The 144,179-nt window shown below is 43.5% G+C and overlaps 4 protein-coding genes across 7 annotated transcripts in view; all 4 read left to right on the top strand.

Moving 5' to 3' along the window:
- Positions 1-28,774: 28,774 nt before the first annotated feature.
- LOC110527188 (uncharacterized) lies at positions 28,775-67,094 on the top strand. Its single transcript, XM_021608328.3, has 3 exons — positions 28,775-28,929; positions 61,883-62,261; positions 63,704-67,094. The coding sequence occupies exons 2-3, from the start codon at positions 61,886-61,888 to the stop codon at positions 65,650-65,652; spliced, it is 2,325 nt and encodes a 774-aa protein (XP_021464003.2). The 5' UTR covers positions 28,775-28,929; positions 61,883-61,885; the 3' UTR covers positions 65,653-67,094.
- Positions 67,095-69,305: 2,211 nt separating this feature from the next.
- LOC110527189 (protein jagunal homolog 1-B) lies at positions 69,306-74,600 on the top strand. 2 transcript variants are annotated; one of them, XM_021608331.3, is made up of 3 exons: positions 69,306-69,448; positions 71,680-71,789; positions 72,450-74,600. In XM_021608331.3, the coding sequence occupies exons 2-3, from the start codon at positions 71,701-71,703 to the stop codon at positions 72,913-72,915; spliced, it is 555 nt and encodes a 184-aa protein (XP_021464006.1). In that variant the 5' UTR covers positions 69,306-69,448; positions 71,680-71,700; the 3' UTR covers positions 72,916-74,600. The 2 variants fall into 2 exon arrangements, with proteins under 2 accessions (XP_021464006.1, XP_090096082.1); XM_090239956.1 differs by having other exon boundaries at positions 69,321-69,448; positions 71,692-71,789.
- A 13,012-nt stretch (positions 74,601-87,612) lies between these two features.
- On the top strand, positions 87,613-109,390 carry LOC110527190 (adhesion G protein-coupled receptor G7). Its single transcript, XM_036982518.2, has 16 exons — positions 87,613-87,779; positions 88,892-89,830; positions 90,568-90,672; positions 90,787-90,896; positions 94,936-95,079; positions 95,199-95,284; positions 97,027-97,160; positions 97,449-97,562; positions 97,777-97,946; positions 98,263-98,415; positions 106,510-106,622; positions 106,811-107,142; positions 107,392-107,473; positions 107,949-108,107; positions 108,405-108,564; positions 108,801-109,390. The coding sequence occupies exons 1-16, from the start codon at positions 87,743-87,745 to the stop codon at positions 108,987-108,989; spliced, it is 3,027 nt and encodes a 1,008-aa protein (XP_036838413.2). The 5' UTR covers positions 87,613-87,742; the 3' UTR covers positions 108,990-109,390.
- A 19,009-nt stretch (positions 109,391-128,399) lies between these two features.
- LOC110527192 (adhesion G protein-coupled receptor G7) overlaps positions 128,400-144,179 on the top strand; it is a 23,973-nt gene continuing 8,193 nt past the window's right edge. For 2 of the 3 annotated variants that reach the window (XR_002474092.3, XM_021608334.3), the window contains exons 1-11: positions 128,400-128,487; positions 130,265-130,378; positions 132,880-133,176; positions 136,554-136,658; positions 137,214-137,323; positions 137,795-137,938; positions 138,058-138,143; positions 138,263-138,396; positions 138,583-138,696; positions 141,229-141,398; positions 142,318-142,470. Coding sequence is in view for 2 of the 3 variants with exons in the window: in XM_021608334.3 (XP_021464009.2) it covers positions 130,342-130,378; positions 132,880-133,176; positions 136,554-136,658; positions 137,214-137,323; positions 137,795-137,938; positions 138,058-138,143; positions 138,263-138,396; positions 138,583-138,696; positions 141,229-141,398; positions 142,318-142,470 (1,350 nt within the window). In the remaining variant the exon portion in view is untranslated. Of the gene's footprint in view, positions 128,488-130,264; positions 130,379-132,879; positions 133,177-136,553; positions 136,659-137,213; positions 137,336-137,794; positions 137,939-138,057; positions 138,144-138,262; positions 138,397-138,582; positions 138,697-141,228; positions 141,399-142,317; positions 142,471-144,179 lie in introns of those variants that run through there. The other variant, XM_090239955.1, reaches the window with a different exon arrangement.

Below are 144,179 nucleotides of genomic sequence, written 5' to 3'. Positions count from 1 at the left end.
CTACAACAGTCCAGCAAAATTACAAACCCACGGACAACCGTGACCTACAGCCGTGTACACACGTACACTGAAATAATCCCGCACACCCAGCATGCGGGCCGGCTGGATAATAAAGCCCAACCAATTAACCTAACTAAACACAGGTGTAACTAATAAACAGACAAGGGGGGAAAATGGATCAGTGGCAGCTAGTAGGCCGGTGACGACGACCGCCGAGCGCCACCCGAACAGGAAGGGGAGCCACCTTCGGTAGGAGTCGAGACAGTACCCCCCCCCCCCCCCCCCCTGACGCACGGCTCTCGCAGCGTGCCGACACCGGCCTCGAGGGTGACCCGGAGGGCGAGGTGCAGGGTCGATCCGGATGGAGGCGATGGAAATCCCTCAACATTGACGGATCCAAAATGACCCCACCGGTACCCAGCACCTCTCCTCCGGACAGTACCCCTCCCAGTCCACGAGGTACTGCAGGCCCCTCACTCGGCGTCTCGAGTCCAGAATGGCCCGTATCGTGTACGCCGGGGACCCCTCGATGTCCAGGGGGGAGGAGGGACCTCCGGCACCTCACCGTCCTGCAGGGGACCAGCTACCACCGGCCTGAGGAGAGACACATGAAACGAGGGGTTAATACGATAATAGGAAGGGAGTTGTAATCGATAACACACCTCGTTTATCCTCCTCAGGACTTTGAAGGGCCCTACACACTGCGGCCCCAGTTTCCATCAGGGCAAGCGGAGGGGTAGGTTTCGGGTCGAGAGCCAGACCCTGTCCCCTGGTAAAAACACGGGGGCCTCACTGCGGTGGCGGTCAGCACTCCTCTTCTGCCGTCCACTGGCTTGTTTGAGGGATTCCTGGATGGCCCTCCACGTCTCCTTGGAGCGCTGCACCCACTCCTCCACCACAGAAGCCTCAGTCTGACTCGGATGCCAAGGTGATAGGACCGGATGGTAGCCCAGCGCACACTGGAACGGAGATAGGTTTGTCGAGGAGTGACGGAGTGAGTTTTGGGCCAGCTCCACCCATGGGACGTACCTAGACTACTCGCTGGGCCGGTCCTGGCAATACGACCGCAGAAACCTACCCACCTCCTGCCCATTACTCTCGGGGTGATAACCGGAAGTCAGGCTGACCGAGACCCCCAGACGCTCCATGAACACCCTCCATACCCGGGACGTGAACTGGGGGCCCCGATCAGAAACGATGTCCTCCGGCACCCCGTAGTGCCGGAAGACGTGGGTGAATAATGCCTCCGCAGTCTGTAGGGCTGTAGGGAGACCGGGCAACGGGAGGAGACGGCAGGACTTAGAGAACCGATCCACAATCACCAAAACCGTAGTGTTCCCCTGAGACGGGGGGAGATCGGTTAGGAAATCTACTGATAGGTGAGACCATGGTCGTTGTGGAACGGGGAGGGGTTGTAACTTCCCTCTAGGAAGGTCTAGGAGCCTTACTCTGGGCGCACACCGAACAGGAAGAGACATAAACCCTAACGTCCCTAGCAAAGGTGGGCCACCAATACTTCTCCCGGAGGCCCCGCACTGTCCTCGCCACCCCAGGGTGACCTGAGGAGGGTAGGGTGTGAGCCCACCGAATCAGTTGGTCCCGAACACCAAGCGGCACGTACTTTCGCCCAACCGGACACTGAGGAGGCGCAGGCTTTGCCCGTAACGCCCGCTCGATGTCCGAGTCCACCTCCCATACCACTGGTGCCATCAGCCTCGAGGCGGGAAGGATGGGAGTAGTCTCGGTGGACCGATCCTCTGTGTCATAAAGACGAGACAGTGCGTCAGCCTTTACGTTCAGGGAGCCTGGTCTATACAACAGAGTGAACCGGAATTGGGTGAAGAACATGGCCCACCTTGCCTGACGTGGATTTAGTCTCCTAGCTGACCGAATATACTCCAGATTCTGGTGGTTGGTCCAGATGAGAAAGGGGTGCTTAGCCCCCTAAAGCCAGTGTCTCCACACCCTCATGGCCTTGACCACCGCTAACAACTCCCGGTCCCCCACATCATAGTTACGCTCTGCTGGACTGAGCTTCCTCGAAAAGAAAGCGCGGGGGCGGGGTTTTGGTGGCGTACCCGAGCTCTGTGATAGCACGGCACCCACCCCAGCCTTGGACGTGTCCACCTCCACTATGAATGCTAGAGAGGGGTCAGGGTGCGCCAACACAGGTGCATCCGTGAACAGAGCCTTCAACCTGTTGAAAGCTCTGTCTGCCTCTGCTGACCACCGCAAACGCACCGGGCCCCCCTTCAGCAGTGAGGTAATGGGGGCCGCTACCTGGCCAAAACCCCAGATAAACCTCCGGTAGTAATTGGCAAACCCCAAAAAACGCTGCACCTCCTTCACCGTGGTAGGAATCGGCCAATTACGCACGGCCTTAATGCGGTCACACTCCATCACCACCCCCGAGGTGGAAATGCGATAACCCAGGAAGGAGACGGGGTTTGGAGAACACACACTTCTCGGTCTTGACGTATAGGTCATGCTCCAGCAGTCTACCAAGCACCTTGCTTACCAGAGACACATGCGCGGTGCGGGTGGCGGAATAGATCAGAATATCAGCGATATAAACAACCACAACCTGCCCGTGCAGGTCCCTGAGAATCTCATCTACAAAGGATTGAAAGACGGCTGGAGCATTCTTTAACCCATACGGCATGGCGAGGTACTCATAGTGTCCCGATGTGGTACTAAACGCGGTTTCCACTCGTCTCCATCCCGAATACGCACCAGACTATACGCACTCCTGCGATCCAGTTTTGTGTAAAACTGTGCTCTGTGAAATGATGGAGAGGTTTAGAGAGGGATGGAGGAGGATAAGAGGGCTGGAGAGGGATGGAGACGTATAGAGACACTGTACTGTATGGCCCAGTGGGGAGAGAGACTCTGGGTTGTAACTACACTGTACTGTATGGCCCAGTGGGGAGAGAGACTTTGGGTTGTAACTACACTGTACTGTATGGCCCAGTGGGAAGAGAGACACTGGGTTGTAACTACACTGTACTGTATGGCCCAGTGGGGAGAGAGACTCTGGGTTGTAACTACACTGTACTGTATGGCTCAGTGGGGAGAGAGACACTGGGTTGTAACTACACTGTACTGTATGGCTCAGTGGGGAGAGAGACTCTGGGTTGTAACTACACTGTACTGTATGATCCAGTGGGGAGAGACACTGGATTGTAACTACACTGTACTGTATGGCCCAGTGGGGAGAGACACTGGGTTGTAACTACACTGTACTGTATGGCCCAGTGGGGAGAGACACTGGATTGTAACTACACTGTACTGTATGGCCCAGTGGGGAGAGAGACTCTGGGTTGTAACTACACTGTACTGTATGGCCCAGTGGGGAGAGAGACATTGGGTTGTAACTACACTGTACTGTATGGCTCAGTGGGGAGAGACACTGGATTGTAACTACACTGTACTGTATGGCCCAGTGGGGAGAGAGACTCTGGGTTGTAACTACACTGTACTGTATGGCCCAGTGGGGAGAGAGACATTGGGTTGTAACTACACTGTACTGTATGGCTCAGTGGGGAGAGAGACACTGGGTTGTAACTACACTGTACTGTATGGCCCAGTGGGGAGAGAGACATTGGGTTGTAACTACACTGTACTGTATGGCCCAGTGGGGGGAGAGAGACACTGGGTTGTAACTACACTGTACTGTATGGCCCAGTGGGGAGAGAGACACTGGGTTGTAACTACACCGTACTATATGGCCCAGCGGGGAGAGAGACTCTGGGTTGTAACTACACTGTACTGTATGGCCCAGTAGTTTAAAGGTCAGACTAGACATGATGGATGAGATGAGGCAACTCCCAGTCATCATTTTTCTGTAGTAAACTGTAGGATATTTATATTCCAATATTCTGTTTTTGTTGTAGTACTTTGGATATACAGTATGAAGCTATATTCACTCCAATGTACAGTTTTCACATTGTGTTGTTTATTCTTGTAAAGTAGGACTGTTTACAGGACCTGTAAAGTAGGGACTGGTGGTAGAATGGTAAATATATTATTGATAGAATTAGGCCTCTCCATGTATTCACCTATCACCTCGAACAGCATATCCTAACCTGTTGGTCACCGTTAGACATTTCAAGGAGTTTCACAAAGCACACCAGATGATATTGTGGGCATCCCAAAACAAAACTCTCAATCCAAACCCACCCCGACACGTCTTCCAACCGGTTGCCATGGAAACCGGACAAATGTGAAGAAGGAAGGAAAGAAAAAGAGGAGCAGAAGGGGATCATGTCTTTTCACCTCGCTATGCTTTGAGCTCCCTGGTTTAAAGCAAATCTCAAACATTTGCCTCAAACTTTAACTAGGTGTGTCCAGACATTGGCCAGACAGACTGTTGAATCATTAGACGATGACTCAGTGCCTTTCATGTATGAACGTTACTCAGGTTTTTGGATCTACCAAAGTTGATTAATTTGCTCCCTCTGATCAACATGGTTTCCAGTCAAAATATATGGCTGCTGTTCCAAGGGAAGCGTTGGACCAAAACTTTCAGCAGAACAGAAACCGTTTGGATCGCGGTCACGGGCAAATAAATCAACCATTTGAAGAGGAGAAGTCTCAGCGTCTCTGTGAACGCCACAGCTCACTCATAGATTATCCAGTAATCAGACGGTGAAGGATTCCCTTGACGTTCACAGCCATGAATTGTGCTCTGAGATAAATAGCAGAATCCTTTGAAGACACAGGAAGAAGTGGAGAATCAGTGTCCACTGACTCTTGAATTCTCTTGTGGACTTAGTGAACATGCATTGACTCAATAATTCAAGATTATTAAGATTTTAAAAAAAATTATAATTTACTATGCCCATGTTCAATGTCTTATTGATGTAATGTGACTACAACTTCTATACATGATCAAGCCATGCTAAAATAAACTACATGATATACACAGTGCTTCAGAAATGTCAACACACGTGATAATGAAAAGGAGAAGGTCAGGGATCAATATGTCTTTGTAGAGTTGTAACCTTATACACTATACATTTCCTTTGGAAATGTGCACCATGTGTGGACAAAGATGACTTGCACAACATGTAATTGCAATGGCAGGTTCTGACCACAAAATGGCATACTTCTTGCCCAGTTACTGTGAAAAGGAATGTAAACAATATTGTGGACAATCTATTAATGTAAACATTAAAAAACAAAACATTTTGGGACTTTGTTGCTTTCTAAGTTGTTATTCCCTGATACAACATCGAAACATGATGTATCATTTTATTCTACTGTAAGTTTTCATGAAAGATATGTTTTGTGTGAGCTGCCAGAGTATTTGTCCTGCCAATGTTCCTTGGTTAAAAATGTTTTCACCTTTTCAGGAGTACTGAAAATATGCCACCCTCACAGGCACTGCAGCTGTTTTAAGAAATTACTCAACCTCAGCTGAGTGGAAGAAACCGGAAGCATCCGGTTTTCAGTGGAAAAGGAAAGAAGAGGTGGTTCCGGTTCTGCCGTCCCACTTTATTCCTGAGTCACCAAGTCAGCCTATATAGTGATCTACAGGGCATTCAGAAAGTATTCAGACCCCTTGACTTTTTACACATTTTGTTACGTTACAGCCTTATTCTAAAATTGATAAAATATTTTTTCCCTCATCAATCTACACACAATACCCCATAATGACAAAGCAAAAACGTATTTTTTTTTTTTTTGTTGCAGATTTTAAATAAAAAACTGAAATATCACATTTACATAAGTATTTAGACCCTTTACTCAGCACTTTCTTGAAGCACCTTTGACAGTGATTACAGCCTCGAGTCTTCTTGGGTATGATGCTACAAACTTGGCACACCTGTATTTGGGAGTTTCTCCTATTCTCTGCAGATCCTCTCAAGCTCTGTCAGGTTGGATGGGGAGCGCGCTGCTGAGCTATTTCCAAGTCTCTCCAGAGATGTTCGATCGGGTTTAAGTCCGGGCTCTGGCTGGGCCACTCAAGGACATTCAGAGCCTATTTCCGAAGCCACTCCTGCGTTGTCTTGGTTGTGTGCTTAAGGGTTGTAGTCCTGTCTGGAGCAGGTTTTCATCAAGAAACTCTGTACTTTGCGCCATTCATCTTTCCCACGATCCTGACGAGTCTCCCAGTGCCTGCCGCTGAAAAACCACCATGCGTCACCGTAGGGATGTTGCCAGGTTTCCTCCAGATGTGACACTTGGCATACAGGTGTCACATCTGAGTTCAATCTTGGTTTCATCAGACCAGAGAATCTTGTTTCTCATGGTCTAAGAGTCCATTAGGTGCCTTTTGGCATACTCCAAGTGGGCTGTCATGTGCCTTTTACTGAGGAATGGCTTATACTTGGCCACTCTACCATAAAGGCCTGATTGGTGGAGTGCTGCAGAGATGGTTGTCCTTCTGGAAAGTTCTCCCATCTCCACAGAGGAACTTTGGAGCTCTGTCAGAGTGACCATCGGGTTCTTGGTCACCACCCTGACCAATGCCCTTCTCCTTTGATTGCTCAGTTTGGCTGGGCAGCCAGCTCTAGGAAGAGTCTTGGTGGTTCCAAACTTCTTCCATTTGAGAATGATGGAGGCCACTGTGTTCATAGGGACCTTCAATGCTGCAGAAATGCTTTGGTATCCTACCCCAGATCTGTGCCTCAATACAATCCTGTCTCAGAGCTCTACAGACAATTCCTTCGACCTCATGGCTTGGTTTTTGCTCTGACATGCACTGTCAACTGTGGGACCTTATATCGACATGTGTGTGCCTTTCCAAGTCATGACCAATCAATTGAATTTACCGCAGGTGGACTCCAATCATGTTGTAGCAACATCAAGGATGATCAATGGAAACAGGATGCACCTGAGCTCAATTTAGAGTTTCATAGATAAGGGACTGAATACTTATACTCATGTAAATAAGTATTTCAGTTTTTTTTTAAATATATATAAATGAGAAAAAAATTCTAAAAACAGTTTTGCTTTGTCATTATGGTGTATTGCGTGTAGATTAATGAGGATGGTTTTTATTTGATCCATTTTAGAATAAGGCTGTAACGTAACAACATTTGGAAAAAGTTAAGGCATCTGAATACTTTCCGAATGCACTGTAATTCCCCTATATCTTTCTTATTTAAGCCTGAATTCCATGTTATGCACTGTTGCACATGGATATTAATCTATCATCATTTAGGAGAAATGTAGGAGTACTGTTTGGGTGTTCTGATGTCCAAGAAGTTAATTCAGGAACAACAACCGTGTCTGGTGTCTGCTCCATGCAGACGATGAGTCAACAGAGCCAAGTTCTTTGTGTCCCCAGACTCAATAATAATGGTATATAATACAATGTGACTAACAGGACAGAATGTGTCAACATCTTATATCTTAGTATATGTGGCCCCAGTGGGAATTGAACCCACCACCCTGGCTCAGCTCAGCAGGATTTAGCATCACAATCTCTTTATCTCAATCTCTTCATTCAAAGACTTGATCGTGGAAACTTACTGACAGTGGTGGCTGATTTGTGTGATATATTGTTGCCTCTACCTTCTTGACCTTTGTGCTATTGTCTGTGCCCAATAATGTTAGTACCATGTTTTGTGCTGCTACCATGTTGTATTGCTACCATGTTGTTGTTATGTTGTGTTACGACCATGCTGTGTTGTCATGTGTTGCTGCATTTCTATGTTGTTGTCTTAGGTCTCTCTTTATGTAGTGTTGTGTGTTTTGTCCTATATTTATATTGTGTTCATTCATTTTTTTTTTATCCCAGACACCCATCCCCCAGGAGGCCTTTTAGTAGGCCGTCATTGTAAATAAGACTTTGTTCTTAACTGTCTTGCCTAGTTAAATAAAGGTTAAATAAAAAATAAATAAAATAAAATTCACAGGAGAGGAGGTTTTGCTCACAGAGGTGGTTTGCTCACATTGCCCCTGCTGTAGGTGTCGTGACCAGTGACTTACCCTCTACAGGAAAAGTCCGTTTGGGATAATGACCTGTTTCCTCACATGGAGGCACGCCGGTGTATTTACGTTCCTCTGCTATTTACCCCTGACCTCACCCACCAGAGGGAAGTCAATGGTGAAGAATGGGACTGCAGGCGTTTGTGATGTTCATAAATTCTGTGTGTGTGTCATCAAGTGGATGAATGGTATACACTGGATGTGTACGTTAGCTTACTGACGTTTAGGGTCCTGGGTTACTAGGGTTACTGTACAGTGTTCAATGGTATGGACACTGTTGAAATTGCTAAATACTAGCTGAGTCTTGGCTAGTCAAACTACATGTTTCTGTAGCTACATCACATTTCAGATGACCCTGGTTATGTGTTTTAGTATTAATCCGAGTTCAGACACACTCTGCTGGGGTCCATGCTCATACGTTCCCATGTTCCTCTGATCAGTCTTGCCTCCTTCCCTCCATAGAGAGAGGTTAGTTGTTTGAGTGTGAACGGGTCATGTCTTTGGGATGACGTGGTGCTGGTTTGACGGCTGCCTTGGCTGGGACAGAGGCTGGAGCTGTACAGAGCTAGAGGGATGAAGGGAAGAGACGGGGTGCTGGTGTGACGGCTGGCTTGGCTGGGACAGAGGCTGGAGCTGTACAGAGCTAGAGGGATGGAGGGAAGAGACGGGGTGCTGGTTTGACGGCTGCCTTGGCTGGGACAGAGGCTGGAGCTGTACAGAGCTAGAGGGATGAAAGGAAGAGACAGGGTGCTGGTGTGACGGCTGGCTTGGCTGGGACAGAGGCTGGAGCTGTACAGAGCTAGAGGGATGAAGGGAAGAGACGGGGTGCTGGTGTGACGGCTGGCTTGGCTGGGACAGAGGCTGGAGCTGTACAGAGCTAGAGGGATGGAGGGAAGAGACGGGGTGCTGGTTTGACGGCTGCCTTGGCTGGGACAGAGGCTGGAGCTGTACAGAGCTAGAGGGATGAAGGGAAGAGACAGGGTGCTGGTGTGACGGCTGGCTTGGCTGGGACAGACGCTGGAGCTGTACAGATCTAGAGGGATGGAGGGAAGAGACGGGGTGCTGGTTTGACGGCTGCCTTGGCTGGGACAGAGGCAGGAGCTGTACAGAGCTAGAGGGATGAAAGGAAGAGACAGGGTGCTGGTGTGACGGCTGCCTTGGCTGGGACAGAGGCTGGAGCTGTACAGAGCTAGAGGGATGAAGGGAAGGGACAGGGTGCTGGTTTGACGGCTGCCTTGGCTGGGACAGAGGCTGGAGCTGTACAGAGCTAGAGGGATGGACGGAAGAGACAGGGTGCTGGTTTGACGGCTGCCTTGGCTGGGACAGAGGCTGGAGCTGTACAGAGCTAGAGGGATGAAGGGAAGAGACAGGGTGCTGGTTTGACGGCTGCCTTGGCTGGGACAGAGGCTGGAGCTGTACAGAGCTAGAGGGATGGAGGGAAGAGACGGGGTGCTGGTTTGACGGCTGCCTTGGCTGGGACAGAGGCTGGAGCTGTACAGAGCTAGAGGGATGGACGGAAGAGACAGGGTGCTGGTTTGACGGCTGCCTTGGCTGGGACAGAGGCTGGAGCTGTACAGAGCTAGAGGGATGAAGGGAAGAGACAGGGTGCTGGTTTGACGGCTGCCTTGGCTGGGACAGAGGCTGGAGCTGTACAGAGCTAGAGGGATGGAGGGAAGAGACGGGGTGCTGGTTTGACGGCTGCCTTGGCTGGGACAGAGGCTGGAGCTGTACAGAGCTAAAGGGATGAAGGGAAGAGACGGGGTGCTGGTTTGACGGCTGCCTTGGCTGGGACAGAGGCTGGAGCTGTACAGAGCTAGAGGGATGAAGGGAAGAGACAGGGTGCTGGTTTGACGGCTGCCTTGGCTGGGACAGAGGCTGGAGCTGTACAGAGCTAGAGGGATGGAGGGAAGAGACCGGGCTGTTGAAAAGGTGGAAGAGGGAAGAGACAGAGGCCTGTTGAAACGGAGGATGAGGGAAGAGACAAGGGCCTGTTGAAACAGAGGATGAGGGAAGAGACAGAGGCCTGTTGAAACGGAGGATGAGGGATAGCACCTCTATGGAAACCGCTCGCCAAGCTCTCTTTCTACTTCAGCTACTTGGCACATGCTCGGACTGATGCTCCAGCTGAGTGAGAATGTTACAGTGCCTTGCGAAAGTATTCGGCCCCCTTGAACTTTGCGACCTTTTGCCACATTTCAGGCTTCAAACATAAAGATATAAAACTGTATTTTTTTGTGAAGAATCAACAACAAGTGGGACACAATCATGAAGTGGAACGACATTTATTGGATATTTCAAACTTTTTTAACAATTAAAAAACTGGAAAATTGGGCGTGCAAAATTATTCAGCCCCTTTACTTTCAGTGCAGCAAACTCTCTCCAGAAGTTCAGTGAGGATCTCTGAATGATCCAATGTTGACCTAAATGACTAATGATGATAAATACAATCCAGCCTGTGTGTAATCAAGTCTCCGTATAAATGCACCTGCACTGTGATAGTCTCAGAGGTCCGTTAAAAGCGCAGAGAGCATCATGAAGAACAAAGAACACACCAGGCAGGTCCGAGATACTGTTGTGAAGAAGTTTAAAGCCGGATTTGGATACAAAAAGATTTCCCAAGCTTTAAACATCCCAAGGAGCACTGTGCAAGCGATAATATTGAAATGGAAGGAGTATCAGACCACTGCAAATCTACCAAGACCTGGCCGTCCCTCTAAACTTTCAGCTCATACAAGGAGAAGACTGATCAGAGATGCAGCCAAGAGGCCCATGATCACTCTGGATGAACTGCAGAGATCTACAGCTGAGGTGGGAGACTCTGTCCATAGGACAACAATCAGTCGTATATTGCACAAATCTGGCCTTTATGGAAGAGTGGCAAGAAGAAAGACATTTCTTAAAGATATCCATAAAAAGTGTTGTTTAAAGTTTGCCACAAGCCACCTGGGAGACACACCAAACATGTGGAAGAAGGTGCTCTGGTCAGATGAAACCAAAATTGAACTTTTTGGCAACAATGCAAAACGTTATGTTTGGCGTAAAAGCAACACAGCTGAACACACCATCCCCACTGTCAAACATGGTGGTGGCAGCATCATGGTTTGGGCCTGCTTTTCTTCAGCAGGGACAGGGAAGATGGTTAAAATTGATGGGAAGATGGATGGAGCCAAATACAGGACCATTCTGGAAGAAAACCTGATGGAGTCTGCAAAAGACCTGAGACTGGGACGGAGATTTGTCTTCCAACAAGACAATGATCCAAAACATAAAGCAAAATAATCTACAATGGAATGGTTCAAAAATAAACATATCCAGGTGTTAGAATGGCCAAGTCAAAGTCCAGACCTGAATCCAATCGAGAATCTGTGGAAAGAACTGAAAACTGCTGTTCACAAATGCTCTCCATCCAACCTCACTGAGCTCGAGCTGTTTTGCAAGGAGGAATGGAAAAAAATGTCAGTCTCTCGATGTGCAAAACTGATAGAGACATACCCCAAGCGACTTACAGCTGTAATCGCAGCAAAAGGTGGCGCTACAAAGTATTAACTTAAGGGGGCTGAATAATTTTGCACGCCCAATTTTTCAGTTTTTGATTTGTTAAAAAAGTTTGAAATATCCAATAAATGTCGTTCCATTTCATGATTATGTCCCACTTGTTGTTGATTCTTCACAAAAAAATACAGTTTTATATCTTTATGTTTGAAGCCTGAAATGTGGCAAAAGGTCGCAAAGTTCAAGGGGGCCGAATACTTTCGCAAGGCACTGTATGTCTTGTTTTTTGGGAGCTATGCGTAGTCCCTGGGCAGCAGAGCGCAGTGGCGAGGAACTGATCCTTACCTGCTGTGAGCGTGCACTACATGACCCAGGTCAAAAGCGTTTGCGTGTAGCGCGTGACAGGGTTGAACGGGGTTACCATGCAATAACAATAACAAGCTCATGCCTTACAGCTACTTTGATGACCAACGCCACCCTCATGGTAAATGGCTGTTGTTGTTGGGGAAATGCCACCCTCATGGTAAATGGCTGTTGTTGTTGGGGAAATGCCACCCTCATGGTAAATGGCTGTTGTTGTTGGGGAAATGCCACCCTCATGGTAAAAGGCTGTTGTTGTTGGGGTAATGCCACCCTCATGGTAAATGGCTGTTGTTGTTGGGGAAATGCCACCCTCATGGTAAATGGCTGTTGTTGTTGGGGAAATGCCACCCTCATGGTAAATGGCTGTTGTTGTTGGGGAAATGCCACCCTCATGGTAAATGGCTGTTGTTGTTGTTGGGGAAATGCCACCCGCATGGTAAATGGCTGATGTTGTTGGGGAAATGCCACCCTCATGGTAAATGGCTGTTGTTGTTGGGGAAATGCCACCATCATGGTAAATGGCTGTTGTTGTTGGGGAAATGCCACCATCATGGTAAATGGCTGTTGTTGTTGGGGAAATGCCACCCTCATGGTAAATGGCTGTTGTTGTTGGGGAAATGCCACCATCATGGTAAATGGCTGTTGTTGTTGGGGTAATGCCACCCTCATGGTAAAAGGCTGTTGTTGTTGGGGAAATGCCACCATCATGGTAAATGGCTGTTGTTGTTGGGGAAATGCCACCCTCATGGTAAATGGCTGTTGTTGCTGGGGAAATGCCACCATCATGGTAAATGGCTGTTGTTGTTGGGGGAATGCCACCCTCATGGTAAATGGCTGTTGTTGTTGGTGAAATGCCACCATCATCGTAAATGGCTGTTGTTGTTGGGGAAATGCCACCATCATGGTAAATGGCTGTTGTTGTTGGGGTAATGCCACCCTCATGGTAAATGGCTGTTGTTGTTGGGGAAATGCCACCCTCATGGTAAATGGCTGTTGTTGTTGGGGAAATGCCACCCTCATGATAAATGGCTGTTGTTGTTGGGGAAATGCCACCCTCATGGTAAATGGCTGTTGTTGTTGGGGAAATGCCACCCTCATGGTAAATGGCTGTTGTTGTTGGGGTAATGCCACCCTCATGGTAAATGGCTGTTGTTGTTGGGGAAATGCCACCATCATGGTAAATGGCTGTTGTTTTTGGGGAAATGCCACCATCATGGTAAATGGCTGTTGTTGTTGGGGAAATGCCACCCTCATGGTAAAAGGCTGTTGTTGTTGGGGAAATGCCACCCTCATGGTAAAAGGCTGTTGTTGTTGGGGAAATGCCACCCTAATGGTAAATGGCTGTTGTTGTTGGGGAAATGCCACCATCATGGTAAATGGCTGTTGTTGTTGGGGAAATGCCACCCTAATGGTAAATGGCTGTTGTTGTTGGGGAAATGCCACCCTAATGGTAAATGGCTGTTGTTGTTGGGGAAATGCCACCCTCATGGTAAAAGGCTGTTGTTGTTGGGGAAATGCCACCATCATGGTAAATGGCTGTTGTTGTTGGGGAAATGCCACCCGCATGGTAAATGGCTGTTGTTGTTGGGGTAATGCCACCCTCATGGTAAATGGCTGTTGTTGTTGGGGTAATGCCACCCTAATGGTAAATGGCTGTTGTTGTTGGGGTAATGCCACCCTCATGGTAAAAAGCTGTTGTTGTTGGGGTAATGCCACCCTCATGGTAAATGGCTGTTGTTGTTGGGGAAATGCCACCATCATGGTAAATGGCTGTTGTTGTTGGGGAAATGCCACCCTCATGGTAAATGGCTGTTGTTGTTGGGGAAATGCCACCCTCATGGTAAAAGGCTGTTGTTGTTGGGGAAATGCCACCCTCATGGTAAATGGCTGTTGTTGTTGGGGAAATGCCACCCTCATGGTAAAAGGCTGTTGTTGTTGGGGTAATGCCACCCTCATGGTAAATGGCTGTTGTTGTTGGGGTAATGCCACCATCATGGTAAAAGGCTGTTGTTGTTGGGGTAATGCCACCCTAATGGTAAATGGCTGTTGTTGTTGGGGAAATGCCACCATCATGGTAAATGGCTGTTGTTGTTGGGGAAATGCCACCCTCATGGTAAATGGCTGTTGTTGTTGGGGAAATGCCACCCTCATGGTAAAAGGCTGTTGTTGTTGGGGAAATGCCACCCTCATGGTAAATGGCTGTTGTTGTTGGGGAAATGCCACCCTCATGGTAAAAGGCTGTTGTTGTTGGGGTAATGCCACCCTCATGGTAAGTGGCTGTTGTTGTTGGGGTAATGCCACCATCATGGTAAAAGGCTGTTGTTGTTGGGGTAATGCCACCCTAATGGTAAATGGCTGTTGTTGTTGGGGTAATGCCACCCTCATGGTAAAAGGCTGTTGTTGTTGGGGTAATGCCACCGTCATGGTAAATGGCTGTTGTTGTTGGGGAAATAGTAACTTGTACGTAAGTGAAGACATGGTTGGGAGGAAGAACAGCTGCTGACTCAGTTATGAAGTGTTGTTTCTACAATCTATTTGGGAATACCTGTTCTTTGTACATGGTTGAAAATACTTTTTGTGTCCTGCAGACAACCTTCCTTTCTTTTATTCTGGGCTCAACTGACTGTCTAGTTCTGGTCACCACTGTGGAGTATCTTACATTTGATGAGGTACTCTTCAAAAATGAGGACATGTGTGTTAAGGTGCGTGAATGAGGACCCAAAAGCGAATTAACAAAACAGAGTTACTTTAATGACGAAACACACGTAGGCTCAGATGGACAGGCAGATTCCGACAGGACAGGACAAGGTTAGATGAACAGGCAGATTCCGACAGGACAGGACAAGGTTGCAGCAAACACGACGATAGTCTGGTTCAGGCATGAGTAACACAAACGGGAATCCGACAAAGACAGGAACAAAAACAGAGAGAGATATAGAGGACTAATCAGAGGGAAAAAGGGAACAGGTGGGAAAAGGGGTGACGAGGTAGTTAGGAGGAGACAAGGAACAGCTGGGGGAAAGAGGGGGAGAAAAGGTAACCTAATAACGACCAGCAGAGGGAGACAGGGTGAAGGGAAAGGACAGAAACAAGACACAACATGACAATACATGACAGTACCCCCCCACTCACCGAGCGCCTCCTGGCGCACTCGAGGAGGAAACCTGGCGGCAACGGAGGAAATCATCGATCAGCGCACGGTCCAGCACGTCCCGAGAGGGAACCCAACTCCTCTCCTCAGGACCGTACCCCTCCCAATCTACTAGGTACTGATGACCACGGCCCCGAGGACGCATGTCCAAAATCCTACGGACCCTGTAGATGGGTGCGCCCTCGACAAGGATGGGGGGGGGGGGGGGGAAGACGAGCGGGGGCGCGAAGAACGGGCTTGACACGGGAGACATGGAAGACCGGGTGGACGCGACGAAGATATCGCGGAAGAAGAAGTCGAACTGCGACAGGATTGATGATCTGGGAAATACGGAACGGACCAATGAACCGCGGGGTCAACTTGCGAGAAGCGGTCTTAAGGGGAAGGTTCTGAGTGGAGAGCCAAACTCTCTGACCGCGACAATATCTAGGACTCTTAGTTCTACGCTTATTAGCAGCCCTCACAGTCTGCGCCCTATAACGGCAAAGTGCAGACCTGACCCTCTTCCAGGTGCGCTCGCAACGTTGGACAAAAGCCTGAGCGGAGGGAACGCTGGACTCGGCGAACTGAGATGAGAACAGCGGAGGCTGGTACCCGAGGCTACTCTGAAAAGGAGATAGCCCGGTCGCAGACGAAGGAAGCGAGTTGTGGGCGTATTCTGCCCAGGGGAGCTGTTCTGACCAAGACGCAGGGTTGCGAAAAGAAAGACTGCGTAAGATGCGACCAATAGTCTGATTGGCCCGTTCTGCTTGACCGTTAGACTGGGGGTGAAAGCCGGAAGAGAGACTGACGGAAGCCCCAATCAAACGGCAAAACTCCCTCCAAAATTGAGACGTGAATTGCGGACCTCTGTCCGAAACGACGTCTGACGGAAGGCCATGAATTCTGAAAACATTCTCGATGATGATTTGTGCCGTCTCTTTAGCAGAAGGAAGCTTAGCAAGGGGAATAAAATGAGCCGCCTTAGAGAACCTGTCGACAACCGTAAGAATAACAGTCTTCCCCGCTGACGAAGGCAGTCCGGTGACAAAATCTAAGGCGATGTGAGACCACGGTCGAGAGGGAATGGGAAGCGGCCTGAGACGGCCGGCAGGAGGGGAGTTACCGGACTTAGTCTGCGCGCAGACCGAACAAGCAGCCACGAAGCGACGCGTGTCATGCTCCCGGGTGGGCCACCAAAAACGCTGACGAATGGAAGCAAGCGTACGCCGAACGCCAGGGTGGCCGGCTAACTTGGCAGAGTGAGCCCACTGAAGAACGGCCAGACGAGTAGGAACGGGAACGAAAAGAAGGTTCCTGGGACAAGCGCGCGGCGACGGAGTTTGAGTGAGTGCTTGCTTTACCTGCCTCTCAATTCCCCAGACAGTCAACCCGACAACACGCCCCTCAGGGAGAATCCCCTCGGGGTCAGTGGAGGCTACTGAAGAACTGAAGAGACGAGATAAAGCATCAGGCTTGGTGTTCTTAGAGCCCGGACGATAAGAAATCACGAACTCGAAACGAGCGAAAAACAGCGCCCAGCGCGCCTGACGCGCATTAAGTCGTTTGGCAGAACGGATGTACTCAAGGTTCCTATGGTCAGTCCAAACGACAAAAGGAACGGTCGCCCCCTCCAACCACTGTCGCCATTCGCCTAGGGCTAAGCGGATGGCGAGCAGTTCGCGGTTTCCCACATCATAGTTACGTTCCGACGGCGACAGGCGATGAGAAAAATACGCGCAAGGGTGGACCTTGTCGTCAGAGAGGGAGCGCTGAGAAAGAATGGCTCCCACGCCCACCTCTGACGCGTCAACCTCGACCACGAACTGTCTAGAGACGTCAGGTGTAACAAGGATAGGAGCGGATGTAAAACGATTCTTGAGGAGATCAAAAGCTCCCTGGGCGGAAACGGACCACTTAAAGCACGTCTTGACAGAAGTAAGGGCTGTGAGAGGAGCTGCCACCTGACCGAAATTACGGATGAAACGACGATAGAAGTTCGCGAAGCCGAGAAAGCGCTGCAGCTCGACGCGTGACTTAGGGACGGGCCAATCAATGACAGCCTGGACCTTAGCGGGATCCATCTTAATGCCTTCAGCGGAAATAACAGAACCGAGAAATGTGACGGAGGAGGCATGAAAAGTGCACTTCTCAGCCTTCACAAAAAGACAATTCTCTAAAAGGCGCTGGAGGACACGTCGAACGTGCTGAACATGAATCTGGAGTGACGGTGAAAAAATCAGGATATCGTCAAGGTAAACGAAAACAAAGATGTTCAGCATGTCTCTCAGGACATCATTGACTAATGCCTGAAAGACAGCTGGAGCGTTAGCGAGGCCGAAAGGAAGAACCCGGTATTCAAAGTGCCCTAACGGAGTGTTAAACGCCGTCTTCCACTCGTCCCCCTCCCTGATGCGCACGAGATGGTAAGCGTTACGAAGGTCCAACTTAGTGAAAAACCTGGCTCCCTGCAGGATCTCGAAGGCTGAAGACATAAGAGGAAGCGGATAACGATTCTTCACTGTTATGTCATTCAGCCCTCGATAATCTATGCAGGGGCGCAGGGACCCGTCCTTCTTCTTAACAAAAAAAAACCCCGCTCCGGCGGGAGAGGAGGAGGGGACTATGGTACCGGCGGCAAGAGCTACAGACAAATAATCTTCGAGAGCCTTACGATCGGGAGCCGACAGAGAGTATAGTCTACCCCGGGGGGGAGTGGTTCCCGGAAGGAGATCAATACTACAATCATACGACCGGTGTGGAGGAAGAGAGGTGGCCCTGGACCGACTGAACACCGTGCGCAGATCGTGATATTCCTCCGGCACCCCTGTCAAATCACCAGGCTCCTCCTGTGAAGAAGAGACAGAGGAAACAGGAGGGATAGCAGACATTAAACATTTCACATGACAAGAGACGTTCCAGGAGAGGATAGAATTACTAGACCAATTAATAGAAGGATTATGACAAACTAGCCAGGGATGGCCCAAAACAACAGGTGTAAAAGGTGAACGAAAAATTAAAAAAGAAATGGTTTCGCTATGATTACCAGAGACAGTGAGGGTTAAAGGTAGCGTCTCACGCTGAATCCTGGGGAGAGGACTACCATCCAAGGCGAACAAGGCCGTGGGCTCCCTTAACTGTCTGAGAGGAATGTCATGTTCCCGAGCCCAGGTCTCGTCCATAAAACAGCCCTCCGCCCCAGAGTCTATTAAGGCACTGCAGGAAGCTGACGAACCGGTCCAGCGTAGATGGACCGACAAGGTAGTGCAGGATCTTGAAGGAGAGACAGGAGTAGTAGCGCTCACCAGTAGCCCTCCGCTTACTGATGAGCTCTGGCTTTTACTGGACATGAAGTGACAAAATGACCAGCAGAACCGCAATAGAGACAGAGGCGGTTGGTGATTCTCCGTTCCCTCTCCTTAGTCGAGATGCGGATACCTCCCAGCTGCATAGGCTCAGCACCCGAGCCGGCAGAGGAAGATGGTAGTGATGCGGAGAGGGGGGCAACGGAGAACGCGAGCTCCTTTCCACGAGCTCGGTGACGAAGATCAACCCGTCGCTCAATGCGAATAGCGAGTTCAATCAAGGAATCCACGCTGGAAGGAACCTCCCGGGAGAGAATCTCATCCTTTACCTCTGCGCGGAGACCCTCCAGAAAACGAGCGAGCAAAGCCGGCTCGTTCCAGCCACTGGAGGCAGCAAGAGTGCGAAACTCAATAGAGTAGTCTGTTATGGATCGATTACCTTGACATAGGGAAGACAGGGCCCTGGAAGCCTCCTCCCCAAAAACAGATCGATCAAAAACCCGTATCATCTCCTCCTTAAAGTCCTGATACTGGTTAGTACACTCAGCCCTTGCCTCCCAGATTGCCGTGCCCCACTCACGAGCCCGTCCAGTAAGGAGAGATATGACGTAGGCGACACGAGCAGTGCTCCTGGAGTAAGTGTTGGGCTGGAGAGAAAACACAATATCACACTGGGTGAGGAACGAGCGGCATTCAGTGGGCTCCCCAGAGTAACACGGCGGGTTATTGATTCTGGGCTCCGGAGATTCGAAAGCCCTGGAAGTGGCCGGTGGATCGAGGCGGAGATGGTGAACCTGTTCTGTGAGGTTGGAGACTTGGGTGGCCAGGGTCTCAACGGCATGTCGAGCAGCAGACAATTCCTGCTCGTGTCTGCCTAGCATCGCTCCCTGGATCTCGACGGCAGAGTGGAGAGGATCCGAAGTCGCTGGGTCCATTCTTGGTCGGATTCTTCTGTTAAGGTGCGTGAATGAGGACCCAAAAGTGAATTAACAAAACAGAGTTACTTTAATGACGAAACACACGTAGGCTCAGATGGACAGGCAGATTCCGACAGGACAGGACAAGGTTAGATGAACAGGCAGATTCCGACAGGACAGGACAAGGTTGCAGCAAACACGACGATAGTCTGGTTCAGGCATGAGTAACACAAACGGGAATCCGACAAAGACAGGAACAAAAACAGAGAGAGATATAGAGGACTAATCAGAGGGAAAAAGGGAACAGGTGGGAAAAGGGGTGACGAGGTAGTTAGGAGGAGACAAGGAACAGCTGGGGGAAAGAGGGGGAGAAAAGGTAACCTAATAACGACCAGCAGAGGGAGACAGGGTGAAGGGAAAGGACAGAAACAAGACACAACATGACAATACATGACAATGTGTAACTAATAATGTCCCTCATAGCCTGCCTCTATCTCTGCTTGTCGTCTGAGGAGAGGAGCGACCAGCAGCAGAACTCTTCTCACACATGATGTATCTCCCAACATCTGGGTCGTCTGGGTCGTAGAGGACAGACGGGAACACACCGAGTCTCTCTGCCACAAAGCCCGGTGTGAGGAGCCCAGCCCAGGGACTAGTGTTTGGTTCTGTTTCGTACAACGTCCCACACCGGAGGTTCAACCCCGCCGCCAGCCTGCCGTACTGGAGAAAAACACAGAGCAGTAGACCAACTCAACACAAACCCACAAATGCCAGAGAGATTGATGGCAGGACAGCAAATTCAACCCGTACCCAACTGGCAAAGCTAGTGTTAGCAAACAAGTGGTCCGACTGGTATTTCACACAGTAGTCCAACCCTCGATGGTTACCTTAGTTACCAGAGAAAGGATGAACCCTTTCTTCACGATGTCAACATTACAACCCCTCTCCTTAAGGAGAGTGGAGATTGAGGGCTTGAATACATTATTTACCTATTACAGTGAAGGAACAGGTCCTGTAATAGCCGACTAGCTTTATGGCAGAAAGTTATGTTTTGTTCTGCATCATTTGCTTTAATGACATCATACCAATTAAAGTGTAAAGACCCATCCTGTGATGATTGAGAGATCTGTTTGAACTAAATTACCCTTAAATATGTTCCATTTTTCGTAATGCTATTACAGACATAATATTAAACAGACACTGTCATGGGGAGGGACTTTAACCACACATGACCCATTGGGAGATTTCAGTCTGCTGTCACATACACAACACACACACACATTTATTTATTTTATTGAACCTTTATTTAACTAGGCAAGTCAGTTAAGAAACACTTCTTTGTTTCAATGACGGCCTAGGAACAGTGGGTTAACTGGTCTAGGAACAGTGGGTTAACTGGTCTAGGAACAGTGGGTTAACTGGTCTAGGAACAGTGGGTTAACTGGTCTAGGAACATTGGGTTAACTGGTCTAGGAACAGTGGGTTAACTGGTCTAGGAACAGTGGGTTAACTGGTCTAGGAACAGTGGGTTAACTGGTCTAGGAACAGTGGGTTAACTGGTCTAGGAACAGTGGGTTAACTGGTCTAGGAACAGTGGGTTAACTGGTCTAGGAACAGTGGGTTAACTGGTCTAGGAACAGTGGGTTAACTGGTCTAGGAACATTGGGTTAACTGGTCTAGGAACAGTGGGTTAACTGGTCTAGGAACAGTGGGTTAACTGGTCTAGGAACAGTGGGTTAACTGGTCTAGGAACAGTGGGTTAACTGGTCTAGGAACAGTGGGTTAACTGGTCTAGGAACAGTGGGTTAACTGGTCTAGGAACAGTGGGTTAACTGGTCTAGGAACAGTGGGTTAACTGGTCTAGGAACAGTGGGTTAACTGGTCTAGGAACAGTGGGTTAACTGGTCTAGGAACAGTGGGTTAACTGGTCTAGGAACAGTGGGTTAACTGGTCTAGGAACAGTGGGTTAACTGCCTACACATAATCCATTGAGAGATTTCAGTCTGCTGTCACACACATACACACACAATTTTGGATTTTTTTTCTTCTCCAGAACTCAATATAGTGTTGTTCAAACCGCCCCATTAACAATTAGGATTGAGAACATTTTGACTAAACAGACGACACGTTATGCAGGCTGCAGGTGGTTCGGTGGGGGGACATTTATAAAGAGGGAATGATATTTTCCATGTTTGTGTGCCAAAACAAAACAGGGAACGAGGAAATGCCTCTGTAGCGAGTGCTTGATATATGAATGCGTGAATAATGAAGCTTAGTCCTGTGGTAGCAGGAAACCCACAGAGAGTTTATACATTTCTCAACTCCACCGCTCGTTGAGTAATTGACTTCTTTTACTAATTATAGTCGTGGGCTTCAGAAGGATAGTCGTCTCAGAGGTATGGTACAGGCTCAGTCCCGGTGGCTGAGTTTCCCACATCTAACTTGTGTGTGTCATTGTCACGTGAGGAATGTCTATCGACATCAGCCTGTTGTCCAGCTCAGGTCAGTAAGGTTAATATTCTCCAACATATGTATGTCTGGGATACAGTTGTAATGTATTCATCATGGGACAAACAGGGCATACTAACCCTGCTGGAGAGCTACTGGGCATGGAGGGTTGTGTTACTGCACTAACATATGTCATTCAGGTCCTGATGGTGTGTTAGGGCAGGGATGGAACAAAGGCCTGCACTCCCTTTTCCTGAAACCACCTCAGCAGGGTTGGCGCCCCCTCATGTTTTGCTCTGTATTGGTGACTTCACCTGTCCTTGCACCCGAGCCAAAATAGACAGAGACGTAATAACGAGGCAGAAAGACAGGTCATTGGTCTGTGTCGGAACAGTTTCAACTTTCCAGAGGTCATGACGTATCTGTGCTGGAAGACCAGTTGCATATCTGGGGACCGTCCATTCTGGTTATAGTGATAAATAGGGCCGTTCCAACACCATCTGAAGGCTGATGTTCACATGATAAATCTGTCTCAATCTTGCACCAACTTTTTATCCATTACATTTCGTCCTTCTCAGAAGTGGTTCTTGAATCCTTAATTAGGTATCAAATGGCAATGAATTCCGACACGTTTTGACGACCTTATCAAAAGCTGTTCTGAAGGCCCATAAAAAACAGAGAGGAATATTTTCCAACCTAGCCTTCATTTGGCAGGGCGATGGAGTGGATGCTGTATTGAGATCTCTGGAAAAGGGGACCGTCTGCATTTTTCAGAGGAGCATGTGACTGCAGCTTTATGAAATGTTCTCACAGGCAAACGTGTCCAATCCTCGGCCAAACTCGACAGCTGTAATTCTACTAAATGGGAGTGAGTTCAGCAGTCAACCCGAACACAACTCGGCGGCGATATAACACCGCAGTAACAGATACGATATTCAGAGTCGCACCCAGCTGCACTCTTGCGCCTCTCTCGTTCTCGCTTCTTAAACTTCAGCTGACTTCCTCTGACCATGGGAACCACAGAAGACAACCATCGATCATCTCTGTAGTCTGCGGCCATCGGCCAGAATCTGAGGTCACCTGACCAAGCAGAATTCGAATAATTGACCAATTGAATCTCATTCTTGTCTTCTCCTCTTTTTCTGTTTGACTTCGCTAACGCTGCTGCAGATCAGTGTCATGGTTTACAGCCAATGGGGACTTTTCAGTTAATGAAGTAAATGTTCTGTAACTAAGGTTGCAAAGCTAGTGGTAATTTACCAAAGTTACCAGAATCTTTTATAATTTTGGTAATCTATGGCAATTTATGGTAACTTTGGTCACTTATGTTTCATATCTTTTAAAAAATGTATTCACATATAGTATTCATTTCAAAAAATCTCTGTCCATATTGTCCATGAGTTTCTAGTGGATAGACCACATGGTTCAAGAGAAAATAGCCTAATTAACAATGGCATTATTTTCAGTTAGCTCTACAGCTCTTCCAACTATTGACTTTTTTCACAGCTGCCACCAGTTTGGCATCAAAAAATGTCCAACAAAGACATTGACATAGGAAATATAGGACATATAAAATATATTTCATGATGAAACCCTCAAATTAAACACCAATGGTATTCACTCGCTAAATTGATGGTTTATATTTCAGATCATGTTTTACAGCTTAGTCATTGTATTTTTTATTTAAAAATCATCTTATTTGATTATGTTATATATTTGACATGTGATAAGGCGGAGGGCCAGAAAACACCTGTGATCATTGGAATTAGTCAAAAGACCCACCAGACGTCTTGTGCTAAATTACATTCAAATCCTTGAAAGTTACCAAAATTCTATTCGTATTCTGATAAACTTCTAAAGTAATATACAGTACCCTCCCTTGTCAATTTAACATAACATTTCTATCTAGAACTCTCCCAATGACACACATGGTGTATACAGTGTTTGTGAGTGACGCAATGAACACATCTCTGCTCTGTCTGTGGTTGAGTGTTTAGTGCTGTGGCTGTGAATGTTTGTATGTAACCTGGATTGACCCTAGTGACTGCTGTTCTCAGCAGCTGCACGGTTCAACCAGGCTCCTGGCATTGGAATTATCTGCCCCGGACTAGGGCCCAGCCGCCGGTCACGTTTGAGCTGTCGATCCAACACATTCATACTGAAACATTGCCCGTGTCTCTAACAGACAGCCTGTCAGCACCAGAGAACATGAGCTGTGTGGGTAACACAAGGCCAACGCAGCAGCAGTCTCTGGCTCTCTGTCTGTCTTTCTCTGTTTCTCTCTCTCTCTCTCTCTCTGTCTGTCTGTCTGTCTGTCTGTCTGTCTGTCTGTCTGTCTGTCTGTCTGTCTGTCTGTCTGTCTCTCTCTCTCTCTCTGTCTCTCTGTCTTACTGCTACTCTCACTGGCACGTCCGTGAATCTGTAAGAACTAGTCACTGAGGATTTAAAGACAGTCAAACTAAACGATAGACCAACATACCGTGGTGTATCAGATATTGTCGTTATCATGTACAAATGTTCACATCATGTTTTGATAGTTGGACTACTCCTGTAGTGTGGGAGTGAACTCAGTTGACATATTAGTCATCCCCACTAACTGCCAATGGGACAGATTAAAGGAAGTTGATCAAACAACAGGAAGCAGAGATATAATGGCGTATGCATACCACATTTCTGGGGCCGCTGTTTGACATAATAACATTTTGGCCTTGAGATGTAAGCACATGCAGGTTAACTACATGGATAGGAAGTCTGGGCAGGTATGATGTCAAAGTTTCCATTCAACTGGTGGCTGTTCAATGTTTTTCCTTGATATGTAATGGAAGATAATACAGTGTATAATAGATCAATAGAAACAGGGTGAGTGGTTCCTGCCAGACACCATAATGTGAGACAGGTGGGGCAGTAGAACAAATGGACAAAAAATTTCCAGAAAAAGGTTGATATTTGTGTGAGAGAGAGAGAGAGAAGCAGCACTTGAGGACAGCCTATTTGTATTAGAAAATACTTTAATGAGGAGTGTGCCTATAGTGGATGCAAGACAGATGCAGCTGACAATAAAATGGGCGGTGGTTATGATAATGTTTTCTAGATAAACAGGAATGGGCGGTGGTTATGATAATGTTTTCTAGATAAACAGGAATGGGCGGTGGTTATGATAATGTTTTCTAGATAAACAGGAATGGGCGGTGGTTATGATAATGTTTTCTAGATAAACAGGAATGGGCGGTGGTTATGATAATGTTTTCTAGATAAACAGGAATGGGCGGTGGTTATGATAATGTTTTCTAGATAAACAAGAATGGGCGTTGTTATGATAATGTTTTCTAGATCAACAAGAATGGGCTGTGGTTATGGTAACGTTTTCTAGATAAACAGGAATGGGCTGTGGTTATGATAATGTTTTCTAGATAAACAGGAATGGGTGGTGGTTATGTTAATGTTTTTTGTATCAACAGGAATGGGTGGTGGTTATGATAATGTTTTCTAGATCAACAAGAATGGGCGGTGGTTATGATGTTTTCTAGATCAACAGGAATGGGTGGTGGTTATGATAATGTTTTCTAGATCAACAAGAATGGGCGGTGGTTATGATAATGTTTTCTAGATAAACAGGAATGGGCGGTGGTTATGATAATGTTTTCTAGATAAACAGGAATGGGCGGTGGTTATGATAATGTTTTCTAGATAAACAGGAATGGGCGGTGGTTATGATAATGTTTTCTAGATAAACAGGAATGGGCGGTGGTTATGATAATGTTTTCTAGATAAACAAGAATGGGCGTTGTTATGATAATGTTTTCTAGATCAACAAGAATGGGCTGTGGTTATGGTAACGTTTTCTAGATAAACAGGAATGGGCTGTGGTTATGATAATGTTTTCTAGATAAACAGGAATGGGTGGTGGTTATGTTAATGTTTTTTGTATCAACAGGAATGGGTGGTGGTTATGATAATGTTTTCTAGATCAACAAGAATGGGCGGTGGTTATGATGTTTTCTAGATCAACAGGAATGGGTGGTGGTTATGATAATGTTTTCTAGATCAACAAGAATGGGCGGTGGTTATGATAATGTTTTCTAGATGAACAAGAATGGGCGTTGTTATGATAATGTTTTCTAGATCAACAAGAATGGGCTGTGGTTATGGTAACGTTTTTTAGATAAACAGGAATGGGCGTAGTTATGATAATGTTTTTTAGATAAACAGGAATGGGCGGTGGTTATGTTAATATGTTCTAGATAAACAGGAATGGGCGGTGGTTATGATAATGTTTTCTAGATAAACAGAAATGGGTGATGGTTATGATAATGTTTTCTAGATCAACAGGAATGCGTGGTGGTTATGATAACGTTTTTCTAGATAAACAGGAATGGACGGTGGTTATGATAATGTTTTTTAGATAAACAGGAATGTTTTGTAGATAAACAAGAATGGGTGATGGTTATGATAATGTTTTCTAGATCAACAGGAATGGGCGGTGGTTATGATGATGTTTTCTATATCAACAGGAATGGGCGGTGGTTATGATGATGTTTTCTAGATCAACAGGAATGGGCGGTGGTTATGATGATGTTTTCTATATCAACAAGAATGGGCGGTGGTTATGATAATGTTTTCTAGATCAACAAGAATGGGCGGTGGTTATGATGATGTTTTCTATATCAACAGGAATGGGCGGTGTTTATGATAATGTTTTCTAGATCAACAGGAATGGGCGGTGGTTATGATGATGTTTTCTATATCAACAGGAATGGGCGGTGGTTATGATGTTTTCTAGATCAACAGGAATGGGCGGTGGTTATGATGATGTTTTCTATATCAACAAGAATGGGCGGTGGTTATGATAATGTTTTCTAGATCAACAAGAATGGGCGGTGGTTATGATGATGTTTTCTATATCAACAAGAATGGGCGGTGGTTATGATAATGTTTTCTAGAGCAACAGGAATGGGCGGTGGTTATGATGATGTTTTCTATATCAACAGGAATGGGCGGTGGTTATGATAATGTTTTCTAGATCAACAGGAATGGGCGGTGGTTATGATGATGTTTTCTATATCAACAAGAATGGGCGGTGGTTATGATGATGTTTTCTATATCAACAAGAATGGGCGGTGGTTATGATGATGTTTTCTATATCAACAAGAATGGGCGGTGGTTATGATAATGTTTTCTAGATCAACAGGAATGGGCGGTGGTTATGATGATGTTTTCTATATCAACAAGAATGGGCGGTGGTTATGATAATGTTTTCTAGATCAACAGGAATGGGCGGTGGTTATGATGATGTTTTCTATATCAACAGGAATGGGCGGTGGTTATGATAATGTTTTCTAGATCAACAGGAATGGGCGGTGGTTATGATGATGTTTTCTATATCAACAAGAATGGGCGGTGGTTATGATGATGTTTTCTATATCAACAAGAATGGGCGGTGGTTATGATGATGTTTTCTATATCAACAAGAATGGGCGGTGGTTATGATAAAGTTTTCTAGATCAACAGGAATGGGCGGTGGTTATGATAATGTTTTCTAGATCAACAGGAATGGGCGGTGGTTATGATGATGTTTTCTAGATCAACAGGAATGGGCGGTGGTTATGATGATGTTTTCTATATCAACAAGAATGGGCGGTGGTTATGATAATTTTTTCTAGATCAACAATAATGGGCGGTGGTTATGATAATGTTTTCTAGATCAACAGGAATGGCGCAGAAAGGACATGGCAAACTGCAACATTACAACACGGTTTCAATACAGCATCAAATCTGAACCAGCTGTTCACTCGCTGTGTTCTGTTGATGTGAAGCTCTGCAGCAGAAGCACCACTGAGTTGTACTGTGCTAGAGATCAGCAGCCGGCCCAGTGGACAGATACTGGGAGATATAGCTCTTCTACTTCACCTAAACACCTCCGGTCCACTGAACCAAACTTCTATCCGTAGGAAATCATCATGCCAAAGAATGGTTTTAACAGATGAAATCAAATGAGAATCAAGGAGAAGCTCCTTACAGGAGTAGTAGTGTTAGAGGTTGGATTAATTTCCTTTGAGTGACCTGCCATGTCTCTATGGCCTCCTCTCTTCTCTCTATTCATCTCTCTTCTCTCTATCCACTTCTCTATCCATCTCTCTTCTCTCTATCCACCTCTTCTCTCTATCCATCTCCCTTCTCTTTATCCACCTGTCTTCTCTCTATCCATCTATCTTCTCTCTATCCACCTCTCTATCCATCTCTCTTCTCTCTATCCACCTCTCTTCTCTCTATCCACCTCTCTTCTCTCTATCCATCTCTCTTCTCTCTATCCACCTCTCCATCCATCTCTCTTCTCTCTATCCACCTCTTCTCTCTATCCATCTCTCTTCTCTTTATCCAGCTGTCTTCTCTCTATCCATCTCTCTTCTCTCTATCCATCTGTCTTCTCTCTATCCACCTCTCTATCATCTCTTCTCTCTATCCACCTCTTCTCTCTATCCATCTCTCTTCTCTCTATCCATCTCTTTCTCTGTCCATCTCTCTTCTCTCTATCCATCTCTCTTCTCTCAATCTACTTCTCTTATCTCTATCCCCCTCTCTTCTTTCTATCCACCTCTCTTATATATAGCCACCTCTCCTCTCTCAATCCATCTCTCTTCTCTCTATCCACCTCTCTTCTCTCTATCCACCTCTCTTCACTCTTTCCACCTCTCTTCTCTCTCCCTATCTCTGACTCTGTCTCCCTACTTCTCAGGAGAATACCTCTCCCTTCTCTCCCCCTCTTCTCTATCTCCCCCTCTCTTCTATTCTCTTTCTCTCTCCCTCTTTCACACTCTCTCGGGGGCTACCTCACCTCTCCCTCTGCCCACCTTCTCTGAGGGGTACTCCTCCCCAGTAGCTCCACCCACCTGAACATAAAAGCCTAGTCTCCTCTCCAGTAGCTCCACCCACCTGCGCATAAAAGCCTAGTCTCCTCCCCAGTAGCTCCACCCCCCTGCACATAGAAGTCTTGTCTCCTCCCCAGTAGCTCCACCCACCTGCACATAAAAGCCTAGTCTCCTCCCCAGTTGCTCCACCCACCTGAACATAAAAACCTAGTGTCCTCCCTAGTAGCTCCACCCACCTGAACATAAAAGCCTAGTCTCCTCCCCAGGAGCTCCACCCACCTGCACATAAAGCCTAGTGTCCTCCCCAGTAGCTCCACCCACCTGCACATAAAAGCCAAGTCTCCCTGCCAGTAGCTCCACCCACCTGAACATAAAAGCCTAGTCCATGCTGTTTACTTCTGTTCAGGGGTCTGTATCACACTTCTGTAACTCCGGTGATAGTTCCCCTCAACAGACACACACTGAGCAAGGTAAGGACATCCTATAGGTTTCCTGGAGGAAGGTGTGGTCTGTCAGGATTAATTTGGCTGATATTATGATGATGATTTGGAGGGGTTTTGTGAACTGGGTGTTTATCAGGAGTGTATTCTCATTCTCTAGACCTGGTACCACCTGACTATTTGGTGCTTTCAATGTCTGCATTTTTCTCCTCCGGTGAGTTTGTGTATTCTGGCAAGGGTGACGAGGGAACAGGGCGAGATTCTTTGCACGTGTCTGGGTTGTTCTGAAGGCTATGTGGTTAAAATGAGGAGAACGTGCAGCTCAAATTGTTCAGTGTTCATTGGGACTTTTTTTAACCTTTCTTCACTGAGAGATTCCCTGAAAAAGATCATGCTGGAATAACCCTAAATCTCATGATGATGAGGCACTTCTTTTTCCAAAGAGAAAAGGACATGTGAAACAGTCTGTTCAGTGGAAATCCAGGGCTTGTCAGAAGTGTTAACTCTGAGAGAACTGACCCAGTAGCTTTACTTCCAGTCTAGTTAGTTAATACCACATCGTGTAATTAGGATGGTGATGTCAGAGGTGTTAACTCTGAGAGAACTGACCCAGTAACTTTACTTCCAGTCTAGTTAGTTAATACCACATCGTGTATTAGGATGGTGATGTCAGAGGTGTTAACTCTGAGAGAACTGACCCAGTAGCTTTACTTCCAGTCTAGTTAGTTAATACCACATCATGTATTAGGATAGTGATGTCAGAGGTGTTAACTCTGAGAGAACTGACCCAGTAGCTTTACTTCCAGTCTAGTTAGTTAATACCACATCATGTATTAGGATGGTGATGTCATCTCCAGTCTAGTTAGTTAATACCACATCATGTATTAGGATGGTGATGTCATCTCAAGTCTAGTTAGTTAATACCACATCATGTATTAGGAGGGTGATGTCATCTCCAGTCTAGTTAGTTAATACCACATCATGTATTAGGATGGTGATGTCATCTCCAGTCTAGTTAGTTAATACCACATCATGTATTAGGATGGTGATGTCATCTCCAGTCTAGTTAGTTAATACCACATCATGTATTAGGATGGTGATGTCATCTCCTGATATGATCATATGCTAAATCCTTCACTTAGCATTAAAATATTATTCATATTATTCACATTCATATCATTTGAGACAGAGAGAGAGAGAGAGGCTGTTGAACACAGATTAACCCATTGAAACATACCTACAGGAGTCAGGATATGTGCAGCCTGATGGCCTGTCCTTGTAAAGTCAGTAGGCCCTGAGTCCACTAGACATGACTATGTGGCTCTGGGCTTCTTAATGGGTTCCCTAAAGCCCCATGCAGCATCCTAGCTTTACCTTCACTTCCTTGCCCATAGATCTTAGCCTGGACCCTGAGGGCAACTCTATTCTGTCCCCCCTCACTTCCTCTCTCTCTTTCCCCCATTTTGCTCTCTCTCTCTTTCCCCTCTCTTTCTCCTTCTCTTCCTATACAAGGATTAGATACAGCAGCAGGTTGTTTCTGTCGTCTCTGAGGTTCATTGTGGGAGTGTTCCTGTGTGTCTGCTGTGCAGCCTGAGAGAGAGGGCCAGAAAAAGGCCTGGGCAGCGGGTTGTCGCTCTACCCTCCCTAGAGGGTCACTCTCCCCCTGAAGGTGTGGAACCACAGTACCCGGTGTGATCTGTCTTAGACCGCTGAGCCATTTCAGGGAGGGGTGGATGAAATCATTTGGAATTCAACTTCTAAGCCGCGACCTATTGTATGTGTTGTGTGAGCTAAGGCTGGTGCCCTTGCCTTGTTCAGGGTGAAGAGGTGATTCGGGTGTAGTCAGTTGGCAGAGATTTGACTCGACAACAAAAAGTGGAGATTGAGTCTCTGACATGGTTATAACTGTGTTCTTTGCTAGTTTAAAACAAATCACACCTGGTGATGTCATTTATTTATTTATTTTCTGAAGTTTATCTGGACAGGGACAACGTGCAACAAAAACATGCGTTGCTCCAGATTTAGCAAACAACTCATACTCATACTTAGTCCCTGGGCAGGTGAACATATACTGTAACCACGACAACATTATATACAAAAGGACAACATATGTACATCAGACATTTAAAAACAACAGGAAGGACATATAGACACGTTTCAGAACAGAGGCTAGGACATTACACATACAATTCATTGCACATATTGCTGTTGGACTTTATACATTTGAGTGATAAAACACAACACATAAACACATATAAAATCAGAATGTTGCACATCAACCCTCGCCTCAGACTGACAAGTGGCTGTGTATTATAAAGGGTCACTCTGATTATTAGGGGAGGAACATTTACATTTTCAACAAACAATGCACATAATGAAATTAGATTTAAATCTGTATAGCTTAGGCAATTAGTGTCAACCTATTGGACAAAAGCACATTGTGTGACTGCTCTAGCTCATAAATTAGTAGGTCTCTCCCCCCCCCCCCCCCCCCTCTCTCTCTCTCTCTCTCGCTCTCTCTCTAATTAAATTTGCTTTATTGGCATGACGTAACAATGTACATCTTGCCAAAGCTTATTTTGGATATTTACAATATTAAAATAATAGTAGTCAATATTGTCAACGGGACAACAGTAACAACAATAACCAAGGGTCAAAATAACTATTGAACAATAACAATGTAGAGGACATGTTGGTTGGTCTGTCAGACACTGTCCCTCATCTTATGGCAGGCAGCAATGTAGTGTGCTGCCAATCCACAGCTCTTGACGTCCCCCCCCAACAGGATGGGTAGCCTATTCTCATCAGAGAGGTCATTGAAACCTTGAATAAGGGTTTCAAATGTGGGGAAATTACACTCTCTAATTGTTTTATATTTCTGATATTTTGTGAGGAAATGCAGCTCTGTCTCGGGTTCTGCTGTGGTGCTGTGATTGCACAGGCTTTCCTCTACAGGGAGCCAGGTTTTCCTTCCTTCCTTCCTTCCTTCCTTCCTTCCTTCCTTCCTTCCTTCCTTCCTTCCTTCCTTCCTTCCTTCCTTCCTTCCTTCCTTCCGCCTTCCTGCCTTCCTTCCTTCCTTCCTTCCTTCCTTCTTCCTTATTTCCTCCCTTCCTTCCTTCTCTCTGCTAATGCTGTTGTATAAGAAGTGTTTATAAGGTTTAGGGGAATGTGCCCTGGGATCACACAGCTGCAGTGGCTGTGATTTGAGCACACTACCAAATACGGGACAGTAGCAGTCTATCCCTAGCAGATCAGCCCTACTGCCGGGAGCAGAGAAGCCCTGTTCCGTTCCACTGCAGCTGCTGTATCTGGTTCTTTAGTAGCTCATCAGGATATAACACCCACTGAATAGATGTATTCATAGTGCATTTAATTACAGTGCCTTTCTGAAAGTATTCACACCCCTTTTTCCACATTTTGTTGTGTTACAGCCTGAAGATTGAGAGTTTGTTTCACTGACCTACCTACACACAATACCCCATAATGTCAAATTGGAATTATGTTATTTTTTATATATATTTTTTTACAAATGAAAAGTTGAAGTGCCTTGAGTCAATAAGGATACAAACCCTTTGTTATGGCAAGCCTAAATAAGTTCAGGAGTAAAAATGGGCATAACAAGTCACATAATAAGTTGCATAGACTCACTCTGTGTGCAATAATATCTAAGGTCCCTCAGTCGAGCAGTGAATTTCATACACAGATTCAACCACAAAGACCAGGGAGGTTTCCCAATGCAAATAAAGGCACCTATTGGTAGATGGGTAAAAAAAAGGCAAACATTGAATATCCCTTTGAGCATGGTGAAGTTATTAATTACACTTTGAATGGTGCGTCAATACACCCAGTCACTACAAAGGTACAGCATGAGGCCAATGGTGAATTAAAACAGTTAGAGTTTAATGGCTGTGATAGGAATAAACTGAGGATGGATCAACAACATTATAGTTACTCCACAATATCAACCTAAATGACAGAGTGAAAAGAAGGAAGCCTAAATAAAACATATTTAAAAACATTCATAATGTTTGCAATAAGGCACTAAAGTAAAACTGCAAAAAAATGTGGCAAAGAAATTAACTTTATGTCCTGAATACAAAGCATTATGTTTGGGGCAAATCCAACACAAAACCTCATGGTGGTGGCTGCATCATGTTATGGGTATGCTTGTCATCGGCAAGGACTAGGGAGTTTTTTAGGATAAAAATAAACAGAATAGAGCTAAGCACAAAACCTGGTTCAGTGTGCTTTTTAACAGACACTGGGAGACAAATTCACCTTTCAGCAGGACAATAACCTAAAACACAAGGCCAAATATACACTGGAGTTGCTTTCCAAGATGACATTGAATGTTCCAGAGTGGCCTAGTGACAGTTTTTACTTAAATATGCGTGAAAATCTATGGCAAGACTTGAAAAGGGCTGTCTAGCAATGATCAACAAACAACTTGTTTGAGCTTGAAGAATAATGTGCAAATATTGTATAATCCAAGTGTGCAAAGCTCTTAGAGACTTACCCAGAAAGATTCACAGCTGTTATCACTGCCAAAGGTGAATCTAACATGTATGGACTCAGGGGAGCTAATACTAATGTAAATTAGAGATTTCTGTATTTCTGTAATTTCTAAAAACATAATTTCACTTATTTCATTATGGGGTATTGTGTGTAAATGGGTGAGACCAAATATATTTAATTTGTTTTGAATTCAGGCTTGTAACACAACAAAATGTGCAATAAGTCAAGGGGTATAAATACTTTCTGAAGGTACTGTTGATAAAATAACTTGACAGTTATGTGGATATCTAAAATAAAATAGCTTAAACGTTAGGTAGATTCTGATTTGAAGTATTCATAGTGAATTTAATAATATTATTGGCAAAATAACTTGAAAGTTATGTAGATTCTGAATTGAAGTATTCATAGTGAATTTAATAATATTATTGGCAAAATAACTTGAAAGTTATGTGGATATCTATAATAAAATAGCTTGAAAGTTATGCAGATATGTGGAGTCATATTCTTGATAAAATATCCTTGAAAGTTACGCGGATGATGTCTCAAGCGAATGGCATGGAATTCAGAATTCCTACGTCAGTTTTGTATGGCCTGTGATATAGAACATACTGTATTTGATTGCTGAACTGTATAATACGTTAAGTTGTCTCTGACATCCATCATGTTCCTTATCCTCATCACTATCCTGTCTGGCCCATGGCCGTACTGTACATCTCTCTTCTGAGAGATCCTAAATGATCCTGGGTTTGGTTTAATGGTCGTTCTGGAGTGAAGTCAAAAAACAACACAACATGCTGTTATATATATTTTATGGTGGATTATGGTACAGGGGGGAAGGAGAAATATGTGTTATGGTAACACCTTACATAACCAACGGTAATAACATTTTATTATTAACATGGCGTTACATGGTAACTGCTTTGTACCTGCAGGGTAAAGTGTTACCAGTGTTATTGTGAAGAGAGCATCGATGACAGAAGCCAAAGTCCCTTACACTGGTCTCTTGGATGGGATATTTCTCACACTGCAGTAGTTGGGAAAGTACTCAATAGTCATACTTGAGTAAAAGTAAAGATACCTTTATAAAACATAACTCAAGTCAAAGTGAATGTCACCCAGTAAAATATTACTTGAGTAAAAGTCTTAAAGTATCTGATTTTAAATGTACTTAAGTACAGTGGTGGAAAAAGTACTGAATTGTCATACAAAAAAATTATGTTGTGTCTTTGGCTATGCCGGATTAAGTGATATGACATGCTATTCTATAAAATAATTTCTCCTTAATTAATATTACCTGATTGAGCTAATCATGTAAATGTAATTAACTAGAGAGTCGGGCACCACAAAATAATATTTATAGAGCTGTTATCATCCGAATAAACTCTTAAAGACCTAGTAATATTTTACATCAATAGCAGTCAATATTAATCGTCATCTTAATTCAGTCTCATCTGAAAGTTGTAAATTCTTGGTTATCTGCACGAACCCTGACAAGTTAACAAGTTGAATCAGCAATACAAAATTGGGTTTAATTATTTATTTACTAAATACCTAACTAATCACACAGAATTACACATACACATATTTAAATCAAAATTTGATTACAAATTACGTCATAAAGGAAAACGTCCCTAGCGGGCGGAACAGATATGACAGCTGGTTACACAAAAGAAAAGGGGCTGGGTTTGAGTGAAAGAGCAGGAAGACTGAGGAACAAAGGGCGAAGCTGTGCTATCGTAAATACAGTATCTTATGCATTCTAAATTACCGCCCATTTGGAAAAGGAGAATGCAATAAATATTTACTCTGAGCTGCGCTTCGGTAGGTTGGTGGTAGATGGAAGGCCAACCGAGTCCTATGTCCTTTGAAGAATGTCTCTGGTTGTCAATTGGATACGTTGTAGTAGCGTTGTTGAGTGATAGACGAGATACTCTGTCTGTTCCTTCCTAACCCTCATTTGCAGCGGCTGTTGCTAACTCAACGGCTAGGAGGTATCACTTCTGTAGTGAATAAGAGTTCAAAGTTCATACCATTTGTAACCAAAGCTCACACTGATGTTGGCTTCGTTCTGTAGTTAATATCTGAACCATTCTGACATAGGACCGTCATCCTCACGTCCTGGGAACAGAAGGTTATATTGTCGACAAGGCTTTATATAGGAAGGGAGAGGAGGGCGTGTTTGAAAAGTTTTATAGCCCATGTCCCTTCACAGGGGCGGGACACTGATTGAGCAGCCCTAAACTTATGAAAACCCAAATCTCACATTTTAGAAGCTAAAATCACATTTCATCCTATCACGAATAAGTTCATATTCTAACATTTAAATTAAACAACAATTCCATGTGAATCCGATAACTCTGATGTGTAGACTTTCCACTGTAGAGTTTATGTCATCTTATCATTGATGAGAATGTCTCAGATGACAACCGAACTGACATCATATTCATTAAGTACCACCGCATATGTTCAATTGGTCAGATTACCAGAATATAGTTAATTTCCCCACCTTCTGATGTTCCCAGAATCTCTATGTTAACCAAGGGTTTTGCAAATGTAACATCAGTAGGGTAGAGAGAGGGAAAAGGGGGGAAGAGGTATTTATGACTGTCATAAACCTACCCCCAGGCCAATGTCATGACACATCAAATTCCTTATATTAAGCAAACCTGACTACACAGGTTGTTTTTTATATTTACGGACAGACGGGCACACTCCAACACTCAGACATAGTGAGTCTCCTGATCAGAGGCAGTAGGGATTACATTACATTATAATGATAGGTGTGTGAACTGTGAACTGCTGAGGTCATCGTGATCACCATTGGTTTCCCCCCTCTGGAGACTGAGAGCTACGACCAAATAACTCAGGGTGACTCCTGTAGCCTTGGTCTGTAAAAAGAGCGTCTATGTGTGAAGGAATGCTGGAAAAGGCCAGGCACACACACACATCGATCAGATCATAACATGGGCAGGACAACGGGAGTATTGGCAGAGGCGCTGACCTTTGCAGGGCAGGTATTTAGGCTGCTGGGAGTGGAGTAGTGTTTGTGATGGGATAAATCACATCGGACAAGGCCAGATGAACAGCACATACAGAGAGAGGAGAGGGGAGAGGAGGGAGAAGAGAGGAGAGGAGAGCAGAGTGGAGGGGAGAGGTGAAGGAGGGAGGAATGGAGAGGAGAGCAGAGGGGAGGGGAGAGTTGAAGGAGGGAGGAATGGAGAGGAGAACAGAGAGGAGGGGAGAGGTGAAGGAGAGAGGAATGGAGAGGAGAGGAGAGCAGAGGGGAGGGGAGAGGTGAAGGAGAGGAGAGCAGAGGGGAGGGGAGAAGTGAAGGAGAGAGGAATGGAGAGGAGAGCAGAGGGGAGGGGAGAGGTGAAGGAGAGAGGAATGGAGAGGAGAGGAGAGCAGAGGGGAGGGGAGAGGTGAAGGAGAGGAGAGCAGAGGGGAGGGGAGAGGTGAAGGAGAGAGGAATGGAGAGGAGAGCAGAGGGGAGGGGAGAGTTGAAGGAGGGAGGAATGGAGAGGAGAACAGAGAGGAGGGGAGAGCTTGGGAACAAAGTTAAAGTGAGTGAAAGACAAAGGATCAGGAGTGAGTTGCAGGGAGGATTGATTCCACTGCTGCGGTCAGAGTGGGACAAGAGACCTCACAGCCATCTCATCCTCATACAGTTGTCTGATGGGGCTCCCTCCCTCTTACTCTCTCTACTTCACTTTCTTGGGCTGTCTCTATCTTGCTGTCTCTGTGTCTCACTCTCCTTCTCTCTGTCTCTCTTTCTTTCTCGCTCTCTCTTCCACCTTTCCTCCCTCCCTCCCTCCTGCTCTGTCTCTCTGTCTCTGCTGCCCAAGGGTCTTCACCACTAGACCAGGTCAGCTGAGTGAAGTGTGGAGTGGTGTTCCTGAATACACAGAGGGAGCACCCACAGATGAGATGAAGACTAGAGGGAGAGAGAGGCTTAGGTCCCGATGGGTTTTACAGTCCCCAGATGTGTGTTTGGCTCCCGCTCGGCTCTGTCAGCTGATCGGACATTCCTGTGGAACCAGTGGTGTGTCTTTCCCTTTGAAACTCCAGAATGCTGCTGGGAAAAAGTCTAAGTGGGATACTTTTGGACGTCCCAACTCTGACATCACCCCATTGAACTTGAAATATAAAACAGTTAAGGTAAGGGTTAGTGTTAGGTAAGGGTTACGATAAAGATTAGAGTAAATGTTAAGGTTAGGAATTAGGGGTTAAGGTCGGGACGTCCCAAGGTTCCTGGCGATCACTAACCCATGCTGCTGCTAATACGGAGCGGATCTTCTTCTGTATAACACACTACTCATTATTGGAGGCTGCTGAGGGGAGAATGGCTCATAATAATGGCCGGAACGGAGCAAATGGAATTGCATCAAACACATGGAAACCATGGAAACCATGTGTTTGATGTATTTGATACCATTCCACTGATTCTGCTCCAGTCATTACCATCTGTGTGTGTGTGTGTGTGTGTGTGTGTGTGTGTGTGTGTGTGTGTGTGTGTGTGTGTGTGTGTGTGTGTGTGTGTGTGTGTGTGTGTGTGTGTGTATGTGGTAGAGTAAGGTTGGAGTGGTTGCCATGGTTATCTGTGGACATCGGTTGCCAAGGCGGCCAGGTCAAGTGTGCGAGTTAGGTAACGTGAAGAGCGTGACAGCCATTAGCATCCGTTTTATTGGGAAGCCCTTGAGGACAGAGAAAACGGCCCATTCTCATGGGGTCAATGGGCCAAACGGGTGACACCAAAGACAATGGGCTTCTTTGGGTCACCAGCCACAGCCTGTAGGAAGGGAACCTGAACTGAGGCTCTGATCTAAAATCAGCTTACTCTCATCATATCCTAACCTTACGTATTAGATGGGAAAATGCTAAACTGACCTTGGATCAGTGAGTACTGATGTAGGAACTTATTTTGAGCCAGTTTCCTACAGCAGGAAAATAATCCTGCAGCAACAGGAAATGTGAAATATTATGTGGATTATAATTATTGGGCATTTTTTTGTATGGGTTGATACATTTTTCGATAGGACAAATCAAGTCTGACATTTTAAAGTGTAAATTACAAACTTTAGAAGCCTTTTTTAAACCTCGAATACACTACAACTTTCAGCAACAAAACTACAAGTTTCATCAAGAAAAGAGTGATCAAATTAAGATCTGTAGGGTAAAACTCATTTTATTCAGGGAAGGAAGGAGAGCACACAGATAGGTCCATGGGAAGGTGTCAGGCATTTCCCTCTGGTATTCTGTGTAGAGTTTCCAAGGGCAGCTTTGTAAGAATTACAGTACTTTGTCTCCAGTCACGCGTCCTACCTTTGTGTTCAGAGGACATGATCCACATTCAACTTAAACTGTTCAGGCTTGATTTCTGGAACCGACGCAAGCAAAACGGCATCAAGTAAAGCCCAACGTGGTAAAAATGAAAATCCTTCCTTTCGTTCCCTCCTTTTCCCTCACTCCATCTCTGTTCCATAGAATATGTTTAACCCACTAACCTTTTGACTGTGAGTCTGTTCCAGCTTAGCTTGTCTCCATTGCCAATCTTCGAGTGATATGCGTCATATACAGCATGTTGAATATGTTTCAGGTTTCAAAGTTTATTCGCCACGTGCACAGGATACAACCGGTGTAAAACAGTACTGAGCTCTTTCCCAACAATGCATTGAGAGAATAATAGAACATTGGATAAAAAACACACAGAAGTATAATATGGCAGGATAAAGAAAACGGCCCCTGTCTTCATCCATTTTCAGCCTCATGTTTTCAGTTGATTGATGGAGAATTGTGAACATTAGAAATACATCTGATGGTATTCTGGGTAGAGAGAGAACTGGTCCTCTGAGCTGCATATTGTCTTACTGAGCGTCATAACAGAGAGTCTGATTTGACCACCTCAACAGTCCAGAGTTCAGATCAGTAGAAAAGATGATATTATCCCTTATTTATTTGCTTGCTGTGTCCGTGTTTGAAGTGAGGTTGCAGTTTGATCAGAATCAGAAACAAGCCGTGTTCGATTTGGATAGACGACGACTGGGCCAGTAACGTTCACGTATAAGTTCACTTGTCAACTTTCCTTGTTCACTGCATGTTTACATAGTGAAGGGGTATCAGGCCAAGAGGTGCCGTTGAAATAGCGATGCCAGACCTGACTACAGACTACTAAAGAAGCACATATCTCAACAGCATGGTTGGTATTCAACATGCTTTTCCTCATGATCCCCTTTTGATTATTGAGAATTAAAGTTACCATCTGGAAGCAGTCAGGGAAATACAGTGGTGAAATGGAAATGGGATTATTTTCAAACCCCCGAGTTGGGGGCGATAAAAGAGTTGTGGCGCGGGACCAAGCAGACACTGCTGTGGTTGGAAGTGGTGGCAAAGGTGGTAGGAAACAGACATCCTGTGGTAGAGTGGCAACAGCCTTTTTTTTATTTTTTTTTATTTATTAAACATGGCAAGTTAGTTAAGAACAAATTCTTATTTACAGTGACGGCCAAACCCGGACGACGCTGGGCCAATTGTGCGCCACCCTATGGAACTCCCAATCACAGCCGGATTTGAAACAGGAACTGTAGTGACACCTCTGGCACTGAGAATGGTGCCTTAGACCACTGCACCACTCGGGAGCCACTTTGTTGCATTATCATTATTGTTTTGCACCACACTAAAAATCACAGGTTAGTGTCTAGGTCAGGGCTCTCCAACCCCGTTCCTGGAAAGCTACCGTCCTATAGGTAGAAAACCTACAGGGGGGTTGCTCACCAGGAACAGGGTTTGAGAGTCCTGGTCTAAGTATTGACAGAGGTTTCGGAGAAATACATTTTGGCAGCCTGTTGAAGGAAAATGTTGACGTTTGACTGACTTTTGTTGTTCCAACAGCAAGCCCCAGAAAACAATGTGAGAATTTTATTGCAGTCATGTGAATCTGATAAGTAAATAAGGCAGGGAGTGGGGAGGAAACAGGTTGCTTTTGCAGCTGAGAGCTTGGACCCGGCTCAGTTGTTGGATTCTGAATTTGCTGTGTGCCGGACGTCGACTCCCTAGTGGAGGCCCGTCATTCTCTCTCCTCGGCCAAATTGAGGAGCCAAAGAAGACGGCTCCCACAGGCGTCTCGCAATTGGTCCGTCTAGAATCCCTTGGATTATCCAAGACTGTCACCCGATTGGTTGATGTGTGAGTGGGCTGCGTGGAGACTGGAAAATAGCAGCTGTGAACCCTCGTACCCCGGCTCTCTTTAACTCTGGGTGTCTGGCCCTCACTGTCCACAGTGGGAGTAGTTAACCTTAACCACGGTAGCGTCCCACCTCGTCAACAGCCAGTGAAACTGCAGGGCGCCAAATTCAAAACAACAGATATCCCATAATTAAAATTCCTCAAACATACATGTATTTTACACCATTTTAAAGATACACTTGTTGTATATTCAGCCACAGTGTCCGATTTCAAAAAGGCTTTACGACGAAAGCAAACCAAACAATTATTTTAGGTGAGTGCCTATTCACAGAATTACACAGCCATTTTTCCAGCCAAAGAGAGGATTCACAAAAAGCAGAAATATAGATCAAATTAATCACTTACCTTTGATGATCTTCATCAGATGACACTCATAGGACTTCATGTTACACAATAGATGTATGTTTTGTTCGGTAAAGTTCATATTTATATCCACAAATCTGAGTTTACATTGGCGCGTTGTGGTCAGAAATGCATTGTCTCAAACAAACATCCGGTGAAAGTGCAGAGAGCCACATAAAATGACAGAAATACTTATCATAAACGTTGATAAACTATACACGTGTTTTCATGGAAAAATAGATCAACTTCTCCTTAATGCGTTAGGGCAAAAGCACACTTTGGGATTATGTTAGATAACCACAGAAACGCATACAGCCATTTTCCAGCCAAGGAGTGTCACAAAAGTCAGAAATTGCATTAAAATGAATCACATACCTTTGATGATCTTCATCTGGTGGCACTCCCAGGTCTCCATGTTAGACAATACATTTTAATTTTGTTCAATAAGTTTTTAAAAAGTACAATAAAGGTTAGTAGAAGCATGCCAAACGATGTTTAAAATCAATCCTCTGGTTGTTTTTGTCATAAATAATCAATAATATTTAAACCGGACAAAAGCTTTGTCAATAGGAAAGTAGAAACAAGAAAGGCACGTTCACGATCAGGGCGCATGGCTGATGAATGGAAATTTCCACTGGCCACTGATTGAAAGTGCTGTATCTCCCTCATTTTTCAGAGTAAAAGCCTGAAACAGTGCCTAAAGACTGGTCACATGTAGAGGAAGGCACAGAGCTCGTGAACTGGGTCCTAAGTCTTTGTATGGTGGATAGGCTTTCAATGGAAAAACAGCCTTTCAAAATAATACTACTTCCTGGTTGGATTTTCCTCGGGTTTTCACCTGCCATATCAGTTCTGTTACTCACAGACTCACAGACATTATTTTAACAGTTTTGGAAACTTTAGAGTGTTTTCTATCCAAATCCACTAATTATATGCATATCCTATATAATGGGACTGAGTAGCAGTAATTTGGGCATGCTTTTCATCAAAAATTCCGAATGCTGCCCCCTACCCTAGTGAAGTTAAATTACAGTATTGTTAAATGAACTAGGGGTGTTGGTAGGACAGGTGTTGGTAATTGAATAGGATGTGTTTTGGTCTGCTTGCTCTCAGCAGGGAGGCAGATTGACACGTCCTTGGAGACGTGCCATGATGCATCTGTTTTAAAGAGCCTATTGCTCTTCTCTGTTTTCACTGCTGTTGTTGTTGTCATTGTTGTTGTCATTAACCCCTTATTTCCGGGTCATATACTTTTTATTATTACTGTTTACTCATTGCAAAGCGAGTAAATTAAAACATTTCTATTGCAGTGCCGTTCGGTGTTTATCCATTCGTGTTTGGCAGCGCTCAGTCCTCTGTCCATGGTGCTGGATACATACATTGCAAACACAATAGTTCTATTTTTTTCTTCCTGAAAATCTTATCGGATCAGAAATATACCTCTTGGTTTAAAGTAAATGCTGGTGCCTTGGTATCCCCTCTCAGCTCTTTCATGTTTGTGTATTATTTTAATCAAAGCTGTAAATCATTCTTAATCCGAGGTCTCAGAGTCATTTCCGACATGAAGCCTAAGGGATGTCTTCTGAGTCTGGGAATAATTGTCTCGCTGATCATTGTGGATGCCAAGAGTGTGCAAAGCTGTCATCAAGGCAAAAGGTGGATTCCTTGAAGAATCTCAAATATAAAATATATTTGGATTTGTTTAACACTTTTTTGGTTACTACGTGATTCCATATGTGTTATTTTATAGTTTTTATGTCTTCACTATTATTCTACAATGTAGAAAATAGTCAAAATAAAGAAAACCCCTGGAATGAGTAGGTGTGTCTAAACTTTGACTATTACTGTATATATAATAAGATGATAAAAAATAGAATGACAAAGCTGTAAAACATTATTCTAAATACAAACCATCAGCTCAGTGAATACCATTGGTGTTTAATATGAGGGTTTCAGCATGAAATATCATTAATCTGTAAGTAACAGTAACAGAACACTGATAGACAAGGACAGTCACAAAACATGACAAGTAACAGAACACTGAAAGACAAGGACAGTCACAACTTTTAAACAACAATTTACAAACACCACAACTAAAAAACAATGTGTGTGTTTGTGTGTGTCCCCCTCATAGTCCAGCTTTTTTAAAGGTACAGTAATTTTTCTGTTTGACTGAGTAATAGAAGATGGAAGGGAGCTCCATGCGATCATGGCTCTGTATAACACCGTGCGTTGCCGTGAATTCGTTTTGGACTTGGGGACTGTGAACAGATGCCTGGTGGCATGTCTTGTGGGGTATGTATGGGTGTCTGAGCTGAATGACTGCGTAATCAAATAACAATCTGGAATATTCATTGCAGTAATATTTCTCATGGAAAGAAGCAGTTCATCTCTCGTCAACCCTCAACCAGGAAGGACTGGCATGTTGTTGATGTTAGTTCTGTATGCGTAGTTAATGGCAAGGCTTGCTGCTCCGTTTTGAACCAGATGCAGCCTTGCTAGGTCTTTCTTTGCTGCACCTGACCATATAACCGGACAGTAATCAAGACCAGAGCCTTAACGACTAGTACAGTTGATTTCTGTGTCAAAAAACGCAGAACATCTTTATATACCAGAGTGATAGCACCTCCACTACTGTCCAGAGTGATAGTTCTCCACTACTGTCCTCAGTGATAACACCTCCACTACTGTCCAGAGTGATAGTTCTCCACTACTGTCCTAAGTGATAACACCTCCACTACTGTCCAGAGTGATAGTTCTCCACTACTGTCCTCAGTGATAACACCTCTACTACTGTTCATAGTGATAGCACCTGTCCTGCTGTTCATAGTGATAACACCTCTACTACTGGTCATAGTGATAATACCTCTACTACTGTTCATATTGCTAACACCTCCACTACTGTTCATAGTGATAACACCTCTACCACTGTAGAGTGATAACACCTTTACTACTGTTCATAGTGATAACACCTTTACTACTGTTCATAGTGATAACACCTCTACTACTGGTCATAGTGATAACACCTCTACTACTGTTCATAGTCATAACATCTCTACTACTGTTCATAGTGGAAGCACCTCTACTACTGTTCATAGTGATAACACCTCTACTACTGTTCATAGTGATAACAACTCTCCTACTATAGAGTGATAACACCTCAACTACTGTTCATATTGATAACACCTCTACTACTGTTCATATTGATAACACCTCTACTACTGTTCATAGTGATAACACCTCTACTACTGTTCATAGTGATAACACCTCTACTACTGTTCATAGTGATAACACCTCTACTGCTGTTCATAGTGATAACAACTCTCCTACTATAGAGTGATAACACCTCTACTACTGTTCATGGTGATACCACCTTTACTACTGTTCATAGTGATAACAACTCTGCTACTGTTCATAGTGATAACACCTCTACTACTGTTCATAGTGATAACACCTCTACTGCTGTTCATAGTGATAACAACTCTCCTACTATAGAGTGATAACACCTCTACTACTGTTCATAGTGATAACACCTCTACTACTGGTCATAGTGATAACACCTTTACTACTGTTCATAGTGATAACACTACTACTGTTCATATTGATAACACCTCTACTACTGGCCATAGTGATAACACCTTTACTACTGGTCATAGTGATAACACCTTTACTACTGGTCATAGTGATAACACCTCTACTACTGGTCATAGTGATAACACCTTTACTACTGGTCATAGTGATAACACCTTTACTACTGTTCATAGTGATAACACCTTTACTACTGTTCATAGTGATAACACCTCTACTACTGGTCATAGTGATAACACCTCTACTACTGTTCATAGTCATAACATCTCTACTACTGTTCATAGTGGAAGCACCTCTACTACTGTTCATAGTGATAACACCTCTACTACTGCTCATAGTGATAACAACTCTCCTACTATAGAGTGATAACACCTCAACTACTGGTCATAGTGATAACACCTCTACTACTGTTCATATTGATAACACCTTTACTACTGTTCATATTGATAACACCTTTACTACTGGTCATAGTGATAACACCTTTACTACTGGTCATATTGATAACACCTCTACTACTGTTCATATTGATAACACCTCTACTACTGTTCATATTGATAACACCTCTACTACTGTTCATAGTGATAACACCTCTACTACTGTTCATAGTGATAACAACTCTACTACTGTTCATAGTGATAACACCTCTACTACTGTTCATAGTGATAACACCTCTACTACTGTTCATAGTGATAACACCTCTGCTGCTGTTCATAGTGATAACACCTCTACTACTGTTCATAGTGATAACAACTCTCCTACTATAGAGTGATAACACCTCTACTACTGTTCATAGTGATAACACCTCTACTACTGGTCATAGTGATAACACCTCTACTACTGGTCATAGTGATAACACCTCTACTACTGGTCATAGTGATAACACCTCTACTACTGGTCATAGTGATACCACCTCTACTACTGTTCATAGTGATACCACCTCTACTACTGTTCATAGTGATAACAACTCTCCTACTATAGAGTGATAACACCTCTACTACTGTTCATAGTGATAACACCTCTACTACTGGTCATAGTGATAACACCTCTACTACTATAGAGTGATAACACCACTACTACTGTTCATAGTGATAACACCTATACTACTGTTCATAGTGATAACACCTCTATTACTGTTCATAGTGATAACACCTCTATTACTGTTCATAGTGATAACACCTCTACTACTGTTCATAGTGATAACACCTCTACTACTGTTCATAGTGATAACACCTCTACTGCTGTTCATAGTGATAACAACTCTCCTACTATAGAGTGATAACACCTCTACTATTGTTCATGGTGATACCACCTTTACTACTGTTCATAGTGATAACAACTCTGCTACTGTTCATAGTGATAACACCTCTACTACTGTTCATAGTGATAACACCTCTACTGCTGTTCATAGTGATAACAACTCTCCTACTATAGAGTGATAACACTTCTACTACTGTTCATAGTGATAACACCTCTACTACTGGTCATAGTGATAACACCTTTACTACTGTTCATAGTGATAACACTACTACTGTTCATATTGATAACACCTCTACTACTGGCCATAGTGATAACACCTTTACTACTGGTCATAGTGATAACACCTTTACTACTGGTCATAGTGATAACACCTCTACTACTGGTCATAGTGATAACACCTTTACTACTGGTCATAGTGATAACACCTTTACTACTGTTCATAGTGATAACACCTTTACTACTGTTCATAGTGATAACACCTCTACTACTGGTCATAGTGATAACACCTCTACTACTGTTCATAGTCATAACATCTCTACTACTGTTCATAGTGGAAGCACCTCTACTACTGTTCATAGTGATAACACCTCTACTACTGTTCATAGTGATAACAACTCTCCTACTATAGAGTGATAACACCTCAACTACTGGTCATAGTGATAACACCTCTACTACTGTTCATATTGATAACACCTTTACTACTGTTCATATTGATAACACCTTTACTACTGGTCATAGTGATAACACCTTTACTACTGGTCATAGTGATAACACCTTTACTACTGGTCATAGTGATAACACCTCTACTACTGTTCATATTGATAACACCTCTACTACTGTTCATATTGATAACACCTCTACTACTGTTCATAGTGATAACACCTCTACTACTGTTCATAGTGATAACAACTCTACTACTGTTCATAGTGATAACACCTCTACTACTGTTCATAGTGATAACACCTCTACTACTGTTCATAGTGATAACACCTCTGCTGCTGTTCATAGTGATAACACCTCTACTACTGTTCATAGTGATAACAACTCTCCTACTATAGAGTGATAACACCTCTACTACTGTTCATAGTGATAACACCTCTACTACTGGTCATAGTGATAACACCTCTACTACTGGTCATAGTGATAACACCTCTACTACTGGTCATAGTGATAACACCTCTACTACTGGTCATAGTGATACCACCTCTACTACTGTTCATAGTGATACCACCTCTACTACTGTTCATAGTGATAACAACTCTCCTACTATAGAGTGATAACACCTCTACTACTGTTCATAGTGATAACACCTCTACTACTGGTCATAGTGATAACACCTGTACTACTATAGAGTGATAACACCACTACTACTGTTCATAGTGATAACACCTATACTACTGTTCATAGTGATAACACCTCTACTACTGGTCATAGTGATAACACCTCTACTACTGGTCATAGTGATACCACCTCTACTACTGTTCATAGTGATACCACCTCTACTACTGTTCATAGTGATAACAACTCTCCTACTATAGAGTGATAACACCTCTACTACTGTTCATAGTGATAACACCTCTACTACTGGTCATAGTGATAACACCTCTACTACTATAGAGTGATAACACCACTACTACTGTTCATAGTGATAACACCTATACTACTGTTCATAGTGATAACACCTCTATTACTGTTCATAGTGATAACACCTCCATTACTGTTCATAGTGATAACACCTCTACTACTGTCCCGAGTGATTACACCTCTACTACTGTTCATAGTGATAACACCTCTACCACTGTCCATAGTGATAACACCTCTACTGCTGTTCATAGTGATAACACCTCTACTACTGGTCATAGTGATAACACCTCTACTACTATAGAGTGATAACACCTCTACTACTGTTCATAGTGATAACACCTCTACTACTGTTCATAGTGATAACACCTCTACTACTGTTCATAGTGATAACACCTCTACTACTGTTCATAGTGATAACACCTCTATTACTGTTCATAGTGATAACACCTCTACTACTGTCCAGAGTGATTACACCTCTACTACTGTTCATAGTGATAACACCTCTACCACTGTCCATAGTGATAACACATCTACTGCTGTTCATAGTGATAACACCTCTACTACTGGTCATAGTGATAACACCTTTACTACTCTTCATAGTCATAACACCTCTACTACTGTTCAAAGTGATAACACCTCTACTACTGTTCATAGTGATAACAACTCTACTACTGTTCATAGTGATAACACCTCTACTGCTGTTCATAGTGATAACACCTCTACTACTGTCCATAGTGATAACACCTCTACTACTGTTCATAGTGATAACACCTCTACTACTGTCCATAGTTATAACACCTCTACTACTGTTCATAGTGATAACACCTCAACTACTGTCCATAGTGATAACACCTCTACTACTGTTCATAGTGATAACACCTCTACTACTGTTCATAGTGATAACACCTCTACTACTGTCCATAGTTATAACACCTCTACTACTGTTCATAGTGATAACACCTCAACTACTGTCCATAGTGATAACACCTCTACTACTGTTCATAGTGATAACACCTCTACTACTGTTCATAGTGATAACACCTCTACTACTGTCCATAGTGATAACACCTCTACTACTGTCCATAGTGATAACACCTCTACTCCTGTCCATAGTGATAACACCTCTACTACTGTCCAGAGTGATAACACCTCTATTACTGTCCAGAGTGATAACACCTCTACTACTGTCCAGAGTGATAACACCTCTACTACTGTACATGGTGATAACACCTCTACTACTGTACATAGTGATAACACCTCTACTACTGTACATAGTGATAACACCTCTACTACTGTTCATAGTGATAACACCTCTACTACTGTCCAGTGCTGTATGACGGCCAAGTTGGGCAGGGCAGTGAGATGGAGATGGCAGCTCAGTGTTAAATCCCCAGCTGTCTGAGAAAAGTCATGGTACTCCAGGATCTCTCATTCATCATCGTTCTGTTGCAGGGCCCTAGACTGCACTGCACCGCAACTTATCGGACCTGTGGCCAGAGTCACAAGCAGTCTCATGCCTCGGGAAGCCCCCAACTCCAACACCAAAAACAGAGGGAAAGTACAGAGACCTGTGGCAGAGTCCCAAGCAGTCTCATGCCTTGGGAAGCCCCCAACTCCAACACCAAAAACAGAGGGAAAGTACAGAGACCTGTGGCCAGAGTCACAAGCAGTCTCATGCCTAGGGAATCCCCCAACTCCAACACCAAAAACAGAGGGAAAGTACAGAGATCAGTGGCAGAGTCACAAGCAGTCTCATACCTCAGGAAGCCCCCAACTCCAACACCAGAAACAGAGGGAAAGTACAGAGACCTGTGGGCCAAAGGACAGAGAGAGAGGTTAGGTCGTCGTCGCGACAGGCCCTTGGGTTTGAGGAGAGGAGACACTAAGGGTAAGAGGAGCAGGATTTTTCTGTTTGTCAGGTCACGAGGTTAGCAGGTCATGGAGGAAGGAAATGGACGTGCGTAATTGTTCAATAAAAAAAGAGACAGTCACAGACAGACAGACAGACAGACAGACAGACAGACAGACAGACAGACAGACACATTCGATGTCTGAAGGGTGTTATGTAGTGTACAGATTGTTCTCTGTACTAGTGCCTTTTCTCCTCACACCTGTAGCATGATGTTGATGGCAACAATATCTAAGCAAGTGTCACAGTGTTGCTTACATCCCTCTCCTTCCCCCAACCTGGGTTTAAATCATGGACCTTCTGCACACATCGACAACGAAGCAACGTTACCTATCGCTCCACAAAAGCTGCAGTCCTTGCAGAGCAAGGGGAACAACTACTTCAAGGTCTCAGAGTGAGTGACATCACTGATTGAAATGCCCCACAGCACGCCCGGCTAACTAGCCAGTCATTTCACACCGCTTACACAACTGTAATTAATCTTTCCACAATAGAACAACTTGGGAGGTTATTTCAGCAGGCAGAATAAACATCTTCTCTCCATAAGTCAATGCTTTGATCTCAGCGCTCAGCGCGGCTGAGAGAACAGTAAAGACGACCGTGAGGGAAGCTTACATACATTCACACCTTACGTTTATTATTGCACCGATCACTTGGCAGCGTTGTACAAATCTCCTGAGACATGGTCCATGTTTCAAGGAGTAGTGGTCCATGTTTAAAGGAGTAGTGCGGCCCAGCGGAGTGCGGTGTTGGGTCCACACACACACACAGAAACACACACACATGCAGAAACACACACACACACACAGAAACACACACACACACAGAAACACAGAAACACAAACACACACAGAAACACACACACACATGCAGAAACACACACAGAAACACATACACACGCAGAAACACACACACAGAAACACACACACACACGCAGAAACACACACACATACAGTCACGTCCTAGGTTCCTGTCTCTAATCATCTCCCATTTAGCAGCATGTGCTGTCTGTGTGGAACAACTCATTCTGAGGGGAAACGTGACTCTCTCTTCCTTACTCAGCGACGAGCCGGCGGAGAGAGGAAGTAGGAAAGGAGGGGATTGAGGGAAGGAGGGAAGGATGGGAAAGGAAAATAGAGCAAAGGAGGAATGTACACACATCCAGGGTGTGGAGGGCGTTTTGGTTTGACCATCTATGGAAGCGTGTGTGTATGTGTGTGTGTGTGTGTGTGTGTGTGTGTGTGTGTGTGTGTGTGTGTGTGTGTGTGTGTGTGTGTGTGTGTGTGTGTGTGTGTGTGTGGGCGTAGCGCCCTCTTCTGGTCAAAGAGATTACATCAAATCAAATTTGATTTGTGACATTCATCGTAAACAACAGGTGCACACAAGCAGTGAAATGCTTACTTACGGGTCCTTTTCAAACAATGCAGAGTTAAAGATAAAGACAACAATTTCAATAAAACATTGAAATAGTGACACAAGGAAAAAATACACACAACCTAACATATTAGACACACACACGCATGTACACACACACACACACACACACACACACACACACACACACACACACACACACACACACACACACACCGTCAGACACAAGAGGCATGTGGCAGGGTCTACAGTCAATCACGGACTACAGGAAGAAATCCAGCCCAGTCACGGACCAGGATGTCCTGCTCCCAGGCAGACTAAATAACTTTTTTGCCCGCTTTGAGGACAATACAGTGCCACTGACACGGCCTGCAACGAAAACTTGCGGTCTCTCCTTCACTGCAGCCGAGGTGAGTAAGACATTTAAACGTGTTAACCCTCGCAAGGCTGCAGGCCCAGACGGCATCCCCAGCCGCACCCTCAGAGCATGCGCAGACCAGCTGGCCGGTGTGTTTACGGACATATTCAATCAATCCCTATACCAGTCTGCTGTTCCCACATGCTTCAAGAGGGCCACCATTGTTCCTGTTCCCAAGAAAGCTAAGGTAACTGAGCTAAACGACTACCGCCCCGTAGCACTCACTTCCGTCATCATGAAGTGCTTTGAGAGACTAGTCAAGGACCATATCACCTCCACCCTACCTGACACCCTAGACCCACTCCAATTTGCTTACCGCCCAAATAGGTCCACAGACGATGCAATCTCAACCACACTGCACACTGCCCTAACCCATCTGGACAAGAGGAATACCTATGTGAGAATGCTGTTCATTGACTACAGCTCGGCATTCAACACCATATCAAATCAAATCAAATCAAATCAAATCAAATTTATTTATATAGCCCTTCGTACATCAGCTGATATCTCAAAGTGCTGTACAGAAACCCAGCCTAAAACCCCAAACAGCAAGCAATGCAGGTGTAGAAGCACGGTGGCTAGGAAAAACTACCATAGTACCCTCCAAGCTCGTCATCAAGCTCGAGACCCTGGGTCTCGACCCCGCCCTGTGCAACTGGGTACTGGACTTCCTGACGGGCCGCCCCCAGGTGGTGAGGGTAGGCAACAACATCTCCTCCCCGCTGATCCTCAACACTGGGGCCCCACAAGGGTGCGTTCTGAGCCCTCTCCTGTACTCCCTGTTCACCCACGACTGCGTGGCCACGCACACCTCCAACTCAATCATCAAGTTTGCGGACGACACAACAGTGGTATGCTTGATTACCAACAACGACGAGACGGCCTACAGGGAGGAGGTGAGGGCCCTCGGAGTGTGGTGTCAGGAAAATAACCTCACACTCAACGTCAACAAAACTAAGGAGATGATTGTGGACTTCAGGAAACAGCAGAGGGAACACCCCCCTATCCACATCGATGGAACAGTAGTGGAGAGGGTAGCAAGTTTTAAGTTCCTCGGCATACACATCACAGACAAACTGAATTGGTCCACTCACACAGACAGCATTGTGAAGAAGGCGCAGCAGCGCCTCTTCAACCTTAGGAGGCTGAAGAAATTTGGCTTGTCACCAAAAGCACTCACAAACTTCTACAGATGCATAATCGAGAGCATCCTGGCGGGCTGTATCACCGCCTGGTACGGCAACTGCTCCGCCCTCAACCGTAAGGCTCTCCAGAGGGTAGTGAGGTCTGCACGACGCATCACCGGGGGCAAACTACCTGCCCTCCAGGACACCTACACCACCCGATGTCACAGGAAGGCCATAAAGATCATCAAGGACATCAACCACCCGAGCCACTGCCTGTTCACCCCGCTATCATCCAGAAGGCGAGGTCAGTACAGGTGCATCAAAGCTGGGACCGAGAGACTGAAAAACAGCTTCTATCTCAAGGCCATCAGACTGTTAAACAGCCACCACTAACATTGAGTGGCTGTCGCCAACACACTGACACTGACTCAACTCCAGCCACTTTAATAATGGGAAATGATGTAAATATATCACTAGCCACTTTAAACAATGCTACCTTATATAATGTTACTTACCCTACATTATTCATCTCATATGCATACGTATATACTGTACTCTATATCATCGACTGTATCCATTTCTCCAAGATCGCATAGCAGTTCAGACGTCTTTTGTCCTCGTCTTGTCGTGTCCTGTATATATATATATTTACAACTTTTTTTCACATACATTTTATTTTTATTTTCCATCAACTCATCTTCTAAACACTCTCCTGCAACCAGCCTCACCAATTTATATTTATAAAAAAGTATTATTTACCTCAGATCTGCAATCCTTCAGGAAGCTAGCCAGAAACTCCAGGAGGCTGGCCAGAAACTAGCCAGAAGCTAGCCAGGAGCTAGCCCAGAAGCTAATCAGAAGCTAACCACGGTTTGTGGTCATCGGCTGTCCTTTAGTTCGAAAATCTATCGAAAATCTATCGCCAGTTTTGTACGGCGCAGCGCGGCTCGGGAAACGGAACATACCGGACCATTTTTTTTCTCTCCATGTCCCTGGATTTCAACTGCTCTCTGGACGTTCATACCCGGATCTCACAGCTAGCTAGCTGCTATCCGTGTGACAGTCGGCTTTCGTCGATTCCGGAGCAAACATCGATTGTTCCGGTGCTAGCCAGCTCCGTCAATCACGCCTGAGTTCCATCATTCACTCCTGGGCTGCAGTCACCTATCCGGACCCGTTTCACTGCCTACGCGGAGCCCCACCGGGCCTTCACAACCGGACTGCCGACGTTATCTACCTGAAGGAGATCCGGCTGGCTCCTCTGTCGCGACGTTACCGGAACGCCCATCTGCGGCCCGCTAACCGTTAGCTGTCTTTCCGGCTGCTATCTGAATAGACAATCGGACAATTTATTTATTTGAATTATTATGTTTTCTTCTCGGGCCTCTATAACTATATCTATTGTTCTTATTTTTGTTGTTGTGTGATTTGGATTAATCCCCTCTACCACACGGAACCCCACTAATCTACTGACCGAACGCAAGAGGTGGCTAACAACAGACTCCATCCTATGCTAGCTTGCTACCGGTTGGCTTGGCTAGCTGTCTAAATCGCCGTGACCCTAAACCAACCTCTCCACTCACTGGACCCTTTTGATCACTCGACTAAGCATGCCTCTCCTTAATGTCAATATGTCTTGTCCATTGCTGTTCTGGTTAGTGTTTATTGGCTTATTTCACTGTAGAGCCTCTAGTCCTGCTCACTATACCTTATCCAACCTATTAGTTCCACCACCCACATATGCAATGACATCTCCTGGTTTCAATGATGTTTCTAGAGACAATATCTCTCTCTTCATCACTCAATACCTAGGTTTACCTCCACTGTATTCACATCCTACCTTACCTTTGTCTGTACATTATACCTTGATGCTATTTTATCGCCCCCAGAAACCTCCATTTACTCTCTGTTCCAGACGTTCTAGACGACCAATTCTTATTGCTTTCAGTCGCACCCTTATTCTACTCCTCCTATGTTCCTCTGGCGATGTAGAGGTGAATCCAGGCCCTGCAGTGCCTAGCTCCACTCCTATTCCCCAGGCGCTCTCTTTTGACGACTTCTGTAACCGTAATAGCCTTGGTTTCATGCATGTTAACATTAGAAGCCTCCTCCCTAAGTTTGTTCTTTTCACTGCTTTAGCACACTCTGCCAACCCGGATGTTCTAGCTGTGTCTGAATCCTGGCTTAGGAAGACCACCAAAAATTCAGACATTTTAATTCCAAACTACAACATTTTCAGACAAGATAGAACTGCCAAAGGGGGCGGTGTTGCAATTTACTGCAAAGATAGCCTGCAGAGTTCTGTCCTACTATCCAGGTCTGTACCCAAACAATTTGAACTTCTACTTTTAAAAATCCACCTTTCTAAAAACAAGTCTCTCACCGTTGCCGCCTGCTATAGACCACCCTCTGCCCCCAGCTGTGCTCTGGACACCATATGTGAACTGATTGCCCCCCATCTATCTTCAGAGCTCGTGCTGCTAGGCGACCTAAACTGGAACATGCTTAACACCCCAGCCATCCTACAATCTAAACTTGATGCCCTCAATCTCACACAAATTATCAATGAACCTACCAGGTACCTCCCCAAAGCCTTAAACACAGGCACCCTCATAGATATCATCCTAACCAACTTCCCCTCTAAATACACCTCTGCTGTCTTCAACCAAGATCTCAGCGATCACTGCCTCATTGCCTGCATCCGTAATGGGTCAGCGGTCAAACGACCTCCTCTCATCACTGTAAAACGCTCCCTGAAACACTTCAGCGAGCAGGCCTTTCTAATCGACCTGGCCGGGGTATCCTGGAAGGATATTGACCTCATCCCGTCAGTAGAGGATGCCTGGATATTTTTTAAAAATGCCTTCCTAACCATCTTAAATAAACATGCCCCATTCAAGAAATTTAGAACCAGGAACAGATATAGCCCTTGGTTCTCCCCAGACCTGACTGCCCTTAATCAACACAAAAACGTCCTATGGCGTTCTGCATTAGCATCGAACAGCCCCCGTGATATGCAGCTGTTCAGGGAAGCTAGAAACCATTATACACAGGCAGTTAGAAAAGCCAAGGCTAGCTTTTTCAAGCAGAAATTTGCTTCTTGCAACACTAACTCAAAAAAGTTCTGGGACACTGTAAAGTCCATGGAGAATAAGAACACCTCCTCCCAGCTGCCCACTGCACTGAAGATAGGAAACACTGTCACCACTGATAAATCCACCATAATTGAAAATTTCAATAAGCATTTTTCTACTGCTGGCCATGCTTTCCACCTGGCTACTCCTACCCCTGTCAACAGCACTGCACCCCCAACAGCAACTCGCCCAAGCCTTCCCCATTTCTCCTTCTCCCAAATCCATTCAGCTGATGTTCTGAAAGAGCTGCAAAATCTGGACCCCTACAAATCAGCCGGGCTAGACAATCTGGACCCTTTCTTTCTAAAATTATCTGCCGAAATTGTTGCCACCCCTATTACTAGCCTGTTCAACCTCTCTTTCGTGTCGTCTGAGATTCCCAAAGATTGGAAAGCAGCTGCGGTCATCCCCCTCTTCAAAGGGGGGGACACTCTTGACCCAAACTGCTACAGACCTATATCTATCCTACCATGCCTTTCTAAGGTCTTCGAAAGCCAAGTCAACAAACAGATTACCGACCATTTTGAATCTCACCATACCTTCTCTGCTATGCAATCTGGTTTCAGAGCTGGTCATGGGTGCACCTCAGCCACGCTCAAGGTCCTAAACGATATCTTAACCGCCATCGATAAGAAACATTACTGTGCAGCCGTATTCATTGATCTGGCCAAGGCTTTCGACTCTGTCAATCACCACATCCTCATCGGCAGACTCAACAGCCTTGGTTTCTCAAATGATTGCCTCGCCTGGTTCACCAACTACTTCTCTGATAGAGTTCAGTGTGTCAAATCTGAGGGTCTGTTGTCCGGACCTCTGGCAGTCTCTATGGGGGTGCCACAGGGTTCAATTCTTGGACCGACTCTCTTCTCTGTATACATCAATGAGGTCGCTCTTGCTGCTGGTGAGTCTCTGATCCACCTCTACGCAGACGACACCATTCTGTATACTTCCGGCCCTTCTTTGGACACTGTGTTAACAACCCTCCAGGCAAGCTTCAATGCCATACAACTCTCCTTCCGTGGCCTCCAACTGCTCTTAAATACAAGTAAAACTAAATGCATGCTCTTCAACCGATCACTACCTGCACCTACCCGCCTGTCCAACATCACTACTCTGGACGGCTCTGACTTAGAATACGTGGACAACTACAAATACTTAGGTGTCTGGTTAGACTGTAAACTCTCCTTCCAGACCCATATCAAACATCTCCAATCCAAAGTTAAATCTAGAATTGGCTTCCTATTTCGCAACAAAGCATCCTTCACTCATGCTGCCAAACATACCCTTGTAAAACTGACCATCCTACCAATCCTCGACTTTGGCGATGTAATTTACAAAATAGCCTCCAATACCCTACTCAACAAACTGGATGCAGTCTATCACAGTGCAATCCGTTTTGTCACCAAAGCCCCATACACTACCCACCATTGCGACCTGTACGCTCTCGTTGGCTGGCCCTCGCTTCATACTCGTCGCCAAACCCACTGGCTCCATGTCATCTACAAGACCCTGCTAGGTAAAGTCCCCCCTTATCTCAGCTCGCTGGTCACCATAGCATCTCCCACCTGTAGCACACGCTCCAGCAGGTATATCTCTCTAGTCACCCCCAAAACCAATTCTTTCTTTGGCCGCCTCTCTTTCCAGTTCTCTGCTGCCAATGACTGGAACGAACTACAAAAATCTCTGAAACTGGAAACTCTTATCTCCCTCACTAGCTTTAAGCACCAACTGTCAGAGCAGCTCACAGATTACTGCACCTGTACATAGCCCACATATAATTTAGCCCTATCAACTACCTCTTTCCCAACTGTATTTAATTTATGTATTTATTTTGCTCCTTTGCACCCCATTATTTTTATTTCTACTTTGCACATTCTTCCATTGCAAAACTACCATTCCAGTGTTTTACTTGCTATATTGTATTTACCTTGCCACCAAGGCCTTTTTTTGCCTTTACCTCCCTTCTCACCTCATTTGCTCACATTGTATATAGACTTGTTTATACTTTATTATTGACTGTATGTTTGTTTTACTCCATGTGTAACTCTGTGTTGTTGTATCTGTCGAACTGCTTTGCTTTATCTTGGCCAGGTCGCAATTGTAAATGAGAACTTGTTCTCAACTTGCCTACCTGGTTAAATAAAGGTAAAATAAAATAAAATAAAAAAAATCCTTATGTAATACATGTATCACCAGCCACTTTAACTATGCCACTTTGTTTACATACTCATCTCATATGTATATACTGTACTCGATACCATCTACTGTATCTTGCCTATGCTGCTCTGTACCATCACTCATTCATATATCCTTATGTACATATTCTTTATCCCCTCACACTGTGTACAAGACAGTAGTTTTGGAATTGTTAGTTAGATTACTTGTTGGTTATTACTGCATTGTCGGAACTCGAAGCACAAGCATTTCGCTACACTCGCATTAACATCTGCTAACCATGTGTATGTGACAAATAAAATTTGATTTGATTTGATTTGATTTGACACACACACACGGGCACACACACACACACGGGCACACACACACACACACACACACGGGCACACACACACACACAGGCACACACACGGGCACACACACACACACACAGTTGAACTTTCCATCATTTTGTAGAAAGAGCAGAAAGAGAGGAGAAGGACATGTCAGACAACTTGTGTTTATGAGATCGTGCTGCAACCCAGAACCAGAGTGTTTTAGTTTAGGTTATTCGGACAGAAAAGACAAGTGAAAGACACAGTGCAGATCAAAACAAGTTAAGAGGTGTGCAGGTGAGTGACCACAGAGGTTACATATACAACACCTAACTGGACCCTGAATTTCACGTGATCACAAAAACACACCTTTGCATGTGATCTTATGTTGATTTGATGTGAAATCCTGTTTTTTTTCTGTGAGGGTAATCCACACCGTTTTGTATTTTTGCTGTGCAGATCAGTGTTTCTCTTTACACAGCACAGTGTAATTACAGTGGATAGGAGGTCGTTCATGGAATGAAGGGAATGGGCGTAGCTCCACTCATGTTGTTGCTCTGAGAATGAACAGAGTGAATATTACAGGCCATTCTTCCTCTCTGGTCTGCCCTACACTGACATGTGGCACAGCCTCTTGATGCTTCCTCCATGGACTTATTGTAATTGTATTATTTTAATATTGGTGGTTGGAATAATAGAGGCATTATTCCCATTACGTCTCGTGTGTTATTCCTCAACCTAATGACTGCTATTCTGGCGAGGAGAATCCATCCAGCGCTGCTTTCCAAAACCAATTCCAAACTCTAACAAAATGGCTGATGTTGCTATTAAAACACTAAAGCAAAATTAGCAGAGGGAAATAGAATAATTGAATAAGTAGTCACTGGCCTACAGCACACGTCCCCCCACAATGCAACAGGTTATGGAGGTGGTGAGTGACTGTACACTATAGGCCTACAAATGTTATCCATGAATACAATCTGGCAGCCTTCGCAGTGTATAGAGTGATAACATCAACCATATTCATGTCTACAGATCCACTACTTACACTACACACAAAGAATTTGTAGCTGAAATTGGAATGTCTGCTGGCTGAGCCAATGTTAGCTGACACAACACTGACATTGCATTAACAGTAAGCGGGTGGACTGTGTAACACTGTCGGCAGCCCTCTGATTTGTGTGGCTCCAGCAGCCTACCCACATGAAAAACAACTATAGTGTATACCATGGTAGGAATACTGTTTTATTCACTGTATTGTTTCTGTGGACTTTATTGTAGCATTCACTGTAGTGTTTTTGCTGTCATTTCAATATTATTTACTATAGTATTTTTTTGCAGATAACACTAGTATTTACTATTGTATACTACAAAATTTTATACTAAGTACTACACATGATCGAAGGATACTACCGTGTGTAGTATAGTACTCTATAGCATACTACAGTTTTATACAGAATTCTATAATAAGTAGTGTAGTATTCTATAGTAAACTGTAGTATTTTTTATGTGGGTAGCGCCCTTCAGTCTAATGACATGGTAATGTGCTCATTTCCAAGACATCATGGTAAAAACGCGAAGGTCTGGATGTATATTATGGTGCTTTCATAGCTTGGTAGTTGGCAGTGTTAAGGAACAGTGTGGAGTGATTTGGTGTTTATGTGTTTTTCTTATTTCGCACTGGCTCATGGGATACATCAATTCCATCAACAAGTTGTTCCTGGTATGCTCCTACAGTGGTTGTAAATGAGAAATGATGCTTAATTCTACCAGTAAACATTTTAAAGATGTTTGATCAACAGGACCGATGACATTAGTGAAATTTGGAAAACCCTGAAAGTCAAAGTGTTCCGTAGCTTTGACTAGGTCCAATGTGCCGACCTCCTGTTTCTAAGCAGTCTGTCACAACCAAGACTTGATAAAGTCAGCATTGAAGCTTTTTTAGGGCAATTCATTTTGGCTGAGCATTAAACCAAATGTTATCCTGTTCCCTTGCTTCCTGCTTGTTTTCTGAGAAATAATACATCTGGCATGTGGGATATAAATGGACTCACTGCTGTTCTCTCCTGTTCACAGCCTGGCCAGACTGATTCTTATGAAAGCATGGAGAATCACAACCTTGACTTGGACAGAGTGAGGTCATTTTATCCAGTGTTGAGCACGTACAAATGGTTACTGCGTAGACAAACTGTGCATTAAATGGTTAGTGAAAGCAGAGATGTTTTTGCCAAGTCAAACCATAAATGACTTGATTTAGGTGGTATGGTAGTCTGTGGTCCATGCTGATGTCTACAAGAACCACACATGCCAATTGTCCATTTAGTCATTGCTTTTCCTTTGGTCTGAGGAGGTCCCTTAAATGCCATGTCAGTGTTGTACTGCATGTACTTAGCATATACTGACAACCCACTGTGCACAGACGTCAGCTCAACAGTCTAGTTTTGATTTCCATTTGGTTGAGTTGTCAATTAACGTGAATTCAACGTGAAATCCAAATCCAATCAGTTGTCCACGTTGCTTCAACGTCACAGGATTTATTTTGTTGAAATTATGTGAAACAGCGTTGATTCAACCAGTTCTTGCCCAGTGGGAATAGATGTGCTGTGAAGACTGTCATGTTTAAACTCTGCCATGTTGCATCTAACTCCTCACCTTTCACAGTTGTTTTGTCTAGGTGTCTGGAATAAGACTAATCATAATGTATGAACAGCACAGGAGGTTGGTGGAGAACTGGCTCATGGTAATGCCTGGAGCCGAATCAGTGGAATGGTACTGTATCAAATACAAACACATGGTTTCCATCTTTTTGATGCCGTTCCATTGGTTCCGTTCCAGTCATTATTAGCAGTCGTCCTCCCCTCAGCAGCCTCCACTGATCAACAGTAATCTTACAGCTAGCTCAGTGTCCCTCCAAATGTACTCTAACACCTTGTTTGAACAAAATGTTCTCTTTAAAACCCAAACAAGCATACTGTAGTGTTAAAACTCTTCTTTTGGTATTTCTTTCATTAGTCTGTGGTTGATATTATCCCAAAATGTTTTGCGTGTCAACAATCAAGTTTTCAAGATATATCACTTTAAAAATAGAGAAATAGAGTTGTATGATGAATCACCTCTTCCCTCGTTACACTGGGGTAGGCCCACTGGATCAGTAACAACTGTACTGTGTGAAGCTTGGAAGTAACGCGTCTGATTATTTTCAGGTCGAAATGTTGCACATTCGCTTCTCAATGATGCAAAACACATCTCTTTATTAGAGCAGGAACTGACATCCACAACAACAAGGAGCTCGCTCTCATTTCCTACCCGCCCAGTAACTCAAAACACATCTCTTCATTAGAGCAGGAACTGATATCCACAACAACAAGGAGCTCGCTCTCATTTCCTACCCGCCCAGTAACTCAAAACCCCACCTCTGAATAAGAGTGTTGTGGTTTCAGAGCCAAAAATGTCTGCCCTTAAAGAGTGGCCTGGCTGTCCACCCTGGCAGTATTAAACTCAAATCCATGTGATTTAACTTGTCAGAATTATTCATTATCTGTTCCACAAAAAGATGGCTTTTAAAATGTTTCAGAGTACAGTATGATCAGAAAATTTGGGAGTCCCTCGCTGTGTATTTTCATATGTTTATAGTGCGCATCCTGAGTCCTCGCTACAAAATGTTAAATAGCACACTTATCTTAGCTCTCAGGATTCCGAGAAACTTCGGCAAGGGGTTATTGTACTGCCATACATTTTCTCTAATATATCTGTCAGAATACCTCTGTTTAACTCATTATATGGTCTTGAAAATCTCATCTGTTTAACTCATTCTATGGTCTTGAAAATCTCATCTGTTTAACTAATTCTATGGTCTTGAAAATCTCATCTGTTTAACTCATTCTATGATCTTGAAAATCTCATCTGTTTAACTCATTCTATGGTCTTGAAAATCTCATCTGCTTAACTCATTATATGGTCTTGAAAATCTCATTCTGCTGACCTGCCCTCTCTCTCTCCTATAGGACATGGCCAAGCCCCTCCCCTCTACTCATCTATTGGTGGTGGCACTCCAGCTGTGTCTAGTTCTACGCCACCATGCCCGTGGGGCGGCATATTACGGGCACAAGCAGCCGCAGCACCCACAGCAGCACCTTCCCCAGCAGCACCAGCCCATGCAACAGATACCTCACATGCCCCTAGGGAACGGGTATGGGAATGGGAACGGGAACGGGAATGGGGACGGGCTTCCCAAGCAACAGTACGGGAAGGAAATGCCACAACATATGCCATACGGCAAAGAGATTCCATATGTGCTGCCACAGTATGGGCAAGAGCTTCCACAGATGCTTCCACAGATGCACGAACAACCCCAGATGCCACCCAATAAGGGCAAGGGAAAAGGTGAGATTTTAATAGATTGTGTACATCACAAAAATGTACACGCTTATAAAAAAATAGGTTATTTGTTTGTCCCCATAGGAGAACCCTTTTGGTTCTACATGGAACCAAAAAGGTTCTACTTGGAACTAAAAATGATTATTTAAAGGGTTCTCCTGTGGGGACAGCTAGAGAACCGTTTTTGGTTCTAGATAGCACCTTTTTTTCTAACAGTGTAGGCTAAACAATAGTATATTTGAACCATATTTAGATTTGAAATTGGATCATGGACATGGCCACCAATGTGGGTTTGAAGGGAAAGCCAACATGGACAGTATGGTACAACCAGAGGTTCATGGTGCAGTGCTGACATGAAACCATTACCCCGTCTCTGACATGTTAGTTCCATTCAAAACACCTCTCAACTGCTTTTCCAAGATTCTTCTCATCTGTCATAACATCCACAGGAAATCAGATCCAGCTCATGGGTTATAAAAGCATCCTTGACAAATCACATGCTAAGCAGGCAAAATACACTGTTGTTTACTCACTGTGTATGTCTGTACTGTGTTCTCCACATAGCTCATCCTAATATAGCTACTACTATACAAACCATTTTCCTTCCAAATGATATACTGTCTATACACACCACGTATTTATATTCTGGATTCTGACGCATGCTCATTCTAATATATCTACCACTGGATTGTTAATTGGACTCATTCTGCTATTTCTTGTTTAGATGTTTTATTATTTGTATTGTATTTGCGAGTCATTCTATTTCACTTTTGGAGCTAGCATCCTAACCATTTCGCAACACCTGCTATAACACCTGCACATCTTTGTAGGTGACCAATACACTTTGATTTGATATACGGCATATTGCAGATACTGTACACACTGAGAAAAAAGGTGCGATCTAGAACCTAAAAGGGTTCTTTGGCTGTCCCTATAGGAGAACCCTCTGAAGAACCTTTTTGGTTCCAGGTATGAACCTTTTTGGGTTCCATGTAGGACCTTTTCCACAGAGGGTTCTACATGGAACCAAAAAGTGTTTTCCCTGGAACAAAAAAGGGTTATCCTATGGGAACAGCCAAAGAACCCTTTTGGAAACCTTTTTTCTAAGAGTGTAAGACATTTCACATAAATGTGTATTTTGACTGTTTCAACAATCAAGCAAGGAATCAGAGAAGGCGGAAAGAAAGTATGTTCGATAACTAGGAAATGTAACATGCTTTTAACATCCACTATCAGCACCCTGTGTCCAAGGGGGACATTAAAGCCAGCTTTTGGCATTCATTTTCAAATATAATAATTTGGCCCATCATCTACGGATGAAGGTCCATTGGGCTTACCCCAATGTCCATGCATATTAATTGGTCATGTTCCTATGTGCTCAATGAGATACCTAAGTCACTAACTCCAGTCAGTAATTCATGATAAATGCTAATTGATGTCATCCACAGGTCAGTCATATCCCAGTAATGGGAAAGGCCTTGGAGGCCCACCACCTGATGATAGGGGACTACAGGGTCCTGGTCCTGAGGGGCCACCAGGAGCCCAAGGGCCTCCAGGACCACAGGGCCCTCCAGGGATGCTAGGTCAAGGGATACCCGGCCCCCATGGAAAACCAGGCCCTCCTGGTCCCCAAGGGTATCCTGGGATAGGGAAACCCGGAATGCCGGGAATGCCCGGTAAACCTGGTGGAGGCGGCCAGCCAGGTCCGAAGGGCGACCTTGGTCCTGGTGGTGATGTAGGACCAATGGGGATGCCTGGGGGGCCAGGTCTTCCAGGGCCACCAGGCCTGCCAGGCATCGGGAAGCCAGGGGGTCAGGGACTGCCTGGGCAGCCTGGGCCTCGAGGAGAGCCTGGACACAAGGGCATACCTGGACTGCCTGGTCTTCCTGGGCCCAAGGGAGACAAAGGGATTGGCTTGCCAGGATTGCCAGGTTTGAAAGGACCTGGTGGACCACCTGGGCCTCCTGGTCAAGGGGGTTTGCCAGGGGTTGGAAAACCAGGTCTGAATGGACTACCAGGATTGCCCGGGGGGGCAGGAAAACCAGGCCCACCTGGAGAAGGAGGACTTGCTGGTCCACCAGGTGAAGGAGGAGAACCAGGACCACCTGGGCTACCAGGTATTGGCAAGCCCGGGCAAGATGGTTTGCCAGGACAACCAGGGTTCCCAGGTGGTAAAGGAGAATCAGGCCCACCAGGTTTGCCAGGGGGCCCAGGCCTACCTGGTTACGGAAAGCCAGGATATCCTGGACCAAAAGGAGACAAAGGACATGGAGGTTTTCCTGGAGCTCCAGGCCCAAAAGGTGACAAAGGTCATGGAGGTCTCCCAGGGCAGGAAGGCCTTCCTGGACCCAACGGGCCACCGGGCCTGCCCGGTTCCATTGGGCCACCTGGGGGTCTTGGTTTCCCAGGTCCGAAGGGAGAAGGTGGCAATGGAGGGCCAAAGGGGCTGCCAGGTCCTAAAGGTGAGCCAGGGCCTCCAGGGCTTCCTGGACAGGGTGGGTATCCTGGAGAGGGTGGTCAACCAGGACCGAGAGGTATACCAGGGCCACTGGGTCCGAAAGGGGATAACGGCCACAAAGGGTTACCTGGCCTCCCTGGAGCTCCCGGAATGCCCGGTTCAAGGGGAGAAGGTGGAATGCCCGGAGAAAAAGGTCACCAGGGACCCAAGGGAATCCCTGGAAATTTTGGTCCAGGTGGGCCACTTGGTCCTCCCGGTCTTCCCGGGCCAAAAGGCGAGCTTGGTCCTCCAGGGAAACCTGGCTACCCCGGCGAAGGTAAACCTGGTGTTCCAGGCGCTTTAGGGCCCCAAGGGAAACCTGGCAACGGTGGACCCCCTGGTCAGCCTGGACAACCAGGACAACCTGGTCCCCCTGGCCCACCCGGACCCCCCACCCAACCACCTGGTCTTGGTGAAATCCTCCCTGAGCTGGGTCCTGGTCTGGACGGTCTTAAACAAGGCGGTTACAAGAAACCAAAGAATGGAGGGGACAGGAACGGCCTGGAGATGCCAGCATTCACGGCTCAGCTCACCAATCCTTTCCCCCCCGTAGGCTCCCCTGTTGTCTTCGACAAGCTCCTGTACAATGGCCATCAGGACTACAATCCCCAAACCGGCGTCTTCAGCTGTACCATACCGGGAATCTATTACTTTGCTTACCACGTCCACTGCAAAGGAGCGAATGTGTGGGTGGCGCTGGTCAAGAACAATGAGCCTGTGATGTACACATATGATGAGTACAAAAAGGGCAGCCTGGACCAGGCGTCAGGGAGTGCTGTGCTCCCCTTACAGCAAGGAGACACTGTGCATGTACAGCTTCCATCTGACCAGGCAGCAGGACTTTATGCCGGTCAATATGTCCACTCTTCATTCTCCGGATATTTATTGTACCCAATGTAAAGATCAACAACAAAAAGGGCATCCACACCACAACTCACTACATAGCTGTTTTATTAGTGTTTTATTCATTTAAAACTGTTGAAAACCTCAATAGTGACACATGATGACAACAGTGAAAACTACTACTCGGCTCAGAAGTATCCAATGAATGTGTGAGTGCTACAGCTATAGAATGTTTCTGCCTTTGTTTTGCAGTATTAGATGGGTGAGAAAAAAAACATAAATCAATCTCTCTGCAATACATTTCGTTTACCCCAGAAATTAATTTGGCAAAACCCTCAGAAAAATTGTTTGAGATGTCTGTATGTAGATATTCAGATAATTATGCAAATTACAATTTCTGTTGGTTAATAGGGGGTGGAAATGTTGCAAATGATTGAGAATACTGACTATCCCAGTTGTAGCAGTGTCATCCACCTCACGTGATTGACAGTGTTTATAGAGAAAACATGGTTGCTGACATGCTATGGCGCTACTGTGGATAGCAGCATATTAAAATGGAAACAATGTGTTATTTTTTTTATTAAAGAGAACTATTTTAGGATGGAATTATTACATTTGCCCAACATGTTCTTCTCCTTATGTGAATACATAGCATTCGTTTGTATTTTATATTTGCATATCAGATTTATGTTATGTGCACTCAGTATATCCGTTCTTAGCATTCCAACAGTCACAGCCATTATGACGCCACTAAAGGGCTAGCCGTCTACCGCAGCTTTCATAAGCAAGCATCAACGCATCAGCTTTATCTGTCATGCATACCTAATGTTAGTACACAATTATTCTTCAGAGGTAATTCTTCCATGTGTGGACTTTTCAGAAGACATTCTAATGTCTTTATTTCATGCCAGATTATACTTTTGGCATATAAGTAACACTGTTACATTCACAGTATGTTCCCCTTTAACAACATGATTTTCCTGATCCCATAGTTCCTCCACGACAGATTGATTTCTTTTTTATCATCAATTTATTCACGTTGTTCCAGATTATGCAGTAGTGTCTACCCTTTTTATTTATTGATATCATATTTGGAAATGAGATTGTTTCATGGTTTGGAACCTAAAATAAAATTCAATTGATATGCAACATAGTGAAGACATTTATTTGTAAACTGCCCATTTCATCTGTTGTGCATTAATAAATAAATGAGTTATGGGAGTTTGAAGGTGTGTATAGTCAACATTTACAATATGCACATTAAGTTTAAAAGTCAACCACACTTCTCTAAGGTATGTGGCAGTATTCCTCTCTGTCATTTATTTGTTTAACTACTGATTTTGTCTGAAATTGTAAATGTGTATACCTGTTGAGACTGCCTTGAAGGAAAAAAGAAATGTTACCTGACAATGGTGCTAAACATATAACCAAATGAAGAACTTAGTATAATGTTTTTGGCACTATTGTTGTTTTTCTAAATAAAGATGAAGTGATTAAAACAATGTGTTGTCTTCTTTGATTGCTACTTGTTGCATTGGGCCTGCACACAAGCTGTGTTCACATTGGGCCTGCACACAAGCTGTGTTCACATTGGGCCTGCACACAAGCTGTGTTCACATTGGGCCTGCACACAAGCTGTGTTCACATTGGGCCTGCACACAAGCTGTGTTCACATTGGGCCTGCGCACAAGCTGTGTTCACATTGGGCCTGCACACAAGCTGTGTTCACATTGGGCCTGCACACAAGCTGTGTTCACATTGGGCCTGCACACAAGCTGTGTTCACATTGGGCCTGCACACAAGCTGTGTTCACATTGGGCCTGCACACAAGCTGTGTTCACATTGGGCCTGCACACAAGCTGTGTTCACATTGGGCCTGCACACAAGCTGTGTTCACATTGGCAGTTTGAAGTGACTCAAATACTATGTATTTGTATATCAGATTTTAATGTATTATTTTTCCTGCCATCTGAACCGCTAAAAAGCACATGGAATCAGATATTTCAAACCACATTTCAAATCATCTTCATAGGTGGTATGAAATCAGATACAAATCTGAGTCCTGGCCATGCGACTTGAGTCTGAACTGACTAATCTGAGTCCTGGCCATGCGACTTGAGTCTGAACTGACTAATCTGAGTCCTGGCCATGCGACTTGAGTCTGAACTGACTAATCTGAGTCCTGGCCATGCGACTTGAGTCTGAACTGACTAATCTGACTTATTTGGCATATCTTGCTGCTTGCTGGCCACTCTGACAGTTTGACAAGAACATTTGGTAGCCAACTTGCTTGTTAATTGTTTACAAGCAAATTAGTGAATGTGCTACCTAGCGAGCTAGTTGCCTGCTATGGCTATCCAAAAAGGACTTGTTTTTAAAGTTGAATCATCTTATCCTTTGAGTTCTTACACTATGATTTTGAACATTTAAAGCAACTAGTAAACATCCATGGCAGGCATTGTTGTCACCTTACCCTGTTACATAACTTTTGAGCGATAGGAACCAGAGCACCACCACCAATCAGCCTACACCACAGCGCACACACCTGTCATTACTATGACAACTGCCATAGCCATGTCAGCAAATGACTGCTGTCTGAACATACACATATCTCATTTGGTCACTTGTAACTTACTGTTTGTACAGCCAATATTCCAAAACAAAACTGATTCGAGCATTAAGGCTTGCAGTGGTGACGAGGGTCCAACACATGCTATTGTTGGTTACTCACTGTTTTCAAAAAGATCATCATCATAATTTTTGTCAATACCTGTACAACACTGCATACACTCACAAAATTCAATATAATGCATTTGTTGCAAATGTTTACATAAAGAATAATTTATATTTGACAAACCACTAATTATGCATCTCTCATATATCATACAATACACTGCGGTGTTCTAGGTGTCACATTTATGGGCAGGTTGCAGCAGTGTGCAGGAGGGATAATTCAAGATGTGGGAAGTGTGAAGGAGGACATGGGACAGAGCAATGTGTAGTTTCGATGGGAAAAAAAATGTGTGTCAACTGTGCCCATGTTGCGGAGAATTGGAGGTGTCCGGTGCGAGAGAGGAGGGTTGAGGTGGCCAGGGTCAGAGTGGTGCAGAAGATGTCCTATTATGAGGCAGTGAAGAAAGTAGAGGAGGGTGGATCAAGGGTAAGGGATTCTGAGAGGATCCCTGTGAATAGTAGATCTGTGCCAGAACAGAGGGATAGGCCAATGAGTGATATACTGTATGTTTCAGTAAGGTTGGCTCCTTAGCAATGGTTATCAACTGTACCATGGTGATGGAATGTAAAGTCACAGAAAATATATGTTGTGGTGGCAGCTGCAGAAAAGTACCTGGGGGTACGAGATTTAACTTCAGAAGAGTTACAGGGTGTGTTGAGTGGTAGTGTCCCGTCCTCTCAGGTCGTTGGCCTGGGGTAGAATCAGATACGGTTAAAGTAGTGAAATAAGGTGGTGGGTTTTAATGAGTTTAATAAGGTTAGTTGGTAGGGTAATTAAAAATATTTTTTTATTTTTCCCATTTCCCCTTTTCCAATTTTGTATCACAAAGTGTAATGGATTTATAATATTGTTCAATGGATTTATAAAAGTTCAATTAACAAACTTATTTCGAACCTCACGAAGAAGAAGAAGATCATAGCCTTTCGCAATGAGCGTTTCTGTTTCCAACTATAGTATAACTTTTTGGATTGTCCCCCACTACCCTCCGTTCAGTCATCTGTCCAATCACAGACTGAATAGTCAACACTTCCGTATTGCACATGTCTACGGGAGAAAGGAGGAATGTCCACCGAGTTTCGTCATTGAAAGTGTAACGACTACGGTTGTACTGATCATACAGTAAGTATTACATTAACGTATGTCTAGCAAACGAAACTTTAGCTGCAGTTTGTTCTTGCAAGGTGTCTATGCCAATGAGACTTAAGCTAGCAGTACCACTAAGTTGGCAAGCTGGCTAGTTTAGTACAAACAGCTGGTCGATTTAGAAACTGCATACTAATAGCTGATGATGCTAGCTAGCTTGGTAACTTTAAAATTGTCTGGGTGACTTTTTACATTTTGACTTGTAACGTTACATTGTCATGCATTTCCCCACTCACAGTCCAGGACGAACTGTGAGCATGCTTGTTTAGTTTACAAGCAGCAGGTCGTTTTAAAAACGACATACTAATAGCTGATGATGCTTGCTAGCTAACTAACTCTTGTCTTAAAAAAACTGTATTGGAATCAGGCCGGTTGAATGTTTTAACACAAGCGCCTCTGGGCTCTTTCTAAATATCCCACAGGGGGGATTTAAATATTTGACTTCCTAACTAGAAATCATCCTCGCCTGGCCTGGCGTTATCTGATAAGCCAGCAGAAGGGGACAGGAAAGCAGAGGGTAGCCAAGCTAGTGTTAATCCACATGCCCATCATCCTCATGTGTCCACTGTCAAGTTCACTGGGTAACCTTTAGGAAAACTAGGAGGATCAGCTATGCTTTGCACAAGTCATTTCTGTATTTATGCCTCAACTAATCTATTAGTCTAATGCATAAACCTTATTCACCCAAGTCATAGACTGTTATCTGTACTACCGCACGGCAGGCTGTACCTACTGCCAACAGGACCCTGAACAGCTTCTACTCCTTAGCCATAAGACTGTTATCTGTACTACCGCACGGCAGGCGGTACCTACTGCCAACAGGACCCTGAACAGCTTCTACTCCTTAGCCATAAGACTGTTATCTGTACTACCGCACGGCAGGCGGTACCTACTGCCAACAGGACCCTGAACAGCTTCTACTCCTTAGCCATAAGACTGTTATCTGTACTACCGCACGGCAGGCGGTACCTACTGCCAACAGGACCCTGAACAGCTTCTACTCCTTAGCCATAAGACTGTTATCTGTACTACCGCACGGCAGGCGGTACCTACTGCAAACAGGACCCTGAACAGCTTCTACTCCTTAGCCATAAGACTGTTATCTGTACTACCGCACGGCAGGCGGTACCTACTGCCAACAGGACCCTGAACAGCTTCTACTCCTTAGCCATAAGACTGTTATCTGTACTACCGCACGGCAGGCGGTACCTACTGCCAACAGGACCCTGAACAGCTTCTACTCCTTAGCCATAAGACTGTTTGTTATCTGTACTACCGCACGGCAGGCGGTACCTCCTGCCAACAGGACCCTGAACAGCATCTACCCCTTAGCCATAAGACTGTTAAATAGTAACCAAATAGCTACCTTTTGAGTCATCACATATGCTGCTGATACTGCTTATTATCTATCCTGTTGCCTAAACACTTTACCCCTACCTATATGTAAATATCTACCTCAATTACATTGACTTGGTACTGGTACTCAGTTTATATAGCCAAGTCATCGTTACTCAGTACTGGTACCCCATTATTTTGTCAGGTTGTAATTGACTCAGTACTGGTACCCCGTGTATATAGTCATGTTATCATTGACTCGGTACTGGTACTCTGTGTGTATATATGTAACCGATGTGAAATGGCTAGCTAGTTAGCGGTGGTGCGCGCTAATAGTGTTTCAATCGGTGACGTCACTCTCAGACCTTGAAGAAGTTGTTCCCCTTGCTCTGCAAGGGCTGAGGCTTTTGTGGAGCGATGGGTAATGATGCTTCGTGGGTGTCAGTTGTTGATGTGTGCAGAGGGTTCCTGGTTCGGGGACGGACAAAATTTATACTGTTACATATAGCTAAGTATCGTTACTCATTGTGTATTTATTCTTTGTTATCATCTTTCTGTTATTGTTCTATTTTTCTCTCTGCATTGTGGGAAGGGCCCGTAAGTAAGCATTTCACTGTTAGTCTACACCTGTTTACAGTGCATGTGACTAATGCAATTATTAATTCATTGGTATCGCTCATTTCATACAAATTGTATTAGTTCTGTTATTTTAAAGGCTAGTTGTCTAATGTAATTAGACTGCCATTAGGTTACAATGTCTTCGAGAGTGATAGCGAATGCTGTATACTTATCTGCAGTTGTGAAATAACTAATGAGCACTAATGAACACCTTAGAAAGCTCTAACACAATGAATGACATGTTTTACTTTGAGTTTTTTGGACAGGCGGTAACCATGGCTTCCCGAGCTGGACCTCGAGCTACTGGCACAGATGGAAGTGACTTTCAGCACCGCGAGAGAGTGGCCTCACACTACCAGATGAGGTTCGCTCTCATTGCAAAAATCTCTGAAGTTGGTGACTTTTATCTCCCTCACCAACTTTAAATATCTGCTATCTGAGCAGCTAACCGATCGCTGCAGCTGTACATAGTCCATCGGTATATAGCCCACCCAATTTACCTACCTCATCCCCATACTGTTTTTATTTTATTTACTTTTCTTCTCTTTTCCACACCAGTATCTCTACCTGCACATGTTCATCTAATCATTTATCACTCCAGTGTTAATCTGCCAAATTGTAATTATTCGCTCCTATGGCCTATTTATTGCCTACCTCCTCATGCCTTTTACACACAAAGTATATAGATTCTTTTTTTTCTACTGTTTTTGACTTGTTAATTGTTTACTCCATGTGTAACTCTGTGTTGTTGTCTGTTCACACTGCTATGCTTTATCTTGGCCAGGTCACAGTTGCAAATGAGAACTTGTTCTCAACTAGCCTACCTGGTTAAATAAAGGTGAAATAAAAATAACATTTGAATGTTTTTGCATTTTAGTCATTTAGCAGACGCTCTTATCCAGACCGGATTACAGGAGCGATTAGGGTTAAGTGCCTACATAAAAACAAGATGACAGGTTTTGTTCACAGTGACCCATTTGAAACATTACATGTTCTTGTGCTTCTCCTCTGTCTTTCTCATTAGTGTCGCCCTCAAGTCCGAGATCCGTAAGCTGAACATCGTCCATGTTCTGATCTGGCTCCTCTTAGCTGCCCAGGTGACAGTGAGCCAGCTGAACCTAGTGTCCCACAGTGTGGTGGCTGCTCCCTACCAGTGGGAGTACCCCTACTTGCTCAGTATCATCCCCTCCCTCTTCAGCTTCATGGCCCTGCCCAAAAACAACATCAGCTACCTGGTGATCTCCATGATCAGTGCCGGCCTCTTCTGCATAGCACCGCTCATCTACGGGGGCATGGAGATGTTCCCGGTGGCCCAGCAGCTGTACCGCCACGGCAAGGCCTACCGCTTCATCTTCGGCTTCTCTGCCGTGTCCGTCATGTACCTGGTGATGGTGATCGCGGTGCAGGTGCACGGCTGGCAGATCTACTACAGCAAGAAGCTGCTGGACGCCTGGTTCACCTCCACACAAGACAAGAAGAAGAAATTATGATAGAGGACTAAATTATTTAAACAACTGACAAGGAATGACTATTGCTGCCTGCCACTGTCTGACACCACTTCTAGGCCCATCTTCCATCTATATTTGAATTCTACATCCCCATCTCGCCATCCCTAATTGATAGTTGTAGGACTAATTGGAATACTCAGCAGGCTGTCCTGTCGTCTTCCTGGTAAACCCTCTAACCTCCATTATCTCATCTCCTGGCTCTGGAGCCTGTAGACTGATTAAGACTTGAGTTGTCTATCTGAGACTCCAGGGTTTAATGTTGACCCGTCCTGCTGCGTTAGAAACCCATCCTCTTATATCTCATCCTGATCTATGGAGCTGGCTGCCATAATCTGTCCTGCAAGGGATAGTACGCTAGTTACTGTACCTCCAGTCTTAGACATACGTTCTAATTATCGCTCCTTCCTCCACAAGTTTGCACTTGTTCACTGATTTGAAAGGAAATGACTGGAATAATAAATATGGTAGAAACTCTCACTAGACCAGGGATAGGCACCTTTGATGGGGTGGGGACCACAAAACATCTGAACTCATCATGCCGCAGTAGCTCGCGGGTCTACCTAACCTTGGGGCGGCAGGTAGCCTAGTGGTTAGAGCGTTGGATAAGTAACTGAAAGGTTGCAAGATCAAATCCCTGAGCTGACAAGGTAAAAATCTGTTGTTCTGCCTGTTGTTCTGTTCCTACGCTGTCATTGAAAATAAGAATTTGTTCTTAACTGACTTGCCTGGTTAAATAAATAAACTCATCCATACCCACACATCCAGTCAGAGCCGGCCCTAGCCTTTTGGGTGCCCCAAGTGGAATTTTGTGTGCACAAAGTTTTAGCGCCCCCCCCCCCCCCCCCCCAATGACAATGGAGAGGAAAAAAGTATGTTTTAGAATTAATTTCCTGATATTCTACACAATTTGCCATGGCGAGGAGAGATTTTGTAACTTAACTAATTTCATGGAATTCTAATAATTTGCAATTGGGTGGAGAGAAATGTGCAGTTTTTCAGCTAATTTCTTGAAATTTCTCACCCAACTTTTTATTATGATATCTGAGTGAGAATGACCTTCCCCATTTGGTAATTCGACCATGATTACTACAAGTTTAGATCGCTGGCTAGACTATTTTACCAGTCTAAACAAATGTTTGCTGACATGGGCTAATTGAGTGACTATCAGAGACTAACATAACAAGAGAGAAACTGCTGATGCACAACCAAACATTGAAATTGCACCTTGTGTTTTCTTCTATTCTAACTTTCAACAAGTTATTGAACCCGACTGAGTTCCTCATTCTTTTCCTTTCATTTTTGGAAATGTATTTGCGGGCCTACACCAGACCAGCAGTTCACCATCCCTGCTATGGACAGTGCCTCTGCGAATCCAATGTTTTTAGATTTGTGGGTGAAATAGTGAACGAGTGTACACTTCAGGAGGCAGACGTTATAATTGGGACATACCCAAGACTAGATCAGGACATAATGTGGCCTTAAAGAGAGGAGCCATCCAGAGCTGAACGGAAAGGGTTAAGAGAAAGGCAAGAGCAGTGGTCAGATTGCATCCATATTGTTGTGTGCTGCTGTCAATGCACATTTTCATGTTGACAGTACTCAACAATTCAATTGTTTCTAAATGAGATGTACATTGTTAAATAACAATAAATGGCTATGCTGTAGCAGCTTTGCGTATGGGAGATTATTGAATGAATTACATGAATTAATAATGTCAATGTAAAGGCATCATTTGTCATCTCTGCAGTTGGGTTCATCTGTCTTATTACCATGGTTACTTAAGGAACAACTTCCTTTCATTGGAACAGTTTTCTCTTAGTATATGATGAGTTTTGTGTTACATGTACTTCAGCGTTGAACCCATGTCCTAGAGAAGTACACCTTCTAGTGGCCTCAAATTCTAATCCAGACCTCCAAGACAGTTATCACTTTTTATTCTAACCCTCGAATCAGGAGATCTAATTACACCTGCTCCAGTGGAAAATTTTTTTTCTGTTTACCAAAACATGTACTGTACCTTTCCAGCTGCAACAAATAATGTTTTGCAGAGAAGGGTAATGCTATTGGTTGACTGGTCCTCACAGTATTCATCCATGTGTATCTAATGTATTCATCCAGTCATGTCTGATCTATTTACCAAAAAATGTACTTTGTTGTCTTTACTGATCCTGTTGACAACGTGCGTTGTGTTGAAACCAATGTAAAGTACTGTCCCCTTAATTTCAATACTAAATCATTATCTGGTACCTGCATGTTAATGCAGACTCTGTAATAATAATAATATATGACCTTACTGATTTTACAATTTGGTTTATGAATTTTAAAGTTTGGTTTATAGTCAATGATTGAAGAATGTTTTGTCTGTGCTGTGACGGATACAGTTGTTGTGTCTTTGGCTATGCCGGATTAGGTGATATGACATGCTGTTCTATAAAATAATTTCTCTGTAATTAATATTACCTGATTTAAGATAATCAGCTAAATAATTACCTAGAAAGTCGGGGCACCACGAAATAATGTTTATAGAGCTGTTATCTTCCGAATAAACTCTTAAAGACCTGGTAATCCTTTATATCAATAGCAGTCAATATTTAATCGTTGTCTTATTCAGTCTCATCTGAAAGTTGTAAATTCTTGGTTATCTTCACGAATCCTGGCTAACAAGTTGAATCAGCAATACAAAATTTGGTTTATTTATTTACTAAATACCTAAATAATCTCACAGAATTACATCTACACAGAATGGATCATATTACAAATTATGTCAAAGAAAAACGTCCCTAGCGGACGGAACAGATATGACGGCTGGTTACACAAAGAAAGGGGGTTGGGTTTTGAATGAAAGAATGAAAGAGCGGGAAGATCGGGCTGTAGGCAGCTACTCTCGTAAATACAGAATCTTATGCATTCTAAATAACCGCCCATTTGGAAAAGGAAAATGCAATAAATATTTACTCTGAGCTTCGATCGGTTGGTGTCTGGTGGTAGAACGGATACTTGGTAGTACCGTCGTTGTGTGGTAGGACTGATACTCTGTCCTTCCTCTCCTAGCCCACGTCTACAGTTTCTGCGCTAACGCAATGGCTAGGAGGTATCACTTCTTTAGTGAATAAGAGTTCAAAGTTCATACCAAGTTGCCATACTTTAAGCTCATGCTATATTCTGGCTGGTATAGTCAAAATTCATCCTTCCGGCGTATAGGTCGTCACCTTCACATTGGAATTCGATGCTAATTTTGTTGGCTTAGTTCTGTAGGTGGTCTTTGTCATTTCAACATGGGGACCTCAAGTCCGCACGTCCTTGGAACTGAAAGTTACATTTTCATAAAGGGGCTTATATAGGGTTGGGAGAGAGGGCCGTGTTTCATAGTTTACAACCGATGTCTGTTCACATGGGCGGGGCCACTGACTTGAGCATAGTTCACTCATGAAAACCAATTCTCTCATTTAGAAGCTAATAAATACATTTGCAAAAATGTCTAAAAACCTCTTTTCGCTTTGTCATTATGGGGTATTGTTTTTACATTGATGAGGAAACAATTGTATTTATTCCATTTTAGAATAAGACTGTAAGGTAACAAAATGTGTAAAAGGTCAGGGGTCTGAATACTTTCCAAATACTCTGAATATGGCTGCATGCATGGGCTCCTGAGTGGCACAGAGGTCTAAGGCACTGCATCTCAGGTCTAGAGGCGTCATTACAAACCCTGGTTCGATTCCAGGCTGTCTCTGATTGGGAGTCACATAGGCCAGCGTACAGTGTCGTCCGGGATTGGCCGGGGTAGACCGTCGTTAGAAATAAGAATGAATTCTTAGCTCACTTGCCTAGTTAAATAAAATGCAAAACTACCAGGCAATAACAACATTCTCTCCTTTAGGACTGCCTGCGGTTGTGGTGGCCCTCACCTTAGGAATTAGTTACAGAGTGGATGATCCACTGGGTTACAGGCAGGAGGAATTGAGTCAATACTGTACTATACTACTCTATACTATACTGCTTCTCTGTATTATACTGTACTGCCCATAGGAAAACAATCTGTTGTTCACTCGGATATCCTCCAGATCTTTTGTGACTACCTAGAGCTTCTCAATTTGGAATCATTCTGTGACCATTTGTGTCTGGGTTATTGCTCCTAAAGTCCCCCTGGGAAAAATATTGAGATGTTAGAGACTTCTATGATACATATATAGGACACATGAATTGAATTGAGATTATCGTTTTAGCATTATTCGAGAAGTATGATCAGCAGAGGTCTCATCATTGTAAACCGTTGAGCTCATCCTTGCCTCTGTTATTTTAGAGGAGCAATAATGATAAGTTCCTGAGACAAGTTTGAGACTTTTATTAGTCTAATGATCTTTGTCTGAGGGGATCATTTCAGAAATGTCTAAGAAGTATGAGCCATAAAGGAGATCTCTACATTGTATGTGCATCCTCGTCTCATTTATTTCTCTTAAAATTACTACAGAAGCTATACATCAGCTTGATTAATGAGATGAGACAATTGATAATTTAATTTGTTAGCATTCATTTGCAGTATTAATGATTAGCTGTTCAAAACAAGAATGAAAACTGATACAGTTCAACAAATGTATTCAACAGTGCTTATTATATCAACAAAGCATCTCACTTTTCATTCCCATCCATCCTAATTTGCTGTAGGCAGTTAAGTAACAAAGTAACCTAGCTTTGAGAAAATACTTAGAATTCCGCTGACCTTCTTCCGGTCGAGGACTCGCTTCCTCTCGGGGATCTTGCCATGGCGTCCAAAGGCAAATGAATTGACACATTCTTCCACTGAGAAAAAACGGTCAAAAAGGATCTGAAACAGATGCAAGAAATCTTGCCTAGATGCCTGATGGATGGCAGCAAGGTGGAAGGATGAGAGGAACATGCCACTGTCAGGAAACAACTCTCGCTCGCCGGACAGCACCGATGGCTTTCTCTCCTGTAGCTCACAATGTTGCTCTCCAACGATGTGCAGCTCTCGGATCTGGACTGGGTCTGAGATGAGACAATAGCACATACAGTACATTCATTATTATTAGGCCCAATCACTCTTCCAAATGTAAAAAAAAAACCACCAGAAATGGGGTTGGAGAAGTTGTTCAAAATTATTTACAATTCAACTTCACAAAATAAAGTTTGATAGGTGACATGATATTAATTACTTACCTATACTCAAAATGACTTCCTCCACCCTTCCCTTGTCACACAGGATTTTTTTCAACCTCATACCTGCAACCATCACATAGCTGCCGTGCGGCTGGTGTGTGCTGTCCCACTGAGGCTGGTGCTTTCCATCCATTGGGGGCTGGTGAGTGCTGTCCCACAGGGGCTGGTGAATTCCATCCATTGGGGGCTGGTGAGTGCTGTCCCACTGGGGCTGGTGAATTCCATCCATTGGGGGCTGGTGAGTGCTGTCCCACAGGGGCTGGTGAATTCCATCCATTGGGGGCTGGTGAGTGCTGTCCCACTGGGGCTGGTGAATTCCATCCATTGGGGGCTGGTGAGAGCTGTCCCACTGGGGCTGGTGAATTCCATCCATTGGGGGCTGGTGAGTGCTGTCCCACTGGGGCTGGTGAATTCCATCCATTGGGGGCTGGTGAGTGCTGTCCCACTGGGGCTAGGGGAAGATGTCCCTGATCTGCTGGTGGATGCTGTCTCACCAGGGTGGGTGTGTCCTGTCCCATAGGGGTTGGGGAATGCTGTCCAACTGGGGTTGGTGCATGCTGTTCAATTGGGGCTGGTTGATGCTGTCTCACCAGGGTGAGTGCATTGCCACCATAGAGATGGACAGGCTGTGTTTTGTCTGCAGAGAGTAGGTATTGATCTGACATCTTCACCGTGTTCAGACAGTGGGCTCCTCAATTATTACAGTGTCACTTGAACACTGAGCTTAAATGTTCAGATGTGGGTGACTGACATACTGTTGGTTGAGGTGGGAAGCCCTTCTCTTGCTTGTCCATATCTAAGAATCTGTCATTGTTTTTCTTTCAAACCTTTTTTTCAATCTGGTCTGGCTGCCCAGTGTATTCAACAGTGGCCTTGTAAAATCTGCCGTCTGACCACTTGGCTAGAATGGTTACTCCTGACCTAAGATCTTGCAGCTGTCTGATAGGAACTGCCTCTTCACCTAGAATATCAGATGTTTGGAAGATTTTTGCAGTGCATCCATTCTCAAACCTCACAAAAGCAAAATGTCCTGAAAGAGAAATTGAATACAAGGAGAGAAAATGTTAAAGCCCTATGTTACTCAAAAGATCACTGGTTGAGACACATGAAAAGAGACACATAAATGCACATCATATTCTCCTGGTGCTTATCCTACAGGTAGCAGACATTCATATGATTTCAGATTAGTGCAGTACGTACCAGAATGCTCATTTGGGTCCAATTCTGGAGACATATCCTACACTTTCTTTGTGGAAAACCTTTGTCTCTATGGAGGAAAATTCTTCTTAGCTGCAAACCCAGTTATAGCTATATTACTGTAGCTACATGCAGCTGGCTGCTCAGAAATACAACAGCATGTTATCATTTTCCATTTTGATATAGCCCTGAAAATGATATATTACATATATTATTATTTCACCTTGGGGTACGAACATTTAATCGTTCACAGTGTATTCAGTTGATTATTATTCTTACCTTCTTTACTTAGCAAATTCAAACTATCTGCGGCAAGGATCTGCGTGGATCTGTGGATCACTCATCGTCAGCATCAGCAAAGCAATGACCCCAATCTTAATTCCAACCGTCTTTCACGTGGGTCTTTGACTGGCATCCAATCACATTTCAAGTAAAGTCATCCAATGAGTTATATGTTCTTTGAAATAAACGCGAAACAGGGTTGATTAGGTAGTTGCCAGGGAGCAAATACACGTTATATCAAATCAAATTTCTTTATATAGCCCTTCTTACATCAGCTGATATCTCAAAGTGCTGTACAGAAACCCAGCCTAAAACCCCAAACTGCAAGCAATGCAGATGTAGAAGCACGGTGGCTAGGAAAAACTCCCTAGAAAGGCCAAAACCTAGGAAGAAACCTAGAGAGGAACCAGACTATGAGGGGTGGCCAGTCCTCTTCTGGCTGTGCCGGGTGGAGATTATAACAGAACATGGCCAAGATGCCATAAATGACCAGCATGGTCAAATAATAATAATCACAGTGGTTGTTGAGGGTGCAGCAAGTCAGCACCTCAGGAGAAAATGTCAGTTGGCTTTTCATAGCCGATCATTAAGAGTATCTCTACCACTCCTGCTGTCTCTAGAGAGTTGAAAACAGCAGGTCTGGGACAGGTAGCACGTCCGGTGAAAAAGGTCAGGGTTCCATAGCCGCAGGCAGAACAGTTGAAACTGGAGCAGCAGCACTGCCAGGTGGACTGGGGATAGCAAGGAGTCATCATGCCAGGTAGTCCTGAGGCATGGTCCTAGGGCTCAGGTCCTCCGAGAGAGAGAAAGAAAGAGAGAAAGAGAATTAGAGAGAGCAAACTTAAATTCACACAGGACACCGGATAAGACAGGAGAAGTACTCCAGATATATCAAACTGACCCTAGCCCCCTGACACATAAACTACTGCAGCATAAATACTGGAGGCTGAGACAGGAGGGGTCAGGACACCGATGATACTACCCGGACAGGGCCAAACAAGAAGGATATAACCCCACCCACTTTGCCACAGCCCCCACACCACTAGAGGGATATCTTCAACCACCAACTTACCATCCTGAGACAAGGCCGAGTATAGCCCTCAAAGATCTCCGCCACGGCACAACCCAAGGGGGGGCGCCAACCCAGACAGGAAGATCACGTCAGTGACTCAACCCACTCAAGTGACGCACCCCTCCCAGAGACGGCATGGAAGAGCACCAGTAAGCCAGTGACTCAGCCCCTGTAATAGGGTTAGAGGCAGAGAATCCCAGTGGAAAGAGGGGAACCGGCCAGGCAGAGACAGCTAGGGCGGTTCGTTGCTCCAGAGTCTTTCCGTTCACCTTCACACTCCTGGGCCAGACTACACTCAATCATATGACCCACTGAAGAGATGAGTCTACGTCTCTCACATGGGTAGACAGACCGTTCCATAAACATGGTGCTCTATAGGAGAAAGCCCTGCCTCCAGCTGTTTGCTTAGAAATTTTAGGGACAATAAGGAGGCCTGCATCTTGTGACAGTAGCGTACGTGTAGGTATGTACGGCAGGACCAAATCGGAAAGATAGGTAGGAGCAAGCCCATGTAATGCTTTGTAGGTTAGCAGTAAAACCTTGAAATCAGCCCTTGCCTTAACAGGAAGCCAGTGTAGGGAGGCTAGCACGGGAGTAATATGATCACATTTTTTGGTTCTAGTCAGGATTCTAGCAGCCGTATTTAGCACTAACTGAAGTTTATTTAGTGCTTTATCCAGGTAGCCGGAAAGTAGAGCATTGCAGTAGTCTAACCTAGAAGTAACAAAAGCATGGATACATTTTTCTGCATAATTTTTGGACAGAAAGTTTCTGATTTTTGCAATGTTACGTAGATGGAAAAAAGCTGTCCTTGAAAAAGTCTTGATATGTTCGTCAAAAGAGAGATCAGGGTCCAGAGTAATGCCGAGGTCCTTCACAGTTTTATTTGAGACAACTGTACAACCATCAAGATTAATTGTCAGATTCAACAGAAGATCTTTGTTTCTTGGGACCTAGAACAAATATCTCTGTTTTGTCCGAGTTTAAAAGTAGAAAGTTTGCAGCCATCCACTTCCTTATGTCTGAAACACAGGCTTCTAGCGAGGGCAATTTTGGGGCTTCACCATGTTTCATTGAAATATGAAATATTGTTATATGATTTTGCCAGGGAGCTTGTACAAACTCACAGGGAAAAGTTGCATCAGTGTTTGCAAGAGCTAACTAAGTAAAATATAGTTATCTTTTTGTATTAGTAATGCAAGTTTATCACATAATATACTTCAGTCGAGACCCCCATGCATATTGAATTACAATATAACGTTTGCCTAGCTGGTAGCCTTAGTATTTCAGCATATGTGTGTACTGTATATAAGGGACAAAATTCCTAACAATTTAATTTGGTAATGCATATTAGTGTTGCATCTTGAATCTTTATAAGATGTATTAGGCCTACGAATCTTGATGATATTGTGTGAGTTGTGGCACTGGGCTAGCTGTAATTAATTGTATCTCTATTGAATAATATTGGAGACTCAAAATGACAAGACCAGAGCCTGGAAGCCGATGGAGAAGAAAGATGAATAAAGACAATTCTGGGCCACTTAAACGACCAAGACGGACTGCACACATCAGGACAGAACACGCCCGCCCCATCAGGGCAGAACACACCCGCCCCATCAGGGCAGAACACACCCGCCCCATCAGGACAGAACACACCCGCCCCATCAGGATGGATCGACGCACCAGCCCCATCAGGACAGAACACACCCTGCCTGGAGGACTTGATAACAGATAAGGGCAGAACACACCCGCTGCATTAGGACAGGACACACCCGCTTCATTAGGACAGCACGACGGATGAACAATATTTAAGTAAATTATATGTTCTTATTCCACTTCCTATATTTTATATTAGAACCCTCTTGTACTAGAAACATATTTGCATGAACATCTAATTTGCTTTTATCAAGTCTGTGTGTGTTATCTTGCAGTTAATACTGATACACTTGAGAGAGCATGCAACAGAACTGACTGGCCAGTGTTGGGCTAGCTAGGAACATCTGACCAATCACAGGATGCATGGTCAGTGCATGGGCAGAGTGTGGGGTGCATGTGGACAATCTGATTGGCTGAAGCCACGAGCTGGAGCTGATTATATCTCTCACATGAACTGTACTGTATTACCAGTATCAATGTGGGGCAATTGCTGTATGAAATGTTATAACTAATACTGTAAAAGCTTTTCCCTATTGTTGTAATAACATATTAAAACATGTAATGACGCATTCACTGACTGTTGTCTGCCTGGGCTTAACCATACAATTTTGGCTTGTACTCTGTGTTATACCCTCCCTCTCTCTCTGTTTCTCAATATACTAACTGCACGGGAAACCCCCACCAGGGTGGCGGAATAAGATAAAACACACTGACAACCCATAAATTACACTGCTCAAAACCCTTTGGGATGGGCTCCAAAGACAAAGAACTCTGTCGAGAACCAATGGGATACTGACACCAGGCTGGAGAGGACTGTCTATCACCTATGAACAACCAACCAGGAGCCAGGACTACTAGAATCTACCTACGTCATTTCAATGTATAAATGTACTGCCCAAATATGTTGTACCTCCTCTTTTTCCGAAAGCTCCCTAAGGGTTGGACGAATAGGAGCCGTGCTGCACGTTTGCCAGATATCATCATGTCTGAATAAACGGCCTTTAATATACCGTATCCGCCTTGTCCAGAGTCTCATCTTGGTCTTGTTTCTCCAATAACTAATCATTTACACTATCAATGTTTGTATTGCCTGCTTTTAACAATGGCAAAGAGCAATTTTAAAAGTTGTAAAAAACGAAAAGAATGATCCATTGTGTTGAAAGGTTTCTTGTTTACTTATGCCACCCACCATGTTTACTTTAAACCACAGAATTCAAATCAATGGCATCCTGTTTTGTCTGTCACATAGTCCCACTCTCTAACTCATTAATTTGACCTCTCAGTTGCGTGCTTGCTGCCAGCCTGGTGTTTCAAATCAAATCAAAGTTTATTTGTCATGTGTGCCAAATACAACAGGTGTACTTTACAGTGAAATGCTTACTTACAGGCTCTATCCAATAGTGCAAAAAAGGTATTAGGTGAACGAGGTGAAAGAAATAAAAACATCAGGGAAAAAAATAGTGAAAAATAACAGTATCGAGGCTATATACAGTAGCAAGGCTATAAAAATAGCGAGGCTACATACAGACAGTTAGTGGGGCTGATTGAGGTAGTATGTACATGTAGATATGGTTAAAGTGACTATGCATATATGATGAACAGAGAGTAGCAGTAGTGTAAAAGAGGGGTTGGCGGAGGGTGGCAGGACACAATGCAGGTAGCCCGGTTAGCCAATGTGCGGGAGCACTGGTTGGTCGGGCCAATTGAGGTAGTATGTACATGAATGTATAGTTAAAGTGACTATGCATACATGATAAACAGAGAGTAGCAGCAGCGTAAAAGAGGGCACACAATGCAAATAGTCCGGGTAGGCATTTGTTAACCTGTTCAGGAGTCTTATGGCTTGGGTGTAAAAACTGTTGAGAAGCCTTTTTGTCCTAGACTTGGCACTCCGGTACCGCTTGCCATGCTGTAGTAGAGAGAACAGTCTATGACTGGGGTGGCTGGGGTCTTTGACAATTTTTAGGGCCTTCTTCTGACACCGCCTGTTGTAGACGTCCAGGATGGCAGGCAGCTTAGCCCCAGTGATGTACTGGGCCGTAGGCCGAGCAATTGCCGTACCAGGCAGTGATGCAACCAGTCAGGATGCTCTCAATGTTGCAGCTGTAGAACCTTTTGAGGATCTCAGGACCCATGCCAAATCTTTTTAGTTTCCTGAGGGGGAATAGGCTTTGTCGTGCCCTCTTCACGACTGTCTTGGTGTGTTTGGACCATTCTAGTTTGTTGGTGATGTGGACACCAAGGAACTTGAAGCTCTCAACCTGCTCCATTACAGCCCTGTCGACGAAAATGGGGGCATGCTCAGGTCCTCCTTTTCCTGTAGTCCACAATCATCTCCTTAGTCTTAGTTTATAGTGCAGTCTGTACTTTTTATCTTTGTGTTTATAGTGTAGTCTGTAGTTTTTAGCCTGGTGTTTATAGTGCAGTCTGTACTTTTTATCTTGGTGTTTATAGTGTAGTCCGTAGTTTTTAGCCTGGTGTTTATAGTGTAGTCTGTAGTTTTTTAGCCTGGTGTTTATAGTGTAGTCTGTAGTTTTTAGCCTGGTGTTTATAGTGTAGTCTGTAGTTTTTATACTGGTGTTTATAGTGTAGTCTGTAGTTTTTAGCCTGGTGTTTATAGTGTAGTCTGTAGTTTTTATCTTGGTGTTTATAGTGTAGTCTGTAGTTTTTAGCCTGGTGTTTATAGTGTAGTCTGTAGTTTTTAGCCTGGTGTTTATAGTGCAGTCTGTACTTTTTATCTTGGTGTTTATAGTGTAGTCTGTAGTTTTTAGCCTGGTGTTTATAGTGTAGTCTGTAGTTTTTTAGCCTGGTGTTTATAGTGCCGTCTGTAGTTTTTAGCCTGGTGTTTATAGTGTAGTCTGTAGTTTTTAGCCTGGTGTTTATAGTGTAGTCTGTACTTTTTATCTTGGTGTTTATAGTGTAGTCTGTAGTTTTTAGCCTGGTGTTTATAGTGTAGTCTGTAGTTTTTAGCCTGGTGTTTATAGTGTAGTCTGTAGTTTTTATACTGGTGTTTATAGTGTAGTCTGTACTTTTAATATTGGTGTTTATAGTGTAGTCTGTAGTTTTTAGCCTGTTGTTTATAGTGTAGTCTGTAGTTTTTAGCCTGGTGTTTATAGTGTAGTCTGTAGTTTTTTAGCCTGGTGTTTATAGTGCCGTCTGTAGTTTTTAGCCTGGTGTTTATAGTGTAGTCTGTACTTTTTATCTTGGTGTTTATAGTGCAGTCTGTAGTTTTTAGCCTGGTGTTTATAGTGTAGTCTGTAGTTTTTAGCCTGGTGTTTATAGTGTAGTCTATAGTTTTTATCTTGGTGTTTATAGTGCAGTCTGTACTTTTTATCTTGGTGTTTATAGTGTAGTCTGTAGTTTTTAGCCTGGTGTTTATAGTGTAGTCTATAGTTTTTATCTTGGTGTTTATAGTGCAGTCTGTACTTTTTATCTTGGTGTTTATAGTGTAGTCTGTAGTTTTTAGCCTGGTGTTTATAGTGTAGTCTATAGTTTTTATCTTGGTGTTTATAGTGCAGTCTGTACTTTTTATCTTGGTGTTTATAGTGTAGTCTGTAGTTTTTATCTTGGTGTTTATAGTGTAGTCTGTAGTTTTTAGCCTGGTGTTTATAGTGCCGTCTGTAGTTTTTAGCCTAGTGTTTATAGTGCCGTCTGTAGTTTTTAGCCTGGTGTTTATAGTGTAGTCTGTAGTTTTTAGCCTGGTGTTTATAGTGTAGTCTATAGTTTTTAGCCTGGTGTTTATAGTGCCGTCTGTAGTTTTTAGCCTGGTGTTTATAGTGTAGTCTATAGTTTTTAGCCTGGTGTTTATAGTGCAGTCTGTAGTTTTTAGCCTGGTGTTTATAGTGTAGTCTATAGTTTTTAGCCTAGTGTTTATAGTGTAGTCTGTAGTTTTTTAGCCTGGTGTTTATAGTGCCGTCTGTAGTTTTTAGCCTGGTGTTTATAGTGTAGTCTGTAGTTTTTAGCCTGGTGTTTATAGTGTAGTCTATAGTTTTTAGCCTAGTGTTTATAGTGTAGTCTGTAGTTTTTAGCCTGGTGTTTATAGTGTAGTCTATAGTTTTTAGCCTGGTGTTTATAGTGTAGTCTGTAGTTTTTTAGCCTGGTGGTTCTTGTGTAGTCTGTAGTTTTTATCTTGGTGTTTATAGTGCAGTTTGTAGTTTTTTAGCCTGGTCTATAGGCTAAATTAATTATGTGTCTATATACAGTATATATGTTTATTTGACTGGTACTGTGTGTATATGTATATATGTATTGTCCGTATATAATCTGTTTGTTTATTGTCTGTCTGTTTATTCTGTTTATTGTGGCAGCACCATTTCACAGAGTCAAATTCCTGTACATGCAAATGTATTTGGTGAATAAAGGTGATTCTGATTCTGAGTTCCTTGAAGGAGGAAGAAGGAGTAGCGATTGCGGTACCATCCAGCTCCCAGAATACTCAGGGTGGAAAGTACCTGTCAGGTGACCCCAACAGCGATGACCCCCATTTAGAGACTTCCTCGCAGTCAACATTTGCTCAAACTAGTCCAAACTAGGTCGCAGTGGTGAGTAGTGTATGGGGCTTTGGTGGCAAAACGGATGGCACTGTGATAGACTACATGCAGTTTGCTGAGTAGAGTGTTGGAGGCTATTTTATAGATGACATCGCCCGAAGTCAAGGATCGGTAGGATGGTCAGTTTTACGAGGGTATGTTTGGCAGCATAAGTGAAGGAAGCTATGTTTTGCGAAAAAGGAAGCCGATTCTAGATTTAATTTTTGATTGGAGATACCTAATGTGAGTCTGGAAGGAGAGTTTACAGTGTAGCCAGACACCTAGGTATTTGTAGACTATACTTGTAGGTCCATTATAATTTCAACACAGTTTTGATGTGGTTTAAGCCATTTCAATGTTGCAAATAATCAAATCTTGAGTTGGTTAATTTAATTTACTGTGTAGTGCTAGGGCGAAAAACAAAACCTGCACCCAGGAGGGCCCCAGGACTGAGTTTGGGAAACCCTGTTCTAAAGAAGTATACCTTCTAGTGTCCTCACATTATAATCCAGACCTCTAAGACACTTCCATTACTTTGTTTTATTCTTCAACTCTAATCGGGAGATCTAATTACACCTGCTCTAGTGGAAAAAAAGTTGTTCTGTTTACCAAAACATGAACTGTACCTTCCCTGCTGCAACCAAGAATGTTTTGCATAGAGAAGGGTAATGCTATTGGTTGACTGGTCCATTTTATTCATCCTGTAACATAGCTGACTTATTTGTGTGTCTTTGCTGATCCTGTACAGTACTGCCCCCTTAATTTCAATAGTAAATCATTAACTGGTACCTGAACGTTACTACAGTCTCTGTGACAGGTGGAGAGCCCGCAGCATAAGACCAACAGACGTCCTAATAATGTGTAGTCTGCTGACACTGGATGACTGGAAACAGCAGAGATGAAGGAGCTATGGGTTATAGCTGTCTTTGCTACAGGTAAGACTTGCTCTATATTTGATTCATTCAGAGTGATTTAAGATGTTCAGACATACACTGAGTGAACAAAACATGAAGAACACCTGCTCTTTCCATGACATAGACTGGCCAGGTTATTCCAGGTGAAAGCTATGATGCTTTATTAATGTCACTTGTTAAATTTACTTCAATCAATGTAGATGAGGGGGGGGCAGTTTAAAGAAGGATTTTTAAGCCTTGAGACAATTGAGAAATGGATTGTGTATGTGTTCCATTCAGTGGGTGAATGGGCAAGGCAAAATATTTAAGTGCCTTTGAACAGGTATGGGAGTAGGTGCCTGGCCCACCGTTTTTGTTCAAGAACTGCAACGCTGCTGGGTTTTTCATGCTCAACAGTTTCTTGTGTATCAAGAATGGTTCACCACCCAATGGACATCCAGACAACTTGACATAACATTGGAAGCATTGGAGTCAAAATGGGACAGCATCTCTTTCGATACCTTGTAGAGTCCATGCCCTGACGAGTTGAGGCTGTTCTGAGGGCAGAAGTGTGGGGAAGTGCAACTCAACATCAGGAAGGTGTTCCTAATGATTGGTATACTCAGTGTTTGATACTGTTGTTAAGAGTCTTCTGTGATTGAGAATTATGTTGGAAAATTGCTTTCAATTCAGATGTGCAAAAATGTATGATGCATTTAACTTATCAAATGATTATTACCAATATATAACCTTACTGTTTTTACAGTGTGGTTTATTTAATTGTAAAGTTTGATTTATAGGCAATGATTGATTTATGTTTTCTCTGTTTGCTGCAAGGGATACAGTAACATCAGTGAAGACATTGTTTCAGACTTTTATCCAAACACTTTCAATTTACTGTTAAGACATTGTTTACATACTGTGAATAGACTACTGTCAGGTCTCAGACACAGTTGATAACAGAGTAGCCTTTGCTATCAACCGTTTGGCAGTGATAATGACTTCTTTCTTTCATAAAGTACAGTAGAAAACCTTTCTACACTGATGCAGACACAATGAAACTGTAACAGCATGGATCATCTCCTATGTTTATAGCAACTGGCACTATGTTCCCTTGTTTATGTGGTTAACTGAGTTAATTCTCTTTTTTAAAGTCTCTTTATCACAGGGGGATCTCACCACATCATCTGCCATTCCAACCACCATTGACATAACTACCTCAACTACTACTGCTCCTATAACCTCTGACCCTCCAACTACTACTGCCCCTTTAACGCCTGACTCTCCAGCTAGTGCCCCTCCAACTAATGACATTCCAACTACTGATACGCCAACTACTGACCTTGCAACTACTGAAATTCCAACTACTGAAACTCCAACTACTGACACTCCAACTACCGACAGTCCAACTACCGACACGCCAACTACCGATAATCTAACTACTGACAGTTCAACTACCGACACGCCAAATATTGATAATCTAACTACTGACACTCCAACTACCGACACTCCAACTACTGAATACTCTGCAGCTACTACTGGTCATCCAACTACTGGTTATCTAACTACTACTGATCCTCCAGCTACTGGTTACATAAATACTACTGGTCTTCCAACTACTGGTTACCCTACCTCTATCCCTATCACCAGTATCAGTCTCCCTAACATCTCTACCAACACCACCAACACCTTTTCCACAACCTCTACCAAAACCTATCCTACCATCTCTAACACCACCACCACCTCTCCTACCACCTATCCCACCACGTCTAACACCACCTCCACCACCACCTCTCCCACCATGTCCAACACCACCTCTCCCACCACGTCTAACACCACCTCCACCACCACCTCTCCCACCATGTCTAACACCACCTCTCCCACCACATCTAACACCACCACGTCTAATCCCACCTCCACCACCATGTCTAACACCAACTCTACCACCACCACCTATCCTACCACCTCTACCACCACCATCTCCACCACCACCTCTCCCACCACAACCCCTGTGGACTGTTTCAACGGTGGTGAGCTACAGAGTGGAGTCTGTATCTGTCCTGATGAGTGGACTGGAGAGACCTGTTCAGAGGGTACATCCACACACTTACACTATACCTAACCCTGGATCTACCATTCAGACTCCTCCACACCACTACACTACTATACCTAACCCTGGATCTCACATTCACAGTACACACCATTACACTACTATACCTAACCATGGATCTACCATTCACAGTACACACCACTACACTACTATACATAACCCTGGATCTCACATTCACAGTACACACCACTACAATACTATACATAACCCTGGATATCACATTCACAGTACACACCACTACAATACTATACCTACCCCTGAATCTCACATTCACAGTACACACCACTACAATACTATACCTAACCCTGGATCTACCATTCACAGTACACACCACTACACTACTATACCTACCCCTGGATCTACCATTCACAGTACACACCACTACACTACTATACCTAACCCTGGATCTACCATTCACAGTACACACCACTACACTACTATACCTAACCCTGGATCTCACATTCACAGTACACACCACTACACTACTATACCTAACCCTGGATCTACCATTCACAGTACACACCACTACACTACTATACCTAACCCTGGATCTACCATTCACAGTACACACCACTACACTACTATACCTAATCCTGGATCTCACATTCACAGTACACACCACTACACTACTATACCTAATCCTGGATCTCACATTCAGAATGTATATTTCATGTTCAGTCATACATTTGCTCCATGTTGAAATGTATTTTACTTCTATAGGGAATTTCTGCAATTCCACCATCATTGGTGATTTTTCCTTCCCAAGAACGACGGTTGGCTGGTCTGCTTATTCAGAAGAATTGTGTGATGAGAAGACAACCAGTGGTATTACTTTTATTCACCTAAAATTAGAAAAATGTATTTGTCTGTTACAGTCCTAATTAATGTTGTATTAGGTAACACAAAACCTTGAGTATCTTTTTGTCTTGGTTCCTCCAGCCGGTTTACCAAGAGCCTCAGCAAGATGTTTGAATGACACCGGCTCTCCAATGTTTGGTCCTCCTCACGAGCTGCAGTGTGAATTAACCCTCAGTGACATTCAAGAAAATGTAAGTCAATAGGCATATTTTTTATTATCCTGATTGAAGTCTTGATTTAGCGTTCTTCTTTCTTTGTATCAGTTACAGTCATCATTATGAGGAGTGGATCTTACAGTTTGAAGATCAGTAACAACTGGCTTCTACCTTCAGATCATCAAATCAAATCAAATCAAATTTTATTTGTCACATACACATGGTTAGCAGATGTTAATGCGAGTGTAGCGAAATGCTTGTGCTTCTAGTTCCGACAATGCAGTAATAACCAACAAGTAATCTAACTAACAATTCCAAAACTACTGTCTTGTACACAGTGTAAGGGGATAAAGAATATGTACATAAGGATATATGAATGAGTGATGGTACAGAGCAGCATAGGCAAGATACAGTAGATGGTATCGAGTACAGTATATACATATGAGATGAGTATGTAAACAAAGTGGCATAGTTAAAGTGGCTAGTGATACATGTATTACATAAGGATACAGTCGATGATATAGAGTACAGTATATACGTATGCATATGAGATGAATAATGTAGGGTAAGTAACATTATATAAGGTAGCATTGTTTAAAGTGGCTAGTGATATATTTACATCATTTCCCATCAATTCCCATTATTAAAGTGGCTGGAGTTGAGTCAGTGTCAGTGTGTTGGCAGCAGCCACTCAATGTTAGTGGTGGCTGTTTAACAGTCTGATGGCCTTGAGATAGAAGCTGTTTTTCAGTCTCTCGGTCCCAGCTTTGATGCACCTGTACTGACCTCGCCTTCTGGATGATAGCGGGGTGAACAGGCAGTGGCTCGGGTGGTTGATGTCCTTGATGATCTTTATGGCCTTCCTGTGACATCGGGTGGTGTAGGTGTCCTGGAGGGCAGGTAGATTGCCCCCGGTGATGCGTTGTGCAGACCTCACCACCCTCTGGAGAGCCTTACGGTTGAGGGCGGAGCAGTTGCCGTACCAGGCGGTGATACAGCCCGCCAGGATGCTCTCGATTGTGCATCTGTAGAAGTTTGTGAGTGCTTTTGGTGACAAGCCGAATTTCTTCAGCCTCCTGAGGTTGAAGAGGCGCTGCTGCGCCTTCTTCACAATGCTGTCTGTGTGTGTGGACCAATTCAGTTTGTCTGTGATGTGTATGCCGAGGAACTTAAAACTTGCTACCCTCTCCACTACTGTTCCATCGATGTGGATAGGGGGGTGTTCCCTCTGCTGTTTCCTGAAGTCCACAATCATCTCCTTAGTTTTGTTGACGTTGAGTGTGAGGTTATTTTCCTGACACCACACTCCGAGGGCCCTCACCTCCTCCCTGTAGGCCGTCTCGTCGTTGTTGGTAATCAAGCCTACCACTGTCGTGTCGTCCGCAAACTTGATGATTGAGTTGGAGGCGTGCGTGGCCACGCAGTCGTGGGTGAACAGGGAGTACAGGAGAGGGCTCAGAACGCACCCTTGTGGGGCCCCAGTGTTGAGGATCAGCGGGGAGGAGATGTTGTTGCCTACCCTCACCACCTGGGGGCGGCCCGTCAGGAAGTCCAGTACCCAGTTGCACAGGGCGGGGTCGAGACCCAGGGTCTCGAGCTTGATGACGAGCTTGGAGGGTACTATGGTGTTGAATGCCGAGCTGTAGTCAATGAACAGCATTCTCACATAGGTATTCCTCTTGTCCAGATGGGTTAGGGCGGTGTGCAGTGTGGTTGAGATTGCATCGTCTGTGGACCTATTTGGGCGGTAAGCAAATTGGAGTGGGTCTAGGGTGTCAGGTAGGGTGGAGGTGATATGGTCCTTGACTAGTCTCTCAAAGCACTTCATGATGACGGAAGTGAGTGCTACGGGGCGGTAGTCGTTTAGCTCAGTTACCTTAGCTTTCTTGGGAACAGGAACAATGGTGGCCCTCTTGAAGCATGTGGGAACAGCAGACTGGTATAGGGATTGATTGAATATGTCCGTAAACACACCGGCCAGCTGGTCTGCGCATGCTCTGAGGGCGCGGCTGGGGAAGCCGTCTGGGCCTGCAGCCTTGCGAGGGTTAACACGTTTAAATGTCTTACTCACCTCGGCTGCAGTGAAGGAGAGACCGCATGTTTTCGTTGCAGGCCGTGTCAGTGGCACTGTATTGTCCTCAAAGCGGGCAAAAAAGTTATTTAGTCTGCCTGGGAGCAGGACATCCTGGTCCGTGACTGGGCTGGATTTCTTCCTGTAGTCCGTGATTGAATGTAGACCCTGCCACATGCCTCTTGTGTCTGAGCCGTTGAATTGAGATTCTACAGATCATGTATTCTGTTCCTTTATTCTGCTTAACAGTTGATGAGGAACATTCCATGTTTTTATTTATTGTGTTTTACGTAACATTTTATTTTTACATTTAGTAGACGCTCTTATCCAGAATGACTTATAGTAGTGAGTGCTTACATTTTCATACTTGTCCCCTGTGGGAATCAAACCCACAACCCTGTCACTGCAAGTGCCATTCTCTACCAACTGAGCCACATGAACTCAGCAAAAAAGAAACGTCCCTTTTTCAGGATCCTGTCTTCCAAAGATAATTAGTAAAAATCCAAATAACTTCACAGATCTTCATTGTAAAGGGTTTAAACACTGTTTCCCATGCTTGTTCAACGAACCATAAACAATTCACGAACACGCACCTGTGGAATGATCGTTAAGACACTAACAGCTTACAGATGGTACGCAATTAAGATCACAGTTATGAAAACTTAGGACACTAAAGAGGCCTTTCTACGGACTCTGAAAAACACCAAAAGAAAGATGCCCAGGGTCCCTGCTCATCTGCGTGAACGTGCCTTAGGCATGCTGCAAGGAGGCACGAGGTCTGCAGATGTGGCCAGGGCAATAAATTGCAATGTCTGTACTGTGAGACACCTAAGACAGCGCTACAGGGAGACAGGACGGACAGCTGATCATCCTTGCAGTGGCAGACCACGTGTAACAACACCTGCACAGGATTGGTATATCCGAACATCACACCTGCGGGACAGGTACAGGATGTCAACAACAACTGCCCGAGTTACACCAGAAACGCACAATCCCTCCATCAGTGCTCAGACTGTCCGCAATAGGCTGAGAGAGGCTAGACTGAGGGCTTGTAGGCCTGTTGTAAGGCATCACCGGCAACAACGTCGCCTATAGGCACAAACCCACCGTCGCTGGACCATACAGGACTGGCAAAAAGTGCTCTTCACTGACGAGTCGCGGTTTTGTCTCACCAGGGGTGATGGTGGGATTTGCGTTTATCGTTGAAGGAATGAGCGTTACACCGAGGCCTGTACTAATCGAGTGGGATCGATTTGGAGGTGGAGGGTCCATCATGGTCTGGGGCGGTGTGTCACAGCATCATCGGACAGAGCTTGTTGTCATTGCAGGCAATCTCAATGCTGTGCGTTACAGGGAAGACATCCTCCTCCCTCATGTGGTACCCTTCCTGCAATCTCATCCTGACATGACTCTCCAGCATGACAATGCCACCAGCCATACTGCTCGTTCTGTGAGGGATTTCCTGCAAGACAGGAATGTCAGTGTTCTGCCATGGCCATTGAAGAGCCCGGATCTCAATCCCATTGAGCACGTCTGGGACCTATTAGATTGGAGGGTGAGGGCTAGGGCCATTCCCCCCAGAAATGTTCGGGAAATTGCAGGTGCCTTGGTGGAAGACTGGGTTAACATCTCACAGCAAGTCCATGAGGAGGAGATGCACTTCAGTACTTAATGCAGCTGGTTGCCACACCAGATACTGACTGTTGCTTTTGATTTTGGCATCCCCTTTGTCTAGGGACACATTATTCAATTTCTGTTAGTCACATGTCTCAGTTGATGAATCTTGTTATGTTCATACAAATATTTACACATGTTAAGTTTACTGAAAATAAACGCAGTTGACAGTGAGAGGATGTTTCTTTTTTTGCTGAGTTTATTTAGTACTGGCAATTTAATATCCAAATGTACTCACAGTTCAGCATGTTGCTGCAACTTAATACAATGTTCTGTTGAAAAACATTACTAAAATATAATAAATAAAAATCCTTGTCTCTCCCTGTTCAGATCTCCAGCAGTTCAGGTGATTTACTACAGTTAGCTTTCAGTACTCAGATCCTGACCTCCCAACCAGAGCGGCTGTCAGCTGACAACATCACCACAGCAGCTCAGATCGCTAACACACTGCTTCTGTCTGCAAATATCACAGAGGTATAACATGTTTTGAAATCAAGTCGTGAACTATGACATGTTCTGGAGAAAAACGTGAGGTTGTCACTGCAGTGATTTGAACACTTGAGGGTCATCCCCTGGTTTTGATCATGTTGCAGGACATCGCAGTGGCAGCTGTAACTACCATCAGTCAGCTGCTGAATGCCAGTGAGGAGAGTACACAGGAGAGAGACGCTGTCCAAAAGTACTGGAGTGTGTGTGTTTGTCTGTGTGTGTGTGTATGTGAGCGTGAAAGGTGTATATTTCTACATATGTTGGAGTATACAGTGGGGCAAAAAGTATTTAGTCAGCCACCAATTGTGCAAGTTCTCCCACTTAAAAAAGATGAGAGAGGCCTGTAATTTTCATCATAGGTACACTTCAACTATGACAGACAAAATTATATTTTTTTTCTCCAGAAAATCACATTGTAGAATTTTTAATGAATTTATTTGCAAATTATGGTGGAAAATAAGTATTTGGTCAATAGTTTTGGACAAAAGTTTATCTCAATAGTTTGTTATATACCCTTTGTTGGCAATGACAGAGGTCAAACGTTTTCTGTAAGTCTTTACAAGGTTTTCACACACTGTTGCTGGTATTTTGGCCCATTCCTCCATGCAGATCTCCTCTAGAGCAGTGATGTTTTGGGGCTGTTGCTGGGTAACACAGACTTTCAACTCTCTCCAAAGATTGTCTATGGGGTTGAGATCTGGAGACTGGCTAGGCCACTCCAGGACCTTGAAATGCTTCTTACGAAGCCACTCCTTCGTTGCCCGGGCGGTGTGTTTGGGATCATTGTCATCTTCAATGCCCTTGCTGATGGAAGGAGGTTTTCACTCAAAATCTCACGATACATGGCCCCATTCATTCTTTCCTTTACACGGATCAGTCGTCCTGGTCCCTTTGCAGAAAAACAGCCCCAAAGCATGATGTTTCCACCCCCATGCTTCACAGTGGGTATGGTGTTCTTTGGATGCAACTCAGCATTCTTTGTCCTCCAAACACGACGAGTTGAGTTTTTACCAAAAAGTTATATTTTGTTTTCATCTGACCATATGACATTCTCCCAATCTTCTTCTGGATCATCCAAATGCTCTCTAGCAAACTTCAGACGGGCCTGGACATGTACTGACTTAAGCAGGGGGACACGTCTGGCACTGCATGATTTGAGTCCCTGGCGGCGTAGTGTGTTACTGATGGTAGGCTTTGTTACTTTGGTTCCAGCTCTCTGCAGGTCATTCACTAGGTCTCCCCGTGTGGTTCTGGGATTTTTGCTCACCGTTCTTGTGATCATTTTGACCCCACAGGGTGAGATCTTGCGTGGAGCCACAGATTGAGGGAGATTATCAGTGATCGTGTATGTCTTCCATTTCCTAATAATTGCTCCCACAGTTGATTTCTTCAAATCATGCTGCTTACCTATTGCAGATTCAGTCTTCCCAGCCTGGTGCAGGTCTACAATTTTGTTTCTGGTGTCCTTTGACAGCTCTTTGGTCTTGGCCATAGTGGAGTTTGGAGTGTGACTGTTTGAGGTTGTGGACAGGTGTCTTTTATACTGATAACAAGTTCAAACAGGTGCCATTAATACAGGTAACGAGTGGAGGACAGAGGAGCCTCTTAAAGAAGAAGTTACAGGTCTGTGAGAGCCAGAAATCTTGCTGGTTTGTAGGTGACCAAATACTTATTTTCCACCATAATTTGCAAATAAATTCATTAAAAATCCTACAATGTGATTTTCTGGATTTGTTTTTCTAATTTTGTCTGTCATAGTTGAAGTGTACATATGATGAAAATGACAGGCCTCTCTCATCTTTTTAAGTGGGTGAACTTGCACAATTGGTGGCTGACTAAATACTTATTTGCCCCACTGTATGTGTGTACGTGTGCCTCTGTGTGTGTCTGCATGTGCATGTAAACTAATGTTTTTCTGTGTTTCTCTCCCAGCCTCACAGAGACCCTGGAGATGTTTTCCCTGGACCAGCACAGTAATGTGTCCTTGGTGGTTCAGCCCAACCTTGCAGTCCAGTCTGTCCAAGTACCAAGTGACTCAGTAGGGATCCAGTTTACTGCTCTGACTGGTGGGTGGGACTGCTAGTGAACCTGCACACTGTAATTTAAAGTGATAGTTTAAATCTTTCTCAATAAGGTTTGGTATGGATTTGATTTGTTGTATTAATGGCTGGAACGGAGCGAATGGAATGGCATAAAACACATGGATGTATTTGATACAATTCCACTTATTCTGCTTCAGCCGTTACCATGAGCCCGTCCTCCCAAATGAATGTGCCACCCACCTACTGTGGTACAGAAGTAACACTATATTGTTCTGCTTTAAATTGCCAAATAAATGTTATCTCCTTCTCCAGGAAGATCTGGTAATTTTGTGGCCAACAGAATTCATCTCAACACCAATACCTCTGAACTTATAGCTGACAAAGGAGGTTCTACCGATGTCCAGATTGTCATGAAATTTCCACCAGGTGAGCCAATGTTGGTATGCAAACATAGTGTTTAAACTCAAGCTTCAATTTCCTTGTACTGCTTTCACTGAGAGAGCTTAACTGCTGTTTGTGGTCTCCAAACGTTTAGATTTAGAGTCACTATCGAGATAAGCCCTCAAGGCAAGGTCAAGCTACTCATGTATATGAAGTCCTGATATGAACAACAATCTCCCCTCTTTCTCACTCCACTCAGTTTTACGTAGTAAAAACAGAAACTACTCCATTGGTTTTGTGCTCTACCAAAACGACCGGTTCTTCAGGTCCAGGGCTTACAGAGCTTCTTCAGGAACCAGGAGAAGGGTCATCTCTGCTAACCTGGGACAAGTGTCTGGGTTACATGTTGAGATGCTCTTCAAGCCCACAGTAAGATTTCTCTTGGAATCAATAAACACAAAGTGGTCCAAATTCTCTGGGAAACGTGTTGGGAAGTTATTCATGATCTAAGTCACATGTTTTTACACCCCTGAACGAAGTTCTCCATTGATGCTATAGGGAACATATGTTGTCTTGTACATAATACAATCTATCATAATTGGTATTTATTCTTTCCCACATTTAGTTAAACCTGTTAGTCTTCACAATTGACTTAGATAAAAAAATAAAAAAAAGATGAATACTGTGAATGCATGTTTTTTGCTGAAGGATTTACAGTGAGTTTGTTTCTGTTCTCACTTCTCAGGCTGTTCCCAACACCTCCCTCCATGACTTTGCCTGTGTGTCATGGAACTACACGTTGAAAGACTGGAGCACCTTTGGCTGCTCCAAAGTCAACCACTCAGAAGACGGCCTGCAATGTTTCTGTAATCACACCACTAACTTTGCTGTGCTGATGGTGAGTAGCTAGCTGCCTTCATCTCCCTTTTACTGACCACACTCTGACCTATGGAGGGGTTCCTAGACTTTTTTGAAACATGACCCCATTTTGATAACTGAAGATTCTTGTGACCCAACCATTTTGTAGTGTCTTACCTCTTATTACTAATGGATATCATAAGAAAGTCTCCAATACAAGGAAGTGAACTGGAGCTTCACATTAGCTAAAGCTAGTTAGTACAAGTACGGTGCTCCGTTCTTAAAGGAGACATCAGTAATTAACAGAACATGACATTCCTTCTCTTTTTGTTTGTGTTTGTTTGTTTATAATTCCAGTCTGTCTGGTGTCTTCGTTTTGGCGCCTTGGATTGTCTGGAGGCTCCTGCATATCCGCAGTGTGTGCTTGGTCCATAATAGTTTCTGCTATAGCAGCACCTTCATCCACACGTTCCCTTATTTCAGCCTGGGGTCTCTGTACCGTCCCACCGTTCTCTACAGTTCCCTGTGTGTCTCTCCCAGGAGCTCTATGTGCCAGTTCTCTCTCGATTGTTGTGCTGTTTTCTGTGGAATGCATTTGGTTAATGTGATGCCGCCAAATTATGGCTGGGCTCACTTGAACCTGGTAAGTTCTGGATCCCGTTTGTGCGTGTACATTTCCTTCCCCTTCTGTAATCTCGCACCATCACTTCCTGTACTATTCGGAGATGGCGCTCCCGGCCGACATGAATCTTGAAAACTCATCACTTACAAAAGCTTGTGCTTTGTAGCTTACCAGCTGCAGAGCCAATCCGAAGGGTGTAAAAGTTGTTCTGAGACACTATAGTCTGAGCTGAGGTGTAGGAGTCAGTGCAAAAAACCTCTGTCCATTTGAATTGGCATCAACTATAACCAGAAACATGTGCTTTTCAAAGGGGCGCACATCCACATGAATTCTCTGCAATGGGCTATTCCCATAAGTGGACTGGGGTAGGAGCAGGCATGTGAAAGGTTTCCAAACATCCGCTACAGTTCTTTGCCATGTTTTCTATCTGTTGATCCAGCCACCAGAAGTGGCTCCTCGTGAGCAGATTTATTTGGACAATTACAACATGCCTTTCATGTAGTTGCTGCAAAAGCTGATATTTGTATTTCTGGGGTATGATGACTCTCAATCCCCACATCAAACATTGAAAGTTACATATGAAACCACAGTTATGTGAGCTATATGGTTCACTCCAATATATTGGTGTCACTCCGTGGCAGAGGGACACATCCGAGGTGAGGATTTCCAGATTTACTCCTGTGTACACCTGTCACGGCGGGGGTCTGCCCCTATGTATAGACCCCATGACCGCGACACACGTTCTCTACATACTTTTTGAGGAGCCTCTAGCACCGTAGAGAATTGTAGTGATCTATATAGCTCACATACGTAACCTTTGTTGTGTTTCACTATATTGGATCACTCCAATATATTGGTATACCCGTACTGGATTTAGTCGGTGCTAGAGGGACCTGGTCAGCCAGCGGCGAAGTCCCAGCGCGGGACCGAGATGCTGGGTCCGTCAATGAGGAAGGGGTCCCAGCGATGCCAAGGGCCGCTGAACCAACCGCAGAGGGAGGTGCCACATTTATCCGATAGTACCTAGCAAAGGAGCAAGAGGAAGCCTAGCTGGCCGCAGCACAGATATCAGCGAGGGGCTGTGCCAGTCGGCTCTCAGTAGAGCCCAGGGCGCAGCCACACCTCGTGTTGAATGTGCCCCCACAGATCCCAGCACTGGCTTGCCAGCCAGGCAGGTATGCTGTCTTAGTCGTGTCCATGATCCAGTGAGAGAGCCTCTGCTTTGATAGCCCAGCCCTCAGGACTCTCTCACCATAGCAGACAAAGAGCTGGTATGTTGTTCTCACTGACCGTGTCCGCTCCACATAGGCAGCCAGTGCCCTCACAGGGTACAGCATGCCCGGAAGGGAGGCCCAGAATCCCCCTCACTGCCGGGGGGTTGTAAGCAGTCAGGATAAAAGGGATGTTCGCATGCCTGTCTGACAGAACCTTCGGGAGGAATTAAGGGTTGGGGGGTCCATCCGGTAGCACTCAGAACTTACCGAAAGAGCATGGTGCTCATCCACCCTCTTCATGAAAGTAATAGCTACCAAGAAAGCCACCTTCATAGAGAGGTGTTTCAGGGAGGAAAACTCCAACAGTTCGAATGGCGGCTTTGCCAAAGCTGCCAAGACTACATCCAGATCCCAGCTCGCCATTGAGCGGGTCCTAGCTAGACGCTGGCGGCGAACCTTCTTCATAAACCTGGAGACCAAGGGATGGCGCCCCACTGGCCTGTCCATCCACCCAACATGGCAGGCAGATATGGCAGCCAAATATCCTCTCAGTGTAGAGGCTGCCAAGCGAGACTGCAGGTATTGGAGCAGCGTGTTAAAGCAATTCACAACACACACATAGAACAAGCCAGTCGACAAGTTGTGTAAGGTAAATTACAGTTTTTGGCAGCAAGAGCCACCACACTAATGGATGCATACGGAGTCGTAGTGTGACGCTAACGAAACACAAGCAAGTACGACAAACCATGGGCGGAAGATACTGATCAACCGCGCGCAGCAAGTGGAGCACTTGTGAGGAGAGGCTGGCCACAGCTGCTCCAGGCTGCAAACAGCCAATGAGTACACTTCAACGCAAGATATTACAGTACACTAACCAGTGACTTACCAAGTGAACTTCATAAAGGTTGTACCTCAAACCATACGGACATCCGCCGAAAAAATGAAAGAACGTGTGTCACAGCCTTGGGGTCTATATATAGGGGCGGACCCCAGCCGTGACACAGTTGTTCACGGAGGTAAATCTGTAAATCCTCACCTCGGATGTGTCCCTCTACTATCGTAGCACTCACGTCGGTGGCCATGAAGTGCTTTGAAAGGCTGGTCATGGCTCACATCAACACCATCATGCTGGAAACCCTAGACCCACTCTAATTTGCATACCGCCCCAACAGATCCACAGATGACACCATCTCATTTGCACTCCACACTGCCTTTTCCCACCTGGACAAATGGAACACCTATGTGAGAATGTTGTTTATTGACTATAGCTCAGCGTTCAACACCATAGTGCCCACAAAGCTCATCACTAAGTTAAGGATCCTGCGACTAAACACCTCCCTCTGCAACTGGATCCTGGACTTCCTGATGGGCAGTGAGGGTAAGGGTAGGCAACAACACATCTGCCAAGCTGATCCTCAACACTGGGGCCCCTCAGGTGTGTGTGCTTATCCCCCTCCTGTACTCCCTGTTCACCCACGACTGTGTGGCCAAGCACAACTCCAACACCATCATAAAGTTTGCTGATGACACAACAGTGGTAGGCCTGATCACTGATAACAATGAGACAGCCTTTAGGGAGGAGGTCCGTGACCTGGCAGTGTGGTGCCAGGACAACAACCTCTCCCTCAATGTGAGCAAGACAAAGGAGCTGATCGTGCACTATAGGAAAAGGAGGGCCGAACATTAACATCAATGGGGCTGATTTGGAGCGGGTCGAGAGTTTCAAGTTCCTTGGTGTCCACATCACCAATGAACTATTATGGTCCAAACACACCAAGACAGTTGTGAAGAGGGCAAGACAACACCATTTCCACCTCAGGAGACTGAAAGGATTTGGCATGGGTCCCCAGATCCTCAAAGTTCTACAGCTGCACCATCGAGAGCATCACTGCCTGGTATGGCAACTGCTTGGCATCTGACCGTAGGGCGCTACAGAGGGTAGTGCGTACAGCGCGGGTACATCACTGGGGCCAAGCTTCCTGACATCCAGGACCTATATACTAGGCTGTGTTAGAGGAAGTCCCTAAAAATTGTCAAAGCCTCCAGTCACCAAGTCATAGACTATTCTCTCTGCTACCGCATGGCAAGCGGTACCGGAGCGCCATGTCTAGGACCAAAAGGCTCCTTAACAGCTTCTACCCCCAAGCTGTTGTATTTGCCACATGCAACAAATACAATTTGATTTGATTTGACAGGTACTGCCTCAAGCAGAGAGGTATGAAAAATGTTCACTGCATCTACACTCCTGTGTCTTTCTCTTGTACAGCACAGTCTGTGTAATCCAACTACATTTGTGTGGAGGGATGACTGCATAAACTCAGTGACATTACATATGACCAGCAAGGAACAAGGCGGATCTTTGTAACCTGGATGCTGTCATTGCCAGAATGCCTTTCTTTTGACTGAAAATCAACGCCTGGTGATCCGTAACCATTTGTGAAACGCTTGCCATATAGGTGTGGAATTTCTTGATGCCCCACATTATCGACAGTGCTTCTTTGTCGATTTGTGAGTAGTTTTTCTCTGCATCATTCAACATTCATGATGCAAAGGCCACTAGCCTCTCTGACCCATATTTCAGTGTGTGTGAAGGATGGCCCCTAAGCCATAAGGGGACGCATCACAAACAAACTTCACTGGCAGTTTGGGGTCGCAATGCATCTGGACATGTTCAGCTGTGATGAGCCGTTTTAAACTTTTCACACTGCTGTCCACTGACATGTCCTATTATTTTCCAGGAGCTGATTGAGAGGGTCTGGAGTACCGCTGAAAGGTTTGTGAGGAATCTTCTGTAGTAATTGATCAGTCCAGTGAGAGATGTCACTTCAGTCACATTTTGCGGTCGTGGTGCCTGTACCACTGCATTGATATTTGTCCTGTGTTTTGTGCAATCCATTGCGGTCAATTTCATGTCGACAACAACCACCAACTTACTACCCTGAGACAAGGCTGAGTATAGCCCACAAAGATCTCCACCACGTCTCAAACCTGAGGGGGTTAGAGGCAGAGAATTCCAGTGTAGAGAGGGGAACCTGCCAGGCAGAGACAGCAAGGGTGGTTCGTCGCTCCAGTGCCTTTCTGTTCACCTTCACACCCCTGGGCCAGACTACACTCAATCATAGGTCCTACTGAAGAGAAGAGTCTTCAATAAAGATTTAAAGGTTGAGCCCGAATGTGCGTCTCTCACATGGATAGGCAGACCATTCCATAAAAATGTTGCTCTATAGGAGAAAGCCCTGCCTCCAGCTGTTTGCTTAGACATTCTAGGGACAATAAGGAGGCCTGCATCTTGTGACCATAGCGTACGTGTAGGTATGTACGGCAGGACCAAATCGGAAAGATAGATAGGAGCAATGTCACATGTGTTGGCGCTGGAGAGACGAAGCAGGTACGGGGAGTAAAACATTTCATAAATAACAGACATGGAACGAGACAGGAACAGCGTCAGCTAATAGAGCTGGGGAACTGACATATATAAGGGAGGTAATAGCAGATGATGAGTGAGTCCAGGTGAGTATAGAATCGCCGATGCGCATGACGAGGGAAGGCAGGTGTGCATGATGCAGAGCAGCCTGGTGCCCTCAAGCGCAGGGGGGGGGTGGAGCGGGAGCAGACGTGACAGAGCCGCCAGTCAGCCAGGATCTGCCAGAGCCGTCAGCCAGCCAGGAGCTGCCAGAGCTGTCAACCAGCCAGGAGCTGCCAGAGCCGTCAGCCAGCTAGGAGCTGCCAGAGCCATCAGCCAGCCAGGAGCTGCCAGAGCAGTCCAGAGGTGTCCCTCAGTCCTGTGGGCCTATTCATTAGGGTTCCCAGGTCAGGATCGGCGGCATGGGTCGCCGTTCCTAGGAGGCCACAGAGGCGGACTAAGACTACGGTGGAGTGGGGTCCACGTCTAGCGCCAGAGCCGTCACCGCGGACAGATGCCCACCCAGACCCTCTCCTATAGGTTCAGGTTTTGCGGCCAGAGTCCGCACCTTGAGGGGGGGGGGGGGGGTACTGTCACGTTCTGACCCTAGTTCTTGTGTTATTTGTTTGTTTTAGTTGGTCAGGACGTGAGTTGCGTGGGCATTCTATGTTTTGTGTTTCTAGGTTGGTTTTCTGTGTTCGGCCTAGTATGGTTCTCAATCAGAGGCAGGTGTCGTTAGTTGTCTCTGATTGAGAATCATACTTAGGTAGCCTGGGTTTACTGTTGTTTTGTCGGTGATTGTTTCCGTGTCTGTGTTTGTTCGTCACACGGTATTGTTTCGGTTTTGTTCACGTTTATTGTTTTGTATTGATTGAGTGTTCCGTTTATGTTTTTAAATAAACAACCATGGACACTTACCACGCCGCATCTTGAGTCCTTGTGAGTATAATATCGCCGATGCGCATGACGAGGGAAGGCAGGTGTGACAGTCCTGCATTTTGGACCTTTGTCCCGCAACCAAACAATCACGTTCCACATTTTATCAACAAATTCAAACACCACCACCAATTTAGAAAAAAAAAACGTCTTTGTCCCGTATTTCAGTCAGACATTCCAACCTGTCTCTTGCAGTCCCATTGTGCTATGATATACCTGTATATCATAAGGATGTGGTAGCCTACAGCCATGGTTATGTCAAAGACTTTTCTCCAATCAGTGTTGAGATCTGATAATCTGCTCAGCACAAGATGAGACCTAGGCCTATCATCAACCAATATTTCTCAAAACCTTTCGGACTAAATTCCAGCAAACTTGGAGAGGACATTTAGACCTCCTAACTACTTCAAAACGTTTCTGATGAAGAGCTAGAAAAGTAAGTAAATAGCCATATTAGACTGAAAGATATAAGCATAGCAGTGGGAAGTAGGGTGCTGAGGGTGCAGCATCCGCTGAAAATTTTGAGAATAATAATACATATTTTCACAACAATAGTGGTCTTGTATTAGTAACTTACAGTCATGTCAAAAATTGCAGCCAAAACAACAGAAAAGTAACTGCATTTGCATTTGTTTAAGCTGTTTTCTAGTGATATTTATTTGGATGCAATTTCGCCTGGCATAGAAAATGTGCTCACTAGTCAGGACACTGTTGTTTAGAGGAGCTAGCAAACAACAACACAGCTAACACAATCACTTCAAACTGAAGCTGGAAAGAATGCAAATTAGCTGCCCTTTGTTTTGTTTGACCTTTTATCAATTGACATTTCTTGGTATATATCCATAAAAATGATGCCAGCTGATTCATGATTTCAACTGGCTGAGAAACGGCGCCTCCCTGTCAAATCTACAATGTAGAAAACAAAATGTTACCATAAAAGAAATGTGAGATAAAATCTAGATGCTTTTATAGTGGAGATCAAGTTTATACATTGACTGGCTGGGCTGATGAGATAGTGGATTGCGCAGTCAGATGGAACAGAGTAAATATGCATTTTAACATCATAGATTTAGTTGGTGATAACTTGTGGAATAGACACCGACTGGAAGGCAGTTTTAACCAATCAGCATCCACTGTATAAAAAAGCTGATCACATAGTTATTATTTAGTGTTCTACATAACATAATTAAATATAATAGCATAGTATAACGTTACTGTTACATTAAAAACACCAGCTCATGAGATTTAGGATGATTAACTGAATAGTCCCCCAAAATGATCATGCAGCCAAACCTCAAAAGCGCACACGCCACTAGGCAGAATGTGCTTTGATTGAAAAAAATTCAGGAAGGCTATATAGTTTAACACCATCTGCTCTAAGTTGTGCATGAAACAGTAACTCAATAAGATCTAAATGCATACTCATGAATCTGATTGAGATCAAACGATTGGCAATCAGACGCAGTCTGGCAAAACATGAAGAATGATAATTTTGAAGTTAGGTACGGGGTAGGTAACACTGTCCCATAAATCCTTCTGTTGGCCTGCATTTGTGTATTTTAAATGTGGTCACCTTAAGTGGGAATGATTCAAGTGCAGCGGTCAAGTGCGGCCTTTTCCCACGATCTAAGGGCGCTCTCTGGTTGAATTTATGTTTTAAATTTGAATCATTTTCATTTTGATTTTTAAGGTTATCCACATGACAGTGATTTTGAGAAACAAAGACACGAATTTTTAAATATATATATATATATATATATATATTTTGCAGGATTTTGGATATTCTCCTGCGACCCCATTTTCATATTAGGCGAACCCACATGGGGTTGTGACCCCTAGTGTTGGAACTGCTGACCTATGGTTTACCGCAGCATATCCAGACACATGAGGGTGATGACTTTATACAGTATGACTGTGACAAACTTAGTGTTAATTTAATTTTTTATTTTCTTTCTACAGTCGTACAGGAGGGACTTTAAATACGCTGAAGCACTAAACTGGATCACCATATTGGGATGCTCCATGTCCATCATAGGGTTGAGTTTAACAATAACATTCCAGATCGCAACCAGGTAAGATCCTACAGGGTTCCAGAACCAATTCAAAATATTTGGTGCTTCTCAACAGTGTAAAGAAGCCCTTTGTCTGATCCAACAGGACTTGATAGGTGAAACCATTTTAAAACACACTATTAATGAACCAACACATCCACATATACTGTAACCTACCTAACATATTGTTGTCTGTCTCCTGTCCCCAGGAAATCACGCAAAACCAACCCAACGGTTCTCTTAGTGAGCGTCTGCATGTGTCTTCTGATCTTCACCCTGTTCTTCATTTTGGGAGTGGACAACCCTCATAAACAGCTGGACAAACCTGAAATACAGGAGGACAACATTCTCCCCCCCTCCGACAAACACACAGAGCGGGACAGGGGGCCTTGTACTGCAGTGGCGGTCCTGCTGCAGTACTTCCTGTTGGGGACATTCACCTGGAACACGCTGTTCGCCACACATGTCTTCCTGATGATCAGAAACAGCCTGGCCACCAGCCCGTCACACTTCACAGCCTATACCGTGGCCATCGGATGGGGTAGGACAGCATGGAGAAAAATACATAATTTTGTTGTTTCAGAAGCTGTGGCATTAGCCCTGGGCTCCTTGAACCAAAACTAATGCTAGGTGATATTTTCAGGCTCTAATATGCCTGAAATAGAACTTAAAAGCAACTTGTATAGTGATGTTATGTCTTTAGAGGATGTACTGTATGTGTAGTGTCTATACTCTGTATATGGCTGCATGCAAATCTACAAGACAATAACAACAACATTCTGTTTTTTAGGACTGCCTGCGGTTGTGGTGGCCCTCACCTTAGGAATTAGTTACAGAGTGGATGATCCACTGGGTTACAGGCAGGAGGAATTGTGAGTCAATACTACTACTGGACTACTTCTCTGTACTCTATTGTACTATACTATGCTGTACTATATTATACTGCACTGTTGTGTACTGTGCTGTACTGTTCTATACTATACCTTACTGTACTGTACCATACTACCAGTATTACACCTGAGTACTGTGCTGTGCTGTGCTGTACTGTAATTTACTTCCTCTTCAGTGGTTATTGTATAATAGGTTCAATTTAAATAAAGTGGGGCAATTGCTTCATAACATTTTATAACTCATGCTGTAAAAGGTTATCCCTCTCAATGTCCGTATGCATGTTTGTAATGCATGCTAATAATTGGCCAAGAGCAATATAAAAAGTTCAAACAAGTTATTAAAAGAATGTTCTATTTGGTTCAAAGGTTTCGTGTTTACCACGTTACTCAAATAACAGGCGTTCTGTTTTGTCTGTCACATTGTCCCACTCTCTAACTCATTCATTTGACCTCTCAGCTGCTGGCTTGCTGCCCTCGATCCAACGGGGAACTTTGACTTCAAGCTGCCAATGTTTTGGGGGTTCCTGATCCCTGTGGCATTCATGCTTATGTTCAACACAGTGGTGTTGATATGTTTTGCAGTTACAACAGGCAAGACCAACCCGAATTTAACCAGGTAACGTTAATTGGGGCATTTTGGAGGCACAAAGTACAAAGTTGTATTCATTAAGATGTCTTGATTTAAATGCCTACTAATGAGCCTATTGATGTTTTATTGTCTTTCCATTAAAAGCTTGTAATAAATCAAATGTATTATTATTCTTTATTATTAATTGTTGTTAGTAAGCAAATCATTAATTGTAGTGGTCACCACGGCTCTAACCCACTCAGTCAATGGAAGCATACTGTTCTTATACCACAGCATTACAACAGTCTATTACAGCAATCTAAGTATGTTGGTTATGTTTCCCAGTACAAGACACACATCGATGAAGAAGAAGTTCCTCAGTAGTTTCTCTCTGGCTGTGGTGCTCGGTCTCTCCTGGATCCTGGGCTATCTGTTGCTCATTACACAGAACCAGACCATGTACACCATACTCAACATCTCCTTCTGTGTTCTCACCACCACTCAGGTAGTAAATGTATGCACTCACTACTGTAAGTCACTCTGGATAAGAGAGTCTGTTAAATGACTCAAATGTAAACTAGAAATACTAGTGTCTATTGTACCACAGAATCCAGGCATGATTTGAAAATTAGACACAAACTAAACATAAATAAATTGAGCTGCTCCTTATGGAAACACTACCTTTTGTTTGTTCCTGAAAATACTTGATAATGTCTTTGTGTTTTTGCTTTCGCTTCACAGGGCTTGCAGATTTTCATTTTGTTCACAGCAAGAACATCAATTGTCAAGAAAATGATGGCAGATGCTTTGAAATCTGTCTCTAATGTTGAGATCCCACTTCACACCAAGAGGTTCAGTCTATGGCGAGACGAGCACAGAGAAAAGGTTGAATCATACACACAGCTGGACACTGATCTGTCAACACATTAACCCTTTAACTGCCACATCATTTTTCTTCTGAAAAATATGTGTATTTAACCTTAATATAGGCCATAAATAATTTGTTTTTGATTGCTAACATCTCAACCAGCCTGTTCCGTTGCCCAATTAGGTTAAACTAGTTATGTATTGGATTTTACATATGCTTTTTAAATCATCTGAAAATGGTACATTAATTAAAGTCATGTCTGCTTCAGTTACTTATAATGGAAGACAGGCCAAGATAAAGGATGACTGATATCAAATATGAATACAATATGATATTTGTGTCAATATATGAGTATTCAAATATATATACATTCATATTTACTGTTTATATGTTCATAATACCTGTAAAATTACATGTCCTGAAAACATTTGTGAAACAAATTGAACAGGCAGATTGTAAATACTGATATGAAAATATATTTATATTTGCACAGACAAAAAAATCCCACAACAATATTTCTCCATTCTCCATAATAGCTAGCGTTGTCTAAATAGCATTCCTTCAATGGGCAACTCAACCGCCTGGTAGAGCATTTTTTCAAGAGTTCCTCAAATTAATAAATAACATCAAATATTAGTAATTTTATGATACCAAAAATGATATTTTAGAGTTCAACAACATTGTACAGTCATGTAATATGTAAAGGAGTGTGTGACTGGCTGCAGGGAAGTCAGGCGCAGGAGAGCAGATGGGTAGCAAACGGAGCCCTTTATTGAGGCAAACAAAACACGGGACTCACACGGGTTACAATAACCCGGCGCAAACCAGCCTGGAGTACACATACATTTACATATAACAATTCCACACACAGACATGGGGGGAAACCGAGGGTTATATGCAATATGAGTGATGAGGGAATGCAAACCAGGTGTGCGGGAAAACAAGACAAAACAAATGGAAAATGAAAGGTGGATCGGCGATGGCTAGAAGACCAGTGACGTCGACCGCCGAATGCCGCCTGAACAAGGAGAGGGACCGACCTCGGCGGAAGTCGTGACAATATATCCCATTTTATACACAATTAGTACATGAAATGTGTGATTAATCAGCTTCAGTTTTGCTCACGTTCACGTCTTGGTTTTTAACCATCTTTGAATGTTTGTGTATAATAATGAAAACCACATGATCATTTTACTAAATGGCATGATAAAATATGGTAAACAAAAGTTATATTTATTTGAATTTACATTTAGTTGTCAGCCACTCAGTTGAGCTGCTGCTTAAAGGGTTAATTTCCAACTTGTTACTCACAGATTGATTGGCTGCAAGTTCAACCTCTGTCAATGTCTCATAGACCTCCATTATTGCCTATAGTAATACACACACCATTTATATATATCAAAAGTGTTATTGCCCAATAATGTTTTGGCTATGTACATGTTGGTAAATTAACATTGTTGGGTTGGTAAACCAAGACAGGCTGAGTCTGGGATGCACAACCAGGTCAAGCTGGAAGAAAGCAGATCCAAAGGAGTGATGTGGTGCAGAGGGAGATATGAAACACTGAGGAAGAAAACAGGGAGGTATGAAACACTGAAGAAGAAAGCAAGTGTGTCAGAGGGAGGTATGAATGGCTGAGGAAGAAAGCAGGGAGGTATGAAACACTGAGGAAGAAAGCAAGCGTGTCAGAGGGAGATATGAAAGGCTGAGGAAGAAAGCAGGCATGTCAGAGGGAGGGATGAAAGGCTGAGGAAGAAAGCAGGCATGTCAGAGGGAGGGATGAAAGGCTGAGGAAGAAAGCAGGTGTGTCAGAGGGAGGTATGAAAGGCTGAGGAAGAAAGCAGGCATGTCAGAGGGAGATATGAAAGGCTGAGGAAGAAAGCAGGCATGTCAGAGGGAGGTATGAAAGGCTGAGGAAGAAAGCAGGCATGTCAGAGGGAGATATGAAAGGCTGAGGAAGAAAGCAGGCGTGTCAGAGGGAGGTATGAAAGGCTGAGGAAGAAAGCAGGTGTGTCAGAGGGAGGTATGAAAGGCTAAGGAATAAAGCAGGGAGGTATGAAACACTGAGGAGGAAAGCAAGCATGTCAGAGGGAGATATGAAAGGCTGAGGAAGAAAGCAGGCATGTCAGAGGGAGGTATGAAAGGCTGAGGAAGAAAGCAGGCATGTCAAGGTTGTAGCCATAAAAAAACACAGCAGCTGGACATGCTGGGGGAGTGTGAGAGAGTGGTCACTCACCTGGAACATGGAAGGGCAGCGGATTAAGTTTCTGCTTTGCTCTGTGTACAATGTTTTTCCCACACCAACAAACCTTCACACGTGGGGGTTGGCAGACAGCCCAGACAGCTGCACGCTATGTGGACAACCAGCCGATCTGAAGCATATGCTTTCCTTCTGCCACGCAGGTCTGACCAATGGAAAATGCATGACCAAATACTGACACAACTGGCCACGGGACTGAAGCAAGCAAGGAGAAAGCTGAAACATCTGACCCAGGTCTCCTCGTCGTGTTTGGAGGACAAAGAATGCTGAGTTGCATCCAAAGAACACTATACCTACTGTGAAGCATGGGGGTGGAAACATCATGCTTTGGGGCTGTTTTTCTGCAAAGTGACCAGGACGACTGATCCGAGTAAAGGAAAGAATGAATGGGGCCATGTATCGTGAGATTTTGAGTGAAAACCTCCTTCCATCAGTAAGGGCATTGAAGATGAAACGTGGCTGGGTCTTTCAGCATGACAATGATCCCAAACACACCGCCCGGGCAATGAAGGAGTGGCTTCGTAAAAGCATTTCAAGGTCCTGGAGTGGCCTAGCCAGTCTCCAGATCTCAACCCCATAGAAAATCTTTGGAGGGAGTTGAAAGTCTGTGTTGCCCAGCAACAGTTCCAAAACATCACTGCTCTAGAGGAGATCTGCATGGAGGAATGGGCCAAAATACCAGCAACAGTGTGTGAAAACCTTGTGAAGACTTACAGAAAATGTTTGACCTCTGTCATTGCCAACAAAGGGTATATAACAGTATTGAGATAAACTTTTGTTATTGACCAAATACTTATTTTCCACCATAATTTGCAAATAAATTCATTTAAAATCCTACAATGTGATTTTCTGGATGTTTTTTTCTCATTTTGTCTGTCATAATTGAAGTGTACCTATGATGAAAATTACAGGCCTCTCTCATCTTTTTAAGTGGGAGAACTTGCATAATTGGTGGCTGACTAAATACTTTTTTGCCCCACTGTATATTTGAACGGGGTATGGTAATCGGTGCCAGGCGAGAACTGCAATGCTGCTGGGTTTTTCATGCTCAACGGTTTCCTGTGGGTAAAGAATGGTTCACCACACAAAGGACATCCAGCCAACTTGACATAGCTGTGGGAAGCATTGGAGTCAACATGGGCCAGCATCCCTTTCGACACCTTGTAGAGTCCATGCCCTGACGAGTTGAGGCTGTTCTGAGGGCAGAAGTGTGTGGAGGTGCAACTCAACATCAGGAAGGTGTTCCTAATGATTGGTATACTCAGTGTTTGATACTGTTGTTAAGAGTCTTCTGTGATTGAGAATTATGTTGGAAAATTGCTTTCAATTCAGATGTGCAAAAATGTATGATGCATTTAACTTATCAAATGATTATTACCAATATATGACCTTACTTTTTTAGTTTGGTTTATAATCAATGATTGACTGATGTTTTCTCTGTTTGCTGCGAGGGATAAAATAGCATCAATGAAGACATTGTTTCAGACTTTTATCCAAACACGTTCGATTTACGGTTAAGCCATTGTTTACATACTGTGAATAGACTACTGTCAGGTCTCAGATACAGTTGATAACAGAGTAGCCTTTGCTATCAGCCGTTTATTGGCAGTGATAATGACTTCTTTCTCTCATAAACTACAGTAGAAAACATTTCTACACTGATTCAGACACAATGAAACTGGAACAGCATGGATCATCTCCTATGTTTATAGCAACTGGCACTATGTTCCCTTGTTTATGTGGTTAACTGAGTTAATTCTCTTTTTAAAGTCTCTTTATCACAGGGGGATCTCACCACATCCTCTGCCATTCCAACCACCATTGACATAACTACCCCAACTACTACTGCTCCTATAACCTCTGACACTCCAACTAGTGCTCCTCCAACTAATGACACTCCAACTACTGATACGCCAACTACTGACCTTCCAACTACTGCAACTACCGGCACTCCAACTACCGGCACACCAACTACGACACACCAACTACCAACACTCCAACTATTGACACTCCAACTGCTGACACGCCGATTACTTACACTCCAACTACTGAATACCCTAACAGAGGGAATACAGTAGACGGCATCTGTCAAAGCATTGATTTAGGACCTATTTTATGTGTCACGTGGTTACGCCCATATACGTACATCCTGTCCTTCCGTTCTCACGGTATCGAGTGAGTGTTTATTTAACCAGATAGTGCATCCTGTCCTTCCGTTCTAAATAGTGCAGATAGTGCATCTGTTTATGTTAAAGCTTAAAGCTGTCATGATGATTGTTGTGTAGTGACCTCGTTGAACTGTGGAATGTGTTTGAACATTTCAAAGAGTATGGCCCCCTGTTGTAGTTAACTTATGGCCTGGCTGTTGTGTATGAAACAGTAATGTCCGGGGTATTGGGCAGCCGGAGTATAAGTAAGTGCTGTGAACACTACGAGCGACCTCGATAAACCCCAGAACACTAAATAAGAAGTTAAAATAAACCCAGAACACTAAAGAAGAAATTAAACATGTCTCCTAGACAAATTGTAGGTGTACTGTGTTCCTCGTGTCAAGAACACAATGACAAAACCATCAAAGACATTGTTTGGGATGCCCCTGATTGTTTTAATGGAGTGCTGGATATGAGTGACGGCCATATGGGTTACGTTTTCCAACCGGACGATTCAACTGTGAAGATTTTCACAAACAGTGGCCACAGCACCCTTTTTCAGACAAAAGCCTGGAGTTTTTCTCCTGCGCTGTGGATGAGAGAATGGCTTAAGATACGGCTTGCGCTATGCCAGATCGAACAGACCCTGAGTGGGACAACCCTGATGGGGACGCACTGGAAGAGGAAGTCTGCGAGGAAGATGATTTGAAAGCTATAAGAATCTTTTCAGTGGCGTAAAGTCCCGACTCCAAAGTGACAATTTTAGGTTGTTCTGAATTCAATAGTTCCAATGCAACCAAATCAGTTAGTTCGTATGTATTTTCAAAAGCCTGCACGGAGGTCAACTACTAACTGTCTTTAGCTTTAGGTGGGAGGTTAACATACGTTCCTTAACATGATGAAACTGGAAAATATTTTCCAACATCGTGAACAATTACACCAATGGGCGCTTCTATCCTTAAGACAGACCCAGGGCCTAAAGGCAAGACGGTTGATCTATCCAGGGAAAGAAAACATACGGAACCTGGATGGAGCGGGATATCGTGCGGGGAAGAGACATTGTCTGAACCGGTCAGACGCTGAAGATGGGGATTTAGAGACGGATGGATGTGTTGGTTGACCATAGAGCCTCCCCTTTTTCTGTAAGAAAGGGATAGTAAAATTGTTTAACTAATTATAACATGTTTAAAAAGTCTGTATGTGTTAAAAGGTATGTGTGTGTCTCTGCAATTGTGTTTGAAACAATTTAACATTAGGGTGTCATTTGCACATAGGGTTCTCAAAACAAAACATTTTCCCGAGCATCTCATTTACCTTCAAGGAGGTTTAATATCAGGCTCTCTCTGTCTATGTACCTCAAAAGGTGTGTGTGTGTGTGTGTCTCTGCATTTGTTTTTAATACAATGTTTTTTTTTCTAAACATTGTTTTAAACACTAGGGGTCATTTGCAAGTAGGGTTCCCCCAAAACCACAGGTGTTATTTCCCGAGGATGGGTGGGGGATCAACAGTCAATCCCACCAAACATAGAATATGCCTAGACCCCCCTAAATTCATTCCATACATTGTCTCAGTCAGGACACAGAGGTTGCTCTGAAAACTCTTTTCAAGTCTTTACACATGAAGAGAAGCCTTTCTGCAAGAATTTTGAAGGTGAGGATGTGGAAATAATATATTATATTCGATTGTGTGTGCGTTAGGTAATTTGTGGGAATTGTTTGATATTAAATGTTAGATATTACTGCACTGTTGGAACTCTCTCTTTCTTTCTTTCTCTCCCTCTCCCTCTCCCTAATAAGGTTTCCTCAAACATTAGACAGTTGTTATATTTGGTTTTTGCAGATATTCTAAAAGTGGAGGACATCGAATTTTCCTGTATGTTTTTATGTCAAATGTATGTCTTTTTTAAAGTTAAAATGTATCTATTTTGTATAACTATATTTTTTATATTATTTAAACCGTCTATAGGATACCCAACATTTACACAGCTGCTACCGGGAATAATTGATTTGGATCATCCAACATTAGATGTTATAACTGTTCCAGATGGGGTTTCTGAGGAACAAACAAAGGCCGTTTTTTCTTTACGCAGCCCTATGCCCTCAAGCTATTTTTGACGTAAATCCAAAAATAAAATGCGTAATAATCTTTATACATTAAGCATTAAACAAAAGTGTGTACACTATTTTAAAAAGCTAATCTTGAGTTTACAGCTGACAGCCCCACAACAATAATACCTGAGGCATTATGGACTCCACCTGTGACTGACTACGGGGCGCTGAAACCGACGATATTCTACCGTTCTGTACGGCCTGCTTTACCAAAACAACAAACACGCGAATCGTAGATTTAACACACAGCTACACACCCCCAGGAAACTCCACCCAATCGCTATATAATCTAGCACCTAAAGCGCATCACAATACTTCAAGACTCCGCAGAACTGTGGCTCAAGTACACCTCACAGAATCACCCCAGCCCGAGAAGGCCGACTGGCCTGAAAACGATTGGATTCAAGAGCATGCTCTCTATGGATACGGTATGACCAGTTTTTTATTCGTTATATTTAAATTTTTGATAGAATATGTTAAGACAATGTCAAATAATGTAAATAATTAATCCAACGACAGCTATACAAACCATGCAGAATCTACACAGCCAGAGGACCTTGGGATAGGAACCGTGTTATCGAGGATTCCTCAGAAAAACAAGCATCAAACAACCAGAGGTAATTTAACTAAAACCCCAAGCCCTAACAGCGAGAACTGCGTTAATATATTAATATATTTGATATGCATTTGAAATTTTTATATATACATTTAATTTTTAATACACTATTTTGTATATATTTTTCTTTCAGACTCCTCCCAGGCGTATATAGACACAGAAGGCACAATATGTCTAGAGGAAGAGGCCGAGGAGGAAGGCGGCGCCCATGACATACAGAGTAAAACATCTAAACCCGATGATAATTTCAACGCTGTAAATGACAATGATGAGGAAGACGATGTGTTGATGTATGAAGCCGCCAAACAGCTTGATAAAGTCAATTCTGAGGTAGAAACAATATTCATTGAAGATAGTCTCAATGTGGACACAGATCCTGAAATTGATCGTCAAGATAGGTTTCTCACAGCCTTTTACAGGGCTCTAAAAGCCAGAGAGGTTCAGCTACACACACGTATGGTTGCTTTACTGAGGCGTCAATACAGTCAAGATCTACACTTCTGGCATAGAACATAGATTGTTAAGCAACAATCTGATAAAAAAAAAAAACGCCCAAACAAGCGATACAATTTGTATGTAACATGGATACTTCTAGAATACCAACATACCTCATATCCTTAATTAACCAAATAAATGAGACAGGGCCAACCTCTCCATCAATAACTCAGACACATGAACACCCATTATCACAGGTCCCCACGGAACTCATATCCTTAATTAACCAAATGAATGAGAGCACAACATCTTCAACACCCTCCCCCCCACACACACCTCCTTTAACTCCTATGTCCGAAGACTGAGCAACCCCACAATGTTTCTGAGGAATTGGAAAATTGTGTAATAAATCAGAGTGGTGATCGTATTGATAGATGTGTCCATGTTGTGTACCGCAATAAATTCAGCAATACAGAGATTTGTCCCTTTTTTTATTTCACATGTATGAATCAAAGCCTTGATTATGCAGTTTTTATGTGATGATTTTGGATACTCTTGGCGAACTTTTAGAAATGGCTACAGATTTTGCAGAACCTCGTGATGTCTTACAACTTGAAATATGTGGAGATAGTATGCAAAACATAGCATCTCTTGTTTTACCCAATGGCGAAGCAGATCTTGAACAATTTATAGCCCTGCTGGAGCGCCTTGTTCAATCTAATTTAGCCATCATAGCTGATAGGACCCTAGAACTTGTTGTACAAATAGTTCACCAACTCCTAGGCAGAGGGGTCCAGAGAAGGAAACTTGATAGTCTCATGCAATCAGAAATCATAAACAATGAGAAGGCATATCTCATAAACGTTAACAATGCTGGTAATCAGTTATGCTGTGCAATAGGCCTATCACATTTACTCAACCCTGGATGTACTGATCTAGAGGCTTTACAAAAGGCTAGGGAGCTCCAAAATTCCGTCGGTCTAGGTATACAGGAGGCTGTGGCTTTCTCTGACAGTCAAATTTGAAAAATTTGTGAACATCAGGATTGTGGTTTTGTACCATAGTAGAGCTAATTCAGCTCTCTGGAAATTCCAGAACAACCCACAATCTCATCCTCAGATTCTGTACTTTTATGTGCAAAACAACCATTATTATGCTATTACCAACATCAGAGCTTTTTTTGGAGCACCATATGTGTGTCCATCATGTCATACAGGCTACACCCGAAAGGGGGGAGGCACTCTTGTCTTTATAACTGTTCAGTATGTCAGGATGAAAAATGTCCGATGCAACCCTTAACCCTAACACCCTGTGCGGATTGTCAATGCACATGTCGTTCGGCCTACTGCTACGAAAAACACAAAATTGAAACATGGCACTACAAGGCATGTAAATCTGTAAGCAGTTGTGACATTAACAAAAAATATCCAAAATGCCATTGCAATTACAACCTTAAAATAGTCAACCCCGAACCTCACGTGTGTGGGATCATACATTGTCCAATCTGTAAAGGGCCTTTGAAAAGCAGAGACACTGAAGTGGTTCAAGAAGTGCCACGCAAGTGCTATATTCAGCCCTTGGCTGAAGATGAACATTCAGAGAAATATGTGTTTTATGACTTTGAGACTAATCAGCAATCCGGGGTTCATTTGCCTATTTTTGTATCTACCATGACTTTCAAGGTCGACAAGTGGTGGGCAGAGGGACCCAATTGTGCAATACTCTTTCTAAAACACTTCAGAAAACCCCAGTACAGAAACTTCACGTTTGTAGCTCACAATTCTAGAGACTATGATTCCTGTCTTCTTTTGAACCCCTTGATACAAGGCGTTGCACCCAGGGTCATAGCGCAAGGTAGTAATATCTTGTGTTTTGTAGACCCCGCCTTCAACCAGAGATACATTGACAGTTCAAGTTTCTTACCCATGAGATTGGCTCAAATGAAAACTCTGTGAATCTACATTATATTGGATCTTATCCCAGCCCCGAAATGTACAGGTGTGATCAAATGTCTCCCAAAGAGCGAGAGAGATTCATGACATGGTATGAGACAGTACGTCATATTACCTTGGATTTCTATAAAGAGATGGAGTCATACTGTGACAATGATGTGGTTATACTGCGTGACGGATGCCTCAGATTCAGAGAAGAGGTAATCAAAGATGCCGGCATTGACCCCTGGAGTTGTACAACTATTGCATCGGCATGCATGAAAACCTATCGTACACACTTTTTACCCCCAGCATCTATAGCCATTCCATCGACAACTACCGCCGACAATTCAAGTCATACTCTAGGGGGTCCATTCAATGACTGGAGTACTTGGCCCAGGATGAAAACATTTTTATTCAACATGCTTTGAATAGAGGGGAGATGGCTATTGGGCCGTTTCACGGAGATGGATACACAGAGATTGATGGTGTTGAGACAGTGTTTGAGTACAACGGTTGTTTCTTCCACGGTTGTAAATCTTTGTTTGTGCCCCATGCCATGTGTGTCCTAACCCAAAGGACTTCTGGGAATATGTACCAGGAGTTCCAAGACAAATTGGAATCTTTACAGGCTACTTATGGGTTGAAAGTAAATGTGATGTGGGAGCACGAGTGGACAGAACTCAAAAAGTCTGATCCTCATGTTCAAGCTCTCCTTTCCACCTTTGACATACCAGAACCCTTGAAACCCCGACAGGCCTAGCATGGAGGTCGTACCAATGCTTTGACATTACAGTATGTAGCGCAACCCGATGAGACAATTGGATATGTAGATTTTACATCCCTTTATCCTCATGTAATGAAGTTCCTCTTGTTATCCTATGGGTCATCCTGAAATTATTCACTGTAACTTTGACTTACCACAAAACTAGTTTGGTCTGATAAAAACAACTGTTCACCCTCCCCGGGGTTTGTTTCTGCCAGTGTTGCTTTACAAGGGACCTCAAGGAAAACTTTGCCTTCCCCTTTCTCGCACCTGCAGTGAAAACAACAACCAGGAAAAACCTTGTGATCAAGAAAGAGCCCTGACAGGTATATGGGTCACTGTTACGAATCCCTTTTGGCCCGACAGTCTAGGGGGGATGGTGAAATCTATGAAGAACAGAGATCTACCCACATGGCATTACAAAGATTAAGCTATTGAGCAAACAAATGATGGGGTTTTTAAACCATGGGGAAGGACCTGTGATAGGGTAGGAAACAGGAGGAGGTGTGTCTTCTGATTGATGGGTTGATTGTTGACTGATTGGGGAGTGATGATGTTCACCTGTGAGGGGAGACAGAGAGAAAAGAAACACACACAGGATACACACACACAGGATAATGGTATCCGTAACACTCCCACCCTTAAAAGAGCAACCCTAGGGGGGATTGCGATCACAGTATTACAATTAATACTCACAAGATCAACAATAAAGTCAACCTTACAAAACATACAAAAAAAATCATTACACACGAGACAAAAACTTGTCATTGCTTACTCACTACTGGGGCTGTAATCCTTCGCAGAGGAATAGCCTCGGGGTATCTTGTAGCCATACACATTATCGTTAACAAAAACTGGTAACCCGATTTTGTCTTCGGTAACGGTCCGACACAATCAACCACCACATGCTCAAATGGTTCACCTATGACAGGTATAGGACAAAGAGGAGCAGGAGGAATAACCTGATTTGGTTTTCCTGTTATCTGACAGGTGTGGCATGTCCGACAGAACTGCGCCACATCTTGTTTTAAACCCGGCCAAAAGAAATGTCGAAGGATCCGATCATACGTCTTTGTAATTCCTAAATGACCAGACCACTGGTGATCATGAGCAAGGGATAACACATTTTGTCGAAAGGCTGTAGGAATCACTATTTGGTAAACAGCATTCCAATCTCCACCCGCATCAACATGGGATTTCCATTTACGCATGAGGAGATTACCATCAATGAAGTAAGCCACATTCTTTTTCTTCACCTCTTCTAACGAGACAACACTAGTAAAACATTTAGCAAGTTTGTTGTCAACCTTTTGGTTAGCAATCAGCTGCTCACGAGTGACTGGTAACTGTATTGCATCAGCAATAAGTTCAACGTTCTTTAATTCTTTTCTGGGCTGTTTGTCAGAGGTGATCAACTTCTCAGAGGTATCACACAATCCATCCTCTTGATCATCATCTTTGAACAGAACAGTGTTCGACAAATCTATCACGTCACCCTCTTGTAGTGCCTGAGCACGAGTGACAGCACAAGCGGGGAACACATGTGGATAACTCTGTGCCAACTCATTCGAGAGAGAGTGGTCACTTTTATCCAATACTTCCAATACGGGTACTACCTTTCCTCCGGCAATATCGTTACCCATTATAAAGGTCACACCTTTCACTGGCAACTTAGGACGTACCCCCACTCTGAATATTCCACTGATTAACTCAGAGTGTACTTTCACAAAGTGCAACGGCACTGGGACAAAACCCATTTCAATACCCTGCACTAACACACTGGAACCACAGTATGTATCGTCAGATAAGGGCAACACATCAGACAATATAAACGACTGCGCCGCACCAGTATCTCTAAGGATTTTAACCGGACGCTGAGACGCTCCGTCATTCGTTAGGGACACAAACCCCTCGGAAATGAATGGTTCATAACTGCGGTCGGGGACTGAGACTTTCAAACTGCAGTTACCCTGAGGCACCTGTTTTGTTGCAGACCTCACAACTGTACGAATTAGAGCAACACCTGTTGGTGGCTTAGCACGAAGAGGCATCCCTTGTTTGCGTTTTAGCAGGAAACAATCATTAATCATATGTCCCACTTTATGACAATAGAAACAGGAACGCTCATTCTTCTGGCGTGCTTGATATACCACTGCTGGCCGACTAGGGCTAAAGGTAGGAAACTCAGTGGTTCTACTCTCAGTATGAGCCGAAAACACACTCTTGTGCGTCAACACAAACTCGTCTGCCAACACAGACGCTTCTGCCAGGGAGGATACTTTCTGTTCGTTTAGGTAAACTACAATGCGTTCGGGTAAGCAATTTTTAAACTCTTCCAACAAGATTAACTCCCGGAGAGAGTTGAAATCAGTTACCTTACTAGCAGCATGCCATTTATCAAACAGATTTCCCTTGTCTCTAGCAAATTCCACATAAGTCTTACTAGAAGACTTTCTATGAGACCTAAATCTCTGTCGGTATGCCTCAGGCACAAGCTCATAGGCACGAAGAACAGTAGCTTTGACCACTTCATAATTCAAACTGTCCTCTAGAGGTAGCGCTGACAAAACCTCTTGGGCTTTACCAGTTAATTTACACTGAAGTAATAAGCACCATACCTCTTCAGGCCACTTCAATGCTACGGCTATACGCTCAAATACACAAAAATAGGAGTCAACCTCTGACTCTCTGAACAAAGGTACTAAGGCAATCTGCCTACTAATGTCAAACGTGTTTGAGGACACAGCTGGTGAGGACGACTCACTAATAGTGACAGCAGGAACGAAGGCTAGCCTCGCTGTCTCTGCCTCCAGTTCCATCTGGCGCATTTTAAACGTCATCTGCCTCTGTTCTCGTTCCCTTTCTGCCTCAATTTTACACATCTCCAACTGGAGAGTCTCTCGCCTAATTTGGGCTCTCTCTTCCACCTCTAGTTGTAACTGTGCTAAACGGACATCCCTCCTGGCATCGCCGTTTGACAGTGGGGAGAGTGGATCTAAATGGGACAATGTGGCTGGTGTTTTAGCCTCGCCCTCACTATCAGACACCAATGGGCTTACAGGAGCAGCAACATCCCCTACAGGGTTAGTATGCCCAGGCAGCGGTAACACAAGCACCTGCTCTTCCAACAATACATTTAACACCAGCTGTTTAACCTCCGCCTTAACTAAACTCTGTGGAATCAATACCGAATAATGGTCAGCCAAGGTCATTAAATCAACTCTACGACATTTATCAAAAACCTCCCATGAAGGATTATCCAAAAAGGACTTCAAATCAAAAGTAGCCATCTTACACTACTTCACAAGAGCCAAAGAAAATAGCAAACACTAATGCTACTTCAGCTATGACGTTCAACACTGAACTATACCACTATCAACAATCTACATGAGCGGCATGGGTGTCAGTAAAGACATATCCCGGATGAGCCCCCACTTATGTTACGAATCCCTTTTGGCCCGACAGTCTAGGGGGGATGGTAGTGAGACCCGTAACATAACTCATGTAAATTATAATTGTGACAAAGTGAGTGTGAACGAAATAACCACGACAACCGAAATAATACCGTCAAACTCAGGGTTTATTTATAAACACACGGTAATGGGGGGAGCAGGAAAAAGGGGCTGAGCTGGACCCAAGGAAAGAAACAATAAATATACAAAAACACCCCTAAGTTAGACTAGCCTACTTTAATAACAGCTAACTAACTAACCAAAAATACAGTGGGTGGTCCGCCCAGTTCTAACTAGTGTGTTTAACAAAGTTTACCTACGGGTAGTGTATGCCCATGGGCGACTTGTCTTGGTTTCCCCCTTTTCCCACCAGCAACAAACACCATAACCAAAACAATACTCACAGGAGATGACAAAGTGATTTGGAGGTGCTCCAACAAAAGAAGAGGTTAATTAATACACAGAGAGCGAGTCAAACACAGAGCTCTACCAACATGGCATTAACAAAGAGATTGAGCTACTGAAATCTATGAAGACCAGCGATCTACCAACATGGCATTACAAAGAGATTGAGCTGCTGAAATCTATGAAGAACAGAGATCTACCCACATGGCATTACAAAGATTGAGCTATTGAGCAAACAAATGATGGGGTTTTTAAACCATGGGGAAGGACCTGTGATAGGGTAGGAAACAGGAGGAGGTGTGTCTTCTGATTGATGGGTTGATTGTTGACTGATTGGGGAGTGATGATGTTCACCTGTGAGGGGAGACAGAGAGAAAAGAAACACACACAGGATACACACACACAGGATAATGGTATCGGTAACAGTCACCATTGAATTCTGGAAGGCTCTAGAGAAGGGGTATCGTGTGGCCAAAATCTTTGAAGTGTGGAACTTTTCCAGGAAATCAGACACTCTTTTTAAAGAGTACATCAAGACCTTCTTGAGATGCAAGCAAATGGCTTTAGGGTATCCTGCATCTGTCACAGATCAAGAGAGCAAAGACAAGTACATTCAGGACTATCATGACAGACAAGGTATACGTCTTGACTCTGACAGAATAGAGGTCAACAAAGCCTGTCGAAATCTGTCGAACTTGTATTTAAACTCGCTTTGGGGTAAACTATCCCAGAGAAGCAATAGGCTAACAACATCGATCATTAAAGATCCTGTAGAGTTTATGGAATTTGTTTTTTCGGACCAATACGAAATTTCACATTTTTCATTCTTGAGTCAAGACATTGCCCTGGTGCAATGGAGACGTAACAAGAACTGGGTTCTACCCCTGGGTAATGTAAATGTGTTTCTTGCAGCATTTACCATGGCCTATGGTCGACTTGAACTGCACACACTCATGGAACAGTTGCAGAGGCAAGTTATGTATCATGACACAGACTCTGTAAGCAAACCAAGTGATTGGAATCCCCCTCTTAGCAACTATCTGTGTGGTTTAATTAACGAGTGAACTCGAAGATGGTGACCATATCATAGAGTGGTCATCCTGTGGTCCCAAAAGCTATGATTTTAGGACTAAAGACAATCACGTGGTGTTGAAAGCCAAAGGCGTGACTCAAAACTATGAAAATGCCCCGCGTGTAAACTTGGAATCAATCACACGCTTGGTCGAGGGGTTCATAAACGACCGTAATAGTGAATTGGAAATGTTTAACTCCTACAAAAAGATTGTTAGGGATAAAAAGGGGTTCCATCTACGTAATGCCCCACTTACTAAAAGATTCCGGGTAGTCTATGACAAGAGATTGCTTTTGCCTGACGGGACCACATTGCCCTTTGGTTACTGACTTATGTTACAAGCCCCGTGTGTCTTAACCCTTAAGATATAATGGCTGCTGTAGAAGGTTTTGATCCCAGGTTGCAACTAACATTTTCGGCCTTAATCGCAGGCCCATCCAATAGCGGTAAAACGTGTTTTGTAAAAAGTATTTTAGAAAATTCTGAACATGTATTATCTCAGAAACCTGACAATATTGTGTGGTGTTATTCATGTTATCAACCTTTGTATGATAAGTTGTTGAAGAAAATACAAATCAGGTTAGTTGAAGGAATACCCGCATCCTGTCTGATGATGAACTTTTACCCCATAAAAACAATCTGCTGGTTTTGGACGATATGCTATTTTCCAGTAGCGAACATCCTGAAATTGCACAAACTTTTACACAATATAGTCATCATCGAAACCTGTCCGTGCTTTACTTGGTGCAGAATGTGTTTCACCAAGGTAAAAATAGCCGTACCATTAGTTTGAATGCCAATTACATGGTATTGTTCAAAAACCCCAGAGACAAACTACAAATAAACACTCTTCTAGCTCAGCAGATGTACCCTGGAAGGAAATCCTACTTTAAGGACACATTCCACTGACCCTGACCCGATTAAAAAAATAAAAACAAATTAAAGAGAAAATTAAAGAGACAAAAGGCCGCGATCAAACTCAATAAAATGGCCAGTCTTCAAAAGAAAAGACATACCATACAACAGTCTGGGGGGTTTCTTCTACCATTACTAAGTATAGCCGTGTGCTTCATCACTAGCCTTATTGCTGCCAGACGTGGGGGTTGAACACAGTGTGTGATGGCAAATCAAATGTACTTGGTGCCTTAACAAGAGTTGTATAGACTTAAACAGCAATTACAGGGTCCTGAAAATATCAGACAAACAGCGGGAAATGATTTGGATATGTCCATGAAGGATCTTTTGAACAGAAAAGGATTGAATCTCTATGATAAGGTCCAAAAATACACAAACCTCTTGTAAAGGTATTTGGCCTTGGTAAAACAAGGTGAGAGAGAGAGACCAATAATTTATCGCTTTCCCTACCGGACCCCTTAAAAGATGACGCGCACAAAGAGAGCCATGCCCCTGTAATGCCTGGACCGGTGATCTTACCGGTTGAAGATCAAATGCATGTTGAGATAAGGTTATGCATGACATGTTGACACATGTTCCGGCACGTAACAGGAAAAATGTTAGATACATTATGAACAAGATAAAAGACTCAAAGGGGACCGCTATTTGGAATGACAAAGGAGAGTGTATCTTTCAGGGGGATGTTGTCAAGGGTTCTCATATGATGGACTTGCTTAAAAGTACCACAGCAGCCCACAAGATTGCTGATGACAGAAGACCTCCTTGTCACGTTCTGTCCCTAGTTCTTGTGTTATTTGTTTGTTTTAGTTGGTCAGGACATGAGTTGGGTGGGCATTCTATGTTTTGTGTTTCTAGGTTGGTTTTCTGTGTTCAGCCTAGTATGGTCCTCAATCAGAGGCAGGTGTCGTTAGTTGTCTCTGATTGAGAATCATACTTAGGTAGCCTGGGTTTCACTGTTGTTTTGTCGGTGATTGTTTCCGTGTCTGTTCGCCACACGGTACTGTTTCGGTTTTGTTCACGTTTATTGTTTTGTATTCATTGAGTGTTGAGTTTATGTTTTTAAATAAACAACCATGGACACTTACCATGCCGCATCTTGGTCCGATCCTTGCTACACTTCAGACGAAGAGGAGGAAAACCCTTACACTCCTGGGTGGCGTCAGTTTCTTAAAGCCCTGGCAGTCCTCAACATTCCACTCTCGGGTGGACCAAACTATAAGCTTTGTCAACAGATTCAAACTTTAAAACAAAACCCTTCAAAGACCTAAAGATGTTCTAGCAACCCCTCCCCCTTTTGAACGTGCTGATAACTCATTTATGGTTCAGTCCTTCAGTTGGGGAAATTCCAGGAACTCGGCAACGATGGCCCTCCAGTCTTCCTCCTTGGGGACAGGCATGTATTCACCAACCAGACAGTCCCAAATGGCTTGTGCCACAGAGGGGGCAATGCCTGCTACCATGGACCGTCCAACTCGGAAGCTAAATCCAATGGTCCTGTAGGAGTCCCCTGTTGCCAAGAATCTAAAATATAATTCAAAATAATGATCAATATTGTGTATAACTTGAATTCCACCCACATATTATATCTACTCATATACTGTTTATTATGCTTTACTAATTATATTGTAATACTCATCATTAACAATGCCTTGAAACAGTACAATTCAGTCTATGACTATATCAATAAACTGTAGTCCAGGCCAACTCTACTCTTAGAAAGAATAGTACTGTCTACTTAAACGGTTCTCCGGCTATCCCCATAGGAGATCCCTTTTTAGTTCCAGGTAGTACCCCTTTTGGTTCCAAGTAGAACCCTATTGGGTTCCATGTATAACATTTTCCCCAAAGGGTTATACCTGGAACCAAAAATTGTAATCCTATGGGGAAAGCAGGACACTTTTGGAACCTTTTTCTCTATGAGTGTATGTGAGTCCAATAAGAATGTAATGAATGAATGTAACTGTCTTGAACAACAATGGGTCCTGGAGAAGACTAGCCTACCTTCATCAGGGCAGAAGGCACCTCAACTTTCTTTTCATTTGTTAACATTGCATAATTAAAAAAGGATTATAAACCAACTTTGGGAAAAGTTATAGTCCTAATGAACATTCTGTAAAAGTACATCTGATATCAAATAGGGACTATTAACTAGAGAGCCATTTAGCTAGCTAGGTTGCACATAAAAACAATGTATCAATCAATTATGGTATCAATGGCTTTAAAAATGTACTAGAATGTAGCTTACCGGAGACAAATTGCCAGGCGTTCAACTGGGCTGATGGACTCCCGGTAGTTGGTATCCATCCCGGCGATCCTGGCTCCACCCATCTGGAGCAGGTGATCGAACTGGCTTCGGTCCAGATGAAAGTAACTTCGGAATTCCTCTCCAAACATTCGAAGCTGTTGAATGAGACGGTGGAACTCCCCTGCCTGTTTTCGGGACTTTAACCATCTCTGGACCCACACAGACCTGCGCTTTCGGCGTGGCTGGTCCCGGCCCAACAGCGCGATCAAGACCACCTTCCTCAACTTTGGTCTCATTGTTGAAAGAGCCCACTCTGCTATCTTGACTATTTATTATTGCATTTCTTTCCAAACCTGCATTTGAGGGAAATTATATTATAGGCTCTCACAATTCATTTGTGGATGTCATCGAATAAATAATATACTTGGCAAATAAATTAATAAAAAAATGTAAAGAAATTCTCCAGTCAAACTGTTTTTATTATGTAATCCCACTTTTTTTTTACTGAATATGTGTGCAACAAAAAAATCTACATTCATATTTAGCTACTTTCTGTCAAGTCTACGCATAAAACTTGATGCAGCGTTCCATTGGAAATTAATGTACTTCTGGTGTTTCGAAACGCAATCTCACAGTCGGTGTGTTCGAAGCGTAACGATGTGTACGTTAAACCTTTTGGCAGCTATCTGGCTCACAAAAAAAAAAAGTGTCAAGGAAAGCAAGCTTGGATTTTGGCGTCACTCCTTACAAATTCCATTGAGAGCATACATCATTGACAGATAAACTTGAATTGTTGCTTCTCGTTGTGTTGTTGTCCCCCGGTGGCTAGCTAACAAAACAAATGCCCTTTCCTAAATTAGCCATGGTTGGAGATAGTGATTTGGACTTGTGGTTTTATTTATCCTCCGTAATAGCCAATGATAATGGCGATTCTGATCCAACCATTAATTCATACATTGTTGTGCCTCTTGCCTGAGGATGGAAGTTCAATATGTAGCTACAGTAACGTTAGATGTAGAAGGCTAATGTTTTAACTCGCTAATGTTGCCTCGAATTGAAGTTAGGCTAGCGAACAAGCATTTTTAGCCAGGTAGCCTAGGACAACAAACAAATAAAAGCATGTACTGCTGTATGACAGAGTGATAAGACCGTGTCCTCAACATGAAAGAGAGGAGGATGGCATTGGCGTTTCTCTACAAGTAGGGTGAGTCAACATTGTTTTTCTACTTGCACACAGAAATCAAACCAGGACTGCCACCTCATATTTAGCGTACGTTGATTAGCCTTTATTGTTTTTGGTATCTTTTTGTTTTGACTGTATTAGACAAAGCAGAGGTGATTTAATGATCAAATGTTGAAGTTGAAATGGTGCTGGAATAGTGGAGGCAGCTCCTGTTTTCTTTGCGACTTGCGGTAACACTGGTTATAATTCAATAGTCGTTTAGTGGTCATAAAATGTCGAAACATTAACTTACTTGACAATGCTGTAGGTCATGTAACTAATTGTTTGTTACTGTACACGCAATATGCTTTGTGGACTTCATTGGACAGAGCTATCTGGTTTTGTGATAAAACAAAGGTGTGGTTGAATTTATTCTGCCACTTTTGTCTTATTGTCTCGGCCTTTAGACCTATATATCACGGTCGCAAAGCATATGAATTAGGTTATAGCACAATTATCACAACACAGGTTGTAATATGGCTTTTTTGTTGTTGGGGGGGCTTGGCTTTACCCAGGCACCGCTGCTGATAGTCTACACCTGTTGATTACGAAGCATGTGACAAAGGACAATTTAATTTGATTTTGACGCAGCCTCTGTTTCTACCTTCAACTGCCATGTGGTGGCGCCAAACTCTTCCTCTAAAGGGGGATTTAATATGGCTGTGGAACGTTCCATCATTTGAGCATATTCACTGTCACTTATGTATGTCTAATTTCAAGGTTAATTTGTTTCATAAGGTTCATTTAGGGGTACATTCTTCGAGAACTGCTATACATTTTGCCCACTATTTTAGGGAAAAAAGTGACAGTTTAATAAAGTGTTGTTTAAAAAAAAAAAAACAATGAGTTCAGCCTTTGAGCCTCCATTAGGACCAATAGGCTGTCCTGTCATCTACCTGGCAAACCCTCATCTTCATTATCTCATCTCCTGGCTCTGGAGCCTGTGGACAGATTAAGACTTGAGTTGTCTATCTGAGACTCCAGGGTTTAATGTTGGCCCGTCCTGCTGCCTTTAGAAACCCATCCTCTTATATCTCATCCTGATCTATGGAGCTGGCTGCCATAATCGGTTCTGCAAGGGATAGTTCGCTAGTTACTGTACCTCCAGTCTTAGACATACGTTCTAATTATCGCTACTTCCTCCACAAGTTTGCACTTGTTCACTGATTTGAAAGGAAATGACTGGAATAATAAATATGGTAGAAACTCTCACTAGACCAGGGATAGGCACCTTTGATGGGGTGGGGACCACAACAAACAATCTGAATCAGGAGGGAAGTGGCTCCCACACATGCAGTCAGAGCCAGCCCTAACCTTTTGGGGGCCTTAAGTGGAATTTTCTACCCCCACCCAGTTTGGGAAACTCACTTCTTACCCCTGAAACGAGTTTGGGAAACCCTGTTCTAGAGAAGTACACCCTCTAGTGTCCTGACATTCTAATCCAGACCTCCAAGACAGTTCCATCATTTCTTTTACACATGCTCTAGTTCAAAAAAGGTCTGTTTACCAAAACCTGTGCTGTACCTTCCCAGCTGAAACTAAGGATGTTTTGCATAGAGAAGGGTAATGCTATTGGTTGACTGGTCCTCACAGTATCCATCCATGTCTAATTTATTTATCCAGTCATGTCTGATCTAAAGAATTTGTGTCATTGTCTTTACTGATCATGTTGACAACATTGATTGTGTTGTACTTTCCCCTTAATTTCAACACTAAATCATTAACTGGTACCTGTACGTCAATGCGGACTCTGTAATAGGTGGAGCGCAGCATAAAACCAACAGACGTCCTAATAATGTGCAGTCTGCTGACACTGGATGACTGGAAACAGCAGAGATGAAGGAGCTATGGGTTATAGCTGTCTTTGCTACAGGTAAGACTTGCTCTATATTTGATTAATTCAGAGTGATTTAAGATGTTCAGACTACACTGAGTGAACAAAACATGAAGAACACCTGCTATTTTCCCTTATTGATGTCTCTTGTTAAATCCACTCCAATCAGTGTAGATGAAGGGGAGGAGACAGGTTAAAGAATGATTTTTAAGCCTTGAGACAATTGAGACATGGGTTGTGTTTGTGTGCTGTTTAGAGGGTGAATGGGCAAGACAAAATATGTACGTGCCTTTGAATGGGGTTTGGTAGTAGGTGCCAAGCGCACCAGTTTGAGTCAAGAACTGCAACGCTGCTGTGTTTTTCACGCTCAACTGTTTCTGTGTGTATCAGAAATGATCCACCACTCAAAGGACATCCAGCCAACTTGACACAACTGTGGGAAGCATTGGAGTCAACATGGGCCAGCATCCTTGTGGAATGCTTTTGACACCTTGTATTGTCCATGCCCTGATGAGCTGAGGCTATTCGGAGGGCTAAGGAGGGGTGTTCCTAATGTTTGGTATACTCAAAGTGCAAAGATGTATGATACATTTAACTTATCAATTGATTATAACCGAAGGATATACAGTTGAAGTCGGAAGTTTACATACACCTTAGCCAAATACATTTAAACTAAGTTTTTCACGATTCCTGACATTTAATCCTGGAAAATATTTCCTGTCTTAGGTCAGTTAGGATCACCACTTTATTTTAAGAATGTGAAATGTTAGAGTAATAGTAGAGAGAATAATTTATTTCAGCTTTTATTTCTTTCATCACATTTGCAGTGGGTCAGAAGTTTACATACACTCAATTAGTATTTGGTAGCATTGCCTTTACATTGTTTAACTTGTGTCAAACGTTTCGGGTAGCCTTCCACAAGCTTCCCACAATAAGTTAGGTGAATTTTAGCCCATTCATCCTGACAGAGCTGGTGTAACTGAGTCAGGTTTGTGGGCCTCCTTGCTCGCACACGCTTTTTCAGTTCTGCCCACACATTTTCTATGGGATTGAGGTCAGGACTTTTATGGCCACTCCAATACCTTGACTTTGTTGTTCTTAAGCCATTTTGCCACAACTTTGGAAGTATAGTTGTGGTCATTGTCCATTTGGAAGACCCATTTGTGACCAAGCTTTAACTTCCTGACTGATGACTTGAGATGTTGCTTCAATATATCCACATAATTTTCCTGCCTCATGATGCCATCTATTTTGTGAAGTGCACCAGTCCCTCCTGCAGCAAAGCACCCCCACAACATGATGCTTCTACTCCCGTGCTTCACAGTTGGGATGTTGTTCTTCGGCTTGCAAGCCTCCCCCTTTTTCCTCCTAACATAACGATGGTCATTATGGCCAAACAGATCTATTTTTGTTTCATCAGACCAGAGGACATTTCTCCAAAAAGTATAATCTTTGTCCCCATGTGCAGTTGCAAACCATAGTCTGGCTTTTTTATGGCGGTTTTGGAGCAGTGGCTTCTTCTTTGCCGACCGGCCTTTCAGGTTATGTCGATATAGGACTCGTTTTACTGTGGATATAGATACTTTTGTACCTATTTCCTCCAGCTTCTTCACAAGGTCCTTTGCTGCTGTTCTGGGATTGATTTGTACTTTTCGCAAAAAAAGTATGTTCATTTCTAGGAGACAGAATGCGTCTCCTTCCTGAGCGGTATGACGGCTGCGTGTTTCATGGTGTTTAAACTTGCGTCCTATTGTTTGTACAGATGAACGTGGTACCTTCAGGCGTTTGGAAATTGCTCCCAAGGATAAACCAGACTTGTGGTTTTCAATTTTTTTTCTGCGGTCTTGGCTGATTTCTTTTGATTTTCCCATGATGTCAAGCAAAGAGGCACTGAGTTTGAAGGTAGGCCTTGAAATACATCCACAGAAACACCTCCAAATTAACTGAAATGATGTGATTTAGCCTATCAGAAGCTTCTGAAGCCATGACATAATTTTCTGGAATTTTCCAAGCTGTCCAGGCGCAGTCAACTTAGTGTATGTAAACTTCCGGCCCACTGGAATTGTGATAGAATGAAATAATCTGTCTGTAAATAATTGTTGGAAAAATTACTTGTGTATTGCACAAAGTAGATGTCCTAACCGACTTGCCAAATCTATAGTTTGTTAACAAGAAATTTGTGGAGTGGTTGAAAAATGAGTTTTAATGACTCCAACCTAAGTGTATGTAAACTTCCGACTTCAAATGTATTAGTGTCTATGAAGAAATAGTTTCAGATGTATTATTTAATGCAGACACTCGACTGTAAATTGACTACTGGCAGGTCTTAGATTCCGTTGATAACAGAGTAGTCTTTGCTGTCAACCGTTTATTGGCAGTGATGAAGATTTATTTCTCTCATAAACTACAGTAGAAAACATTTCTACACTGATGCAGACACAATGAAACTGGAACAGCATGGATCATCTCCAATGATTATAGGTACTGACACTATGTTCCCTTGTTTATGTGGTTAACTGAGTGAATTCTCTTTTTTAAAGTCTCTTTTCCACAGGGGAATCTCACCAAATCATCTGCCATTCTGACCACCATTGACATAACTACCCCAACTACTACTGCCCCTTTAACCCCTGACCCTCCAACTACTGACACTCCAATTACTGGCTACCTAAATACTACTGGTCTTCCAACTACTGGTTACCCTACCTCTATCCCTGTTACCAGTATCAGTCTCTCCTCTCCCACCACAACCCCTCTGGACTGTATCAACGGTGGTGAGCTGCAGAGTGGAGTCTGTATCTGTCCTGATGAGTGGACTGGAGAGACCTGTTCAGAGGGTACATCCACACACTTACACTATACCTAACCCTGGATCTACCATTCAGACTCCTCCACAATACTACACTACTATACCTAACCCTGGCTCTACCATTCAGACTCCTCCACAATACTACACTACTATACCTAACCCTGGCTCTACCATTCAGACTCCTCCACAATACTACACTACTATACCTAATAGAGGTCTACCAATTAATCGTAATGGCCAATTAATTAGGGCCGATTTCAAGTTTTCATAACAATCAGTGATCAGCATTTTTGGACTCCGATTATGGTCGATTACATTGCATTCCACAAGGAGACTGCGTGGCAGGCTGACGACCTGTTACGCGAGTGCAGCAAGGAGCCAAGGTAAGTTGCTAGCTAGCATTAAACTTATCTTATAAAAAACAATCAATCAACATAATCACTAGTTAACTACACATGGTTAATGATATTACTAGTTTATCTAGCTTGTCCAGCGTTGCATATAATCGATGTGGTGCCTGTTAATTTATCATTGAATCGCAGCCTACTTCACCAAACGGGTGTTGATTTAACAAAAGCGCATTCGCAAAAAAAGCACTGTCGTTGCACCAATGTGTACCTAACCATAAACATCAACGCCTTTCTTAAAATCAAAACACAAGTATATATTTTTAAACCTGAATATTTAGTTAATATTGCCTGCTAACATGAATTTCTTTTAACTATGGTAATTTTATCACTTCTCTTGCTTTCCGTGCAAGCAGAGTCAGGGTATATGCTGCAGTTCGGGCTGCCTGGCTCGTTGCGAACTGTGTGAAGACCATTTCTTCCTAACAAAGACCGTAATCAATTTGCCAGAATTGTACATAATTATGACATAACATTGAAGGTTGTGCAATGTAACAGCAATATTTAGACTTAGGGATGCCACCCATTAGATAAAATACGGAACGGTTCAGTATTTCACTGAAAAAAATAAACGTTTTGTTTTCGAAATGATAGTTTACGGATTTGACCATATTAATGACGTAAGGCTTGTATTCCTGTGTGTTTATTATATTATAATTAAGTCTATTATTTGATAGAGCAGTCTGACTGGGCGGTGGCAGGCAGCAGCAGGCTTGTTAGCATTCATTCTAACAGCACTTTCCTGCATTTGCCAGCAGGTCTTCGCTGTGCTTCAAGCACAGCGCTGTTTATGACTTCAAGCCTATCAACTCCCGAGATTAGGCTGACAATACTATAGTGCCTATAAGAACATCCAATAGTCAAAGGTTAATGAAATACAAATGGTATAGAGAGAAATATTCCTATAATTCCTATAATAACTACAACCGAAAACGTCTTACTTGGGAATATTGAAGACTCATGTTAAAAGGAACCACCAGCTTTCATATGTTCTCATGTTCTGAGCAAGGAACTTAAACGTTAGCTTTCTTACATGGCAAATATTGCACTTTTACTTTCTTCTCCAACACTTTGTTTTTGCATTATTTAAACCAAATTGAACAGGTTTCATTATTTATTTGAGACTAAATTGATTTTATTTCTGTATTATATTAAGTTAAAATAAGTGTTCATTCAGTATTGTTGTAATTGTCATTATTCCAAATATATATATTAAAAATCGGCCAATTAATCGGCAGCTGCTTTTTTTTTTTGTCCTCCAATAATCGGTATCGGCGTTGAAAAATCATAATCGGACGACCTCTAATACCTAATCCTGGATCTACCATTGACTCCACTCAACACCACTACACTACTAAACTGTACAGTCATGGCTAAAAGTTTTGAGAATGACACAAATATTAATTTCCACAAAGTTTGCTGCTTCATTGTCTTTAGATATTTTTGTCAGATGTTACTATGGAATACTGAAGTATAATTACAAGAATTTCATAAGTGTCAGTTGATGCAAAGAGTCAATATTTGCAGTGTGGACCCTTCTTTTTCAAGACTTCTGCAATCCGCCCTGGCATGCTGTCAATTAACTTCTGGGCCACTGATGGCATCCCATTCTTGCATAATCAATGCTTGGAGTTTGTCAGAATTTGTGGGTTTTTGTTTGTCCACCAGCCTCTTGAGGGTTGACCACAAGTTCTCAATGGGATTAAGGTCTGGGAAGTTTCCTGGCCATGGACCCAAAATATCAATGTTTTGTTCCCCGAGCCACTTAGTTATCATTTTTGCCTTATGGCAAGGTGCTCCATCATGCTGGAAAAGGCATTGTTCGTCACCAAACTATTCCTGAATGGTTGGGAGAAGTTGCTCTTGGAGGATGTGTTGGTACCATTCTTTATTCATCGCTGTGTTCTTAGGTAAAATTGTGAGTGAGCCCACTCCCTTGGCTGAGAAGCAACCGCACACATGAATGGTCTCAGGATGCTTTACTGTTGGCATAACACAGGACTGATGGTAGCGCTCACCTGGTCTTCTCCGGACAAGTTTTTTTCCGGATGCCCCAAACAATCGGAAAGGGGATTCATCAGAGAAAATGACTTTACCCCAGTCCTCAGCAGTCCAATCGCTGTACCTTTTGCAGAATATCAGTCTCTCCCTGATGTTTTTCCCGGAGAGAAGTGGCTTCTTTACTGCCCTTCTTGACACCAGGCCATCTTCCAAAAGTCTTAGCCTCACTGTGCGTGCAGATGCACTCACACCTGCCTGCTGCCATTCCTGAGCAAGCTCTGTACTGGTGGTGCCCCGATCCCTCAGCTGAATCAACTTTAGGAGGCGGTCCTGGCGCTTACTGGACTTTCTTTGGCGCCCTGAAGCCTTCTTCACAACAATTGAACCGCTCTCCTTGAAGTTCTTGATGATCCGATAAATGGTTGATTTAGGTGCAATCTTACTGGCAGCAATATCCTTGCCTGTGAAGCCCGTTTTGTGCAAAGCAATGATAACAGAATGTGTTTCCTTACAGGTATCCATGGTTGACAGAGGAAGAACAATCATTCCAAGCACCACCCTCCTTTTGAAGCTTCCAGTCTGTTATTCAAAATCTATCAGCATGACAGAGTGATCTCCAGCCTTGTCCTCATCAACATTCACACCTGTGTTAACGAGAGAATCACTGACATGTCAGCTGGTCCTTTTGTGGCAGGGCTGAAATGCAATGGAAATGTTTTTTTGGAATTCCGTTAATTTGTATGGCAAAGAGGGACTTTGCAATTCATCATCATAACATTCTGGAGTATATGGAAATTGCCATCATACAAACTGAGGCAGCAGACTTTGTGAAAATAAATATTTTTGTCATTCTCAACTTTTGGCCATGACTGTACATAACCCTGGGTCTCACGTTCTCAGTCCACAACACTATTCCTTGGATCACACACTCAGAATGTATATTTCATGTTTGCAGTCACATATTTGGTCCATGTTGAAATATATTTTGTTTCGATAGAGAATTTCTGCAATTCAACCAGCAAGGATGGATTCTCCTTCCCAAGAACACCGGTTGGCTGGTCTGCTTATTCAGAAGAGTCATGTGATGAGAAGACAACCAGTGGTATGTTACTTTTATTCACCTAAAATGAAACCATTTTATTCATCTGTTACAATCCTAATGAATGCTGTATTAGGTAAAACAAATCTTGATTATATTTTCTATTTAATAATATTTTTTTTCTCATCCAATTTTGTGGTATCCAATTGGTAGTTGGATACCGCTTGCAACTCCCGTATGGGAGATGCGAAGGTCGAGAGCCGTGCGTCCTCCGAAACACAACTCAGCCAAGCCGCACTGCTTCTTGACACAATGCCCTCTTAACCCGGAAGCCAGCCACACCAAAGTGTCGGAGGAAACACCGTGCCAGCTCGCACTGTGCCCGGCCCGCCAGTATGCGATGGGACAAGAACATCCCTGCCGGGCACCCCCCCCCCCCCCCTAACCCGGGCGACGCTGGGCCAATTGTGCGCTGCCCCATGGGTCTCCCGGTCGCAGCGACAGAGCCTGGACTCAAACCAGGATCACTAGTGGCACAGCTAGCACTGCGATGCAGTGCCTTAGACCACTGCACCACTCTGGAGGCCCTTGATTACCTTTTTGTCTTGTTTCCTCCAGCCGGTTTACCAGAAGCCTCAGCAAGATGTTTGAATGACACCGGCTCTCCGATGTTTGGTCCTCCTTACATTCTGCAGTGTGAATTTACCCTCAGTGACATTCAAGGAAATGTACGTCAATAGGTATATTTTTTAATTATCTTGATTTATGACCAGTCTCAACTTAGCTTTCTTCTTTCTTTGGGTCAGTTACTTAGGTCATCATTATGAGGAGTGGATCTTACAGTTTGAAGATCAGTAACAACTGGCTTTTACCATGTTTATCATGTATTCTGTTCCTTTATTCTGCTTAACAGTTGATGATGAATATTCTTTTTTTATTTGTGTTTTACATTACTTTTTATTGAGTCATTCAGCAGATGCTCTTATCCACAGTGAGTGCATACATTTTCATACTGTTGCCCTGTGGGAATTGAACTCACAACCCTGGTGTTGCAAGTGCCGTTCTCTACCAACTGAACCACGTAGTTAATACTGGGAATTTAATATCCAAATGCACTCCCAGTTCAGCATGTTGTTGTCACTTATACAATGTTCTGTTGAAAAACTAAAATTAATAAAAAAAATTATGTCTCTATTCAGATCTCCAGCAGTTCAGGTGATTTACTACAGTTAGCCTTCAGTACTCAGATCCTGACCTCCCAACCAGAGCAGCTGTCAGCTGACAACATCACCACAGCAGCTCAGATCGCTAACACACTGCTTCTGTCTGCAAATATCACAGAGGTATAACATGTATTGAAATCAAGTCGTGAACTATGACATGTTCTGGAGAAAAACGTGAGGTTGTCACTGCAGTGATTTGAACACTTGAGGGTCATCCCCTGGTTTTGATCATGTTGCAGGACATCGCAGTGGCAGCTGTAACTACCATCAGTCAGCTGCTGAATGCCAGTGAGGAGAGTACACAGGAGAGAGACGCTGTCCAAAAGTACTGGAGTGTGTGTGTGTGTGCATGGGTGGTGGTGTGTGTTTATGTGTGTACGTGTGCCTCTGTGTTTGTGTGTATGGGTGCATGTACACTAATGTTTTTCTGTGTTTCTCTCCCAGCCTCACCGAGACCTTGGAGAAGTTTTCACTGGACCAGCACAATAATGTGTCCTTGGTGGTTCAGCCCAACCTGGTAGTCCAGTCTGTCCAAGTACCAAGTGACTCAGTAGGGATCCAGTTTACTGCTCTGACTGGTGAGTGAGATTGCTAGTGAACCTACACACTGGCATTTAAAGTGATGGTCTATATCTGTATTGACAGACTGGGTAAAACTTCTCAATGTTGGTCAGTAAGGCTTGGTATGGATTACAGACAATTACAGAAGTAACACTATATTGCTCTGCTTTAAATTGCTGAATCAAATTAATCTCCTTCTCCAGGAAGTTCTGGTAATTTTGTGGCAAACGGAATTAATCTCAACATCAATACCTCTGAACTGATAGCTGACAAAGGAGGTTCTACCGATGTCCAGATTGTTATCAAATTCCCACCAGGTGAGCCAATGTTTTATGCAAACATAATGTATGAACTCAAGCTTCAATTTCCTTAAATTTATATCACAGAGAGAGCTTAACTGCTGTTTGTGGTCTCAGAAATCAGGTCAGCAGTGACTAAATGTAGATTGTCCAATTAAGTTGAGTTACAGTGCCTTGCGAAAGTATTCGGCCCCCTTGAACTTTGCGACCTTTTGCCACATTTCAGGCTTCAAACATAAAGATATAAAACTGTATTTTTTTGTGAAGAATCAACAACAAGTGGGACACAATCATGAAGTGGAACGACATTTATTGGATATTTCTAACTTTTTTAACAAATCAAAATCTGAAAAATTGGCCGTGCAAAATTATTCAGCCCCTTTACTTTCAGTGCAGCAAACTCTCTCCAGAAGTTCAGTGAGGATCTCTGAATGATCCAATGTTGACCTAAATGACTAATGATGATAAATACAATCCACCTGTGTGTAATCAAGTCTCCGTATAAATGCACCTGCACTGTGATAGTCTCAGAGGTCCGTTAAAAGCGCAGAGAGCATCATGAAGAACAAACGAACACACCAGGCAGGTCCGAGATACTGTTGTGAAGAAGTTTAAAGCCGGATTTGGATACAAAAAGATTTCCCAAGCTTTAAACATCCCAAGGAGCACTGTGCAAGCGATAATATTGAAATGGAAGGAGTATCAGACCACTGCAAATCTACCAAGACCTGGCCGTCCCTCTAAACGTTCAGCTCATACAAGGAGAAGACTGATCAGAGATGCAGCCAAGAGGCCCATGATCACTCTGGATGAACTGCAGAGATCTACAGCTGAGGTGGGAGACTCTGTCCATAGGACAACAATCAGTCGTATATTGCACAAATCTGGCCTTTATGGAAGAGTGGCAAGAAGAAAGCCATTTCTTAAAGATATCCATAAAAAGTGTTGTTTAAAGTTTGCCACAAGCCACCTGGGAGACACACCAAACATGTGGAAGAAGGTGCTCTGGTCAGATGAAACCAAAATGGAACTTTTTGGCAACAATGCAAAACGTTATGTTTGGCGTAAAAGCAACACAGCTCATCACCCTGAACACACCATCCCCACTGTCAAACATGGTGGTGGCAGCATCATGCTTTGGGCCTGCTTTTCTTCAGCAGGGACAGGGAAGATGGTTAAAATTGATGGGAAGATGGATGGAGCCAAATACAGGACCATTCTGGAAGAAAACCTGATGGAGTCTGCAAAAGACCTGAGACTGGGTCGGAGATTTGTCTTCCAACAAGACAATGATCCAAAACATAAAGCAAAATCTACAATGGAATGGTTCAAAAATAAACATATCCAGGTGTTAGAATGGCCAAGTCAAAGTCCAGACCTGAATCCAATCGAGAATCTGTGGAAAGAACTGAAAACTGCTGTTCACAAATGCTCTCCATCCAACCTCACTGAGCTCGAGCTGTTTTGCAAGGAGGAATGGGAAAACATTTCAGTCTCTCGATGTGCAAAACTGATAGAGACATACCCCAAGCGACTTACAGCTGTAATCGCAGCAAAAGGTGGCGCTACAAAGTATTAACTTAAGGGGGCTGAATAATTTTGCACGCCCAATTTTTCAGTTTTTGATTTGTTAAAAAAGTTTGAAATATCGAATAAATGTCGTTCCACTTCATGATTGTGTCCCACTTGTTGTTGATTCTTCACAAAAAAATACAGTTTTATATCTTTATGTTTGAAGCCTGAAATGTGGCAAAAGGTCGCAAAGTTCAAGGGGGCCGAATACTTTCGTAAGGCACTGTACATGATATTTATGGTTGTTTGTAATTTAGTTTAGCCTTTTTAATCATTATTTATTTATTTATTTATTTATTTATTTATTTTTATATATATTTATTTTTATATATATATATATATATATATATATATATATATATATATATATATATATAAAAACTAGGCAAGTCAGTTAAGAACATTCTTATTTACAATGACGGCCTCGGAACAGTGGGTTAACTGCCTTGTTCAGGGGCTAAACGACAGCTCGGGGATTCGATCCACCAAACTTTCGGTTACTGGCCCAACGCTCTAACCACTAGGCTACCTGCCGCCCCATGTTATTGTTTTTACCATCGCGGACCACTTTGGAAACAAACCTTTTAATTAATACAATTAATATCCTCTGGGTCCTTTGGGTAATCGTTAACTTTTATTCTGCTGGAGCGAGAAGTAAGAAGCAGAGTACTTCATTTTTCTTTTTTTCTTTACTCCGTTGTTGGGTTTGTTGTCTCTTGAATCCTGTCGGATTCTTTTTATGAAAAATTTATTGGGAATTACCCAAAATAAATTCTGTTACCCAAAATAAATTCTATTCAATATGGATAAGTAAACTAATGAGAAGTAATTTGGCTTCCACGATAAGCCTACAAGGTAAGGTCAAGCTACTCATGTATATGAACAACTATCTCTCTCTCGCTTTCTCTCCCTCCTGCTCTCTTTCTCTTCACCCCTTCGCTCTCCCTCTCCCCTCTCTTTCAATTTTACTCCACTCAGTTTTGGATAGTAAAAACACAAACCACTCCATTGGTTTTGTGCTCTACCAAAACGACCGGTTCTTCAGGTCCAGTGCTTTCAGTGCTTCTTCAGGGACCAGCAGAACGGTCATCTCTGCTAACCTGGGACAAGAATCTGGGTTGCATGTTGAGATGCTCTTCAAGCCCACAGTAAGATTTATCTTAGAATCAATAAACACAAAGTGGTCCAAATTCTCTGGGAAACGTGTTGGGAAGTTATTCATTATCTAAGTCACATGTGTCAAACTCATTCCATGGAGGGTCGAGTGGCTGTGGGTTTTTGTTTCTCCCATGTATGTGATTGATAATTAAGGTTACTGATTAATATGGAACTCCCCTCATCTGATTGTCTTGAAAGGAAAAAACGAAAACCAGCAGACACTAGGCCCTGCATGGAATGAGTTTGACACTCCTGATCTAAGTTATCCATTGACGCTTATGTGCCACAAGGAACAAGAAAGCATATGTTGTATTTGGTATATGATATACAGTGGGGCAAAAAAGTATTTAGTCAGCCACCAATTGTGCAAGTTCTCCCACTTAAAGATGAGGCCTGTAATTTTCATCATAGGTACACTTCAACTATGACGGACAAAATGAGAAAAAAGACAGGTGTCTTTTATACTTATAACAAGTTCAAACAGGTGCCATTAATACAGGTAACGAGTGGAGGACAGAGGAGCCTCTTAAAGAAGAAGTTACAGGTCTGTGAGAGCCAGAAATCTTGCTGGTTTGTAGGTGACTAAATACTTATTTTCCACCATAATTTGCAAATAAATTCATTAAAAATCCTACAATGTGATTTTCAGGATTTTTTTTTCTTCTCATTTTGTCTGTCATAGTTGAAGTGTACCTATGATGAAAATTACAGGCCTCATCTTTTTAAGTGGGAGATCTTGCACAATTGGTGGCTGACTAAATACTTTTTTGCCCCACTGTATAATTGTAACTACTTCTTTCCCACATGTACTTAATGACCTGTTATGCTTCATATTTGACTTGCATACTGTGAATGCATGTGTTTTTCTGAAGGATTTACAGTGAGGTTGTTTCTGTTCTTACTTCTCAGACTGTCCCCAACGCCTCCCTCCATGACTTTGCCTGCGTGTGGTGGAACTACACGTTGAAAGACTGGAGCACCTTTGGCTGCTACAAAGTCAACCACTCAGCAGACGGCCTGCGATGTTTCTGTAATCACACCACTAACTTTGCTGTGCTGATGGTGAGTAGCTAACTGCCGTCATCTCCCTTTTACTGACCACACTCTGACCTATGGAGGGGTTCAAACTTTTTGGGCCCATGACCCCATTTTGATATCTGATAATTCTCGTGACCCCAAACATGTAGATTTTTTTGTAGTAATTAAGATGGGCTATGGCAGTCAGTTGCAAAACATTCTAACAGTATTTTTGATTGTCTTCTCAACTCACCATCACATCATTTTAATGTGGGGCTATGATAGTCAGGGGACATTATGTCAGACCAATTTGCTACTATCTCACCACCACTACTGAGATAGTGAGATAGGAGACATGATTCATGTTGTGTCGGTGGTTCTCAAAGTCAGGGGGTGTGGTTGACAATGCGCACCTCATCTCTGCTGTCACTTCCAACCTGGATCGATATTTGGTTTTAATGCAGTAAATCCACAAAATCCAGCCTCACACAGATATGAGCTGTCAAGAGTTACCATGAGTTTTAATATTCAGAGGGAGACGGCAGGATATTTATTCCCTTTGGGTCAGGAACCAAAATGCGTTATCTGCAGCATTCGGTCATATGACCGCATTTTTTGATGGATTTGTCCAGTATTTCAGTCAGGCATTCCAACCTGTCTCTTGCAGTCACGTTGCGCTTATGAAAGAATATACACTACCATTCAAAAGTTTGGGGTCACTTACAAATTTCCTGTTTTTGAAAGAAAATCACCTTTTTTTTGTCAATTAATATATCATCAAATTGATCATAGGCATACAGAGGACCATTATCAGCAACCATCACTCCTGTGTTCCAATGGCACATTGAGTTAGCTAATCGTTTTAAAAGGCTAATTGATCATAGGCGGACAGAGGACCATTATCAGCAACCATCACTCCTGTGTTCCAATGGCACATTGAGTTAGCTAATCATTTTAAAAGGCTAATTGATCATTAGAAAACCCTTTTGCAATTATGTTAGCACAGCTGAAAACTGTTGTGCTGATTGATTAAATTCAGCAATAAAGCTGGCCTTCTTTAGACTAATTGAGTATCTGGACCATCAGCATTTGTGGGTTCAATTACAGGGTCAAAATGGCCTGAAACAAAGAACTTTCTTCTGAAACTCATCAGTCTATTCTTGTTCTGAGTAATGAAGGCTATTCCATGCAAGAAATTGCCAAGAAACTGAAGATCTCATACAACGCTTGGTACTACCCCTTCACAGAACAGCGCAAACTGGACAACTGAGCAAGAGGACAAGTACATTAGAGTGTCTAGTTTGAGGACGGGTGAGGCGTCTGTTTCTCAACTGGCAGCTTCATTAAATGGTACCCGCAAAACACCAGTCTCAATATCAACAGTGAAGAGGTGACTCCGGGATGCTGCAAAGAGAAGGCCATATGTCAGACTGGCCAATAAAAATAAAATATTAAGATTGACAAAAGAACACACAATGGACAGAGATAGAGCTTTTTCTTTGCAACTCTGCCTAGAAGGCCAGCATCCTGGAGTCACTTATTCACTGTTGACATTGAGACTATTGAGACTATCGTTATTGATATCTGATATTTTTGCAGCTCAAGACGAGACATAGGCCTATGTCATAGGCCTTTCGTCAACAAATACTTCTCAAATCCTTTCAGCCTAAATTTCTGCTAAACTTGGAGAGGATCGTCAGGCCTCCTTACTACTTACAAAAAACATGCTTCTGATGAAGAGCTAGAAAAGTAAG

Source organism: Oncorhynchus mykiss, chromosome 7 (genome assembly GCF_057628025.1).
Source record: "Oncorhynchus mykiss isolate SJ-2025 chromosome 7, ASM5762802v1, whole genome shotgun sequence".
NCBI classification, from domain to species: domain Eukaryota; kingdom Metazoa; phylum Chordata; class Actinopteri; order Salmoniformes; family Salmonidae; genus Oncorhynchus; species Oncorhynchus mykiss.
The sequence above is the reverse complement of the archived record's forward strand: the minus strand, read 5'-3'. Positions and strand labels throughout refer to the sequence as shown.

Bases quoted from the DNA above. Each gene is read 5' to 3' on its own strand.
- LOC110527188 (XM_021608328.3), top strand. From the start codon at position 61,886: ATGGCCAAGCCCCTCCCCTCTACTCATCTATTGGTGGTGGCACTCCAG. The intron at 62,262-63,703 runs GTGAGATTTTAA...TGTCATCCACAG, and splicing joins CAATAAGGGCAAGGGAAAAG to GTCAGTCATATCCCAGTAAT.
- LOC110527189 (XM_021608331.3), top strand. From the start codon at position 71,701: ATGGCTTCCCGAGCTGGACCTCGAGCTACTGGCACAGATGGAAGTGAC. The intron at 71,790-72,449 runs GTTCGCTCTCAT...CTTTCTCATTAG, and splicing joins GCCTCACACTACCAGATGAG to TGTCGCCCTCAAGTCCGAGA.
- LOC110527190 (XM_036982518.2), top strand. From the start codon at position 87,743: ATGAAGGAGCTATGGGTTATAGCTGTCTTTGCTACAG. The intron at 87,780-88,891 runs GTAAGACTTGCT...TCTTTTTTAAAG, and splicing joins TATAGCTGTCTTTGCTACAG to TCTCTTTATCACAGGGGGAT. The intron at 107,474-107,948 runs GTGAGTCAATAC...TTGACCTCTCAG, and splicing joins GGTTACAGGCAGGAGGAATT to CTGCTGGCTTGCTGCCCTCG.